General features: G+C 48.6%; 1 long non-coding RNA gene across 2 annotated transcripts; it reads left to right on the top strand.

Moving 5' to 3' along the window:
- The first annotated feature begins 24,806 nt into the window (after positions 1-24,806).
- LOC144339311 (uncharacterized) lies at positions 24,807-86,262 on the top strand. Of its 2 annotated transcripts, none has more exons than XR_013414216.1 (3): positions 24,807-24,956; positions 28,406-28,482; positions 84,140-86,262. It is a non-coding gene; the product is annotated as an uncharacterized LOC144339311 (long non-coding RNA). The 2 variants fall into 2 exon arrangements; XR_013414217.1 differs by lacking the exon at positions 84,140-86,262 and adding an exon at positions 55,464-57,654.
- The last annotated feature ends 56,811 nt before the right edge of the window (positions 86,263-143,073 follow it).

Here is a 143,073-nt window from a genome sequence, read left to right as displayed (position 1 = left end):
GGTAGCCTCGAAATGAGTTACTGTGGTGGGTAGTCATTGTGCCCCTCACAGGGACTTCACCATCATTATGCAGCAGAGGCCAGTTCAGGGAGCCCCACACCTCACCAAGACACTAGCCATTGCCTGTGTGTCCTGGAAGGTGAGATGCAGTCCTCAGATGAGGGGACCCAGAGCAGGTGGGGTGAGGGGCCGATGAGCAGCCAGGCCCAGCGGAGCTTCCTGGATATCCTGCTCCCAAGGCCAAGCAGCAGGGAGAGGTTCGGGGGAGGCCACTTTGCTTTGGGTCCAGCTACACCCAGAGCCTCAGCCTAGAAAACTGTCCTCCAGCAGGCTGGGGGTGTTCTAAGATGCGTCCATTTGCATTTCCAGTATGTGTGTTTACTGTAGCTCCTTAGGGACTTGGGGGTAGTCACGTGACTTTGCATCTTGCAGTGCCTCCGCCGTACTCGTGTGTGTATGTGTCTGTGTGTTTCCGTGCTACCCAAGTATCTGTTTCTCTCCATGTGCCTGGGAAATCAGGTCTCAGGCATGGAGCTGCGTGCCTTTGCATCTGCTGCTCCCCAGGGTCTCTGCTTGCATGTGAGGGCTGGTGGTGTGAGGCAGACAGCAGAGATTGTGTGTGATTGTGTTGAACCACCAAGAGATGGCACCTCTGAACTCTGTACCCACACCCATGGGTGAAAACCAGAAACCTCTGAGACCACAGCATAGCCCCGTGGCCCCACCTACTGGGAGCCCCTCAGTATCGAGGCTGTGTCTGACTCCTCAATGTCCACACTGAGCCTGGATCACAGCATGGGCAAATAAAAGTGACTGGTTGGTTGCATGGTTTCTTCTCTTGGACATTTTTTTTTCCATTTTTCTTTAACTTGGGTGTCTGGAGGAGTGGGCATGTGAAAGGGTCCATGGAGTGAATGGATGGAGGGATGGATGAATGTGTGAGTAGGTAGGTGAACGGGTGGATGTGTGGATGGATAAGTAGGTGGGGTGGGTGGACGGATAAATGGATGGATGGGTAGATGGATAGATGAAGGGATAAACAGATGGGTGGATGGATAGATAAGTGAGTGGATGAATGGATGAATAGATGGGAAAGTGGGTGGGTGGATGAGGTAGGTACACCTATGGATAGGGAGCTGAGGAGTTTCTTGGGAGTCTGCAGGTCACATTTTATCTTTGCTTTGGAAAACCTACCAGATCTGCCATGAGCAGGATGGCTTCCCAACCCTGCAACCCTTCTGCTTCTGGCCTCCTTGGCACCTGGGAATGGGGAGATTCTGACCAGCTCCCCCACATGAGTGTTCAGTGATAGTCATGTAAACACAATCTCAGAAGAGTCATCCCTGTGTCCTCCCTCACCGTGGGTTCCCAACTCGGGCCTGCCCTCTCTCTGGTGCCCTGCTCAGCTGTGCTCTGAGCCCCAGTTTCTCCACCTGTGAAATCAGAATAATAACACCTACCTCACAGGGCTGTTGTGAGGACCCTCCCAGTAATGACTGTATGGCACTTTGAGTTGCAAAGCAATGGATGAATGCTAAATATTATTATTAATTATTATCACTATTCTCTCTGCAACTACGGGATTCTTCAAACATGGCTTATGGTAATAAATATTTGGTTCTGCATTGGGCAGAGGTATCCACCAGCCCCTTTGGTCTATTCCTAAAGTGGCTTTTCAACTAAACTGACATTGCAAAGGCCAAAATTATTAGAGGCTGAACCAAAAACACCAGAAAGCCCAGGACTATAGTGATGAGAACCCAGACACTAGGGGTCTTAGCAGGAACCAAGTCTCAGAAAGTAAGCTGCTCAACACAAGGGCAATTTTGCCACATGGGAATGTGGGCCTCTTCATGGTCAGATCCTCTGATTTTTCAAGAAAGGACAAACATCCAGGTTTTTAAGTAAAATATCCCACTTTTTCAGTACGTTGACAAACACCATGACGAACACCATGACAAAAACATGACTGTGGGCTGAACTTGGCCTTCACGCCACCAGCGTACAGTCTCTGACTTGGACCCATCTCTTGTTTTAGAACTGGAGAAACTGAGGCCCAGAGAGGGCCAGGGCTTTACTCAAGGCCACACAGCAAATTTGGCAGAAAGAGAACCAAGTTCAGGACGTGTGCCTCCCTGGGAGGCACCAACATAGTGCACCAATGGAGGCAGCAAAATAATTTGAGGGAAGGGGTTAAGGGGGTAAAGTTCCTACACACACACACACACACACACACACACACGCAGCCTCTGGACTTGAGTTTAAAACTATCTCAGGGCTTCATGAAGCAGGAACTGGGCTTTCCCAAAGGCCCTGAGGAGATGAGCCAGTGCCTGAACCTCTCTGCAGAGAGTGCCCTGCCAACTGGCAAGGGAACCTGTCAGCAAGACCTGGGTCAGAACAGACCTGGGGAGGCTTTTCCCATCCAAGGTCAGAACAGTCCTGGGGAGGCTTTTCCACTCAAGGGCAGGACATTCCTGGGGAGGCTTTTCCGACCCAAGGTCAGGACAGTCCTGGGGAGGCTTTTCCCACCTGAGGTCAGGACAGTCCTGGGGAGTCCTTTCCACCCGAGGTCAGGACAGTCCTGAGGAGGCTTTTCCACTCAAGGGCAGGACATTCCTGAGGAGGCTTTTCCCACCCAAGGTCAGGACAGTCCTGGGGAGGCTTTTCCACCTGAGGTCAGGACAGTCCTGGGGAGGCTTTTCCCACCTGAGGTCAGGACAGTCCTGGGGAAGCTTTTCCCACCTGAGGTGGGGCTGTCCCCTGCACACTTCAAGGCAAGTCTAAGACATGTTTCCTGAGACCCTAGGAAGCCTCTTGCTCCTGCTTCACAGATGACAACCAGTCTCAGGGAAGAGAAATTACCTCTTCAAGGCCCCACCACCCAGACTCAAGGGTAGGAAGGCTATAGTTTGGGCTGTCCCACATCATCTGAGCCATCATCACCTGAACCTTCTACCACTTCAAATAGAGGCTTGAGGAAGATAGAGATAAAAGGTTCAGGCTGTGGACCACACAGGCTGTCCATGCCAGATGCAGACTGCTATCGTCAACTTCCTCCCCATCACCAGGCACATTCAACAGGCTACCAAGCTCTGGCAGTTTCTCCCTGGGGCATCTCATGAGTTTTCTCACTGCCCATCACCTTCTTTGGCCACCATTGTCTCTTTCAGGTGAGAATCTGAAAGAATGTCAAGGCCTCCTCCAGGTCTCCCTGCTTCCACTCATACCCCATCAAGCCAGCCTCCAAGCTCTGGCCAGACCAACTCACACCACACCTGTCACCAGCCATGGCTCCCCATTGTCCTGTAGGTAAAGTCCAAGTTCCTTATCCCACAGTGACCTTGCACCTGCCATGCTGGCAGCCTTTTGCACAGCAGTAGCAATGGTGCCACTTAGGAGATAAGCACTCTGCCAGATGAGGTTCTAGCAGTTCTCATGCCCTCTCTTTCATCACCATACCCTATTTATCTCCAGCACAGAATTACTGTGGTCCCATTTCTCTGTACATCTTGTCCTTTGCTGTCTCCTCTGCCCAGAGCACTCACCTTTCTTTCCCCCACCTGACAAACTCCTCTGAAGACTCCTCTGAAGAGTCTGTTTGTGCTGCTACAGGGAGGATGAGACCCAGGGTCACCCACATGCAGCCCTTGCCCACATTCTCTTCCTGGCCTGCTAGAATCTGAACTACACTCCCTGACGGTGCTCCAGAGCCTGCTACACGACCCACCCACGTGAAAATTCACTGATAGGCACAGGACTGGAACCCATGTCCCAGGCTCGATGACCAGGCTCCTTTCCTGCTTGGGGAATTGTGTCAGTGAGCTATGGTTGAATAACAAACTACCCCCAAACTCCCTGCCTCCAAACAATATGCATTGATCTTTGCTCATGAGTCCATGGGTGCACTGGGAACTTCTGGTCTCAACTGGGCTCTCTCACACAGCTATGGTCAGCTGTGGGTCAAGTAGGTGGCGCTGCTGAGCTTAGCAGAATCTTCCACATATTTTAGGGTCAGCTGTCTATAGGCTGCTGTAGGGTGGCTTCTGCTAGGACAACCAGAGCCTCCTCCACATGGTCTCATCCTCCAACAGGCTGGCCCAAGCTGGTTTCCATCAGGGGGAAGCACTCCAAAAGTGGGAGCAGATGCTGCAAGGCTTCTTGAGGCCTTAGCTCAGTACCATCACTACATTCGTTTTCCATGTCCCGCTGGCAAAAGCAAGTCCAGGCCAGCCCAGATTCAAGGTGTAGGGAAGCAGATGCCACCTCTTACCAGCAGGACCTGCCCAGCTACATAGCAAAGGGTGTGGGGACAGGGAGGGGAATGATTTCCCAGAATTCAACCACGGGACAGAAGGAGAGCTCCTTAGCACTGATGCTGTGGTGGTGACACAGGCACTCTGCTGTGTGGACCCCTCGAGTCGCAGCTGCTCACCCTGCCGGTTGTGCAGTCCTGGAGACAGTCATGGGTCTTGTCTTCTTCTATTCCATCCATCAACAAGCCCCATTGATTCAACCTCAAACTATCCCCAAATCTGAGCTCTCTCTGTCTGCACAGCCAGCAGCCATCTATGGGGCTGAGTCTGGCTGGCTTTTTGCCACTCCCAGCTCCTCTTGTTCTGGGCCATGTGACTGGGTTCTGGTTGATGGAGTAGAGGCAATGCACTCCATTTCCTGGCCCATCAACACCCCCAACACTCCTTACCCATGTGGGCCATGGGGTACCAGCTGTGAAGCCACAGAAGGAAGGGCTCTGGGTCCCTAACTGGCCACCTGGAGGAAAGTCAATCTGCTAGTCAGGAAATCTACAGGCAAGAAATACACGGCCGTGGGATCCGGGAATTCATTTGGTACAGCACAGAGCCCCTTTCTATCCAGGATCCAGCCTATCCCTCCTCCTTCTGGTCCTCTAACAAGCCAGCTTCCACCCTGCCTCTAGGCCTGTGCACATGCTGTTCCCTCTGGTCATCACATGGCTGGCTCTTTCTTGTGAATAGGGCTCTTGTCAAATGCCAACACTTCAGGATATACTCACAACCAACCTGGCTCCCAGCTACCCCTCATCTACTATTTTTGTTTCTTTGTGGCTCTTACCACTATCTGAAATGATACTTCTCCTTTGTTAGAGGCTTTACAGTATAGCGATGAAGAGCCTGGACCCTGGAGCCAGATGCCCTGGATTCACTCCTGGCTCTATTTACTGGCTGTGTGGTTTGGGACAAGTAACTTAACATCTCTGTGCCTGTTCTTCATCATTAGTAAAATGGGAAGAGTAATGGGATTATCACAGTGATTAAATGAGTTAATATATGTAAGTTGCTAAACATAGTGCCTGGCATGCCATGAGGGTGTGGAAGTGTGAGCTTTGCGTATTAATATGGTCATTAAGTTTCATGAGAGCAGGACTTTGTCTGTCTTTGTGGCTGCTGGGTTCCCAGTGCCAGCACACAGTTGGGGTTAATAAATATTTGTTGAATGAGAAAGAATGAGATCGGAGCCTGTTCCCAGACTCGCCAGGCCCCCTGCCTGGGCCCAGGCTCAGTGGCGGTGGGCTTGGGCGGGCGTCTGAGTGGAGAAGCTGGAGGACAAGCGGAGGGTCTGTCCTGAGGGCTGCCTGCTTGCCCAGGGGCCAGTGGGGGAGTGGACACAGATCAAGTCCCCTCGACGTGGTCACAGGCACATCTGCCCCATTGACAGGGCAGCCACCTGTTGCCACAACAACGCTTCTGGCCCCAGAAGAATGTGCTGGAGACAAAGGGAGAGCTCTGCAGCCACTCCCCAGCTTAGCCCCCGAGATGGCAAGCTGCCCTGACCCGAGAGAGTGTCACACCACGCATGTGCAATGCGCGCGCGCGTACACACACACACACACACACACACAGAGTCACCGAGTAAGAGACCCAGAAGGAGCCACACAGCCCCAGGAGTGAGCAGACGCTCACAAAAGGAGGGACAAAGCTCTGACAGACCGCATAAGAGGCTTCAGAGACACACACGGGCCACCCCCAGGGGTACAAGTCACATGCACATAATGCACACCCGTCCAGACCAGGCCACAGACCAGGGCTCAGGGAGGCCCCGGGCAAATCTGTCTCACCCAGGGGCCCGTAGCTTGACCTTCATCATTCACCTGCAGTCCCCGCACCTCCCTGGCCACAGGCCCCAGTGTGTGGATTGCGGGAGCTGATAGGCAGGCAGGTGAGGGTGTGTTGGGTGCAGGGTGATGGGGTGGACTTGGGGATGTGTAGGCTGGAGAGACACCCAATGCCACCTCCCCTAGGAGGCCATATCAGGTAAGAGGTACTTAAGCATGAAGACAGACAACCTCTGAGGCCCAAGACAGCACCCTCTGAGGCTCCCTCCTGCCTCACGCAGAGCAGCATGCCCCCTGCACAGCCCCCACTCTTGGTCCTTCCACCCTCTGAGCCCGAGCATCCTCACTGTAAAGTGCAGGGAAGTCCCATGCATGCCTCCCCAGTGCTACTGGATCACAGAGCAGCTGTAAATGCACACCATCAACTAACCACGCCGCCACCACTAGAGTCTGCAAGCCTGGACTCAGCCCCGGGCCCAGCAGGTGCCAGGTGGGCATCAGGGGCTGGAGAGGCCCCTGCCTGAAATAGACCTTAGACAGTGATTCTCAAAGTGAGGTCCTAAGATGTCTCTCAGAGGATCAGGAGAGCAAAAGGCCAAAACTATCTTCATAGCAATAGGAAGATATTTGCCTTGTCATACTCGTGCTCTCACAGGTGTGCAGTGGAGTTTCCCAGGGCTACACGTGCTGTGATATTGTAGCAGAACGAAGGCAACAGCGGATGTGAGAGTCCAGCTGACTTCTGTTAAGCCAGGCAGTGAAGAGATTTGCAAAAATGTAAAACGAAGTCACTTCTCACTTTCATGTTCTGTTATTGGTTTTAAAACATAGAGCTATTTTTCATTAAAACTGTATTATTTATGTAAACAAAATAGGTTCGTTAACATTTTCAAATGAACTAATACATAATTTTTTCACAACTTTAATTTCTACTATTGTAAATATGGATAGATACGACAGACCCACGCACAGCAGCTCAAGGCTCGCTCTAATTTTTCTAAAGGTTAAAGGGTCCTGAGATCCAACAGCTTGAGAACTGCTGCCTTAGATACACTGCCAGCAAGTCATTATAGTTCCCCTGCTCATCCAGATTTAGTAAATGATAAAAATAAGGAGCACATCCTCGGTCTTCACAGTGCATCAGGCCCTGTTCTGAGGGTGTCAGAAGAGTTACCGCATGGAATCCAGCCCTACAAAGTAGGTGCTGTTAAGATACCGGCACACACATGTGTATAGCAGCACAGTCCACAAGTGCAAAAATATGGAACCAGCCCAAATGCCCAGCAATCACTGAATGGATAAAGAAAATGTAATATACATATATATATGAGATATAAGTAATACACACACACACACAAACACACACACACACACACACACACACACACCCCATGGAATATTACTCAGCCACAAAAAGGAATGAAATAATGGCATTTGCAGCAACCTGGATGGAATTGGAGAAACTCAGGAATGGAAAACCAAACATTGTATGTTCTCATTAATAAGTGGGAGTTAAGCTATGAGGACACAAAGGCATAAGAATGATGGAATCTGGGGGCTCAGGGGAAAAGGTGGGAGTGGGGTGAAGGATAAAAGACTGCACATTGGGTACAGTGTACACTGCTCGGGTGATGGGTGCACCAAAATCTCAGAAATCAGCCCTAAAGAACTTATTCATGTAATCAAACACCATCTGTTCCCCAAAAACCTATTGAAAATAAATAAATAAATAAATACCATTAAATGTATTATTTTAAAACAAGATAGAGGAAGAAACCAAGGCTGAGTTTCTGGCAACTTGATGAGGTCATGGACTTGGAAGTGGCAGAGTTAGGACTCAAACCGAGGCAATCTGAAGTGAGGCCATCCCTGCCCACCCCACCCCAAACCCCACCACCTCTTGTCTCTCCCTGTACCTAGGAGTGCCCAGTTATATTAGAATTTCTGATAAGCAACGACAACAAAATATAGTACAAATATGTTCCAAATATTACACAGGACATACCTATACTAAAAATCATTCACTTGAATTTCATCTGAACTTCTCATTTTCACTGGTGTCCTATATTTTCATTTGCTAAATCTGGCAACCTTAACTGTGCCAGGCTGCTCTGGATGCTGAATAAGATAGGCAGGCCCCTGCCTCCTAGACTTCTGGTCCAGGTAGGACTGCCCAGCTGTTTCCAGCTGTGCACCCTGCAGCCAGTGCCCCTACCTCTCTGAGCTGCAGAGGGAAGCATTCTAGTCCCTCTCTCTAGGGCGGAGATGGGGGCAGGGTGGGCAGCTGAGATGCTGTGGTGATTATGGGCACTTTTCTTTCTGGCAACACATTCCCCCAAATTCAGCCCCCCTCCCCCCCGCCATAGCCAGTGAGGTCTGCTTTGAGAAGTTGTCCCTAGAGCTGTGGAATCTGCATACCCCACTTCCTTCCCCTCTGCCATCCCCCAGAAGTGACCTCTGTCTTCCTTCTGCCTCCCACCCTGGGCAACCAAGGAGAGCTGTGGGCTCTGCAACCCGGTTCTGACCCTCTCTGGGCACAAGTGCTCTCCAGGAGGACTGGGCTGCAGAGATTCCACTTGACAACAGGATCTGGAACATCTGCAGGTCCCAGGGTTTCCCCATCTGTAAAATAGTGACACCCATTTTACAGCTGAGGAAACTGAGGCTCAGCTGCCAGGCTGTGTCCTTTAGCATTTAATTAGGTGCCAGGTGGGCCTTTCTCTCCATAAGGACATCTTCTGCTGGTCCCCACCTGCAGGCTGGCATACCTGAACAGCAGTAGAGTTCACGTGGCAGACACTCTGACATAGTTATTGCCCTTGGAAGGCAGCCAGGGCTACACATCCATCAGAGATGCGGGTGGAGAATCATTGAGCACTCGGGTGCACTTTTTCACTTAATATGTAATTACTTCCTTGCGTAACATCCTCTTCCCGCCAGCCTGGGCCTCTCTCTGCTATTTCATTTTTTCCTTTGATCTCTGAAAGGATGTTCAGTTAACATGGTTGAGCACCAACCAAGGGCACGGAGGGCACAGGTGGCAGGGATTCTGGCAGTGTCCTCAGGAGAGAGCGGGACTGGAGTCCAGACAGGGCAGCTGAGTGGCCAGGAGCACAGGGTCAGAGCTCACACACTGCCGCTCAGCCTCCCTGGACCTCCGCCCCTTCATCCTTGATTGCATGCTAAGGTGTGCCAGGCCTTACCCCAACCATTTTGCACATATGCACTCCTGTAATCCTCACAGTAACACTGCGAGGTAGGCGCTACTGTCAGCCTTGGTGCATATGTTTGCTGGGCTGCTGTAATGAAGTACTGCACACTGGGTGGCTTCAACAATGGAAATGTATTTCCTCACCGTTTGAGAAAGCAGGAGGTCCAAAATCAAAGTTGGGCAGGGTTGGTTTTTCTGAGGGTTGTGAGGGTGAACCCTTGGCTTACAGAAGGCGTCCTTCTCCCTCTGTCTTCATCTCTTCACATTGTTTTCCCTCTGTGTACATTTCTATGTCCACATGTCCTCTTTTTATGAGGATATCAGTCATGTTGAACTATGACTGATATCCTTATAAATGACCTGATTTTAACTTCATTAACTCTAAAATTAATTTTAATTAGATTAAATAACTTGATTAACTGTATCTCCAAATAAGGACACTTCCTGAAGTACCAGGAGTTAGGACCTCAACTTGGGAATTTTCTGCAGGGGGCACAACTCATCCGATAACACCTGGGTGTGCTGAGGAATCTGAGATAGAGAAGTCAAAGTGGTGGGTTCAAGGTCATCCACATCAGGGAGCTAGAGGCAGGATTCAAACTCAGGCCACTCTCAATCACTCTGCAGTGTTGCCCGCTCAAAATTGAGCCAGGCAGTCATACTTGGCAGGGCTGTGCTGGGCATTAAATGCCATAAGCCCTATGAAGTTTTTGGAACAGTACCTGTTAGCTGTTAATATGAGGGTCTGCCAGACCTGGGTTCAAATGCAGCCCTGATCTCTCATGGCTCTGTGGCTGGGGGTTTGGGACTTCATTCCTCTCTCAGATTGGGTAATAATCCTTCCTCAGACGTCTGCTACCAGGTTCCAATGGGTTCCCAGATGTCCTCCTAAGCACATGCCTCTGCGCATTGGGACAGCACTGCCATATGAGTCATTCCTCTTTCTTTCCAGTTGCTGGGACCCTTGATGTCCAAGGCTCTCCAAACCTTGTGATCCCACCTTCCTGTGGCCTTCCTTGAGGCTCAGTGGAGGGCCTGAACCAGGGCACCTATCAGCCTCAGTTTGCAGAAGGGAAGAGGAAGGAGAGGAGAGTAACTGAATTTAATTCAGGTGAAGAAGGCACAGAATCACTAGGGAAGATGGAGTCACGGCAGCTAAAATTAGGCTCTTACGTGAAACAAACAAGCAAAGCAGACAAAATCCCTGAGACAGTGATTTTCAAGGAACTGGATTTCAGGCAACAAAGAATGCTCACCCAGTTATGGCCTTGAGAGCTTCCAGGTGGTGGCCCGGGGAGGTGGGGCTACACAGAGCCCAGAGAACTCCTGGGAGTCCAGGAAGACGGGGACAGTCGTGGTTCAGAGGGCAAAGTGCCAGGGAGGAGAGAGGGAGCTCTGGAGACCTGCAGAGGTTCCCCCTGAGTATTTGGCAGAGCACTGGTCAGGGCATGTGTGTGAGGAAACTAGTTGAGGCCAGGGAAGAATCATCTGAAAGGATTAGAGAGAAGGTTGCCTGTAGTGTCCCAGGGCTGGGGATAGTAAATGTTCCCACCAGCCAGACTGAGATATCTCAGAATTGCCAGGGCAAGTGTAGACTGTTCAGGAAGGTCTTGCCTCAGTAGTGGGGAATGATCAGTCCTAGCCTGGGTACCTGAAGAGGTTTCAGACTTCTCTGAAAGAGAAGACCCCAAAGCTCAAGGAGATTCAGGTCTCCAGACCTCCCTCTCTCCTCGCTGGCACTTTGCCCTCTGAACCACGACTGTCCCATCTTCCTGGACTCCCAGGGGTTCTCTGGGCTCTGTGTAGCCCCACCTCCCCAGGCCACCACCTGGAAGCTCTCAAGGCCATAACTGGGTGAACTCAAAAATATCCAGCACCCAACAAGGAAAAATTCACAAGTCTGGCATTCAATCAAAGATTACCAGACATGCCCAGGAAAACAAAATGATAAGAAAAATGAAAACCAACCCAGGGCCGGGCTCAGTGGTTCATGCCTATAATCCCAACACTTAGGGAGGCCAAGGTGGGCAAACTGCTTGAACCCAGGAGCTTGAGACCAACCTGGGCAACATGGCAAAACCCTGTCTTTACAAAATATACAAAAATTAGCCAAAGATGGTGGCTTGCAACTGTAGGCTCAGCTACTGGGGAGGTTGAAGTGGAAGGATCTCTTGAACCCAAGAGGTCAAGGCTGCAGTAAGCTATGATCATACCACTGCCCTCCACCCTGGATGACAGAGAGAGACCTTATCTTCCCTCTCCCCTGACCGAAAAAACCCCAAACAAGCCAGAACTGCCACAGACAGTAGACTTAGCAGTGAAGGACATTAACAATTGTCATTGTAACTGCATGCCATGCTCACAAAGTTAAGCTGAGACACATATAATATGGAGAAAGCTTTCTAGAGATGAAATTTCTAAAGATGAAAACTACAGGTTCTGAGATGAAGAAATATACTAGACAGGGCTACCAGCAGATTAGATACTGTAGAAGAAAAGATTAGCAATTTGAAGACAGAGCAATAGAAACTATCCAACATGAAACATACAGAGAAAATGTAACTTTTTAACAAGAAAAGTGCATCAGCGATCTGTGGGACAACTTCAGGCAGCCTAACATGCAAGGAATTGGGGCCTGGGAAGGAGAAGGGGCTAGGGGAACAGAAAAAGTATTTGAAAATTCATGGCCAAAAATGTTCCAAATCTAAGGAAAACTATAAACCCACAGATCCCAGAGCTCCACAGACCCCAAGCACAGGAACATGAAAGAAACCACACCAAGGCACATCATAATCAAATTGCTCAAAACCCAGTGAAAAAGAGAAAATCTTAAAAGCAGCCGGAGGAAAACAAGATGTTACTTCTGTACACACACAAAAGGTGAAAGAATTCATTATCAGCAGACCCACACTACCTACAAGAAATTCTAAAGAATGTCCTTTAGGCAAAAGGAAAATGACACCAGCTGGAAACCTGGATTTATGCAAAGGAACAAAGAGCACTGGAAATCGTAATTCCATGGGGAGACATAAAAGATGATTTTTATATTATTTAAATATCTTTCAAGAATTGACTTTTTTTTTTCAATGTAGTTTTAGAGGTAGGGTCTCACTATTTTGCCCAGGCTGGTCTTGAACTCCTGAGCTCAAGGGATCCTCCTATCTCAGCCTCCCAAGTAGCTGGGATTACCAGCATGCCCCACCACATCTGACTGTTTAAACAAAAATACCAGCCTATTACAGAAGTTATCATTTAAATGTGGAGAACAAGGGACGAAGGGTAAATCACCTGCTGCACAGTGTGATGGATGTGAATCCAGGCTTTAAGAGTTTTGTTTCATTTTTGGTGGAAATGAAACTATAATAGTTATACGTACAGTTGATCTTGGAACAACGTGGGGGTTGGGAACACTGGCCCCTCTTGCAGTTGAAAATCTATGTATAACTTTTGACTCCCCAAAAACTTAACTACTAATAGCCTACTGTTAACCAGAAGCCTTATTGACAATATCAACAGTTAATGCATATTTTGTATGTTATGTATATTATGTACTGCATTCTTACAGTAAAGCAAGCTTGAAAACATAAAATGTTAATAAGAAAATCACAGGGAAGAGAAAACATATTTACTATTCGTTAAGCGCAAGTGGATCATGATAAAGGTCTCCGTCCTCATCAGTTAATGCATATTTTGTATGCTATATGTATTATATACTGTGTTCTTACAGTAAAGTAAGCTTGAAAATATAAAATGATAGTAAGAAAATCACGAGGAAAAGAAAACATATTTACTATTCATTAAGTGCAAGTAGATCGTCATAAAGGTCTCCATCCTCACCTTCCCATTGAGTAGGCTGAGGAGGAGGAAGAGGAGGGGTTAGTCTTGCTGTCTCAGGGGTAGCAAAGGCAGAAGAAACTCTGAGGATAATTGGCCCTAAGGAGTTCAAACCTATGTGCTTAAAGGTCAGCTGTGAGTGGATATACTTACATACACACACACACACACACGCATACATATATGTGTGTATATCCTATCTATTCCTGCCTCCCCCAACTAGACTGGGGGGCTCCTCAAGGACAGGGACCATATCTGATCTTGCAACAACGCCCCAACACCCCATATACATATGTGTGTGTGTGTGTGTGTGTGTGTGTGTGTGTATGTACACCTAGTCTGGACTCAGCATTTTCTACCAGAATTGTTCTGCATTCCCTATTTGTGATCCCAGAGAATGGTCCTTCTCCAGATTTTCAGAACCCAAGGTGGGACCCCCCTCCCAAAGTCAATCTTGGTTTCTCCTTCTCCTTCCAGCATTTACATCCAATCAGTCACCAAGTCCTACTGATCCCATCTCCCAAATCTCCCCACTCCAACCCCACTGTCATCACCTACTCAGGCCTCCCCAGTCTTTCCCCAAAATGTGGCCAGGTCTCCCAGCTCTCCAAGCCACAGTCCCTCTCCGGGCTCCTCTGACCGCTGTGCCCCTCTCTCTCTCCCATTGGCTAGTAGCTGCCTATCTATTCCTGCCTCCCCCAACTAGACTGGGGGATCCTCAAGGACAGGGACCATATCTGATCCTGCAACAAGGCCCCAACACCCCATACAGGGAGGGCACACTGTGAATACCAATAAATGCTTAGTGAATGAGTCAATGAATTCAGCGAATGAGGGAATTAATAAATGACAAATTCATTTAATGATCAGGTCTTTTTCTTCTTCCCCATTGGGCTCCAAGGATTCAAAGTGAAGGATTCTTTTATTCTGCTCTGTGTGCCAAGCTCTCAGCACTGGCCTTGCCTGAGCAGACCCTAATGAATGTTTGTTGATTGAATAACAGAATGGGCCTTCTGTTTGGAATGCTCTTCCCCCAAACATCCCCATGGCTCTCCCTTTTGCCTCCTGCAAGTCTTTCTTCACATGTCACCTTCTCAAGGAGGTCCGACCACCCTATTTGGAACTGAAAGCACGTGCTTCCTTCCAGGACTCCAACCTCCCCTCCCTGCCGCTCTGTTGTTCCCACCTTCCCACTTATGATCCCTTTCACTTGCTTATTATGTTTATCACTTATCATCTGTGTCCCACCTGCCACCAGAATAACAATTGCTTTAAACACAGATCTTTGTTTTGTGTAATTTCCCCAGTGCCTAAAACAGTGTTTGTCTAGCATGAGTGTCAATAAATACTTACTGAATGAGAAAATGGCTGTTGCTCTGCGCTGACTGCTCTGTGGTCTGGGGCCAACTCCTCAGTCCCTCTGAGCTCCTGCATACTCATCCTTAGAACAACAATAGCAACAACAACATTGTAATAGAGGAGGTTGGGCAGTGTGGCAGTCATTGGAACTGCTCACAGATATTCTGTCTGTCCAACTTCCAGGCACGGAATTGGCCTGTGCCTCCTGCCCCATTGGGGTTCAGCATGTGACACACCTTGGCCAGTTTGAACAGAAGGGGAAGTGATGAGACACCATAATAGCTAGCGTGTGACTCACCATTCTCTTCTCCCCTCTGCCCAAAGATTGGCAGTGCTCCCAATGGTGGCTGCTCCATCAGCCTGCTCCCCGAGTGAGGATGGCACAAAGCAAAGTTGCTGCTAGCCCATTTGGACATGTGGCATGCATCAGAAATAAGCTTTTGTTTGTATTAAGCCACTGGGATTTGGGGCCTTTTGTCACTACAGCATAGCCTCGCCTCTCCTGACTGATGCCAACAGAATAAGCTCTTTGGTCCTGATAGATCTGAATCTGCAATTTTTGTCTATGTGTTACCCTGAGAGCTTGCTGCCCCCGCCCGCCCACCCCTGGCACTGAGGAGGGTGGCCTCGCAGGTGTCACAGTAACAGTGGCTTATCTGTGTTGTGTGCAGACTACCCCACAACTGCCCCCACTTCATCTTCAGCACAATCCAGTGAGCAGTTACTGCTATTGTCCCCTTGGAGCCACATAGGGAGCAAGAGGACTTGCCCAGGTGCATAGCTGTGAGATGGCAGAGCCAGGACTTACCTCGGGCAGGCTAGCTCCAGGGCCTGGACTCTTTTAAGTGAGCCCCACATCGGGTGACTCTGTGTTTCTGCCTCTCTCAGGATTCAGGTTCTTGCCATCCCCGTCCCAGCTTCCAGCTTACTAGCCAAGGAAGGCTTGCAGCTCAGTGCCAGGCTTCCCTGTTAGATATATTTGGGACCAGGTGGAGGGCAGGGCATGCTAGGCTCCAGCTGGCTTTGCTAAGGGGGTTATGTGGGAGAAGGGCTCCTGGTTGGAGCAGGGCTAGAAATGTAGCAGGCACCAGGATGCAGCCTCCAGCTGCTTGGAACCCTTCAACATGTCCCACATGAGTCCATGTGGACATCATCCCAAGCTTCTTTGAGATTCCCCTCTTCCCCACTCTGGGCAATTTCTTCAAGAGCATCCGGTGCTCCTGGTCCCTAACCATTGGTTGGGTCATAGAGTATCTACTCACCTGGACCAGCTGGTCCAGCCCCTGCATTTAACAAAGGGTGGGCTGGAGGCCCCGAGATGGATGGGCACTTAGCAGAGGCTGCACGGCAGGCATGAGAGCTCAGTTTGCCCAGATTTCACCTTTGCAAAACTGGTTTCCATGATTAGACACACCCCATCTGAGAAGTCTTCCCTCATTTAAATGTGGGGCAGTGATGGCTGATTTCCCCCTGAACTTGGGAAGTGGGGAGAAGGGAAAGAAACATCTTTCTTATGCCAGGAGCTTGGCATAAGAAACCTCACCAAAGCCTCGGAGGCGGGTCTCATGAGGACCCACTTCACAGGTGGCAAGCCTGAGCCTGCCAAGCAGTGGCTGCTGAGTGGCAGAGCCAGGATTCACACTTCGGCTCCCAAAAATAGCCAGGGTGTGTGCTGCAAGACCACATTCCACTCGAACTTACGGCCTCCATCTCTGCAGGAGCAGCCCCCTTAATGGGGAGCAGAGTAAAACCACTGAGGACAGGACTCCTCTGGGACCTTGGCTGCCTTTGGTGAGGTGGAGTCACACACCTTACCCACTGACTGTCTGCATGACTTGGGCCAGGGCTTCCACCTGCCGAGGAGCCTGTCTCCTTAGCAGTCAAATGGGGATTAATAAGGAATTCTTTCTTCAATGAAGGAATGAGGTCACGTGCCTTGTGATGGTTGGTGAGAACAGGTCCATCTGCATCTGAGTGGTGGGCACCCAGGTGCCTGCAGAGCACATCCTCACACACTGCATGTGGCCTAAGGGACCTGAGAGAATGTCTCAGGATAAATATCAAGGAGTGGAATTGCTACTTCTCGGGTGGGTGTAACTTCATGTGCATAAGAACCGGGAGATTAGGAGATGGCTTTCTTGATTGGTTCCACCGGTGACCACTCCCACTCAGGACACCAGAGATTCTCTATGCCACGCCCATGCCAGCACTTGGCATAACCCAGCTTTCTAATTCCTGCCAGTCTAATCAATGTAAGGTGATAGCTCATTGTTATTTTAATTTGCATTTCTCTGGTTACTAATGAGTTTGCCCATCTCTTCCTGAGCTGTTTGGCCTTTTCTGTTTCCACTTCTATAAATTGCTGGTTTAATACATTTGGTGCATTTTTCCACTGGGTCCACTATCTGAAAAACCTCCTCTGAGCTCCCATCTGGCCAGCCTCCTTGGCTCCTTTGGAAGCCTGCACTGGCCCCTAGTGTCCTGGGCTGTCTGCACTCCCGTAATTCCCTGGGTATCACCTCCCAAGCCAGGGGCAGGGACTGTGTTGCATCCTTACCCCTGCTCACCCATCTGCCTCACTCATTCACCCACTGGGTTCCCTTCACAACTGGGATAAAATTGAAACTCCTAACCATAGCCAGAGGGTCCACTTTGGCCCCAGCTGACCCTGAGCACTTTTGATGTCCCTGCTCACTTGCTTAAGCCACTTGGGCTTCCTGGCTGGGTCTGACCTGCCATGCTCCTTCCCACCCTCCCTTCCTCCAGGCAGGCCCTCGTTTAGAAGTCACCTCCTCCCAGCCACGTGTGGTGGCTCATGCCTGTAATCCCAACACTTTAGAAGGGTGAGACGGGCAGATCACAACGTCAGGAGTTCGAGACCAGCCTGGCCGACGTGGTGAAACCCCATCTCTACTAAAAATATAAAAATTAGCCGGGCATGGTAGTAGGTGCCTGTAGTCCCAGCTACTTGGGAGGCTGAGGCAGGAGAATCACTTGAATCTGGGAGGTGGAGGTTGCAATGAGCAGAGATTGCGTCACTGCACTCCAGCCTGGGCAACAGAGCAAAACTCTGTGTCAAAAAAAAAAAAAGTCACAAGTCACCTCCTCCCTGAGGCCTTCCCTGACCTCCCTGCCTGAAGTACCAGTGCAAGGATACCTGCCTCCACTCCACTCCCTGAGCTAGCGTTGTCTTTTCCTGGCCCTTACCAATCTATCTGATCATTAAGTCACGCATGTTCTGTGGGTTTTTGGAGGTGAGGCAGCTGATGAATGCCAAGTCCATAACAAAGAGTGTAGCCCCCATACGGGAGCCCAGGCCCCCGGGTGCCTTCCCCACCCTGCCCTGACGTAGTGCCCAGGGCTATTTAAACTCTGGCATTTATGAGATTCCACCTAATACCTCTCCACTGGCTGCTCTTAAGGCATGGCAGCTTAATCAGCACCAGAGAAGATGTTGGCAGTGGAGGCGGACAGGCCAAGTGCATCTGTGCTTGCACCTCCTCAGAGCACAGCCACTTCCTGCAGGCCCCAGCATGAATCTCCCACCTACCCCCAGCCCCGTGCACCCAGACAATGGTTCTGCAGGACGACTTCTTTTCAGGGAACTGTGAGCAGGAGTGGAGACACACCACAGCCAGACCTGGGTGGAGAGAAGCCGGTGAAGCTAGCCGGCTGGACAATCACCTTAATAGAGGAGCCACAGGTGGCAGGAGGCTGGGACCCACCTTGCCCATGGGGATCGCCTTCCTGCATGCCCTCCTGGACTACTAAAACACAAGAAACCAACCTCCATGGTGTTAGGCCACCAGGATGCCTTGGTTTAGCCACAACTGGAATAACCAACTAAAACATGGATTGAGGCATCGAGGCAGGTCTGTCACATTCACTGTAGGAGGAAACCAGAGCAGGCTAGTGCCCGATCGATCTCAGTGAGTGAACCCATGGATGGGATGAACTGAGCCAGCCCTTGCCTCTCTGTGCTCCCTTCAGTGCAAAGAAGTAATATCCATATATGTGTGTGGATATAGATATAGATATAGATATAGTTGTTGTTAGGGTCTCACTCTGTCACCCAGGCTGGAGTGCAATGGCACAATTTCAGCTCACTGCAACCGCTGCCTCCTGGGTTCAAGTGATTCTCCTGCCTCAGTCTCCCGAGTAGCTGGGATTACAGGCAGGCACCACCACACCCAGCTATTTTTCATATTTTTAGTAGAGGCGGGATTTCACCATGTTGGCCAGGCTGGTCTCGAACTCCTGGCCTCAAGTGATCCACCTATCTCGGCCCCGCAAAGCGCTGGGATTACAGGGGTGAGCCACCGCACCTGGCCATATCCTTTATATTTTTATTAACAAAAGTAATACATGTTTCGTAGTTTAAAAACATGCAGAAATATCTAAAGCAAAGGGTTAAAGTATACCCATCTCCTCCAAAATCCTACTCCCCAGAAGTAACCACTATGACCAGTTTTGCCTATGTGAATTATAAACATATACATACATACTCCCATTATATGACTATTGCAAGTTGTTTTCTGAACGTCACAAGCAGCACAAGTAAACACACCTCATTCTCTTTAACAGTCAGAGTATTTCACAGCCTGAAGGTATCCAAATGTATTTCATCAATCTCCTATTTATGGACATTGAATAAGATTCCATGTATTTGCCACCATCACAAACGACGTCATAGCAAAGATCCTTGAACATTTCTCTTTTGCACAAGTGTTGCTGTAAGATTGGCTCCTAGAGTGGGGTTTTGGGGACAGACAATGGTGGTTTTTACATTTTCATTAGATTCCCTGTCAAAAGAGATGCCCCCACTAACTCTACTCCACAGAGGGAGTCAGCACCTGGGGGCTGGAGCATTGTGCACTCTATACCATGGCCCTGGATAAACGCCGGAGAGCCCGGGAGGTAGTGAGCTTTCCTTTGCTGGAGCGATGCAAGGGGCTTCAGACAACCACCATGAAGATGCTGCAGGTGGGGTTTCTCCATCAAACGCCGGGTGTCCAGGATGACCTGTCATTTGTTCCCACTAGCAGATTTTATTTTCATACAAACTTTTGGGGGCCGATCCTGGCTGAGAGCTGCGTGAGGTTCCGTCGCAGCTCGAGTTCCCTCTCCCAGAGCCTGCTTGGGGGGACTAGAGCAACCCTGAGCCAAACAAACAGCTTGAAGATGAAATTTCCCCATCCATCCCTCAGAGATGGCCCTGTGAAATACATACAAAAAATACACAGCCTTTTAGAATCAGTGCCACTGTTTGTCACCAGATGTTCAGAGGCTGGGGTGCTAATTTATGCAGGCAAGTAGGAAGAGGAGAGATGAGCAGAGGGGGCTGGAAGATGGAAGGGGGGCTGTGGAGGTGGCAGGAAGACAATTCTAACCACGGCGCTATAGGATGGGTGGGCTGGGGGCGTCCTGTGCTGGGGGTTGCAAGGAAATGCATTGGTGAAGGGGTGGAGAAGGAGGGGTGACCATACAACATATAGGGTATTTTTTACCAATGAAATGTGATGAGCCAGAGAATCTAAGAATCTGATATCATTACAAGATCCTGTAATACTGTTGAGAATTTCCATAATCAGATTCCTGGATTCTGTGATTCTGTTTTTCAATGCTCTGATCTGGTGATTCTGAGCCTCTCATTCTATGTTAAAGCTCCAGGGAGGCCCCACAGGGCAAGAGCTTTCGGAGCGAGGCTACTGAAGACCAAGCCTAACTCTGAGTACTTTGCAGAACCTGGGCACATTGCCTGCCAGTTCCACGCCTCAGCTTCCTGGGTTGCAAATGGGGAGAGAATATCTGGGCTCGTGGTGTCGTGAGAGCATTCAGGGACCACTGAAGCGGGGTCCAGCACACAGTGGGTGTGAAGCTCATGCTGGCTTTGGCAGCTTTGTCCTGAGCTTCAACTGCGATGAGTCCAAGAGTCAATCCTGGGAGCAGAGGCCCAGGACAGAGCTGTTGTTCTGGGTGCTCCTCCAGGTCTGGAAGCATCCGGGGCTCCAGGGCCCAGGTCCACTGAGCAGCCAGCCTTCCACAGCAGGCAGCCGCAAGAAAGCAAAGCACACACACAGAGGGAAGGAAGCTCCTAGGGTTGCGGGAAAGCAAACAAGGGCCGCTTCCTCCAACCACACGCTGCAGACAGCCAACCTTTCCCAGGGCCAATCCTTGGGAGTCCTCCTCAGGCGCCTGGCCGGTGTTTGGACAGCTTGAGGGGTGCAGGGGCAGAGAAAGTGAAGATGCCGAGAGCCAGGCCCAGCCAGGCCCAGCACAGCCCCCTCCTGCCCTGCTCCTCTTCAGGGCACTGCTGGGCAGCCCTCCTGGCCACATGCCCAACCCTGAACCTCAGGCCCTTCTGTCAAAGGGACAGGCCTATGCGGGGCTTCAGTATGGGGTACTGGAGCTGGGAATAAAATGACACTAGTGATAACCAGTGTTGACAAAATGCCTACCAGAGGCCAGGCACTATTCTTAGTGCCACGTGCAGATTATTTCATTTGGTGATCATTATATCCTCTGTTATTACCCTAATTTAAAGAAACTGAGGCAGGCTTGAGTAATTTTACTGCCAGATGGTCTGACTCTGGGCATTCCACGCTCAATAAACCACAAATTTCCTTCCAAGGGATAGTAATACTGAGGCCAGCAGGGAGCGTTTTCGGAATAATCCACTTGCTTATTTCCTTCAAGTCCCACAATGACCCTATTAGGTGGATATCAGTATGTTCCCCATTTCTTAGATAAGGTAAACTGAGGAGCAGAGAGATGAAGCCACTTGCTCATGATTATCCCGTTAGAAAAGGGAGTAGCTAGGATTCAAACCTGTTTCTATCCCTTGCCAAAACCCATGATTGTCACCTCTATGCTAGTGCATGACTTCCCTCTCGCTGCTGAAGCAAATGACCACATACTCAGTGGCTTTAAACAACACAAATGTATTCTCTTACAGTTCTGGAGGCCAGAAGTCTATCATCAGTTTCACCAGGCTGAAGTCAAGGTGTGGGCAGGGCCGGCTCCTCTGAGGCTCCACGGGGAGAAGCTGTGTCCTTGCCTTGTTCAGCTCCTGGATGCCTTGGCTTGAGGTTCCTTCCCCACCTGCAGAGCACATGGCTCCACTCTGTGCTTGCATCATCACTGCCCCTTCTTTGACTCTGACCTCCCATGTCCCTCTTGTAATGACCCTCATGACTATGCCTCATTCTATGCATGATCCAGGGTGATCTTTCCATCTGAAGACCTTTCGTTCCTTCACATAATCAAAGACCCTTTTGCCATATAAGGTAACATAGTCCCAGGTCCCAGAGACTAGGCCATGGACGTATTTGGGGCCCATTATCCTGCCCACCACAGCTGAGCCAGGCTACGTTTTGCTGAAGGAGAGTTAATGATCTCCTCCTTCCTGGATGTCTATAAGCACATGTTGGGGCCACTGGAAACCCTGGTGGTAAAGCTCCCAGATGCTTAACTCAGAACTTGAAGACCTGGGAACTCATCCTCAGCCCGTCTGGAAACACTGAAGCATCCCTGGCGCCACCTGGGGTGACTTCTACTCCATGGGGTCCCCAGCACTTGGCCTGCACATGCAGGTTTGTATGACTGGGATGCTTGCCTGCCAGCTTGCTGAGGGCAGAGCTCGGCACCCCTCCCTCTAGGGCCAGCCCACCCCACCGTCATGTTTAATAAACAGGCATGGACATATATAGAAAGCTGAAACTGGATCCCTTCCTTACACCTTATACAAAAATTAATTCAAGATGGATTAAAGGCTTAAATGTTAGACCTAAAACCATAAAAACCCTAGAAGAAAACCTAGGCAATACCATTCAGGACATAGGCACGGGCAAGGACTTCATGACTAAAACACCAAAGGCAATGGCAACAAAAGCCAAAATTGACAAATGGGATCTAATTAAACTAAAGAACTTCTGCACAGCAAAAGAAACTACCATTAGAGTGAACAGGCGACCTACAGAATGGGAGAAAATTTTTACAATCTACCCATCTGACAAAGGGCTAATATCCAGAATCTACAAAGAACTTAAACAAATTTACAAGAAAAAAATCAACCAACCCCATGAAAAAGTGGGCAAAGGATATAAATAGACACTTCCCAAAGAAGACATTTATGCAGTCAACAGATACATGAAAAAAATGCTCATCACCACTGGCCATCATAGAAGTGCAAATCAAAACCACAATGAGATACCATCTCACACCAGTTAGAATGGTGATCATTAAAAAGTCAGGAAACAACAGGTGCTGGAGAGGATGTGGAGAAACAGGAACGCTTTTACACTGTTAGTGGGACTGTAAACTAGTTCAACCATTGTGGAAGGCAGTGTGGCGATTCCTCAAGGATCCAGAACTAGAAATACCATTTGACCCAGCCATCCCATTACTGGGTATATACCCAAAGGATTATAAATCATGCTGCTATAAAGACACATGCACACGTATGTTTATTGTGGCACTATTCACAATAGCAAAGACTTGGAACCCATGCAAATGTCCATCAATGATAGACTAGATTAAGAAAATGTGGCACAAATACACCATGGAATACTGTGCAGCCATAAAAAAGATTAGTTCATGTCCTTTGTAGGGATGTGGATGAAGCTAGTCATTCTCAGCAAACTATCACAAGGACAGAAAACCAAACACCGCATGTTCTCAGTCACAGGCGGGAACTGAACAATGAGAACACTTGGACACAGGGTGGGGAACATCATACACCGGGGCCTGTCGTGGGGTGGTGGGAGTGGGGAGGGATAGCATTAGGAGATATACCTAATGTAAATGAGGAGTTAACGGGTGCAGCACACCAACATGGCACATGTATACATATGTAACAAACCCGCATGTTGTGCACATGTACCCTAGAACTTAAAGTATTAAAAAAAAAATGGGCATGGAAAGAGCAAGCCATGGAAGCTCAGAGGGCTCCTGTGACTGTCACATTCATGTGACATGTCATATTGGAGGTGCTCAGCAGTGTGTGTTGAATTAATCCCCCACAGCCTGCAGAGTGGTACAGTCCAAGTGAAATTACTATGATGATGAAAATATCGTATTCTGCACCACTAAGTGTGGCAGCCACTGGCTGTGCATGGCTACTGAGTATTTGAAACATGGCTGATGCAACTGAGGATCTGGATTTTGCATTTTTCTTTTTGTAAATTTAAATAGCCACCTGTGGCTCCCGGCTACAGCATCTCTAGCATCTAGAGCATGAGCATGAGATAGCTAGAGCAGCTCTAGCATCTTCCCAGGACCTGGGCTCTCTGCAGACTCACACTCGGTTCCAAGGGCAGGTCTTAGCTTCAAATGACCTCTCCAGAACCCCAGATCCCTGGGGCCTCTTCAAGTTACCTCCCCACAACACTCCACTGCCCCACCTCAGAGGTGTATTTGTAAAGGTCTCAATCCCAATTTTAGGACCTGGGCCCAGTCCTCCCCATCCCTGCATAGAAATCCTCATTTCTGACAGCCCCACTCTTTTCCTGTCTGTTGGGCCCACCACAGCCATGGCCAGCATTAACTGAGGGCCTGCGAGGATGGAGGTGTGCACAGGGAGAGGAATCATTATTATCCCATTTTGCCGAGCAAGAGGGGAAAGATTCAGCAGGGGCCAGAGGTTTCTCCAGGTCTCCCAGGAAAGCAGAGGCCACACGAAACAACAAACCCAGACCTCCCATGTGCTGCTGCAGAGAAACTTCTAGAGCCAAGGAGCCCAGCATCTTCCCGCAGAGACCAACCAGGGTTACCTGGGACAATAACAGCACCCCTGTCGCCCCGCTCACCACCCCCGACCTGATTCCCTGCCCAGAGCTGGTGTTCCACCACGAGTGGGTCAGGGCAGATGGCTACATTGGCAGAGCCCCCTGCGGTGCCAGGTTCAGTTTCGTCCAGGGCCAAGGAACAAAGGGCTTTCATGGGGTGTAATCCAGGCCGAGGGGAGAAGAATGGTCAGGTGTATCGAGAGCAGGTTCACATGGAGGGAGAGAGCGAGCCCTGCGGGCCTGGCTGGCACAGGGGCCCGGGTTCCGGCTCACACTCCCAGGGCGGCAGACGGTCGCTGGCAGCGAGTAAAGGCCCTATTTGTGTGCTATGTCAGCAGGGAGGGCAGGCCTTTTAAGGGGCAAGATCATGTGGCCCGATAGCATGCCGGGGCCTCTCCCTGGGGGGGCCCGGGCCCCCTGTGAGGACTGTCGGCCATTGTTAACTGTGCCGTGTGTGAAGGAAAACGGGACACAGGCGGTCAGCTGATACCTGTGCGATCTGGCCACCGGGGGACTCAGTTCCAGTGCCTGCAGCTCCAGTTACACGGCCGGCTGGGCAAGGGGGGTGCGCCAGCTCTGGGAAGGGCCCACGGAGCTGCTGGCCCGGCTGACGTGCCCCCATCCATTGCATGCCCAGGGCAGGCAACAGGGAGCCAGCCAGCAGAGCGAGAAGGTGAGAAGCTGAGACAAACGAGGCCGGGAGGTGATGTAAGGTGTGAAGAGGGCACGGCCCTGTGAGCCTTTCCCCAGGTGTGAGCTCACTTTGGAAGGAGGGGCTGGGAGCACACTTTCAGGACTGCTTGGCTGTGTCCAACTTCCGAAAGGAAGGGGAAGTTGAGGAGAACATGGGGAAATAAAACTGTGAGTAGAGAGTGGAGATGAGCGGGCAGGAGGCTTCCAGCTGCATTGGGAACCAGCTCTCACATTTGCAATCCCTGCGGATCCCCACGGGGTAAATCTCAGCGGTACTGGCTGCAGCACGCTGCTGGGACTCCACTTCTAACCAGCACACATGGGGACTGTGAGTCCGCCAGGTAACGGTGGTGGACTGAGTGCTTATTTAAGGTTTACTGAGTGCGTGCCAGTGCTTGCCGTTAATGTGTTTAGTGATGTTAAAGTGTTTAATCCTCACAACAACCCCGTGTGATGAGTGTTATGGTAACTCCCACGGGGGAGGCACACAGATGTTGAGCAACTTGCCCACGGTCACACAGCCGGGATGTGGCAGAGCCGGGATTTGAACCCATCCGGCTCTAGAATCCATGGTTTTAACCTCTACCCTACCCTACCCTCCATGACACGGTTAGTAACAGCCATTTACTGAGCACTAGCAATGAGCCAGGTGGGCTGCTGGGTGAATTCTCTCACTTAACTTGCTAAGCCGCCCTATAAGGTGGTTACTCCTGGTGAATCATGAAGGGCCCTGGCAGGAAACAGCACAAATGGGTGATGAGAAAAGAGACCTGTCACAGAGGCGCATGAAGGGTTAAGGGAAATGGTGAGGTGCCCTGGGGCTGGTGGCAGTAGGCAGCATTCCCTCCCAAGGCCTGAGACACAGGAATAGAGAGCCCTTCCTGGAACTTGCTCAGGGAGCTGAGGCTAGAAAAGCAGGCAGCCGCCCACAGCTGCAGCTTCAGTGGATGCAGCCCAGCCACCTGCAACCCTGCAGTGCGGGGGCTCTGCTCACCCTCCAGCCCCGTTTCGGGCCCACAGAAGCCAGCAGGCTGGGAGCCTGTGGACACAGCCCCAGGCTCAGCCCCCAGGGCATGGAGAAGGGTGAAGGACTAAGAAGGGATCTGGAGGGGTTGACAGGGAATAGCCAGCCAGCTGTCTCCACAAAGCCGGAGCAGGGCTCCTGCAGAGCACATGCACCCACCCGTTTGCAGGCTTCCCTCTGTCCACTAGCTCGCCTGGTACCAGCTCCAATCCTCAGACTTGGCCTTGGTCACAGAGATGACGCCAAGTCACAAAGATAAAGTGCCTCCATCCAGGAAGCGCTTATCCGTCCCTTCACTAAACACTCTTCATGCTGAGTAGGCTGGAGGCTTCGGGCTAGATGCTTTGAGGATACAGGGTGAACCAGATAGCTCTGAAGACTGCTGAAGGTATTCTATCCTCCATCCACTGCAACTGCACATTATCTGATCAGCACCTGCAGGATGTCCAGAGTGTCTAGATACTTACATGGCATTTTTAGATGGTTTTACAAACTACAGATGTCTTAGACAACATTAACTATATTCATATATGTATAATATGTGTAGTAGCCATGTACATCATAATATATGTACATATATGCACGTGCGCGCACACACACACACACATATATCCATCTGTGTTTGCAGACTTTGTGGATGTCCTGGATTATTACTTCACTTAGTCATTGAACAAAATGCCCTGAGGTCAGCCATGTCCCAGGCCCCAGGACAGAGGAGGTGGAGAGAAGAACTGGGCACAGAACAATAGTGTCTGAGAAGCCCTTTGCACCAAAGACCCCAGCATCAAGCCATGGTGTTCCCAGAGCTGTACCAGAATCCCCTCCTTAGGCCTTCAAAGCCTGTGAGGAAGCCAAGACTCCTGGGAGCTGGCTGTGCTCAGAGGCAAGACGTGCTGTACACCAGACAGAAAGGTGGTTTCAGGGCGCAGGAGACTGGGAGGGGAAGCCACTGCTGACTCCATCAGGAGGGAGAACCGAGTTCCAGGCCACGAGGGCAGCAGGTGGATTAAGACAGGATCAGGCAGGCAGCACACGGCTCCTTCAGGAGGGGTAGCTCAAGCGCTCTGTGGGGAGTGCTATTTAGAGGGGTGTGGGCCAGGCTCAGGGAGCCCACACAGAAAGGAGCAGGGCCAGCACAGCGGGGAGTGAGGAGCAGTGGAGAGCCACCACCACCCTGGGCCTGAAGGGGCAGAGGAGGAAGGGTTCCAAAACCCAGCAAGAGCTGGGACCCTGGGAGGCTCAACCCAGTGGGAAGCAGGAGGGCAGGAGGCCTGGATGGTCCGGGAGGTCCACCTCCTGGGTGCAGGGCAGACAGTGTGCAGGGTGGGGCTAGAGGTGGGAAGGTAAAAAATAGCCAGCCCAGCTGACTCTGTGGAGCCATCTTGACTAGGTCTGGGTGACAGCTCCACACTAAGGTGGGCTGTAGCCCTGCTGCTTCCTCTTGGGGACTGTGGCCTCAGAGAATTTGAGCTAAGCATGCTTGGCAGGCCAGGGTGCTACCTAAACTGCAATGAAGTTGCATAGGTGCAGGGCCCGGCCACCATCACTCCACCTGTGGGCAGAATGGCAGGTGGGACCTGAATGTTACATCCAAGCACAGGATGAAATTAAGCTGGAATTTCAGGGTGCTGTGACCAGCTTGGTTCTCACCCTGCTGGGGCTTACCAACTTCTGACACCCCAGACTCCTGGAGAACACTGGCTGCCGCTACTATCCTGGGTGCCTGCAGCAGGAGCTGCGCCCACTGCCACCCCCAGCTTTGAAATTGCCAGGTCTCTTCCTTACACCACCATGGCTGTCCAGTTTATTTTCTAGACTAGAGCACCTGCCACAATCCAGAGCTGTGTGCCTTCAGGCAAGCCACTCCCCTTCTCTGAGCCTCCTTTTTCTTACCTGTCAAATAAGAATACTCACAGAATGCACTTCTCAGGGTTTGTCAGGATGAAATGAGTCACCACACTCTGTCAACAGTAGCTGCTACTGTCCTTGCAACCCTGCATGCATTCACAAATGTTAGTTTAATGCCATTGCCAATAGAAATAAAATACGAGCCACATAGGTAACTTAAAATTGTCTGCAAAGCAAAAAGACACAGGTGTCATTAATTTTAATAATATTAATATGTTATTTAATCCAACATGTCCCAAATAGTATTTCAATGCCCAGCAGCAGCCACATTTCAAGTGCTCAGTGGCCACACATGACTGGCAGCTACCATATGAGACAGCACAGGTTCATGAATGCATGCAACCATGAATGAATGATTGAGAGTTTGCTTCAGGCTGGGGAAATCAAGAGGCTTTCTAGAGGAGGAATTACTGGCATTGGATAGCCAAGGGTGAGCTGTATTTGAACATGTGGGGATAGACACGGCTACCCAGGCTCATGCCCTTCTTGTTCTACAGATGGGGAAACTGAGGCCCAGAGAAGTGAGCAAGAAGCCTTGGCATGAGTTACAAGGAGAAAGTACAGGATTCAGAAGGTGAGTAGGAAATAGGTGTGATTCCTAATGCCAAGCACAGAGAGGGTGAGTAATCATGGGCTTATGGGAGTGAGTCAACAGTGTTAAGGAGGTAGGGAGGGGAAGGGGAAAGGGAGGATGAAGAAGCCTGAAGGGCTTTAAAAGATCCACTTGCATCCTGCTGCTGCTTAAGATGCTAGACCAGCTGTCACCATGGTAACAGGAGAAAATCACAGAGCAATTTGTAATCAGCCATGGTTCTTGCTGCTCCGTGGGAACATTGCTCCCCGTCTGCATCTCTGAGCAGGAGGAGTCCCGCAGATCCCAGAGTCCAGCCCCCTCCGATGCTTGAGACCCTTCGCGTCCCCGTCCATGCAAAGCTGTTCATCCACAGCTCACACAGCTCCCTGAATAGGAAGCTACCTCCTTTTGGGCCAACCTGCCCCAGCCCTGTGGGGCCTGCGGGGAGCAAGCTTTCCCTCCCGACAACCTGGAGCCTACCTCTGTTGCTCTGGCCACTGGAGCCCAGCTTCACCCTCTCTACCCACAGCCCCACTTCCTCCCCTGCCCTAGAGCAGCCTTCAGTGACTGCCAGCAACCCCATTCTCCATCTGGAGTACATTCTCTAAATGGAGAAGCCAAATGGTTGGCTTCTCTCAAACAGCCCCAAGGACAAGATCCAGGAAAAGTGTAAGCAGCGTAAAGCACAAAATTCACCTCCCTCATTTTTGGCACAGACCTTGATTAATTGGACCTGAGTTCAAGTTGGCCCAGCCATGGGCTTACCTCTGTGTTGTCTCCATTGTCCTGTCCACTGAGAGTCCCACATGCATGTGCAACATAATGAGGCTGATAAGAAGCTCCTGATTATGCTCTGGGATCTTCCTGCATGTCCTGAATGTCCAAGGTAATTCTCACATTGTCCCCGACTACTCTGTGACCCATGGATCCCACAGAGGCCCTACCAGGGTGCCCGTCTCCATTTTATGGATGAGAAAATTGAGACTCAGTGAGAAGTTACCGGGCCAAAGCCACAACACATAAAGGTGGGAAGTAGCAGGACCAGCATCCTAGGGCAGGCAAAGCCAATCCAAGGCAGGGAAAGAACAGATTTGGGAGCCTCTGGCTGGACCCCTTAGCACTGGAATAGGTCAGGGGAGGGCCCGTGGCTTGGGCTGCTAGGATCTCCAGACCAGGGGGAGAAGGGCCTTGGACTCCAGATTCATTTATGATGTGACCTTGGACAAGCTCCTTTCCTCGTCCAGGCCTCAGTCTCCAATTCTGGACAATGGAGCCATCAAGTTAACCTAGGAGGGCTGGAGAGAGGCTCAGCTGAGGTACAGGATGGGGCGCAGGGGAGGAGCTGGGGCCTGAGGGAGTGAGGACAGGTGGGGCACCACCCCTTAGCTGCACAGGGTCCCTGGGGCTGTGTCCTCTGTAACCCAGTCCCCATCACCTCTGAGGTCGCCTTGCACGGCTCCATAACTCACTCTGTGGTCCATTACCGCCTATCCCAACTCCGGCCCTGGAAGTTGTCCAGTCACAAATAGAAAGGTGCCAGGGGTTGGCAGAGCAGGCGAGTCTGTGGTTCTGAGGATGGGAGCCTCCTCCGATCAATGGGGTCTGGGGAGAATGCTGTAGGGGGAGAAGAAAGAGCCACATCTTGCCCCTGTCTTGGCCCCAACCCCTGACCTGGAACCCGCCCTCGGTGGCCTATAAATACTGACCAACCCCCGCTCCGCCCCCTGCTGCAGGGACCCTGGACCTGCCCATGCAAAACTAGGGTAGAGAGAGGAAACCATCTACTGGAAGCTGCTCAGCAGATAGACCAGCCGGAGCTGAGGTGGGGCAGCCTCAGTTCCCAGTGGAAAACTATTCCCTGGTTTTCATCCAGGGGAGGAGCATTTCTGTTTGTCAGTGGGAGAATTTCATGGAGCCCTGAGGAACCTGAGGACAGGGTGATGCTGTTAGCTCAAGTTTTGACAAGAGGCAGGAGAAAGTTCTGCTTAGCCACTCCCTCCCTATGTGTCTTTGATGGGGACTTTGTTTCCACTGCTGCAGAATGGGTTCATTGTGGGGAGGCTTAACATTGGGAAACAATCTTTTGGGGACCACCCTCCCTGACTCAGGACCTATCTAGGTCACCCCTGGCCCCCATCCCGGGACAAAGTGTACTAAAGATGCCTGGGCTCTGCTGGTGCCTGAATAGAGCAGAGACCACCCCAGCCACAGTCTGGGGGGGAAACCCTTGTGGGTAGAGGGTCTGAAGAATGACCCAGGGGCCTCAGAGAGCCCCTTTCAGGTACCTGTCCCCAAGCAGCCTGGACCCCAGGAATTACTTTGCTCCTCTTCATCAGCCAGAAAGGGATTCTCAGAGAGGCAGAGTGACCTGCCTGGCATCATGGAGAGAGTGAGTAGCCCAGGCTGGAAGTGAGCACATGTCCTGGTCCCCTTTAGAGCTGCTCTGCCGGGCCAGCAGCCACCAGCCGCGTGTGGCTCCTGAGCAATTGAAACGTGGTAAGTGCTGAATTGAGATGTTCTCTAAGTGTCAAATGCACACCAGGCTTCATGAAAAACAATGAAAAATGTCTCATTCGTAGCAGTTGAAATATAGCTTACATGTTGAAATAATATTTTGGGTAGATTGAGTTATATAAATTAGATAATTAAATTTGATTTCACCTGTTTCTTTTGATATATTCTTTAACGTAACTTCCAGGAAGTTGGAAATCTCACGTGAAGCTTGCACTGTGTTTCTATGGGACAGCCAGGCCCATCCCCTATGCCATACTCTGCCTCTCACATCTGGTCACTTAACGTACAGGGCCTTGATGACCTCCTCAATCAGCAGAAGGCAGTGAGAATGGTAGAGGGAACACATGTCAAGCGCTGTGGCCAACACTTAAATGCCCCTGTTACGTGGTGGTTGTTGTTGCTGCTGTTGTTATTATGAGCTTAGGCCCAGAGAGGGAAGCAGCTGTCCTGGGGACACACAGCAAGATGGTGGGACCAGCAGTGGGATCTGAAAGCCCCTCCACCCACACCCCAGATGCCCAGGCCTCAGTAGCAGGAGGTGGGAGGGAGGCAGGCAGCTGGAGAACCCTTTGAATTGCTCAGGTCCAAGCGCCTCACACAATGGAATCACTGACCAGGCCAAGGCCGGGGGCCCAAGGCAGGCCTGGCCTCTGTCTGCTTAGCATACTAGGCGGAGGCTCCCACCCCTTCCTGGAGAGGGTTCCAGGAGCAACCATAATGTCCCGATTGTCGTACAATGCCATGATGGAGGGCCCTGTCACATTTTTGTCCCCGTTACTGGGGTCCCCATTCACGGCCACTGTCACTGCACTCAGAACAAGCCAGGCCAGGCCAGGCAGCCTCCTTTGCATTAAAATAGGACGAGAAATAAGCCTTCTCGGCTGTTCAGCTGGGCAGAAAACGGGATTAGGCCAAGGACAGGGCTGAAGGCCCCTTGGAGGGGGGCACCCCAGGGAAGGCTGGTGTCAGCCGCTGCCCACCCAGACCGGGCAGGCCTCAGACCTGCAGCTGAGGTTTCCAGATGACCTGGGGGCACACAGCCCCCTCCTTGGGCCTCAGCTTCCCTAGCCCTGAAATGGAGAGACAGAGGGAGGCTCCCAGCTAAATGAGTGCCTTCAGACTTAGTTCTATAGCTGAGAAACTCCAAGTTGACAGTAAAAAAATGCATGCAATACAGGACAAGGCACAACTGTCCCACTTGGGTGGGGGCAGGACAAGAGGGTGGCAGGGATGTGCCTGGCTCTCCATTCTTCAGGGTGTTTCCCAGCAAAACTCTGGAGATCCTGAACTACGGAGGGACCCACGGGATAAGGCTGTTTTTAAAGCGGTTTAGTAGCAGCACTCAGCAGCTGAAAGGTGTGCGAAATACAAAAGGACTGAAAGCAACTGGGAGGCCCAACAATAGAGGACAGGCCAGCTCACTCGGGGGACCTCACCCCCTCTGAGTGTGTCACCAGCAGCAGATTACACATGGGAAGGTTCGTACCAAAACACTCACACAGTGAGGCTCGGGATAGCAAAACTCAGAAACAGCCCAAATGCCCATAAATAGGAGACCAACTAAATAAATCACAAACCGTCCATACTCTGGGACCCCACACAGTCACTAAAATAAATGGGGGAGGGCTGTGAAATTTGAAATGGAAGGAAGTCCAAGAAATATTAGCAAATGAACAAAGAAAGGTGCAGACAAACAAAGAAAGGTGCAGACGAGTGTGTTTAGAGGGGAAATAGACAGTGTGGAGATGCATAGAGAATGTCTGCAATGAAGCACAAAAAACTGTTGACATTGGTAATCTCTAAAAACTTCAAAAGGCTGAAAAGGAAAATTTCACTTTGTGCCTTATGTACTTCTTTACTGTAATAGATTTTTTTACCCTATGAACATACATTTCCTTTTAAAGCCAATTACTAGAAAGGCAACCGCCCTGGTACAGAAGTCCTCTAAGGTCCTCCTGACTCGCTATTTCAATAGGATCAGTTCAACCCATACTGAGCAAGTTCTTCAGAGAGCCATATCCAGTGTGGTCATGATCCAGCCACCAAAACACCCCCACTCAGAGACACAGACAAGCCAACGGCCTCCTCAGCTTGATGCCACAAAGGCAGCCAGTGCTCAACAGATACCGCCCCAGAGGAGGGAGGGTAGCAGCAAAGACTGGGCAAAGGGGGAGAAACCAGCTGGGTCTTGAAGGATGAATATGAGTTTTCAGGACAGATCAACAAGGAAGAGTTTTCAAAGAGAGGGAGAGGAAAAGAGAATTGTGTGTGTATGTGAAGGTCTTTGTCTTGTCCTTCACGCTGTCCTCAATTCCCCAGCACACGGTAGGCACTCAATGAGATGTACTTCAAGTGTCAGACACATCAGATGTCAAAAGTCAGCATTGCATATATCAGTGTTGGCTACCATTTGTGAAGTGCCAGCTGTATGCCAGGCGCTGTTCTAGCCCTTCATATTCATGAACTCTACATAACCCTCTGAGGTAGGTAGCACTCTTTATTAGTTTCCCTGTTCTACAGATAAAGAAGGTGTGACTTTAAGAGCTGAAGCAGTTAATCCAAGTTCCAGAAGCTTGCTGGTGCCTGGCCTGGGATGGGAACCTGGGCGGTCTGCACCAGAACCCACACTGCACTGCATTACCCTTGCAGCTGGAGAACTTTTGACTGAACCCTTCAAGTGGGGCATTATACATGTGTGCACACTCTCTCTGGCATGTGGAAAGGCACAGAGAGATTTCTTCCTTGCCCACAGCCCCTCAGCTGGCAAGGGACAGAGTGTGGGCTTTAATGTTGTGTGTCCAGCTCCAAAGCCTGTGTTCCCCTGAACACAGACACTATCTCTGGAAAGGTGCTGGCAACTCAATGCCAACAGGACCCAGGTGGTAAAGGTGAAAGTGGAAGAGAGTAGGCTACAGGCAAGATGATAGAGAATGGTGGGGAGTGTGGTTAAAAGGCAGCATGTGCCTCACCTGAGGTTTCCAGATGTATTATTTCAGAGCACATGAGGCCAGATGAAACACATCAGGGGCCACCAATTTCTAACCTCTGACTTGGCCCACCCTCTATCAAAGGTGCAGAGGAAGCCACTTTAGCCATGTCCCTGTCTCTGAGCTCCTTATCCTGCCCCAAGCCAACCCGGTGAGGCAGACTTCCTCTTCCACCTTCTGAACAGTTCCAGGTTCAATCTGGGTTTGACCTCTTGCTGCAATCCTTCCTGGGCCACACTTCATGGGCAGGGGCGAGGGGTGAGTAAAAATGCATGGCAACTGGTGTTTGCAGTCTGGCCTTATGCCATTCCCGTTGTCTTGGTATTATAAGCCGAAATACAGGCCATCCTCCATACCCTGGCCTTGCCTGAGTCCCAGAGACACGGGCTGAGGTGCCCCATGTCAGATTAAATGGCATTTATAACAGCTGTCAGCACGTTTGAGTTGATTACCCAGTAATTTGTATGCAGTTGCAGGTCATTACCAAAATTACAATTAAACACTGGCACCCCTTAATTAGATGCTTTTATGAATTAGGTCCTGAGGTATTAATGGCAAATTTGTAAGTTCTGCCCCTCCCCCAACTCTGATGCCCTTTCCCAGGCAGAAAGGGCCCAAGGTCCACTTCAGCTCCTCTATGGACCTCAACCGGCTTCAGCAGGGGCTTTGCCACCCCCTGGATGGTGGCCACCAGTGTGGGGGTTTGTAGCTTGGGACAGCGAAAATCAGAAACAGTCTGAGTATCCAACAGGGCTGGCTTAATTTAGCAGGCTGGCTAAACAAGTCATGAGCCATCCATCCGTGCCTTGGGATGCTGCGTGATCACTAAAACAAAATGGGGAGGGCTGTGAAATTTGAAACAGAGGATGTGCAAGAAAGATTCGCAAATGAACAGACAGGCATCTGCTCCTTGAAGAAGTGTCTGCTTCCCACACGTCTACTCCAGGCACACAGCCTGTGCTCACCCCATCAATGTTCACGGAGAACCTTCCGGGTGCCAGGCACCGGCTAGGGGCTGAGGTTACAGCCGTGAGTATACCACGCAACAATCCCCTCCCAGTTGAGCTGACAGTCAAACAGCAACAACCACAAACGTGAGGAAGGTATTTGGTGTGGGGGAGCACAATAAAGGCTAACGAGAAACTGTGACACTGGGAAGGAAGACGGGATATGCTGCGTGGGCCAGGTGTGGAAATTTTAGACACAGTGATCACAGAAGATCTCCTTGAGAAATGAAAGGTCTTTGGAACTGAGGCAGTGAGCCAACCGGACATCTGGGGGAAGAGATTTCTGGGAGAGGAAACAGCTAGTGCAAATGCCTGGAGCAGGAGATGCCAGGCAAAGCTGAGAGCGTGCGGCCAGAGTGCAGTGACTGCAGCAGGGTGAAGGGGATGGAGTGAGAGAGGTCACAGGACCCAGATCACAGGGACCTTGTAGGCCACTAGGGACTTTGGGCAGCTGCTTGAAAAATATTTGTCAAAGGAATGAATTGGGGGAGCTGGAGGGAACCTGAGAGGCAGTCTGACTCCATTCAGGCATCAGAAAAGGCTTCTGAATACTCCTTCCTTTTCCTTTCATTATAAACGCTCATTCCCTGACCACTTGCTCTGTGTGGGGAGGGAGGTCAGCTGATGCACATTCACCCCTAAGCCCACGGGGAAGCCACCGTTCTCCCCAAATCACAGTGAGGAAAGAGCCTGAGAGGGGCCTGGTATGGTTGAGGAAGCCTCACAGCCTCGGGAGGCAGAACAGCTCAGGAATGAAGAGTGTAGACCCAAACCTGCCCATCAGGTTCAAATCTCACACTGGTTGTGCACTCAAAGCAGCAGATGGGTGATTACACCGCACGGCACCTGTTTCCTCACCTACACAAAGGGAGTAGCATGGAGTCTACCTCAGTAGGTCGCTGTAAGACAGACCCCGCCCAATATCTAGCACACAGCAAAGCTAAAAAGTGGTCATTAGCGCTGTCATCGGGTCTGCTCCTCTCCGCTGTGTGACCTTGAGCAAGTCCTTCCATGTTTCCAAGCCTCGGTTTCCTGATGCTTGCAAGGTGTTCGTGAGATACTGGTGAGGGAAAGCAGGTTTGTGTGAAGTGGTGTGTGATGGGTGCTACTGGCATTGGCTATTGCCAGGATGAGGGCACTAGAGTCAGGCACTGCAAGGATGCCCCATGATTCCCTTGAGCATGATGGAGCTAAAAAGAGGCAAAAGTAAAATGCACAGAATGCAGATGTCATAGTAAAGCCAAGTGAAAAGCATTAACACTTTAAGGCCTACCTGAGAGAACTGATTGGCATCAACAGTGGGATAGCTTCTCTAAAGAAGTGAGGCCGGGCGCGGTGGCTCAAGCCTGTAATCCCAGCACTTTGGGAGGCCGAGACGGGTGGATCACGAGGTCAGGAGATCGAGACCATCCTGGCTAACCCGGTGAAACCCCGTCTCTACTAAAAAATACAAAAACTAGCCGGGCGAGGCGGCGGGCGCCTGTAGTCCCAGCTACTCGGGAGGCTGAGGCAGGAGAATGGCGTGAACCCGGGAAGCGGAGCTTGCAGTGAGCTGAGATCCGGCCACTGCACTCCAGCCTGGGCGACAGAGTGAGACTCCGTCTCAAAAAAAAAAAAAAAAAGAAGTGAGTAGTTCAGATCATATTAACCAAGACCTATACCCAGCATAAGGGAGATGATGTTCAGTTATATTCTGTACTATGCAGAGTCCTCTGGAAAGAACTGGGTCCTACCCTTGAGGAGAAGCAGGAATATCCTAGGTATATTCAGAAGAGAGGAGGAGATGGGCTGGAGACTCCAGCCTGGGAGGAGCCAGAACCATAAGGAAACTCACAGGGAGGCAGACCCTGCAAGAAAGAGCATCTTAACTGCCAGAGCTCTGTGGGACTGAATGGGCGGCCATGGTATTGGGGGGTGGGGTGCAAGCAGGACAGCCTGCACAGAGGTGCTGGGGAGCAGATTGCAGCCCAGGGTTGCGGTTTGAGCCCTTGATCCATGACATCCTTACCCAAAGATGTCCCTGCACTCACCTCCCCACGAGATCTGTGTTGTTGTGAGACTTCAGCAAGTAAGAGCAGCTAAGGTATTGAGAATAGCGCCTGCCACCGTTTTTTAGGATGGCAGAGTGTGGGGGCCTAGGCTGCAGGCTCCTGTGTTCTAGAGCCTCGGGAGGAAATAGAGATGTCACGCCACACAGGCATGAAGCTGTCTGCTGGGAACTGGCTTCTCTCCACCCCCAACTGCTGAGGGATTCCCCTGAGAGTCGCCACTGCCCTGGAGATGGTGAATGGGCCTTTGTGTCACCACCCGGCCTGTTGCTGTAGGCCCCCCTGCTCTCTCCCTGGCTCCTTCCCGACCCTGTGGCAGGAAGCTTGCCTGCTTCATCCCCAGATACAGGGCACCTGTGGCAACCCAGTCAGGCTGCCTGCCCCACACATCCAGCCCCACAAGTGGCCTGGCTTCCCAGGCAGCAGATGGGCAAGGATCAGGAGGGGGCAGGAACTCTGAGTCCCCAGAGAACCCACCCCACCTCCCCATCCCCCTGGCACAGCCAGGTTTAAGCCTGGGACAGGTGAGGTCTGCTGGGCTGCTGTCCAGCTCCCACCAGAGAATGCCCCATCCTCCGCTCCACACAGACCCCTTCCCAGTCGGGCTGGTCCCTACTACTGGGCTGATCTGGAGGGCAGCTTGGGACCCCTAGAGCAGAGATTTCAGAGGGGCCTCTGGGGTGCTTACAACAGCCTCACAGATGGGGCATTCACAATGCAGATTTCCAGGCCCTATTCTAGACCTACCAATTCCAAATCTCTGGAGACAAAGTTCATGAATCTGCATTTTAAACAACGTGACCCTGTGCATCCTCCAGCTGAAGAGCACTGCCTTATTTTAACACTGTAGAATATTTGGCAATTTGAGAACTTTGCAATAATCTGATTCCCCAATCTTTAGAATTGGAGAATGTTCGATTTGGGAGGGAAGGGAGAATGTTGGGAATCCTTAGAACTTCCAAGTGTTTTGATTTTTAAAGAATCATTCAAACTTTCGAATGAGCAGACACTTCTGAGTGGATTTCTCCTGTGTCAGACACGCTTACACATCCTGCAAAACTCCTGCCCACTCCACATAGACCCTTATTGTTTTCCTTTCATTTTTCAGTTCAGTCAGATACCATTTATCTTCCTTTTTAATTTACTGTTTTGGAATAATTTTAGACTCATAAAGTTTTCCTATATAGTCTTCACTCAGTTTCCCCCATGTTTGTATCTTGCACAATAAAGTACAATGATTGAAACCAGGAAATTGTCATGAATAAATAAATTAGTTAACGAATCTAAAAACCTTATTTGAATTTTGCCAATTTTCCCTAAATGTCCTTCTTCTGGTACCAAATCAGATCCCATATTGCCTTCAGTTGTCATGTCTCTGCCAACTTGGGACCGTTCCTCAGTCGTGATTGGTCACTTATGTTTTACTTTATGTTTTTAAAGAACACAGCTCAGTTATTTTGTGGAGTTTGGATTAGGTTTGGATCTGTCTGATGTTTTCTCATGATCAGAACGAGGTTATGTATTTTTGGCAAGAATGTCACCAAAGTGACGTGGGGTGCTTCCCAAGGCCTTGCACGGGGGTGTACACAGTGGTGTGTCTTATTACTGCCCACCTCTCCTGTCACCTGTGTCTTTGCATAAACCGACCCTCTTCTTTTAAACTTGCTGCCTGATTTAATGTAACCATAAGCAAGAACATCCCTCAAACTGTGATAGGTTTGACATGCTACAGCTACTAAAATAGAAAATAGTTTTTCCCTGTGCCACCTAAAATCATCTCAATGACCTCCAAGGCTACAGATGCCACTTTTGACAAACATTGCTTTATATTATTTAGCAAGCTCATCCCGCCCTCGGCCCACAGGTCGCATGCAGCCCAGGACAACTTTGAATGTAGCCCAACACAAATTCGTAAACTTTCTTAAAACATGATGAGATTTTTTTGTCTGTGATTTTTTTAAGTAAATTAGCTACTATCAGTCTTAACGTATTTTATGCGTGGCCCAAAACAATTCTTCTTCCAGTGTGGCCCCGCGAAGCCAAAAGATTGGACACCCTGTTATTCAGGATTTTTTTGAGTGCAAAGTGCTGCTTTGGTTTATTGATGATTATTACTACTGTTGTTTTCAAAGAGTCATCAGAACCATCAGAACTCTTCGCTGGCTGGCTCAATCTTTCTTTAATGCCGTGTGCTGAACACGATTAGGAGATAAGTTCTTAGTCTTCTATCTCAGTTTCCCAGCCTGTCTTCGCAGCCTCCACAATTGCCTGGAGGGATATAGCTTGCTAAAAATGCAGATTTCTTGGCACCAAGAAATCCTGGCCTATTTAGTAGCTTTGGGGTGAGGACTTGGGCTCTACCGTCTTAGCAATTCTGCAAGGTTGGGGTCCCCACCCATGCGGAGATATTTATATCCCATATGCTTGTAGATGTGTCTTAGCCCACTCAGGTTGCCGTAACAAAATACCATAAGACCAGGCATGGTGGCAGACACCTGTAATCCCTGCACTTTGAGAGGCCAAGACAGGTGGACCACTTGAGCTCAGGGGTTAGAGGCCAGTCTAGGCAACTTGGAGAAACACTGTCTCCACCAAAAAAATACAAAACTTAGCCGGACACAGTAGTGTGTGCCTATAGTCCCAGCTACTCAGGAGGCTGAGCTGGTAGGATCGCTTTTACTCGGGAGATTGAGGCTGCAGTGAGCTGAGAGTGCATCACTGCACTCCAGCCTGGGTGACACAGTGAGACCTTGTGGGAAAAAAAAATACCATAGACTCAGTGGCTTATAAGTAACAGAAATTTATTTCTCATAGTTCTAGAGGCTGGAGGTCCAAGATGAAGGAGCCTGCAGATTGGGTGTCTGGTGAAGGCACACTTTGTGGTTCACAGATGGCTTCCTTCACTGTGTCCTCATATAGCATAAGTGGCCAGGGAGCTCTCTCAGGCCTCTTTCATAAGGCACTAATTCCATTCATAAGAACTCTGCCCCACGACCTAATCACCTCCCAAAGGCCCCACCTCCTAATGCCATCACCTTGGTGGATGAGGATTTCAACATATGAATTTCAGGGGGAGTCACAAATACTCAGGCCATAGCACTAGGCATTTATCACACGTCAGCCGATCAATACATTTCCATGTAGGAAAAGTCAAGAAATCTGAGAACCTGTGGGGTCTGCCTCCCAAGAGGGGGCCATGAAATGAGAGCTCATGCAGAGGTTCATGGAAGCCACAACGTCTGCCCAGACCACAGCATCTGACCCTGCCACATCCGAGCCACATCTCCTCTACCTCCCAACCTCACATAGATACCACTCATTGGAAAAACTCTTCCCTGGACCAAACGGGAAGGGATCCATGAAAACATTGCTCCCAGCCTTTGCAGTGTGCCAAGCTGAATGACAGATGATCCAACACGACCACACTTTGTCCAGTCGGCATCCTGCACACCTGTTTTAACTACATTTAACCTCTGAAGGAAGACCATAATACTGCGCTTGTGTCTAAGCCAATGCAACTAACCCCTCAACCAACTGGAAGCAACTACCTTCTCCCCCAAGAGGAGACACAAGTTACACATGTCACTTCCCCTCTGCTAGTGGAGGCACATGCCTCCTTTGATGTCTATAACTTTAATGTAAAGATACAGGTTCATTACTATTCACCTACTTTGTATTTCAACAGTATGGAAATAGGAGAGGAAGGAAAGAGAAAGATGGTGGATGAATCTATACAGGTATATGCATAGAAAAGCAAGAAACACACTACACACACAAATTCTGCAGTCTCTTTTTCTGCAACTAGTCACATGGCTGTATTTGTAACTTCCATCTTCCCTTCCCTATTCCATATCTACTTTGCCCTCATCTCAGCCTAGTTCCTAGCCTGATGGCTGCATTCCTGAAAGGATAATGTTATTCATGCTTCTGTCTATACCATGCTGCTATAGTTTTCTACTAATAACAGGATTCAGGAGTACCAAGAGGTGCCCCAGAGAACATTTATAGCAGCTATACTCCCCTCTGCCTGCCCTCTGTTTCTGATTATCAGTGTCAATTGCCCCAGTCATTAAAAAAACACCTTTCTAAGCCCATTGGTTCAGTGGTATGAAGGGCTAGGTAGCGGTTTTGACTTTCAATCAATGGAACGATTTTTTTTTGTCTCCTAGTGGGAGCATTTCTTCCTTGAGAATCAAAATCTCTAAACCAGCATAGCATAAAGTCATGGAGATAGGAAACAAACAATTGGCGAATGGGATGTTAGAGGTCATGGTGAGAAGATCCACTCCCAGTTCTAGCCCTTGATATTCAGATCTGTGAATCCTGGTTTTGGGAGAAACCACACAGATATATTGGTTACTGTGTTAGAGCACATGCCACATCCTGTAGGACATTCCCTCAGCCCCACAAATTGTTGTCATGCAGCTGGGAGTCTTTAAGCAACCATTCCACAGTTCTATCAGGCCAGCTACTTCAGGGAGATGGGGAGATGTAAAGACCAGTTAATTCCACAAGCACAAGCCTGTTGCTGCACTTAATGTGCTGTAGAATGAGTTTTCCTGGCCATATGCAATGCTGTGTAGAACACTGTGGCCAATGGGTTGAGCATTCTGTAGACCACAGATGATGGCTTTGGAAGAAGCAGTGCAGATGGAAGGCAAATACATATCCAGAAAAAGTGACAATTCCAGTGATGACAAATCATTCCCCTTCCATGATGGAAGTGGTCCAATGTCATCCACCTGCCACTAGGTGTCTGGCTGGTGTTATGCCAATAAGGGCATAGAGGAGCTCAGTGCTGGTGTCTGCTGTTGGCGGGATAGAATATCAGCAGTACCTACAGCTAGATCACCCTTAGTAAGTGGAAATCCATGTTTTGCTGAGCTCAAGCAGAACCTCAATTTCTGCCACCATGGCCACTTTGTTCATAAAGCCATTAATCAATGACAGATGTGACTGGGGAAAGAGGCTGACTTACCTCCTCAAAACAGGTCATCTTGCCACCGGATTGCTGGAAGGTTCCTCTGCTGAGCTTGCCCTTTGGTGAGCACAGTGATGAGATACCAATGTCCTGACAGTGTGTGCTCATTTGCAAAGGTCTAGCCACATACTTCATCCCAGGCTTCCTTGTCATTCATTTTCCAGTAGTGTTCCTTTCATCCTGCTATGTTCCTGATCATCCAGCCAAATCATTAGCCATTGCCCATGAACCTGTATAGATCCATACCCTTATCTCTCCCTGAAGGCAAAATGACCATCCAGATACACTGTTCAAGTTCTTTCCACAAAGAGGATTTCTCTTCACCACTGCCCTTCAGGGCCACCCCGAGTGGAGCTATAGTGCTGTCGCTGTTGGTGGAGTGGTGTCAACACATCATGCAGTGTCATCTGTAAACTGGGGTGAATGTTTTCTTCCTCCACTAAGTAGTCATAGCAATCTCCCCATAGAACATAGGTATGAGGAGAGGAGAAGCAGGTGACACGGGAGTCTGAGCTGCTTGTTTATACGACTCACTTGTGCCTTTAGCACCTGTTCCAGCCCAGTGTTATATATGCCATTTCCACCTGCAGATGGGATGCTTCTGAGTTCACCCAGCCCTATGCCTGGTGAGCCAGACAGCACTTAAGCCATGACAGGCAGCTTGGTGGTATGGTAACTTTATGGCCCATGATCAAGCATTCAGTCTCTCCCAGCTCTACCAATAACAAACCAGAAACTCTTTCTCCAAACGAAAATAATTCTCTGCAGACGATCATACGGCTCTGCTCCAATACCCCAAGGGTCCTCCCTGCAACTCACCTATAGGAGCTGCCAAAGGTTCCATGTAGCTTCACTATCTGCCACTGCCACTCCAAACACCATTGGGTCTGCTGGGTCATATGGCCCAAGTGACAAGGCCTTTTGGACCTATTGCAGAGCCTTTTCTTGTTTGGGGTCACTTTCAAAACTGGCAGCAATCTGGGTGAGAGCCGCACACTCAACATTGTCCTCACAATCCAAAGCCCCACTAGGCATGGCTTCTTCTTTAGTGGCAAGAGGAGTGACGTGCAGCCATCTAGCCATCTTCACCCAGGAGGGGATACCCTGACATGCCCCAACTTATGGGACCCCTAGAAGTTTCACCAAGGTGGCAGGTTCCTAAATTTTTCTAGGGCTTCTTTCCTGTCTCCTCACAGCATGGATCTGACCAAGGTGTCTAAGACGTTCATGGTTCTCATTTCCCAGGACCAAATGGCATGTCATCAATGAAGCGGACCAGCATGGTGGCTTGCAGGACGGCTGGGTGCTCTGGATTTCAAGGGAGGGCTGGTGAATTGATAGAACACTGAGGGAAAGAAGGGCAGGGGTGCTGCTGCCCCTCCAGATGGCAGCCAGCTGCTTCCAGGGCCCCTTGAATGAGGAAAGCAAAGAAAGCAGGTGCCACCAGCTGCAAGGGGCTGTACTGATTTGCTCTAGGTTAAAAACAAGCAAACAAGCATGGAGCAGCTGCCACGATTGAGCCACCATCTCATTAAGTTTATAACAATCCGGCCAAGCCCGGTGGCTCACGCCTGTAATCCCAACACTTTGGGAGGCCAAGATGGGTGGATCACTTCAGGCTAGGAGTTCCAGACAGCCTGGGCAACATGGCAAAAGCCCAACTCTACAAAAATACAAAAATTAGCCAGGCATGGTGGTGCATGCCCGTGGTACCAGCTATTTGGGAGGCTGAGGTAGAAGGATCACTTGAGCCTGGGAGGTATAGGTCACCATGAGCCCAGATCACACCCTTGCTAAACACTTACAGGCACCTCACTGGTTGGGCCATCCCACACCCACTGGTGGTCAGCCCCAGCCAGGCAATCGCACAGACACTCAGCCACAGGTCCCTCAACCCAAGTAGGAACCATAAAACTGCCTAACTGTAAATACACCCACCCACTCATCTCACACACATATTCATCTCTCTCCTTCTCTCTTTCTTTCTCTCTCTCTCTCTCTCACACACACACATACACCCTATCTGGGCTCAGACCAAATATACATACTCATCCCCACCCAGTCATACACAAATAGCCCTCACACCTTCACCCCTGCACACTCACAGCTCTCCCCCTCACTGCCACTGACTCAGCACCTCCCTATGGCGCTAAGCACCCACAGTATACACATCCCACCCCACACACAACTTCCCCACCTCTCCCAGTACCTGCCCAGTTGAGCCACACACTCAGTCCAACACTGCCACACACCCAAACCAAATGCACCGACAGCTCCACAGCACAGACACACACCATCACCCTGTGGTGCATGCACACCCACGGTCGCCCCCAACTAAAGATCAACCCCAGCCCTCCTCCAAGACACACTCAGATGCGCAGGCACACACTGCCCTGACACACACGCTTAGCACACTCAGAGGCACACCCACCTGCTCAGATATGTCCCATCTAAACTCACTCACACATCCAGTCCCACTCAGCCACTACAGTGTGCAGCCACTACACTGCACACACACACACGCTCTCCCAGCCGCAGCAGCACAGGGCCTCCATTGCCTTCGACGGGCTCTCACCTTTCGCAGATGGTCTGCAGGCCCCAGAACAGCTGGGCATCCTCTCCCGATGGAAGGCAAACTCCAGTGCCAGGTGCCTGGACAGGTGGCCATGAGGGGCAGTGACCGCCTGGTGCCCCAGCAACCCCTGCTGCTTGTGTCCCAGGCCCTGCTCAACCCTCTCCCAATTTTTGGAACCACATAAAATGTTAAGATCAAAATAATTCCCAGGAGGCAGATCCTTTGGTAATTATGTGCAGGTGTGAAATCACTCCTGGCTCCCTGGCTGCCCCCCACCCTACCTCCCATGTATGGGGGGTGATCATTCCAAAGCCAGACACCCATTAATCCCTGTAACGGGCCAGGCCTGCCCGCCTGCCCGCCTGCCTGGCAGCCCACACTCAGATCCCAGCTCCCCGAGAAAGCAAGGGAGCACGCCCAGCAATCCCATGGGGCCAGGCCTGGCTCCATTTGCAAGGGCCTCATGCTCACCCTGCGAGGGAAGCTCTGTGATTCATACCCACCTCCCGGAGCAGGAAACTGAGGTTGTGAGCAGGGCCATGACATGCCCAAAGTCACAGGTAACCTGGGGGCACCCACCCCCCGGTCCTGCAGAACGGGGCTTCCTCCCCCTCTGCATCTCCCAGCAGGAAGAGCAGAGGCAGGCAGGGAGTCACCAGAGGAGGAACCAGGCTGGAGATGGGCTTCAAGGAGCAGCTGGAGAATTCATCATGATCCTCAATCCCTGCAGGGCTGTTTTACATCTCTGTCCCCAGGGACAGAGCCCTGGCCTGGGAAGGGGTGGGGTCACAGGAAGGCAAACTCAACTTGCCCTGTGGAGAACAGCTATCCTCATCCTGAGCTGCTGTGAAGAAGCAACTGCCTCATGCTAGGAAGTGTGCAAGCTGGGGCTGGCCGGTCATCCTCCAGGGGGAGGCTATCTTAGCTGGATTGGTGGCTGGCTGCCTTTCCAGCACCCCTGCAGCAGGGATACCCAGGTTCCCTTGTTCTCCTCATCATCCCAGGTGGCCCCATTCTGAGTACACTGGGAGCAGCAGCCACCATGCCCGCCATGACCACAGAGTCCATGGAAGGCCACATCCACTCGGGAGCAGCCAGGCCCCTGACGAGCCCTCCTGCCAGCTTCTACTACTACCCAGGGCCCCCAGCTCCCAGCCTCATCAGCCTCCTTGCTGCCCCAAACACCCCTACACCTTTGGCCGGCTCTTCTCCCCCTGGGCTGCCCTGCCCTGCAGACGCCCATGCAGCCTTCTCACCATTGGGAACGCCTCTGCCCCGGGAATCAGTCCTTCTTCCATCAACCCCAGCAGCGGCCACCCTTGCCCTGGAAGCCAGCAGCGCCCCTCTGACACCCTCCCATCATCCACCTCACTTCACTGGAGCTATCTGACATTCCTCTCAAGGACCTGGACCATGCCATGTCCACTTGTGTGTCCCCAAGTCCCTCTGGCCCCGCCCCCACCCTGAGGCATGGAGACTTCCTGCCCAAGCCAGTCTCAGCTCCTGCATTCCCACCACCTCCATAGGAATGGTGAAGACAGTGGGCTCACTCTGGGGGCGATTCCTTTCATCCGCTGTCCAGCTCTGGTGTGAGTCAGCAAAAGGGCGGGCCCCAGCTCCCCTGCCTTCTGGAGCTCCCAAGACAGCCTCATGGAGGACCCGCCATTTGATCCTCTAGGCAGAAAGCAAGACCCTCATAGGACAGACAGGGAAACTGAGGCACCTGCCGCCCACAGGCAGAGGCAGCGTCTGGACCCAGAACCAGGTCTCATCTCCCTGCAGTACTCTGGCCACCTACTGTGGGCTCACCTCTCCCTTCCTCCCCGCCTTCCCTCAAGGTTAAGTGCTTGAGCACAATGCCGGACACAGGGCACCCCTTCATTCATTCATAATCTGTGTGCGGGGTACAGCAGCCACAAAACGGGCACAAATCCCTGCCCTCACAGAGTTGGCGTTTTCCTGGGGAGGGTGGATAATAAACAGATGAACAAATAAACCCACGATGCGGCAGACAGGTGAGGGGCAGGAAGAAAAACGGGTCAGGTGATGGTGCCCTGATGTGTGAGCCACCTGTGTAATTCTACACTTTCTCATAGCTGCTTGGACAAAAGCAAAAAGAAACGAATGGAATTAATATTAACAGTATAGGTGATTTAACCTACTAGGTCCAAATATTATGTCCACATGCCATCAATGTAAAAAATGATTAATAAGTTATTTTGCTTTTTTCATGCCATGTCTGTGAAATCAGTGCATACTGGACATTATGCACACCTGGATTGTCACCGGGCACATTTCAAGACTACACATTGCTGTGGCTGCTGTATTGGACAGTGTGGGTCTAGGGGACTGGGGAGCAGCTAGGGGAGTTTCTCATACAAGGGTTGTTGGAGAAGGCCTCTGGGAGGAGGTGATTTCTGAGCAGGGCCCTGGAGACAAAAGAATAAACCAAGCAGCTGAATAGGGAAGACTTATCCCAGGCAGAAGAAGCAGCAGGGGCAAAGGCCCTGAGGCAGGCTCAGGCAGCAGCTCCAGCAGAGTGAGCAAGAGGGAGACTGGAGGAGACCTGGCTCAGTCAGGGCTGTGGCCTCTGTGAGAATTCCACTTTTCCTCTCAGCAGGTGGGAGCTACGCAGGGTGTTAGGCAGACAGCTTGGCCCCAGCCTGGCTCGGGTTTGAGGAAAGCACAGGGCATCACTGCACAAGCTCTAGCCCCAGATGGCCAGGTGTGAAGTACAACGCACAGTGCCAGGCACATGGTGGGCATCCTCTAAAAGCAAAAGTTAACCCATGCTCCATGAGTGTGATTCTTCAGGTAACACACGTCCCAGGTGTCAAGGCTCTAGGCTTCTCTACTTCTTGAAAAAAAGGGGTGGGGGGATCCCTTGGCCTCCCACCCTCCAAGCACTTCTGACTTTGGCCTATTTCCACATTCCTGGAATTGCTGCGGGTGATAAATGACTCTGCAGCCAGGCTGTCCTCAGGCATTCTGACATGCAGCCTCCACTTCCTCTGCCCTATGGTGGGCGGGGGCTGGGCAGGGCCTCTGACCCCACCAGGAAGCTGCAGCACCCTATCCCGGCCTCAGGGCTCCCCACCCCCACCCCAGCGTGCGAGGAGAACCCAGCCTCTGAATCCTGACTCCTGAGCATAGGGCCACGGGCAAGGCCTTCTCCCCTCTGGTACGCTCTGCTCTGTACAGAACGGACGGCCTCATTCATTCAATAAACACTTAGTGAGTGCCTGTTCCTAGCCCACACTCCTGCAGCTATGGGGATTAAAGAATGGACGGGACAGACAGAGGCACCTGCCCTGTGGAATGGGACTTCCGGGTTGTAGAGGTCACTTAGCAACCCCCTAGTCCTTATTTCATGGGATACTCAGAACCCCTGGTCTCTGTGACCGCATGTCAGGGAAGACTCTCTTCTTGCCCACCCCTGCAACCCAGAATGGCGTCTTCTCAGGGCTTCCCCACTCTGGAGGGAAAACCCCATACGAGGTTTTTAGGCTAGAAGCAAGAAGGACTCACTGATCACCTGAGGAACAAACCGTGAAATAGGAAAGGAAAAGGTAGACTTCCCAGTGCCTGCAGAAATTTAAATAAACACTTTAAAAAATATGCATTTCTAGAAAAACAGAAAAGAAAAGGTGCGCTGGCCAGATCCCATCTTTTAATAGCAGCTACCTCTTGGGGAGGGCTGCAGGATTCTGAGTCTTTGCTGGTCTTTTACTACCCTGTTTTCCAGGTTTTCTGCTATGCATACATATCTACTATATACTCAAGGGTTTAACCAAGAAAGACAACAAAACGTGATGAAACAATCCCAGTTTTAAAAACTAGCACCTCTTGAACCTCCCGGCGTGAGTGTGTCTGGCTGGCAGGACCAGAAACTCACCAGATGGTGCCACTGCTCAGACTGACCCTAACACGGGGAGCTGGGAGATTGGGATCGGACGCCAGAGCTGGGCCTGCAGAAAGGGAGAAAAGGCAGGACAGCCCTGTGAGGGAGGCAAGGGCGCAGCCAGAGGTGAAGGGTGAGGCCAGCGGAGGGCATGGGGGTCAGGAGCCCCGGGCCCTGCACTGGTCCTGTAGGCACTGGGAAGTCACTGAAGGCATGTGAGCAGGAGAGGGTGGTGGTCTAGAAGGAACAGCGAGGCCCCTCCCAGGTTCCTCTTCCATTCTCCTTTATGGCATTGCAGCCACAATTCTTTAGTTTAGAAATCCTCAGCCTTCTCTGAAAGGGGCTCTCAGGCCCAACAGCCCGGATTCAAATCCTAGGTCTGCCACTTCCTAACTGCGTGTTGTGTCCTCAGCCTGTGAAAATACCAACCTTGTGGTTGGCTGAGAGCCTTAGATGAGTTAAAACTTGAAAAGCATTGGAAACAGGGCCTGGCATACAGTAAGTGCTTAATAAATGCTGGTCACTGTTATTCCCTCCCCATAGCATCAGCATGTTTTAATCTCCTGTATCACTTTGAGAGTTTCTCTAAGGCAAAGACCAGCTCAGACTGGGTCTATCACCAGGTAGGTGCCGAGCGTTATTTGTCAGACAAAGGAGTAAGCAGCCGTATTGCCTTCCCTCGGGAGACAGAGCCTAAGGCCCCCTCCCCTCTTTATCTGAGGTGCCTTGCACAAGGCAAGCCCATGGCTGCTAGGAACCAACACCTGGGGGTCCTCTGAAGATAGGGTCACAACTCCACTCAGCTATTTCTTTATCTCTCTGATCTCCCCAAGAACCCTGTGAGGGAGGCAACTCTTATCTCCACCTTACAGAAGAGAAAACTGAGGCTTGGAGGGGTGAAGGGCCTGCTCTAGATGAAGCCCACCAACCCGGTCCTTCTGTCAAGGGTCCCTTGCAGCGCCCTCTGCAGGCCTGGCACCTATCGGGCACTGGTAATGCATCTTCCAAGGCAAAGGGGACTCAGCTGGAGAGGGTGGGGCCCGGGTGGGGGTAGGGGTAGAGCAAAGAGAAGCCCTCTGGTTTTCCAGGTGATGGAGCCGACCAGGAACCCCAGGTGAGGAGCAGCGGAGATAGCGGGGTGCCTCTGGCCTTTCATCTGGAGCCCACGGCCCGGCCTTCCTCCCCCACTCCTCAGTGGGGGGCCCCATGAGCTCTCACCTGGAGCCATAAACGGGCTGGTTCTGAGGCCCACCTGTGCCTGGCAGGTTTGCCAAGACCAGAAAGCAGGAGGGTCCCAAGAAGGAAGCGTCGCTCACCTCCAGCTCCCCATGCCAAACTTTTGAAGCCCTAAATAGCTCCCAGACCTTCCCTCTGCCAAACCTCACCTGCCTGCCTGTCAGCCACCCCCTCCCCCAGCCCAGCTGGGTTGGGAAGCCCAGAAGCCTGGCTGGGTACCTGTTAACCAGAGGCCAGACCCCTCCAAGCCTCAGTTTCCACCTTGGGAAAGGGCAGGGGGAGCATTCCAGGGTATGTCAAGGAGACAACTCCAGTCTGGGGGTGTTAATGCCAAGGGTCCACCCTGCGGCCTGTCCTGGCCCAGCGTGGCCTGACGAGGACTTCCCAGCTGTGGGGAGGAGGCTGGCATCCTCATGCCCAGGGCTGTCAGCTGCTCTGCGGTTCTGAGCTGGAGTTTGCCTTGCAGCAGGCAGGCTGGCTGGGTGGTCCCTAGGGAGGCAGCCAGGAAACCAGGCCCCGACAGCAGGCTCAGCCTTGACCTGGGGCTGTGTGGATGCTGTCGGCTCCATCCCAAGACAGTGACAGGAGGCTGGGAGCTCCGTTTATTGAGCACCTGTTGTATGCCAGAAGTGCTGAGGTCGTCATTTTGCTGAGACACTGAGGCTTAGAGAGGCCAGCCCCCAAGCAGGGGTCAGGAGGCTGGGAATTCTAACCCAGCTCTGAAGCTCCAGATCCCAGCAGCCACTGGGAATCAGTTTCCACGGGTGGGGCCCGCCCAGAGAGGACACCAATGCAGCTTTCCCTGTGCCTCCTTTCACCATGTACCAGAGAGCTGAGATTCAGAAGACGGATTTTCTAGAAAAACAGGTATAGAGTGGAATGATGGGTGCGTACCCTGCCCTAGCATAGGGGAGCAATGAGCCTCATGGTAATAGTCAGCCCGTGCGAGGAGTATTTCCTTTCCTTTCCTTTCCTTTCCTTTCCTTTCTTTTTTTTTTTTTTTTTTTGTCTTCAAAGTGACTTGCAGAACCCAGGCTAATTAATTTTCCCCAGAGCAGCAAGGGCCATCACCCCAGCCCCCAAGCGCATCTGAGGGAAGGAGATGGGGAGAGGATAATTCAGCTGGCAGAAGCCTAGGGCAGGAATGAGGGTGGAACTGGCCCCCAGAAGGCAGCCCGAGGTACAGGGGGAGAAGCAGGATTAGAGGAGGCAGGAGGGCTGGGCGCAGGCAGGCCTCCACCTGCTCACTGGTAGCAGGTGCCTGGCCCACCTTTGCAGAGTCGCCTCCACCACTGGAACATCCATTGTGCCAACACCACCTCTGGACTGTGCCCTGCTCAGGGGAGAGACCATCCTGGCCTCTGCCCTAGGTCTGGCAGCTGAAAACATTCATTCATTCATTCGCTCACTTACCTTGCTCATTTAACTAACCAACAAAATGGTTAGCCCCTGGTCTGAGCCCTCCAGGCCTTGCATGAGGAACAGGGAGTACAAACACCAATGAAACCCAGTCTCTAGCTCTGGGGAGGTCCCAGTCTATAGCAGGAGAGACCATCAGTCAATGGCAATGAGCAGTGGGGCAGAAGGAAGCACAGATGAGAGATGGAGCAGATGCTCAGGCTTGGAGGCTCAGAGGCTTGGAGGCTCAGAGGAGTTTCACAGAAGAGGCAACACCTGGGCTTTGAGGGGTAAGTAGGAGTTTGCCAGGAAGATATGAGCAGATAGGGAGGGCATTTAGGCAGAGAAGACAGCAAGTGGGAAATCATGGAGTTAGATAGGGTCTGAAGTGTCTGGGGAGTAGGAGGAGTGGAGGGAGTGAAGATGGGGAGGGGTTGTCCATGGCGGCGCATGCAACTCTTGGGCCTTCAAGCAGTGCTTCCCAGTTTTCGCCCCGTCCTACCGTGGTGTGCAGAGAGATGATGGCATGCATTGGTTCTTCTCATTATTGGTGGGAAACCGAAGGCACTGAGGCCACTCGGCCCCCTCCAGCTACCTGGAGTCAACTCAGTACGGATGCTCCATGGCTTACAATAAACCCAGCACAAATCAAAAATATACCTCACCTACCAAACATGATAGCTTAGCGAGCCTCCCTTACATGCACTCAGAACACTTTCGTTAGCTGCAGTTGGCACAAGTGTCTAACACAAAGCCTATTTCATCATAGAGTGTGGAATATCTCACGGGATGTACTGAATACTGTACTGAAAGTAAAAAGCAGAATGGTCGTATGGTTATTCAAAGTTTGGTTTCTACTGAATGCGTGTTCAGTAGCACCATTGGAAAGTTGAAAAGTCCTAAGTTCAACCATCATAAGTTGAGGACTGTCTGTACACTAGAAGCTGTTTGTCACCCGCTGGTTGGGAAGTTTTGTCTAAAACATTACTGTTGACTGAATAAGAAGTTCCAAGATAAGGCCCCTGGGCTTGTCCAGGGGTTCAGTGTTGTCCCTGAGGACATAAGTCTTTCCAATTCCACACTCTGCTACTCGTGTATGCCATGATATCACAAGACCTCATGGTCACAAGATAGCTGCTATAGCTCCAAACATCATTTCATAATAGCAGCTCAAAGCAAAAAGTAAGGAGAGAAAAAAGGGCTTTCTCCACACATGTACCCTTCTAAGAAAATCATTCCCAGGAGCCCCTGGAGGTCTTTCCCTTAAGCCCTAATGGCCAAAGTGGAGTTTCATGACCATCCCTGGGCCCATCCCTGGCAAAGGAGAGTGGGCCTGCCAAAATCAGCCAAATCCAATGAGAATGTATTCTCAGAATTAGCCACCAAACAGTCACAGCAACAAAATCTGGATTCTTTTTTTTTTTTTTTTTTTTTGAGATGGAGTTTCATTCTTGTTGCCCATGCTGGAGTGCAATGGCATGATCTTGGTTCACTTCAACTTTCACCTCCCAGGTTCAAGCAATTCTCCTGACTCAGCCTCCCGAGTAGCTGGGATTACAGGCAGCTGCCACCACGCCCAGCTAATTCTGTGTTTTTAGTAGAGATGGGGTTTCACCACCATGTTGGCCAGGCTGGTCTTGAACTCCTGACCTCAGGTGATCTGCCCGTCTCAGCCTCCCAAAGTGCGGGGATTACAGGCATGAGCCACCGCAACTGGCCAATCTGGATTCTTTAAACCAGCAAAAACAAAATAGTTTCTGATCAACCCTTACATTTTAAAATATACATTTTTAAAACCTCTTTTCTCACATTCTGCTCTCTGATCCTGCTGTATTTTTCTTTTCTGCTCTTAACTCCACATCATCTTCTATTTTTCTGTTTGCTTTATCTTCTGTCTCCCAACTGGAGTATCAATTTCATGAGACGGGGAATCTCTCCGTTCAGACTCACTCTCTACCTGGCCTCTAGAGCAGGGTCTGGCACACAGTAGGTGCTCAGGAAATATTTGTCGAATGAAGAAATGAATAAACTAGCAGGTGAGGGCAGGAAGTAATGGGGTAGAATCTGGAACAATCAGTGGGTCCAAGTCACCAAGGACCTGAGTGTCCAACGAGAGATGGGAGCAACTAAGGGTTTGATTGAGCAGGGGCTAGACAAACAAGGTTAACCGTGAATTTGGGGACTATTTCCTCTTGGCAGAAGGTGTCAGGGCTGGACTGGAGGGGTACAGCTGGGGCCAGCAGGCCTTGTTGCAAGAGTGCAGATCAGAGTGGTTATCACCTGAAACAGGCAGGTAGTAAGCAGAGTGATTTTCCATTCCCTTCCATGTTCCAGCCTCTCCAGATGTTGGCTCCAACACTTCTACCTAGAATGTCCTTCTCACAGCTCCACATCTAAGCCCTCTTCACCCTCAGGGCCCTGCTCAGTTCCTCATCCTCCAGGTATTCATAGGGCTTTTGGGATACACAGCAGGTGTCTGGGCAATGTTGGAGGGAGACAGCTAGAGACTGTTAGAGTTCACTTCAGGCTTCTGGATGATGGCACTGGCCTTCAGGGGATGAGGGAGCTTAGATGCAATGTGAGGCAACCCATGGAGGCTGCTAAAGCAGGCAGGGCTAGAAGGGCCTGATGCCCAGCATCCTGGAGTGCAAGGAAGAGCAGGGAATGGAGGTCCTGACTGAGGACCACAGAAGAGACGACAGAACTGTCTGCTGAGTGCCTGCCTCGTGTGAATGCACCATCTTACCTGACATTAAAATGTCCCACTTTACAGAGTAGAAAACCAAGGCTCAGGGAGCAGTTCGCCCATGGCTACACAGAGTCCACCCTGGCTCCTGCAGCTGGCAGACTCTTTTCTAGACTAGAGCTTTTCAAAGGCAGTTGTATCACCCCAGGGGCATGTGGACAATTATGGGGTGTTTATGTCGACCAGTGGTTGGCAGGTGGAGCTACTCCCGTTTTGCAGAGAACATCCTGAGATGCTGGACATTGGACCTATGATGACCAGTGTCCAGAGTTTCACTCAATTTTCCATTTAAACAGAGTGGCTTTATTATTTGCAAGGTTTTTTAATGCACATGAACTTACCAGGTATGATACCAGGTATCCAAGGATAGCTATGCTTTCTATTCCTAGGACTTTTCCAAGAATGGTTCACTCTTTCAGAAAATCACCTGCAGCCCCAGCAACCTATGAACCACCCCTGTGTCTGTCTGTGTTTGCAGTTTTGTATTCATAGTGAATTCTATGCATATGTATAAATGTGTATTTTTAGCCTTTTATTTCAGAGTGTCACATTGTTCAGTTAGAGTGTCTTACTTCTCTTAAATCTACATGTATTCATTATTAAATAGGTGCAATCATTCGACAACTTTATCCTCCCTTTTGGGGTAGTCTTACTCAAGCATTTATGTAATGAAATATATGTTATTTTCTCACAAGTTATTTTTCTTATTATTTCACTCTAATATGACAACTGGGGAATTATGTTGATTTGTTTAAATTATGGGTTGCAAGTAGATAATATTATGCATGAATTTGATTTCTGGAGAGAAAAGGAACCGTTACAATATACTTGTTTGAAAGGGGAGACAGCAGTTTGAGCTCTAAGCCATGGGAGCCTAGCCCAGAAGGTGGCTAAAAGTGACACTGTCTAGAGAACAAGTAGGGGCAAAGGTGGGGATGGGAAAAGATGAAGGGGGCTCCTAAAACAAACCACAACTTACCAAATTGCCTGAATTGAGCTGAGATGACTATATATGTAAAAAGATCCACAAGGTTACAGATGATGATAGTTTCCTCCTGGGACACGGTGAAGAAAGGTGTGGGAAGGACATTGAGTCAGCCCTTGGCCACAGGGTAGCTGTGTTAGCACAAGACAGCTTGGTTGTGGCTCAGACCCTGTGGAGGATGTGGAGAGAAGCAGGCGACCGGGTTTCCAGGCAGGCACAGAGCGAGGCATTTGTATGTATAAGCCAGTCAAAGGCCAAGTATCTTGTGATCTCCACACTGACTGCACTGTATTTTAAATATGTGCATAAGTTCTTTCAAAAATTCAATTAGAAATGTATGTAAATTTGTCTGTCATACAGACTTGGAGTAACTATTGTGTAGGACCCTTTTAGTTGCATATGACAGAAAACCTAACCTAATCTAGAAGGGATTTTTAATAATTTTTAATTATTTTATTTTATTATTCTTTTGCTCACATAATTTAAAAGGTATAGATCTGCCTTCAGGGTCAAATTATGTCACTGGTACTGATGTCTCTTACTCCCTCTATGGGGTCTACACCTTCTGCACTGGCTCCATTCTCAGCTAGGCTCCTCTTTTAGGGTGAAAGGAGGACTATCGAGGTGTCAACACTACATCTTCCCAGCTCAAAGTCCCTGGAGGCAAAGACAGCACAAAGACCTGGAATTGTTGTAATTTCTGAGTGGCTCGCCCTCAGTTATGTGATAATCCTTGAACCAATCACTGTGTCTGAGGACGTGATGCACACATTGTATGGGGCCAGAGCCACTGAGCTAGGGTGGAAGCCACCAGGACCTTGGGGGCTAGCCATTGTATGGAGAGGAGTGAATTCGCAAAAGAAGATGGGGCATGTGCCAGAGAAGGAGTAACGGGTGCTGCAGAGACAAACACCTGCTTCACACTATGAAGAAAGCCTAGATGATGATAGTGATGATGATGATGGTGATGATGACTCAAACCTCACATTTACTGAGAACTCACTTTGTAATGCCTGCACTCTTTGGGACATTTTCTCATTATTAATCTCATTTAGTCCACTCAACTACAGATGAGGGTATGTACTATTATTATCATCCCCATTTTACAGATGAGAGAAACTGAGGCATGGATATTATGGGTAACTTTCCCAATATTACACAGCTGTATAAGTGGTTCAAAGTCAACCCTACTTCCACCAGATCATGCAGCCACTCGAAGGAGATGGGGTCTTTACTGAAGCTTATTATGTAGTCAAGGAGAGAAATTCAGACATGAATGGCTGGTACACTATGGCAGAGGAACAGACAAACCACCAACCAAGTGGCAAATGGCCTGGGGCACTGACGGGTGTTTGGAAGAGGAAGGAGAGGCTTCCTAAAGGAGGTGATATTTGAGCCCATTTTCTCATCCATAAAACATTCAAGCTGGGCTAAACATATTTGATAAGACTTCCAAATGCTGGACATCTCATAGTCTCCTTTGTCTACTGCCAAAGGTGGAACTGGGTCTAGTTTCCAAGTTTCCTGCCACTACCTGTAAACCTCAAGTGTCAGGGAGCTGGGTGCTACCCAAGGCAGCCCTGCCTGGCCAGAGGTGGCGAACAGTGGCACCATGGTCGGAGCCAGACCCACTTAGGTTTGAATCTTGGATCCTCCATAAACTATCTGGTGAGGGTTGGACAAGATCTCTTAAGAGCCTCTCAGGTCTGCCTTTATATCGTTACCAACTGTTTTCTGTGCTGGAAAGCTGTGACACTTTCAGAGTCTATCTCAGGCAAAGTAGGCATATTGACCCTACACAACCTGGCCCCAGACTTCTGTGATTTGAGTTCTTCCATCTGTTTTGCAGTGTTTTCTGGAATCTTTCTACACCATCTCTGCCCTCAGCTACTGTGTGTCTAACTCAATTCATCTATTTGCCCCAAAACATTTCCGTGGGCCAGGCCCTGGGGGTACCAAGAGAAATGGGCTATATATATCACCTGCTCACAGGAGCTCACCATCTTCAGAGGGCTCATCAGGTAAACACATAGCCACAAGACAACAGAATGCCAGCCAGCACAGGCACCTCCTGGCAGCAGGCAGCATCTGACAGTGTATTTTGTTAATTCTGCCATGCACCTGGTTTTCTCTAACATCTCTGAGAAGGAACCGCAGCAGTTCACCATCCTCATCACCAGGTAGATGTGGAGTGTGGTTGTCGCTGCCTCTGGAAATAGAGTATAAAGGCAACATTAGTGAAGCAAATGTTTACCATAGGAGGAATCATCATATTTTCTTGAAGAGTGACCACCAAGTACTTTACCAGATCCCAACAGGGAAGATCTCCACAAGTAGACAAAAGCTCTGTCACCTTCTGTTACTGACCCATGTGAGTTGGTTGACCACCACATGCCAAGCAAGAAAACGCCAGCATGGGAACTTGCAGAATAGGTGTCAGAAGTTTTTAGAAATGCTGCAGCATCAATGACCTTGATGACACAGAGGACAATACTATATAGAAAACCAGACATCAACGACTGAGTCAAAAATTATTCAAAACACTCAGACTCTCAGTGTAAAAAAGCTTTACGACTAACCTAACCAATGTATTACGCTCTTTCTTTTTATGCACCAGAGGGATGAATGAAAAAATCTATGTCTAGAAGAACTCTTTAACGAAATAAAAATTCCAAGTGAATTTTTAAGATAAGCATTATGCCAATGCTTTCAAAAGAAATCATTGCATCAAAGTTTAAGTGGCAGAATGTTTTCTCCTCAGATGTGTGTATAATAAAGGTGCATCTTACAATCAGTGATGTTTTAGACTCAATGGAATACACCAGACTTTTTTTAACTTTTATTTTAGGTTCAGGGATACATGTGCAGGTTTGTTATACAGGTATCATGTGTTGTGGTGGTTTTAGGTACAAATTATATCATCACTGAGGTAATAAGCATAGTACTCAATAGACAGTTTTTTTTTTTATCCTCTCCCTCCTCCCACCTTCCACCTTCATATAGGCCCCAGTATCTATTGTTCCCTTTTTTGTGTCTATCTGTACTTAACATTTAGCTCCCACTTATAAGTGAGAACAATTGGTATTTGGTTTTCTGTTCTTGTGTTAGTTTGTTTAGGATGATGGCCTCCAGCTCCATCCATATTGCTTCAAAGGACATAATCTCATTCCTTTTTATGACTGTGTACAATTCCATGATGTATATGAACCACATTTTCTTTATCTGTTGATGAGCATTTAGGCTGATTCCATGTCTTTACTCTTGTGAATAGTGCTGTGATGAACACACAAGTGCACGTGTCTTTATGGTAGAATGATTTCTATTCTTTTGGATATATACCCAGTGAATGGTAATTCTGTTTTGAGTTCTTTGAGAAATCATCACACCACTTTCCACAACAGCTGAACTAATTTACATTTCCACCAGCAATATATAAACATTCTCTTTTCTCTGCAACCTCACCAGCATTTGTTATTTTTTGGCTTTTTGATGATAGTCATTCTGACTGGTGTGAGATGGAATCTTATTGTGATTATGATTTGCATTTCTCTGATGATTAGTGATGTTGAGCATTTTTTTCATATGCTTGTTGGCTGCATATAGATCTTCTTTTGAAAAGTTCATATCCTTTGCCCACTTTTTAATGGGGTTGTTCATTATTTTCTTGTTAATTTGTTTAAGTTTCTTATAGGTTCTTGGTATTAGACCTCTGTTGGATGCATAATTTGCAAATATTTCCTCCTATTCTGTAAGTTGTCTATTTACTCTGTTGATAATTACTTTTGCTGTGCAGAAGCTCTTCAGTTTAATTAGGTCCCAATTGTCCACTTTTGTTTTTGTTGCAATTGCTTTTGGCATCTTTGTCATGAAATCTTTGCTATGGCCTATGTCTAGAGTGGTATTTCCTAGGTTATATTCCAGGGTTTTTGTGGTTTTCAGTTTTACATTTAGTCTTTAATCCATCTTGAGTTGATTTTTGTATATGGTGTAAGGAAGAGGTCCAGTTTCAATCTTCTGCATGTAGCTAACCAGTTCTCCCAGCACAATTTATTGAATAGGGAGTCCTTTCCTCCATTGCTTGGTTTTGCCACCTTTGTCGAAGATAAAGTGGTTATAGGTGTGCAGCATTAATTCTGAGCTCTGTATTCTGTTCCATGGTACACCAGATTTTGAAATAGGTTTTTCAGCAAGAGAAATGTGGCAAGACTTTTCAGATGGAGGAAACAGCATCATAAAGAGGGATGGACAAGAAAGGACTTGAGAGCAGCCTGGGCAACATAGTGAGATCCCCATCGCTACAAAAATAAACATTAAAAAATTAGCCAGGCATGGTGTTGCATGTCTGTAGTCCTAGCTACTTGAGAGGCTAATGTGGAAGAATCACTTGAGCAGCCCATGAGTTCGAGACTGAGGTGAGCTGTCATCACCCCACTGCACTCCAGCCTGGGTGACAGAGCAAGACCTTGTCTCAAAAAAGAAAAAGTAATTTAAAGTGATTTATTAGAATGGTTGAGAAGTGAAAGGAGCTAAGACCTGGAAATTCAGTGGAAATCTGGACAGAGCCCCTCTTTTTCTTTCTCCCTGGGGCTTTCTCTGTTTCATATTCTCTGTTCCTGGCTGGCAAGTCATATAGAACAGCCATTGAGAGCCAGGGTTCTAGAATCTGCCCCTGCTCTGCTGCTTACTAGATGATGACTTTAAACCTGCCCTTTTATTCCTCCAAGCTTCAGTGTCCTCATCACACAAACAGGGATAATAGAATAGAATAGTAAGGATGTGGGCAGGATGAGATCAGCCCTTGGAGTAAAAGCCTTGGAACAGGGTTGGGCCAGAGTAAGTGCCCAGTAAATAGTAATTCTAGAATGCAATGTGGATTGTGTATCTGGATTGAGTTATGCAAGGCAATAGCCCTACCTACTTCCTCACTTCAGGCCCTAATTCCAAATTCAGGGTGCTCTAGGTCTTGGCTTGGTGATTGGAGGATTATGTCTTCTGTATTCTCACTCAGACTCACCCATGCCTGTGGACTGTGCCTCCCAAAATCTCTGTACCAGAAAATAGGTTTCTTCAGTGGCTTTGAGGAGTAGTCTCTTCCTGCTTGAGTGCAAACACAAAACGAATCCTCCATTGCATGGTGCCATGACACTTCCTGTCCAACTCCATTAACTGCCCCCCCCTCAACTTTTACTAGGAGAAATGCAGGGCCAGTACTGCTCTTCCTGTTCTGCCCTCTGTAGACTCTGCTTCCACCCATGATGAAGATAAGCTTCTGCACCTCTTGAATTACATCCAAGCCCATGATCAGTAAAAGAACCAATAGAGATGAAGATTTTAATAGCATAGACCATGCTATTGCATGGCTCACTGTGTTTAAGTTCAGTGTGATGCCATCAGGAAACAAATAATATTTTACTTAAATTGATATCAGTTTGGTTCTTTCCCTTTGTCCTGTCCTCAAATACACAGAATCTGATTAATCCTAATCCTTGATTCTTGGGAACTCAAAGAGTCTGTAGACAAATTACTAAACATAATGCAAAGGCTTAGCAAGATTGCTAACTATAAGATCAATATGAAAAAGGCAATTGTATTTTATATACCAACAAAGAACATTTCAAAACATTACCTTTTTCAAAAAAAATAACAGATGCTGGCAAGGTTGCAGAAAAAAGGGAACACTTGTACACTGCTGGTGGGAATATAAATTAGTTCAGCCATTGTAGAAAACAGTTGGTGATTTCTCAAAGATCTTAAAACAGAACTACCATTCAACCCACAATCCTGTTACTGGGTATATACCCAAAGGAATATAAATTATTCTACCATAAAGACACATACACACATATGTTCATCACATCACTATTCACAACAGCAAAGATGTGGAATCAACCTAGATGCCCAACAATGGTAGACTGGATAAAGAAGATGTGATATATATATGTGTGTGTATATATATATATATATATATATATATATACACACACACACACCATGGAATACTATGCAACCATGACAAGAATGAGATCACGTCCTTTGCAGGGACATGGATGGAGCTGGAGGCCATTATCACAATCGAACTAACATAGTTAGTTCCAAATACCAAATGTTCTCACCTATAAGTAGGAGCTAAACATTGAGCACACAAGGACAGAAAGAACGGAGCAATAACACTGGAGTTTACTTGAGGGTGGAAAGTGGGAGGAGGGACAGGATTGAAAAACTACCCATGGGCTACTATGCCTATTACCTGGTGATGAAATAATATGTACACCAAAACCCTATGACACGTAATTTAGCTATATAACAAACCTGCACATGTACCCCTGAAACTAAAAGGCTTTTAAAAAGTTGCCTTTTAAGACACATTTGTAAATGTGTAGAAACAATACAAACTCCCTAGGAATAAATCTAAGAAAAACTTTCTATGTGCAACACTTGTACACAGAAAATTAAAATGTTGCTAAAAGATATTAAAGATGACCTAAATAAATGGAGAGATATTTTATGGCCATAATAGGGATATATAATATTGCAGAGATGTCAATTTAACTGCAAACTGTCTATAGATCCAATACAATTCCAATTAAATCCCAACAGATTTATTTGGGGACCTTGGCAAGCTGATTAAAAATATTATTTGGCCCACAAAAAAATAAAGCTAATAAACAAGTTAAACAAAATTGTAAGAAACAAGATCAATATACAAAAAACAGTTATGTTTTTATAACTAGCAATGAATAATCCAAAAATGAAAATATGATAACAAGTCTGTTTTTAATAATATCAAAAAGAATAAAATGCTTAGAAATACACTTACTAAAAGAAGTACAAGACTTGTACACTGAAAACTATAAAACAGTGTTGAAATTGAAGACCTAAATTAACATAAAACATCCCATGTTCATGTATCAAAAGACTTAATACTGTTAAGATGGAAATAATCCTCAAACTGATATACAAATACAACACAATTCCATAAAAATTCTGACTTCCTTTTTTGCATAAATTGACCAGGCGATCCCAAACTTTATATGGAAATGTAAGGAACCCAAACAAATATAAGGGACCCAAAATAATCATGAAAAAGAACAAAGTTGAAGAATTCACACTTCCCAATTTCAAATCTTCCTATAAAGCTACAATAACCAAGACAGTGTGGTACTGGCATAAGAACAGATACATAGATAAATGGAAAAGAAAAGCCCAGAAATAAATCCATGTATCTATGATCAATTGACATTGAACATGGATGTCAAGATAATTCAGTGGAGAAAGAATAGTCTTTTCAACAAATGGTCCTGGGGCAACTGCAAATCCACATGCAAAGGAATAAATTTGGACCCCTACCTCACACCATATACAAAAATTAACTCAGAATGGGTCAAATTCCTAAAAGTAAGAGCTGAAACTATAAAACCCTGAGAAGAAAACATAGGAGTAAATGCTGGCAATCTTGAATTAGGTGACAGTTTCTTTTATGTGACACCTAAAGCAGAAGTAACCAAAGAAAAAATAGATACATTAGATTTCATCAAAATTTAAAACTTTTATGTCTCAAAGGATACTATTTTAAAAGTGCAGCCAGGCACAGCAGCCTACACCTATAGTTCCAGCTATTTAGGAGGCTGAGGTGGGAAGGTCACATGGACCCAAGAGTTCAAGGCCAGCCTGGGCAACATAGCAAGGCCTCATTTCCCCCTCCAAGAGAGAAGGAAAGAAAAAAAAGTAAAAAAGACAGCCCACAGAATGGGAGAAAATATTTGTAAATCACTTATCTGATAAGGGTCTAGTATTCAGAATAAATAAAGAACTTTAACAATTCAACAATAAAAAGACAAATAGTTTAATTTTAAATGTGCAAACAATTTAAATAGACAGTTCTCCAAAGAAGACAAATGGTCAAAAACACATAACAAGATACTCAACATCATTAGTCATAAGAAAAATGCAAATCAAAACCATAATGAGATACCATTCACACCTACCAGGATATCTGCAATAAAAAAGACAAATAATAGCAAGTGCTGGCAAGAGTGCAGAGAAATTAGAACCTTCATATACTCCTTGTGGCCATGTAAAATGGTGTGACGGCTATGAACAACAATATGACAGCTCTTCAAAAGTTAAACATTAGAGTTGTCATATGACCCAGCAATTCCACTCCTAGGTATATACCCAGGAGAAATGAAAACATAAATTCACATAAAAATGTGTACATAAATGTTCATAACAGCACTATTCACAATAGCCAAAAGGTGGGAACAAGCCAAATGTCCATCAACTGATTAACAGGTGAACAAAATGTGGTCTATTCACACACTGGAATATTATACAGACATGAAAAGGAATGAAGTATGGCACATGCTGCAACCAGGATGAACCTTGAAAACATGATGCCGAATGAAAGAATCCTGACAACAGGGGCCATATATTACATGATTCCATTTATATGAAATATCCAGGATAGGCAAATCTATAGAGGCAGAATGTAGATTTATGGTTGCTTGGAGCAATGGAGAGTGTTGCTAATAGGGACAGGGTTTCTTTTTGGGATGGCAATGTTCTGGTCGTGATAGTGCTTACACAATACTGTGAATATACTAAAAGCCCCTGAATTGTGTAATATATCTCAATTTTTTTAAAAAAGGATAAATAACCAAAAATGCATGTATATGTATTTACATATATAAAAATTTATTTATATATTTATATATTGTATTTACATATATAAAAATACATATATATGCATATACACATGCATATATATACATATATGAGACAAGAAGAAACAGGACAGGACATCCCTGAAGATTAAAGGCTTGTCTTATCAGATATCAGAATGTATTCTAAAACTCCTGTAATTAAAATAGCAATGCCTGAGTTTTTGTTAAAATTCGGCAAAGGTATTATCACGCTACTGCACGTATTTTCATTTCTGATGGGCCTTCTTGAAAATACCGTTGATGACATTCCACAAATGTTTGTGTGCATCTCTATTCCAGTGACCCACAGAGTAATCAATCATCCTGTCAGTGGTGCAGTATATTAAAGACCCCTCCCCCAGACCTTTAATGAGCTAAACGCACCCAGTACTGAAGGAAATATAGACAGGAGTTGGGAAATAACTGTTTCCCAAAGTGTGGTTCGCAGGCCTCCTGCATAGGAATCACTAGGAGACTTGGGATAAGCTACAGATTTCAGGGCCCCACTCCAAACCTCCTGTATCTGAAATTCTGAAGGTGAAAAATACCAATCCCAACATAGTGGGCTTACTGTGTGATTCTTCTGAAAGGCACAAAGAACAACTGCTATGAAGGTTATACCCATGAGCCACTGGACAGCCAAGCTGACCCTGAATGTCCCAGAGCTAGAACTCCTCTTCAGATCATCCAGGAAGAGTGTAGCTTGCCTTGATTTCTTTGAGGTGCAGAGAGGCTGGATGTATATTTCTCCAGCATGTTGAAGACCTAAAGCATGGAGTAGCCTTCAAAAATATTAGAAAAGACGAACTGCGGCCGGGCATGGTGGCTCAAGCCTGTAATCCCAGCACTTTGGGAGGCCGAGACGGGCGGATCACGAGGTCAGGAGATCGAGACCATCCTGGCTAACACGGTGAAACCCCGTCTCTACTAAAAAATACAAAAAACTAGCCGGGCGAGGTGGCGGGCGCCTGTAGTCCCAGCTATTCGGGAGGCTGAGGCAGGAGAATGGCGTAAACCCGGGAGGCGGAGCTTGCAGTGAGCTGAGATCCGGCCACTGCACTCCAGCCTGGGCAACAGAGCGAGATTCCGTCTCAAAAAAAAAAAAAAAAAAAGAAAAGACAAACTGCTTCAGATGTAACAGCCATTGGACAAGACATTTGAATGAAAGGGTGGGCAGGACTTTGTTGGAATCATGGATCAATGCCTAAAGAATAATATTATTGTCTTCCTAAGAGCTACATGAAAAGGATCTTTTAAACCTCATGTTTCCCACATCCCAAATTCCCCTGGCCAAAATTTTGATGGGCTCTGATGATGTCACAGAAAGTTTTTGCATCATCCAAGCCTGCCCATTATTCCGGGGAAAGCCAGGATGCCAAAGTCCTGATTTGGGGCTGATTTTTAAAGGTCCTTTTCACTGAGTGTTTCATATTGTAAGTAGTCTAAGTGTAAATACACTTAGAACAAGATTTCAAGGGCAAAGTATTCTTTTGCAATGTTGTTTCAATCATATTTGCTGTGAAAGCCTAAGAAATTTTTTTTAGTCAAACTGTCAGGATCATCACAGATGCAATGACTGCTTTGCATAAAGTCATTTTAAAAATTGCTTGGAGGCCGGGCACAGTGGCTCACGCATGTAATCCCAGCACTTTGGGAGGCCGAGGCAGGCGGATCACCTGAGGTCAGGAATTCAAGACCAGCCTGACCAACATGGAGAAACCCCATCTCTACTAAAAACACAAAAATTAGCCAGGCATGGTAGTGGGTGCTTGTAATCCCAGCTACTCAGGAGGCTGAGGCAGGAGAATCGCTTGAACCCAGGAGGCAAAGGTTGCAGTGAGCCAAGATCATGCCACTGCACTCTGGCCTGGGCGACAAGAGCAAAACTCTGTCTCAAAAAAATAAAAATAAAAAAAATCACATGGAAAAACTTCAAACCACTCTGGGGTATGCTTAGAGTGTTCTCATGATACCAAGCGCCAGGCTCCCATCTTCTTCAGTGTGTTCCTATTTTTATTATTGACAGCTCCCATCAAGGGACCTGCAGGATGCCCTTTCGCCCAATTAAAAATCATTTATAATGCACTAATGAGGGAGGAAAGGGCTTACCAAGGCCAGGCTCCTTCGCTGAGGGACTCTAGGCAATTAAAAACCTAAATACTTTAGAGTTGCTATATCTATCCATGATTTTGCTAGTATCAAATTATGCTAAAGGCCATTTTAAGTTTGCTGGAAAATTAAAAATGTGTTTGCATTGAAGAATAGTGTCTGTGTTTTAATATATGGCTGTCTTATTTTCAGCCTTTGATTCTGTGTATGTAGTCATTCTTTTATTGCAAACAAAGAGGAGGCAATTAACGGGTTTTGTCACCTACGCACAACACATGACGCTGTTAGAGTCACGTGAAGGTGGAGGAAGGATTCAGTTTTGCTTTGAGGCCTCTCTGTACCTGTTTAGCAAATGGCTTACATGCTGTTTTGCTCTGAACTGGTGGCAAAGGGCTTTCTCTTCTGTGACATCCAAGCTCTTACCTTTTCTGAATTCACATTCCTGGAATAAATACTTCACATGTAATATAACATAATAAATACTAACGATGATGATGATGATGATGATGATGATGATGAGCAATAACCTTGCCTCCTTACATATCAAGCCCTTTCCAACACAGACCTCTGCCAGAAGAATCAGACCTCATTTTCTAGAAAAATATGTGTTCTTACTATTCCCATCTTACAGACGAAAAAACTGAAGCTGAGGCCGGGTGCGGTGGCTCATGCCTGTAATCCCAGCACTTTGGGAGGCCAAGGCAGGTGGAATGCTTCAGCTAAGGAGTTCAAGACCAGCCTGGCCAACAATGGTGAAACCCTGTCTCTACTAAAAATACAAAAATTAGCCAGGCATGGTGGCTTGTGCCTGTACTCCCAGCTACTTAGGGGGCTGAGGCAGGAGGATTGCTTGAGCCCAGGAGGTGCAGGTTGCAGTGAGCCAAGATCTAGGCACTGCACTCCAGCCTGGGTGAGAAAGTGACACCCTGCCTCAAAAAAAAAAAAAAAAAAAGGCCGGGCGCGGTGGCTCACGCCTGTAATCCCAGCACTTTGGGAGGCCAAGGCGGGCGGATCACAAGGTCAGGAGATCGAGACCACGGTGAAACCCCGTCTCTACTAAAAATACAAAAAATTAGCCGGGCGCGGTTGTGGGCGCCTGTAGTCCCAGCTACTCGGGAGGCTGAGGCAGGAGAATGGCGTGAACCCGGGAGGCGGAGCTTGCAGTGAGCCAAGATCGCGCCACTGCACTCCAGCCTGGGCTGGGCAACAGAGCAAGACTCCGTCTCAAAAAAAAAAAAAAAAAGAGAGAGAGAGAGAAAAAGAAAAGAAAAGAAAGAAGAAAACTGAAGCTCAGGGCAAGAAATAAAATACCCAAGATGATACAATTTGAACTTTAGCCTTGTCCAACCCTGACCACTGGTCCATAACCCCTCACAGAGAGAGATTGCTAGTCTCTCAAAAATCATAAGGCAGGTAATATGAACTATGTAAAACAACCATTTCCAAATCAGTCATGCTGTAGAGTTCCTGGGAGAACTTGTTATAAATAAAGATTTCTGAGCCCTAACTCCTGTGATTCTAATGGGCTGGGATAGGACCTGGGATTCCTTTTGTTTTTGTTTAACAGCCCTCTAAGTGATTCTCATGTAGTCTGTCCACAGATTAGTTAGGGGTGAAATGTTTTGAGACAGTCTCACTATGTTGCCCAGGATGGCCTCAAATTCCTAGCCTCAAGGGATGCTCCCGCCTCAGCCTCAGAGGCCTCCTCCTGGGACTACAGGTATGCACCACTGCACCCAGCTCCAGGGCTAGCAATTTGGACAAAGGGTAAATAACTTATGGCCCTCACAAGAAACATATTTGGCCAAAAGTCACTCAGGTTTGCAGCTCTGGCTTCCAGAGCTCCTACCTCCTCCTCAGGCCAGCAAAGCCCTTTCATTCCCATTAGGTCATCCATGTCTCCTAGCCCAGCCACTGTGCACTGCTCTCCCATTGTGCAGATGGGGAAGTTGGTCTGGTCACACACAACCTAATCCACCCAATCTTGTCACATGCTGGCTGAAAAGAGGGCTTTCACTCCAGGTGCACATCAGCATTAACAAGGAGTTCAGGAGACTGATGACAAGCTTTCCTTCCTGAATTCTCAGTCTTTCCCTTCCTGACCTCTGCTATTTTTTTTCAGCGTTATTTCCAGGATGAAATATTTTCCCAATAGCAACACCTAACAAGATTCCAGGCCCTGTTTCAAGCACCTATATAAATGATCTCATTTAATCCTCACCACAGCCCTCTGAAGTTGAGGCTGTTACCATGCCCACTGAGAAAGCTGTAGCTCAGAGAGGTTAAGCAACATGCCCAAAGACACACAGCTAGTAAGTGAAGAAGACAACCAAGCAGTCTGGTTCCAAAGCCTCTGCTCCTAAACGCCATGGTTCACGCACATTCACTCCTGCCCTCACTCATTGCTTCACCTTTCCACAGCATATTGAGCTCCATATTGGGATATGCAGGCCCAGAGGCTGGGCACGATCCACAGTGGAAAGGAAGAATACATAAGGACATTTTTCTCTTTATCCGTCTCCTTAATATTATGTTTTATGCAATTGTTTGTATAGCTATTAGCACCTATTTTTACAAATATAGATAAATATTTATTCAATGTTTTAATATATTATTTGATAAAATAAATATAAATAAATTGTATACATTAAAAACTAGCACACAATTTATAAATGAATAGATGGCAGAACATGGGGATCTATATCAAGTTGGACTCTTTTTTTGCTGATAAGAGTTTGCCACCAAAATATTCTAGACCCCATTGGCTAAAAGAGCTTCTGTTTTTGGCAAAATGGGGATGATGGTAATAATGCCTCTCTCATGGGGTTACTTTGAGATGAACTGAGGGGATTCAGGTGGGCCTGAATCAGCACGGTGCCTGTCCATGGGATGCTCTCCATTGAGAGTATGCTGGTTCCTAGAGATACAGAGGACACTCAGCCTTGGATCTGCCCCAGAGGAGGTCACGGCAACAAGCTCAGGAACAAATAATGGCCGAGGGGAGAGTAGGCAAGTGTTCCCCACGGGAGATTCCAGGCAGGCTTCCTGGAGGAGGGTGCCTCTGCGTGGAACCTCAGTGATGACCAGAACTTTAAGTGAAGAAGGGGAGCGCATGCTGCGAGTGAAGTGAGTTGTGTCATTTATTAAGCACCTACTATGTGTGACAGGCACTGTTTTCACCACTGGGGGTACAGCAGTGAACCAACCAGACAAAAACCTCTGACCTCATGCAGCTGACAGCCTTGTGGGGAAGAAAGCTACGAGTAAAATATATGGTGAGTTAGGGGTGAGAAACGACAAAGAAAAATGAAGTAGGGCAGGGAAATCACAAGTGCTGGAGGCCCGAGTGAATGTCCCTAAGAAAGGAGCATCGATCCAGGACCTGACGGAGGTGAAGGAGCGAGCATCTGGAGGAGAGGCACCACTGGAGGAGGGAGCAGCCCGTGCAAAGGTCCTGAAGTGAGGACGGGGGGCACACGCTCAGGAAACAGTGAGGACAAAGTGGGACAGAGGCAGAGTGAGCCAGGGGAAGTAGACAGAGAGGGTCAGGCCAGATGATGTGGGCCTGCAGCCTGAGTGAGGGTTTTGTCTCTGCCTCCGAGGAAGGTGGGAGCCACAGAGCGTGTGGAGCAGAGAAGGAAGGTGCCGTGACTTCCAGTTTAGTTGCATACATTCTGGCTGCATCAGGAGAAGGGATCATAGGAGGGTGGGGGAGCACAGGAGGGTGAACTGAGAGGCTGTGGCAATGATCCAGGCAGGGGCTGGGGGCTTGGACCAGGAGGTAACCAGGAGTGGGGCAGAGAAGACCCTCACCCCACCTCTTAGGGAGGCTCCTCCGGACTTGTCCCCAGCCCCGCCCCTCCCTGCACCCCAGCCCAGGCAGTGTTCGCTCAGAAAGCCCTGCCAGCCACCCCCAGGAAAGGCCCAGGCTAGCGGAAAGAGATGTTCAGAGACCGCCAACCCTACAATTACCCATAAGATGGATTCTTCTCCCTGACAGGGCGCGGGAGCGACCGAGCCTGTTATTACCAAAGCCTAATTACAGCGTCTCGGGCTGCAGTGCTCATTGCAAGAGAAATACCAGCGGCCTGCAAAGCGGGGCTAATTGTTCCCTCCTCCCTCTTTCTTTTTGTCAGAGTATTCAATCGGCAGAAATAATTACACATCTTCTCCCCCAAGGGGCTTGGAGACAGGCTTTGCTCTTCTCCCAGGGCTGGAAATTCAGCTCCCTGAATCTGGAATTACCAGCAGGCAGCTTGGACGCTCACCTAGAGGGTGGGTGGCCCTAGGCGAGGCTGTTCTTTCTGGGCCTCTATCTCCTGGGTCCCAAGGTCCGGGTCTGAGTCCCAGAGCTGCCTCTGCCTGCCAGAAGCCTCCAGCTTATTTACTATCCAGAGCACTTCTTCATGCCTGAGCACACGACTTCATGTCTGGGAGCCTCAGTTTCCCCATGGGTTAGATGGTTAGACGGCACCCAGCATAAGGCGTGGCAGACACATGAGCACAGGCAGGAAAAGCCTTGGCCGCGCGCTGCTGCAGAGTGGGCACTAATCCCGGTGCTTCATAAGACAGAGCCTCCTTTGAGAGGTGAAGGAGGTTCTGTGTGTTGAGCACCTACTACATGCCTCACACCCAATGTCCAGCAAGTATTTACTGAATGACCCAATGACAGCTCGCGACCAGCCTAGAAAAGGGAGAGTTATTGTTCCTATTGTACTGATGAGAAAACTGAGTCCCAGAGAGGGCAGGTGCTTCCCTCACAGTCACGGTCATGTGGTGTGTGTGTGTGTGCCTCTGTGTGTCTGTGTGTATCTGTGTGCATCTGTGTGCATGTGTCTGTGTCTGTGTGTCTGTGTGCATCTGTGTGTGTGCATCTGGTTGCACCTGTGTGTGTGTGTGCGTCTGTGTGCTTCCGTGGATGTGTCTCTGTGCATGCGTGACTGTGTGTGTGTGCGTCTGTGTGCTTCCGTGGATGTGTCTCTGTGCATGCGTGACTGTGTCTGTGTGTGTCTGTGTCTGTGTCTGTGTGTCTCTGTGTGTCGTCACCAGCACCTGGTGGTCTCTGGAAAGCAGAGCCAGCCCCCTAGCCATGAGCCTTTCAGAACCAGCCTCCTGCTCTGGGTCTTTAAGCACTTGCCCCCTCTTCCTTGGGCCTGGGTTCCCCGAGTTTCCCAAAAGATGCCATTAGATGGGACCAGAACACTGAGTAACGTGAGCACTCCTGATGAGAAGGTCCATGATCTCCTCCTCCCACTGACTGCTGCGTAGGGAAGGTCTCAGTTGCTGCCAGCCTGTCCCTAGTGCCCTCCAATGTCCGCCCATCGCCTTTATTAGCCAAGGGAATGGACCTCAGGCTTGGTGTCCTGAGACACATGCTCGCCAGCATTCATCACCACTCCTCAGAAATCACTGGGTTCATTGTTCAGTGTGTTCATCACACACTGCCTTGCATGCATGGTGTGTGATGCTGGGTTTGGGGTTGTTGTTAAGGCATTTTATCAAGTTTCCATTTGTTTAAGTGGAAAAACGTGAGTGTGCTTGAAGTAAGATGAGCCCAAAGACAAGTCTCCCGAGGATATGGCAAAAATGGGAAGGGGCAGGGCAGCTCCAGAACAACTCAGGAGCATCTGAACCAACCAGAAGCCCTCTCGTGTGGGTTCCTCAAGACGCTGAGCACTGAAATTCTATGAACCCCTGAGCTGACCTGGTCCATTCCATCTCTGCCATTGAATCGCTGCCGCCCTTTGAAGCACCGTTCCCTCTCTTCGCCTCAGTTTCCTCATCGGTAGAGGGGAAAGGACTATCCACTGTAGCTGCCCCCTTCCTGGCCTTTTCAGACCCCAGGCCAGGGTCCCAGGCTGGACAGCTCTGGGCCTGGGTCCTCTGCCAGGTGCCACAGCTGAGTGAGATGTCAGTGCTCAATGGCTCCATTTAGGCTGATGGGCTAATGAGGGGGCACCTGACAGCCCCAAAGACCTGACATGTCTATTTTCAGGAAATGAAACATCTGGTTCCCAGCCCTGCTCTTCTCCTCTGCACCATCTGCCCAGCTTCAGCAAGGCCCAGTAGTGTCTGTGCCTGACAGATTGCCCTTCTGATATCTTTATTATTGCTTTGAAAAGACACCATGGGGGCTCCTGACCCACCATCCTTTCCTGGAGAAATGCTCCCCCCAGGGTGTTCCGATGTCAGCCAGGTTAAGGATGTGACACCACCGGCAGTTCCTGGCCAGAAGTTCCCCCTGTCACTCTGACGTCTCCATAAATAATGCCCAGTCTCTCTGAGAAGTCCAGCTCAGGACTGGGATTGCAGATGCTTGCACAACACACTGCCAGTTCCACATTTCCTGCCAGAGGTCAGCTCCTTCCATGAGTTTTGGGAAATAAGGATTTCAAAAAAAAACAGTCAATAAGTAAATTCAAGTACCATGGGTTGCACACATCCTTGAGGCCTCAGGTTGAATTCAAAACTTGCCCACTTTTAATGCAAAGATGCCCCGAGAGAATGAGTGTGAGCTATCATGCATTCACTCACTCGTCCACTCATTCATTTCCAAAGTGGTCCATAGGACACACTTTGACCCTGCTTGTTCAAGAAATAAACAGCATGGAAATGAAAAGCAGGGGGAGCACGTGTTACAAAGGACATTTAAGAGACTTATCAACCAAAAGCACTATGTGGATCTTACAGGGATCCTGATTTGAATAAATTGGATGTAAAAAAACACCCTTGAGAGGAGTATGGGTGGTTGAACATCGACTAAGCTAGAAGATAGCAAGTAATTATTGTCAATTTTTTTTTAGATGCCATGAGAGTTCCGTGGTTACTTTTTTTTTTAATCCTTATCTGTAAAGTCCAGGATTTCCTCGAAAACATTCCAGCCCCTCCCCCTACACACACACACACACACACACACACACACACACACCCCTACACACACACACAGACAACTAAGGACTTTGGGATGAAATGAGAGCAGCAGAATGAGACAACAACGGCTGCTGCTGGGGCAGAGGTGCGGGAGAGTTCGTGTCTGTATAATGATTATGCTGGGCCCTCCAATTCTCAGCTCTTTTTTAATGTCAATAATAATCATAATAAGTTAAAAGGAATGTCAGCCTGCAATGTTGGAAGACTCATTCTGCTGGGTGTGAAAAGTAACTGGCACCCAGTAGGTGCTTATTAAGGATAATTCCCTCATCCCTTTTCATGTAATCATCCCCACAACCCTTGTGGTGAGCAGCTGAGTCTCGGAGACATGCAGTGATGGTCACAGGACCAGAACTGAGGCTACCTAGTATCTTAGTCTTAGAGGGCCCAAGGCACTCCCCATGCTCCCATGGAAGCCAGCCTTGAGCCTGCCTGCAGGAGGTCAGAATTCCACATGAATATAAGTAATATAGCACATAATACAATATATCATTATATATCATCATCACATATAATTTATTATATCATATAATTATGTTACAATTACCTACATGTTACATACATATTGTACTATATGTCATATTACTGTATTATACAATATTATACAGTGTTATAACATATAAATATAACAAGGGATGTATTGTCTGTAATATTACAATGAATATGACATGCAATGTGTTATATTATATTTTATTATATTTTTCTGTAATAACCCTGAGGAGATATGTACATGATTTTAAATTGCAGCTGGTCCTTCCAGCACTTTCTCCCTCTCTCTGTTTTATTTCTAACATAGAGGAGCTGTTTTATCATACAGCATATTAAATGACAGTATATAATGGAGTTTTTTATTGTGTTTTCCAAAGCATCAGGAAATTCAGTCAGTTTTGATTCACTCCCAGCACATCATCGGCCCCCAGTAAAGCTTTCTGGGCAATTAGACACAGACTGGGTTTACACACATGTGAATCCCTGGTTCTCAGCAGGGTGGAGGCCCAAATGCCCCCTCCTCTTGCCCCCACCCAGGAGCTTTACAACCAGGTGCTCTAAGATCACAGGCACTACTCACTGACTCATTCATTCATTCCCTCCCTACCTCTCTCATTCACTTACCCATTCCCGCTGTATTTGCTAGCATGGGTATTAGCTCTACACCAGTCCCAGTATGATGTGAAGGATAGACAGGTCCCCAAGGGATATGGTTTGGCTGTGTCCCCACCCAAATCTCACCTTGAATTGTAGCTCCCACAATTCCCACGTGTTGTAGGAGGAACCCAGTGGGAGGTAATTGAATCATGGGGGTGGGTCGTTCCCATGCTGTTCTCGTGATAGTGAATAAGTCTCACGAGATCTGATAGTCCTATAAAGGGGAGTTTCCCTCACAAGCTCTCTTTTCCTGCTGCCATGTATATATGACATGACTTGCTCCTCCTTGCCTTCTGCCATGATTGTAAGGCCTCCCCAGCTATGTGGAACTGTAAGTCCATTAAACCTCTTTCCTGTATAGATGACCCAGTCTCAGGTATGTTTTTATTAGCAGCATGAAAACAGACTAATACATTGAGCCTGTGGGGTTTCCTTTTATAAAGGGAGAGGCAAACCAGAAACAAATACCTACATAATTTAAATAATTGCAGATAAGGATTTGAGAAATAAAAAAGAGGAACTAGCAGAGGTTCCTGTGATGGAGAATGAAGGAGATCCACCTTAGACTGGGTGGCCAGGAGCAGTTGACATTCGAGGCGAGAGCTGTGAGGAACTGGGGAAAGAGCACCCCAGCCAAGAGAAGAGCGGGTGCAAAGGCCCTGAAGCTGGACCAAGCCCAGCTGTGCAAGGATCAAAGACAAGCTAGAGCCAAGGTCAGGGAGGTGGAGGGGCTGGCAAGATGGGCAATGGGGTGACTGGCCTTGAGGGAAATAGCCAGGATCTTTGTCCTGTGCCTCATTTTTTAAAAAATTACCTTCCTGAATGCTTATGCACTGTTGGTGGGAATGTAAATTAGTTCAGCCCCTATGGAAAGCAGTTCGGAAATTTCTCAAAGAACTGAAAATAGAACCACCATTAGACCCAGCAATCCCATGACTAAGCATATACACAAAGGAAAATAGATTGTTCTACCAAAATGACACCTACACTGGTGTGTTTATCATAGCACTATTCACAATGGTAAAGGCATGGAATCAACCCAGGTGCCTATCAATGGTGGAATGAATAAAGAAATGTTGGCCGGGCGCCGTGGCTCACACCTGTAATCCCAGCACTTTGGGAGGCTGAGGCAGGCAGATCTCGAGGTCAAGAGATGGAGACTATCCTGGCTAACACGGTGAAACCCCATCTCTACTAAAACTACAAAAAATTAGCCGGGTGTAGTGGCAGGTGCCTGTAGTCCCAGCTACTTGGGAGGCTGAGGCAGGAGAATGGCATGAATCCAGGAGGTGGAGCTTGCAGTGAGCCGAGAGCGCGCCACTGCACCCCAGCCTGGGCGACACAGCAAGACTCCGTCTCAAAAAAAAAGAAAAAAGAAAAAAGAAAGAAAAAAAGAAGTGTGGTACATCTACACCATGGAATACTACACAATCATAAAAATGAATACAATCCCGGCTTTGCAGCAACATGGATGCAGCTGGAGGCCATTATCCTAAGTGAATTAACACAGAAATAGAAAACCAAATATCATACACTCTCACTCATAAGTGGGAGCTAAACACTGGGTACACATGGGCAAAAAGATGACAATAGTAGACAGCAGGGACTCCAAAAGGAGGAGGGAGAGGGCAAGGGCTGAAAAACTTCCTATTGGGTACAGCGTTCACTATCTGTGTGATGGGATCAATAGAAGCCCGAACCTCAGTGTCATGTAACATATCCTTGTAAGAAACCTGCACATGTACCCCCTAAATCTAAAATTATAATTAAAAAAGAATTCATTTCCCTTTGCTGGGAAAAGAGTTTCCCACAGCAATGGGTTGAGTGCTAAGGCAACACAAATGGCATTTGTGCTCTCAAGGGGCAGCCTGTGGGAGCTTCTCACCAATCAGATGGAATTCTTTCTGTCAGGAAGACATAAAATCTCATAGGCCTTCGAAGGAATCCAGTTCCTTGCCTCTCATACCCCATTAAATGCCCAAATTCCCCTCTGCACTTCCTCCAGCACCCAGACCCTACTCCCCACCTGCCATGGTAGAGTTCTTCCTCCCACCTGGCAAACCCTCCCTGGATAGTTTGAGGGGAAGGAATCTCTTTTTCACACTAAATTGGAAGCTGCTTCTTGTGGTTCCCTCCCCGCTGAGTCTGCTGATATTGGCTCTGTCCTATGGTCTCCCACCCCTGGTGCTGCCCCCGCCTCACCTTGACTCATACTAACTGGCCCATGGGAGGTACCAGTTCACAAAGCAAACTATATATGTGGATTGCATTAAAAAAGATCTGATGCCCAGAAGAGAAGAGGGACCTTCGCTGTTCTGTGCTATTCAAACTTTCCTCCAAATCCTGTGCTTAGCTCCAGGCCTTCCCCAGGAATAGACCAAGAGTGTCCAGAGAAGGTAGTCAGGGATGTGCGGGGATTGATAATCTCATGGAGGGGCTAACGTAGTGAGGCCTGCTCAGCACAGAGAAGTAAAGTCTCGAGACTCCAGTGCCCATCTCTGATCTCCACCAGGGCAAAGGGAACAGGCAAGAGACATCAACAAATGTTTGAAAGAGATGAAAAGCAAATGGAAGGAAGTTCAATGGGACAGAGGAACTATAATCCCAAGTACATGTGAAGGAGGGTTCCAAAGAGGACCGGTTCCCCAACAGGCCCCAGGAGCCTCAGGACGTGGAAGCCCCAGATCCAGCAGACAATGGGAGTGGGGAGCGAGGAAAAGTTGAAGGTCTCTGCACTGAAATAATCTACCTGTTCCCCATCACCTGCAAGAGACCCCAGGAGCCAGGTGCCCATCTATGCTCACTGCCACCCCCCTGGCCTCATCTCCTTGGAGCAGGTGACAGGGAGGGGTTCAGGACCTGAGGTTACAGCAGACAAGGCATTGAAAAGAGGAGCTTAATTACAGTGCAGCACAAAGATGGTCAGACACTTGTACCCTTTCCGCGCCCCACACTGACATCAGCAGGACAACTTCCACACAGGGAACTGAAAGATCTTTCTTCAGGAAAACTGAACAGTCTCAGAGAAAAACCAGAGAAAAACCTCCACATACTGATATTTGGAAGATGCCAACAAAATGATCAGTCCCTTGAGAGGAAACTCACCAGAGGATAAAGCCCACCAGAACCTCAAATATTCATCTTTGGAGTGCCTCATTCTCAGATTCACCAGATGGCCACAACTCCCAATGAGAAACAGAGAGACCAGACTCCAGACAATGAAATTGATAATAATAGCTTTCATTTACTAGGTTCACCCTCTGTGCCAAGCACTGTCCTGAGGGTTTTGCATGGATTATTTCACCTAATTCTCACAACCCTATGAGGTCAGTATTATCATAAGCCCACTTTACAGATGATGTTCAGAAAGATTAAGTAACTTTTTTCCATTTTTTTATATATTTTTTTAATAGAAACAGGGTCTCACTACGTTGCCCAGGCTAGTCTCAAACGTCTGAGCTTAAGCAATCCTCCTGCCTTGGCCTCCCAAAGTCCTGGAGTTACAGGCGTGAGCCACCGTACCCTACCTTTGTTTATTTACTTTTTTGTTAAGTAACTTTCTGAGATGACACAGCAAGTTCATTAATGACACAGTGAGTTCAAGTTCAAGTTATGTGGAACTTGACTCCAGTCTGTCTGACTCCAAAGTCCATGCTCCTTCTCACTGGGCTCATCTCACAGACTGCAGACCTCAATGCCATGAGTTGCCTGGGAGGCCATTATTACAGGAAGGTTGTCTGGGGAGTGTAGAAACACAGCCTGGGCAGGGGTGGGGGTTCTACTCTTAGGTTCCCCTGACTGAGACCAAACTACCCCAGTGCAGAGTGCATGGCTGAACCTGCTTTTTTTTTTTTTTCCATATGATTAGTTTTTTGCGGGGATTGGGGCAGTAAAGAAAAAAATCCAATCCAGAAAAGGCAGCTAAAGGATGAGTGGCACTTTTGTTAGCTTCACAGGGATCGGGGACAAGAGTTGGGCTTTACCAAAGGGGAGGACACTGAAACAAAGCCCATACTTTGGAATGCAGTCCTGCATTCGGAATCGCAGAAGCAAGTGTGAACAGGAAGTTGGCGAGTCCAGCCTCCAGTCATCTGGACAACCACAAAATCTCGATCTGTGAAATTGCACTGAGGTGATGCCAAATTCTAGTGTTCACTAGGATACTGATAGAAGCAAACAAAAATATTCTCTGAAAGAGAATACCTACAGTCCTAGGCCTTGAGTTATTTTGGCAAGCAATTTTGCATATAAAATATCCACCACATAGCTAAACATATCCAAGCAAATGAAGAGACAAGACAACATGAATAAAACCAGCAAAGTCAACAGACAATAGAAATAGACACACAGACGCTCTGAATATTGGGATGATCAAGAACAGTCTTTAAAATTACTATGTTTATAAGTCCCAGGAAACAACAGAAAAGACTGATAATTTCAGCAGAGAATTGAAAACTATATTTTAAAAAAATGAATGGCAGATTTGAGCTAAATAGAACTAAATTTCCCAATTTCAAAATATAATCACTGAAATCAAAAACACAGTGAATGGGTTAACGGTGGATTAGACACAGCTAAAGAGAGAATTAAGTTAGATGATAGATTAAAAGAAAATGTCCAAAATGAAGCAAAGTGAGATAAAACTATGAGAGGAAAACGAATGAGGGAATTCGAGAACACAGTAAAAGGTCTAAATAAGTTTCACTGGAATCCAGTAGAAGCTATGAGATAGAGGGGCAATATATGATAATAAAATAGCTGCAAACTGTCCAAAGGTGATGAAAAAAAATCAATCTATAGATTCAAGAATTCCAACAAATCCAAAGCACAATTTTTTTAAAGCCTACACAAATATGTCAAAGTAAAACTGCAGAAAACCAAAGACTAAGACAAAGTCTTAAAAATAGGCAAGAAGTACCCAAAACTTACTTTCAAAAAGTAACAATTAGAATGAGCACTAGCTTTTCCACAAGAAATACAAAATACAGAGGACAATAGAATGATAATACCAATGTGCCAAAGAAAATAACCACCAACCTAAGAACTTCATAATCAGAGAAAATATCTTTCAAGAACAAAGATGAATAAAGGCATGTTCAGATACATTTTTAAATTACAGAATTGTCACTAGCAGACATGAACTAAAGGAAATACTAATAGGTTTTCTTCAAGCAGAAAGGAAATAATTTCAGATATAATTTCATCAGTTCAATTTTTTTAATGAAGGGTAGTAATAAAAATAACACGCTGTGGTGGGAATGCGTAAGACTTCCAGCTATGGTTGTGTGAGGATGTGAGCAAAGGCTCTCTGCTCGAAGAGCTAGATAAAACCGACAGACCAACCATTTAGGCATGCTGAAAACGGGCTACATACATACAGCCGCCTGAGATCTGTTATGCTTGAAAACCTACTGATATTCAAATAGTAGCAGGGTAAGACTGTGACCGTAGTGCCTAGGGCTGTTCTCAGTCCCCCATCCGGTTGACACAGAGGCTCCTCTAGGGTATGAGAACCAGAAATGAGGCTGCCATGGTTAAAGGTGGCTCGTTCAATGTGGAGCAGTGTGTGATGGCCACTCAGTGAAAGCGATAATCTCAGAATGGGGAAACAGGCGGGCCAATAGCTCTACTATTCTGAGCTGTCATTGTGACTGGGGCAAAGAGAGTCCCAGCAGCATGTGTGAAATAAAGAATGGAGAAGGCTCAAGCTATGCACACGTATTGGCCAATCCTGAGTCTATGCACAGTTGTCTAAGAGACATGACAGTGCCTAGAAGAAAGTGAAAACCACAGCAGACTTGAAAACATCCTGAACTTTGAATGCACTCTTTCCCCCACACACATACATCAGCAGAAGACAAAAGCCATACTGGCTCAAAGTGTTTGAGTGCAACCTCTGCACGATAATTTTAAGCTACCCAGACACGAGGATGACCTTTTTATTCTTGTTTGTACTCTCAAGCCTGATTTCCTAGGGATCATCCCTGTGTCTGGGTAGCTTATTGCACTCTTGTGCAATAATTGAAATGAAAAAAAAAAAATCACTAGAAGGGTTCAACAGCAAATTTGAGATAGAAGAAATAATTCTTAAACTTGAAGAAAGATCAGTAGAAATTATTCAATCTGAAAAACTAAGAGTTAAAAAGACTGAAAATCATAAAAAGAGCCTCAGAGACCTGCGACACAATATGAAGCACACAAATATATGTGTAAAGGGAGTCCCAAAAATACACAGAGAGAAAGAGGCAGAAAGAATTTTTTAACATATTGATATATTGGCTGAAACTTCCTAAATTTAATTTAAATATTTTTAATTACACATTCAAGAAGCTCAACAAACCCCAAGATGAAAATATACAAAGACGTATGCACATAAGCATACCACAGTGAAACGGTTTAAAGCTAAGTGAAAATCTTAGTAGCAGCAAAAGAAATCAGACTCATGTATAGGGGAGCAACAGTAAAATTAATTTTCCTGACTTCTCACTAGAAACAATGGACACCATGAGGCAGTGCGATAACACATTCCAAGTGATGACAGGAAAAGACCATCAACCAAAATTACTGTACCCAAAAAAACTATCCTCCAAACATTAATGCAAAATACAAACATTCCCAGAAAAACAAAAACTGAGAGAATCTATTGCTAACTGGCTTACCTTAGAAGTTCTCTAAGAAGTCTACCGAGCTAAAGAGAAATGACTTCAGAGAGTTACTAAAATCCGTAGAAAGAAATGAAAAACACCAGAAAAGGTAAATAAAGGCATACATAAAAAATATTGCAGGTTTCATTCCAGACCACTGCAATAAAGCAAATATCACAATAAAGCAAATTACACAAAATTTTTGGTTTTCCAGTGCATATAAAAGTTATGTTTACATTATACCTTTATACTGTAGTCTATTAAGTGTGCAATACGATTATGTCTACAAATGTACACGCCTTAATTTAAAAATACTTTTATCACTAAAAAATGCTTTTAAAAAAACCATCTGAGTTTTCAGCAAGTCATAATCTTTTTGCTGGTGGAGGATCTTGCCTCAATATGATGGCTACTAACGGATCAGGGTGTTGGTTGCTAAAGGAAGGGTGGTTGTGACAATTTCTGAAAATAAGACAACAGTGAAGCTTGCTGCATTGATTGACTCTTTCACTAAAGATTTCTCTGTACCACGTGGTACCATTTGATAGCATTTTACCCACAGTAGAAATTCTTTCAAAATTGAAGTTAATCCTTTTAAACCCTGCCACTGCCTTAATCAACCAAGTTTATGTATTAATCTAAATGCTTTGTTGCCATTTCAACAATGTTCACAGCATCTTCACATGGAGTAGTTTCCATTTTAAGAAACCACTTTATTTGATCGTCATAAGAAGCAACTTCTCATCAGTTAAAATTGTATTATGGGATTGTGGCAGTTCCGTCACATCCTCAGGCTCCACTTCTAATTCTAGTTCTCTTGCTGTTTCCACCACAACTGCAATGACTTCCTCTACTGGAGTCTTGAACCGCTCAAAGCTATCCATCAAGGTTGGAATCAACTTCTTTCAAATTCCTGTTAATGTTGATATTTTGACCTGCACCCCTGATTTATGAATGTTCTTAATGGCATCTAGAATGGTGAATTCTTTCCAGAAAGTTTTCAACTTACTTTGCCCAGATCCATCAGAGGAATCACTATCTATACCAGCTATAGCCTTATGAAATGTATTTCTTAACTAAGAAGACTTGAAAATCAAAATTACTTCTTGATCCATGGGCTGCAAAATGAATGTATTAGCAGGCATAAAAATAATATTAATCTACTTATACATCTCTATCAGATCTCTTGGGCGACCAAGTGCATTGTCAATAAACAGTAATATTTTGAAAGGAATATTTTCTGCTGAGCAGTAGGTCTCAACAGTGGGCTTAAAATATTCAGTAAGTCATGCTGTAACAAATGTGCTGTCATCCAGGCTTTGTGGTTCCATTTCTAGAGCACAGGCAGAGTAGATTTAGCATAATAAATAACATAATTAGTAAGAGCCCTAGATTTTTGGAATGGTAAGTGAACATTGGTTTCAACTTAAAATCACCAGCTTCATTAGCCCCTCACAAGAGAGTCAGCCTGTGCTTTGATGCTTTGAAGCCAGGCATTGACTTCTCTCTAGCTATGAAAGTCCTAGATGGCATTTTCTACTAACAGAAGTATGTTTTATCTCCATTGAAAATCTGTTGTTTAGTGTAGCTACTTTTATCAATTACCACAGCTGGATCTTCTCAATAACTTGCTTCAGCTTCTACATCAGCACTTGCTGCTTCACCTTGCACTTCTGCTATGAAGATGGCTTCTTTCCTCAAACCTCATGAGCCAATCCCTGGTAGATTCAAACTTTCCTTCTGCAGCTTCCTTACGTCTCTCAGCCTTCATAGAATTGAAGAGAGCTAGGGCCTTTCTCTGGATTAGGCTTTGGTTTAAGGAAGTGTTGTGGCTGGTTTGATCTTCTATCCAGACCACTCAAGTTTTCTCCATATTAGCAGAAAGGCTGCTTCACTTTTTTATCATGCATATGTTCGCTGGAGCAGAACTTTCAATTTCCTTCAAGAACTTTTCCTTTGCATTCACAACTTGCCTGACTGGTGCAAGAGGCCTAGCTTTTGGCTTATCTTGGCTTTCAACATACCTTCCTCACTAAGCTTAATCATTACTAGTTTTTTATTTAAAGTGAAAGATGTACAACTCTTCCTTTCACTTGAACACTCTCAGGCCATTGTAGGATTATTAATTAGTATAACTTTAATATTGTTGTGTCTCAGGGAATAGGGAAGCCAGAAGAGAGAGAGAAAAACAGAATGGGTGGTTGGGGGAGCAGTCAGAATACACATATTTATCAATTAAGTTCACTGTATTATATGAGCACAGTTTGTGGCACTCCAAAACAATTACAATAGTAACATCAAAGATCACCGATTGCAGTCACCATAACAGATAAAATAATGAAAAAGTCTGAAATATTGTGAGAATTACCAAAATGTGACACAGAGACATGAAGTGAACACATGCTGCTGGAAAAATGGTGCCAATAGACTTGCTCAACACAGTGTTGCCAGTAACCTCCAATTTGTCAAAAAACGCAGTATCTCCAAAGTGCAATAAAACAAGGTATACCTGCACGTTAATTAATATAAAAGATTATAAATACATATATCTCATTTCTTTCTTTAACATCTTTAAAATACACAGTATTGCATAAAGCAATTATTGCAACACTGTATTGTTCACTTTATAACATATATGAATATAATAGGTTTTGAAATATTAGCACAAAGGAGAGAGATGGAAATAGAGCTATGCTGGAACAAAGAGTTTATATTTTTACTAGTATTAATAATAATATGAAGTAGACAGGAGATTGCTGCTGGCAAGATGGCTGAATAGGAACAGCTCTGGTCTTCATCTCCCAGTGAGATCAATGCAGAAGGCAGGTGATTTCTCCATTTCCAACTGAGGTACCCAGTTCATCTCATTGGAACTGGTTAGACAGTGGGTACAGCCCATGGAGGGCAAGCCGAAGCAGGGTGAGGCATCACCTCACCAGGGAAGCACAAGGGTTCAGGGAACTTCCTCCTCTAGCCAAGGGAAGTGGGGAAGGACTGTACCATGAGGAACAGGGCACTTTGGCCCAGATACTACGTTTTTCCCATGGTCTTTGCAACCCTCAGACCAGGAGATTCCCTCTGGTGCCTATACCACCAGGGCCCTGGGTTTCAAGCACAAAACTGGGCAGCCATTTGGGCAGACACCAAGCTAGCTGCAAGAGATTTTTGTTTTTTTTCCATACCCCAGTGATGCCTGGAACACCATGAGACAGAACTGTTCACTCCCCTGGAAAGGGGGCTGAAGCAGGGAGCCAAGTGGTCTAACTCAGCAGATCCCACCCCCACGGAGCCCAGGAAGCTAAGATCCACTAGCTTGAAATTCTCACTGCCAGCACAGCAGTCTGAGGTCGACCTGGGATGCTTGAGCTTGGTTGGGGGAGGGGCGTCCACCATTACTGAGGCTTGAGTAGGTGGCTTTACCCTCACAGTGTAAACAAAGCCTCTGGGAAGTTCCAACTGGGCAGAGCCCTCCACAGCTCAGCAAAGCTGCTGTAGCCAGACTGCCTCTCTAGATTCCTCCTGCAGGGCATCTCTGAAAAAAAGGTAGCAGGCCCAGTCAGATAAAACCCCCATCTCCCTGGGACAGAGCACCTGGGGGAAAGGACACCTGTGGGCGTAGCTTCAGCAGACTTAAACATCCTTGCTGGATGGCTCTGAAGAGAGCAGTAGATCTCCCAGCATAGCGTTCAAGTTCTGTTAAGGGCCAGACTGCCTCCTCAAGTGCGTCCCTGACCCCCATGTCTCCCAGCAGGGACCAACAGACACCTCATACAGGAGAGCTCCAGCTAGCGTCTGGTGGGTACCCCTCTGGGATGAAGCTTCCAGAGGAAGGAACAGGCAGCAATCTTTGCTGTTCTGCAGCCTCTGCTGGTGATACCCAAGCAAACAGGGTCTGGAGTGGACCCCCAGAAAACTCCAGCCTCCAGAAAACTCCAGCAGACCTGCAGCAGAGGGGCTGACTGTTCGAAGGAAAACTAACAAACAGAAAGGAACAGCATCAATATCAACAAAAAGGACGTCCACCCAGAGACCCCACCCAAAGGTCACCAACATCAAAGACCAAAGGTAGATAAATCTACAAAGATGAGGAGAAACCAGCGTGAAAAGGCTAAAAATTCCAAAAACCAGAATGCCTCTTCTCCTCCAAAGGATCACAACTGCTTGCCAGCAATGGAACAAAACTGGACGGAGAATGAGTTTGATGAATTGACAGAAGTAGGCTTCAGAAGGTGGGTAATAAAAAACTCCTCCAAACTAAAGGAGCATGTTCTAACCCAATGCAAAGAAGCTAAGAACCTTGAAAAAAATGTTAGAGTAATTGCTAACCAGAATAACCAGTTTAGAGAAGAACACAGATGACCTGATGGAGCTGAAAAACACAGCATGAGAACTTCGGGAAACATACACAAATATCAATAGCTGAATCGATCAAGCAGAAGAAAGGATATCAGAGATTGAAGATCAACTTAACAAAATAAAGTGAGAAGACAAGATTAGAGAAAAAAGAATGAAAAGGAACAATCAAAGCCTCCAAGAAATATGGGACTATGTTAAAAGACCAAATATATGTTTGATAGGTGTACCTGAAAGTGACGGGGAGAATGGAACCAAGTTGGAAAATGCTCTTCAGGATATTATCCAGGAGAACTTGCCCCACCTAGCAAGACAGCCCAACATTCAAATTCAGGACATACAGAGACCACCACAAAGATACTCCTCGAGAAGAGCAACCCCAAGACACATAATCATCAGATTCACGAAGGTTGAAAATTCACGTAGGTTGAAAATGTTACGGGCAGCCAGAGAGAAAGTTGGGGTTACCCACAAAGGGAAACCCATCAGACTAACAGTGGATCTCTCAGCAGAAACCCTAAAAGCCAGAAGAGAGTAGGGGCCAATATTCAACATTCTTAAAGAATTTTCAACCCAGAATTTCATATTCAGCCAAACTAAGCTTCATAAGTGAAGGAGAAATAAAATCCTTTACAGACAAGCAAATGCTGAGAGATTTTGCTACCACCAGGCCTGCCTTACAAGAGCTCCTGAAGGACGCACTAAACATGGAAAGGAAAAACTGATACCAGCCACTGCAAAAACATACCAAATTGTAAAGACCACTGACACTATGAAGAAACTGCATTAACTAACAGGCAAAATAACCAGCTAGCATCATAATGACAAAATCAAATTCACACAAAACAATATTAACCTTAAATGTAAATGGACTAAATGCCCCCATTAAAAGACACAGACTGGCAGATTGGATGAAGAGTCAAGACCCATCACTGTGCTGTATTCAGGAGACCCATCTCACCTGCAAAGACACACATAGGCTCAAAATAAAGGGATGGAGGAAGATGTACCAAGCAAATTGAAAGCAAAAAAAAGCAAGGGTTGCAATCCTAGCTCTCTGATAAAACAGACTTTAAACCAACAAAAATCAAAAGAGACAAAGAAAGGTATTACATAATGGTAAATGAATCAATGCAACAAGAAGAGCTAACTATCCTAAATATATATGCACCCAATACGAGAGCACCCAGATTCAAAAAGCAAGTTCTTAAAGACCTACAAAGAGACTTAGACTTCCACACAATAATAGTTAGAGATTTCAACACTTCACTGTCAATATTAGACAGATCAGTGAGACAGAAAATTAACAAGGATTTCAGAACTTGAACTCAGCTCTGGGCCAAGCAGATCTAATATACATCTACAGAACTCTCCACCCCACATCAACAGAATATACATTCTCCTCGGGACTACATTGCACTTATTCTAAAATTGACCACATAATTGGAAGTAAAACACTCCTCAGCAAATGCAAAAGAATGGAAATCATAACAAACATTCTCTCAGACCACAGTGCAATTAAATTGGAACTCATGATTAAGAAACTCACTCACAACCACACAACTACATGGAAACTGAACAACCTGCTCCTGAATGACTACTGGGTAAATAACAAAATTAAGGCAGAAATAAATAAGTTCTTTGAAACCAATGACAACAAAGACGCAACGTACCAGAATCTCTTGGACACATTTAAAGCAGTGTTTAAAGGGAAATTTATAGCACTAAATGCCCACGAGAGAAAGCAGGAAAGATCTAAAATTGGCGCCCTAACATCACAATGAAAAGAACTAGAGAAGCAAGAGCAAACATAAAAATAAATATAAATAAAAATAAATAATTTTTAAAAAGGAATTTTGGAACATCAAGAAGGAAAAGAAAGAATGAAAGTATGGGTAAATACAGTAGATGTTCTTTCTCCTCTTGAGTTTTCAAAATTTTGTTGGAGATTGAAAGAAAACTTTTAAAATTATCTGATGTAGTTCTCAATGTATGCAGAGCAAATATTTAAGACAATTAAATTATAAATGTGAGAGGGCAAAGGAATGTGAAGAGAAATAGGTTTCTGCACTTTACTCAAATTGGTAAAATGTCAATACTAGTAGGCTCTGATAAGTTATGTATGTACCATATAATATCTATAGTAACCATAAAAAAATCTATACAAAGAGATATACACAAATACACTGTAGATAAATCAAAATGTGATTATAATAATTGTTTAAGTAACCACAGGAAATGAGGGAAAAATGGAGAAATAGAAACAGAGGGAAAAAATAGAAAATAAAATGGCAGACATAGCCCTTACCTGGCAATAATTATATTAAATTTAAATGGCATTATATTAAATGTAAATTAAAAGACAGATTGGCAGGGTAGATACAAATATTATCCAACTATATGCTTTCTACAAGAAACAGATTTGCCTAACATACAACATTGCATCTACAAGTACAAAATGTTTGTTTTTTTCAAACACAGACGAAGCATTGATTTAAAAAAACTGATCATATCTTAAGCTGCAGAGCAACTTTTAACACAGGTCCAAGATTTGAAATCACCTAGAATACATTCTGTGACCAAAATACAATTAAGGTAGAAATCAATAATTTGGGAGGGAGGCAGGGAATAATATATTTCTACCTTAATTGTATTGTAAATTCTACTTTTTTGAAATTAAAAAATACACTTGCAAATAACCAATAGATCAAACAAGGAATCACAATAAAATTGGAAAATATATTTAACTGAAAGGTAATGAAAATGACTAAAGCTAATGCAATGATTAATGGTTAATGATTCTAGTATTCATAAAGAAGAAAGGCTGAAAAGAAATCAGTGACACATCACAAGAAGTTAGAAAAGGATAATAAACCCAAAGAAAGTAAGAGAAGGAAAATAATGAAGAAAATACCAGAAATTAATAAAACAGAAAACATAGCAAAGATGATCAATAATGCCAAAAGTTTATCTTTTTGAAGAAAGCAATAAGGTCAATAAACTCTTTACAAAATTGATCAAGAAAATGAGAGAGTGAATACACAAATTATTAATAATGGGAATTAAAAAGAGGATATTTCTACAGATGCTATAGACACTTAAAAATAATAACATGATGTTACAATTTTATGCCTGTAAATTTGAAAATTAGGTAAAATGGACAAATTTTTCTTTAAAATGCAATGTATCAAGTGGAGACAAGAAGAAATAGAAGTGTCATTTAATTATTTTCAAATTTTCATCTGTATTTAAATATTTTTCTTGAAGAAAATAAATATACTGGCAAATTCTACAAAAACCATGAAGAAACAAAGTAATTTTCTACAAATTTTCCAGAAAATAGAAAATAGAAAAAGCAATAAACTCCCCCATTAGTTTTATGAGATCAGTATAATCTTGATGTCCAAATCCTAGCCTCAACAAGGGAATCATAAGAAAGAAAACTACAGCCCAATCTTATTTACGAACAAAGAAGCAAAAATCTTAAAATAATAGCAATGAAAATTGAGTGATATGGTCTCTTTCACATGTTATTCTTTTCATATAAAAAAGATTCTTTAAAAATGAAAATGATGCTTAGCTCCAGGGTCATACAAAAACAGACTATCAGCAAGATTTGACCCACTAGTCATAGTTTGCCAACTCTTGACCTAAATAAAAGGAGAGAACACCATGTTCAAGAGTTTACACCTAAGTAATCTAAAGAATCAATCAATGCAATTCCAATAAAAAATACAACAGGTTATTTTGTGAAACTGATAAAATAATTTTAAATTTTGTATGAATATATAGGAGGCTAAGAATAGCCAAGCTCAATATAAAAATTGATCACAAAGTTTTTGTAATTAACACAATGTGCTCTTGGCACAAGAATAGATAAATAGATCAGTACAACAGCATAGAAAGTTTAGAAACAGCCCCAGCCATATTTGAACATTTGAATTATGACAAAGGAGACTCTTCTGGGCAATGGGGAAGGGATGGTCTCTTCAATACAGGAGAAAAAGGAAACCTGACCCCTACCTCACATCATATACAAAAATATAAATTCAGGAGAATCGTAGACCTAAATATGAAAGGTGAAGTAATGCAGCTGCTAAACACTATTATGAGGCATTATCTTTGTGAGTTCTACTTCCTGCATGATAACGTGAGATGTCCTATGGACCACAACCGGAATGACTGGTGAAAAAAAAAATTTAACTATCATTTAATGTATCTGAAAGTAATGCTAAGGGTGTACAGCTAATTAATAAACATTTTTTTAAAATACACTAAAATTCAGGAAGAACAGCAAGAGTCTGTTGGGTTTAAACCCACAGTAACTGATACAACAAAAAGACAAAATATCACTTTATTCTTCCTCTCATCCAGCTCAGTGAGACAGAAACTTTATTCCATATGGGTACAGCCAAGAACACAGGGTTTCCTCTCTTTCCAGCTCCTAGTCAGGAGGTAGCTTCCCAAGAGGAGCACAATGTCAGCATTTCTCATCCTGCCCATAGCTGCCTGTTGCTGACTCTATGTTCCAGGCAAGTTCAGCCAGGCAGTGAGGGCTCCCTTCTTCTACCCGGCCCAACTCATGGCATGGAGGTTCTACCTTGGGCACAGATCCACAAAGACTACTGGAGACCCAATCACTCTTGCCCCACTGAGGGAACAAGGATTCCACACAGAGAGGCAAGCTGAGGAGACCTGAGGCTGTTTCCCCTATACGCTGAGCACTCAGTTCCTAAATCTGGTGTGTCATTCAGAGAAAAGTTTATCATTGCCACACTTCCAGCACTAGAGCTTTGCTTCAGAGATTTTTGCCTGGAGGAAGAAGCAGAACATAGAACAGAGAGCTCCAAATTTCTCCCCAAAGGAACTGACTTCATTTGCAACCAAATGTGGACAAGTTTAAGCCTAAAAGCCCTCTCAAAAACATTGCAGGTTGTGGTGAAAGGCAATTGGGAGGGAATTGATGGGTTCATTGGAGATACAGGCTAAACTATAAACAGCTATTTTACTAGAGAGAATCAAGGAAAGAGACAGCTGGAAAGAGCCCTCCTGGGGGTCACAACAGATCTCAAACACTGACCCCAGGAGCTATCTGTTCGAAGGAGTCTGGCTTTGACGGGATCAGTCTTTAAAGAAATGTATGTAGTGTTGAAAACAATAGGGCAATCAGCCACCAATTAGTGGAACTTAACAGATGAGTGTGGTCAGAGAAAGAGGGCACTGCAAAAACCACTGTCATCTCAGGGTGACTGGGCATTCCCAAGGATGTACCCTCTAAGAACAATACCAGAGGCTTCATGCAGGAAAATCAACTTAACTAAAATAATCCAGCAAGTCACAAAAAAGTAAACAAGTAAATAAGTTCCAAAAGGAAAGACTAATTTATCCATAGTTGCTACATTATTTACAATGTCTACTTTTCAACAACAAAAAACTTAAGAGACATACAAGGAAACAAGAAAGTATGACTTATACACCAGAAGGTAAAAAAGCAAGCGAAAGAAACTGCCTGTGAGAGAAATCATATGTTTGATTTAACACACAAAGACTTAAAAGTGGTAAATGTAAATATGTTCAAATAACTTTAAGGAAATCTTGATTAAAGGAGTAAAGGAACATATGATGACAAAGCCACATGAAGTAGAGATATTAATAAACAGATAGAAATTATTTTTTAAAGAATTGATGGAAATTTGGAGTTAAAAGTGCAATAACTGAGATTTTTAAAAATTAACTAGAGGAGCTCAACATTGTATTTGACCTGGCAGAAGAATTAGTGAATTTGAAGAAAAGTTGATAGAGCTTATGAAATCTAAGAGCAGAGAGAAAAAAATGATGAAAAATGAACAGAGCCTGAGAGAAATGTGGCACATTGTTAAGCACAACAAATATATGTAGTGGGAGTATTAGAAGGAAAGAAGAAGGAGAAAGAATCAGAAAAGATATTAACAGAATTAATGGCTGAAAACAACCCAAATTTACTGAAAAGCATTAATCTATACATCTAGAAATGTCAATGAACTCTGAGTAGAATAAACACAAAGAGATCCACAAACAGACAAATCAGAGTAAAAATGTTGAAACCCAAAGACAAGAGGAAAATCTCAAAAGCAGTGAGAGAAAAATGATTCAGTTTACAAGAGAATCCTGATAAGATTAACAATGAACTTCTCATCAGGAATAACGGAGGTCAGGAGGCAATGGAATAACATATTCAGAGCGCTCAAAGAAAAAAACTGTCAACTAAAAATCCTAGATCCGGCAAAGCTGTCTTTTGAAAATGAAGGTTAATTCAAGACATTACAAGATAAACAAAACTAGGATCATTTATTTGCTAGCAGATCAGCCTTACAACAGATACTAAAGGAAGTTCTTCAGACTGAAAGCAAATGACCCCTGATGATTACTTGATTCCACATGAAAAAAGCAATTATGCAAGTCTAAAAGGCAGTACAAATGTATACTTTTTCCTTCCTTCTATTAATTGATTTAAAAAGTAATTATATAAAGCAATTTACATATAATGTATTGTTGGCCCTATCATACAGAAATCTAATGTTTACCAATTACAGCACAAGGAGATGTGCGAGAGAGCTGTACTGGGATAAGAAAATGACTCCAGATGGTAACCCAAATCCACAAGAACAAATGAAGAAAACAAGAAATGACCAAACAAGAAGGGTAACATAACAAAAGCTATAAACATATACTTGTTCTCCTTTCTACTCTTAGCTTCTCCAAAAATATAAAATTATATAGAATAATAATTCTATAATAATGTACTATTGTATTTGTAATAGTTATAGATGTAATATGTGTAGCAACAATATCACTAAAATAAAGGGAGAAATAGAGCTGCATTGCAGTAATATTTCAATTTCTAACTGAATTTAAGTTAATATAAATCTAAAGTTGATTCTGAAAATTTAAGATTATCTATTGTCTTCAAAATATAAAATTATATAAAATAATTCCATAATAATGTATTATTGTGTTTGTAATATTTATAGATATAATATGTATAACAATATCACTAAAAGAAAGGGAGGAATACAACTGCATTGAAGTAATATTTCAATTTCTAACTGAATTTAAGTTAATATAAATCTAAAGCTGATTCTGAAATTGTAAGATGTATGTGGAAAGCCCTAGAGCAATCATTAAGAAAATAACTAAAAAATATGTAGTAAAAATGATTAAAGAGGTATACATGCTACATTTCAAAAATCACTTAATAGGAAATAAAGTAATAATGACAAATAGAGGAACAGAAAAGACATGAGAAAACAAAAAGTAAAATGGTAGAATGGTGGATGTTAATTCAACTACATCAATAATACCATTAATGTGACTGGATTAAACAATCCAGTCAAAAGGCAGAGATTTCCAGACCAGATTTAAAAAAAAAAAGAAACACCAAGATCCAACTATATGCTGTCTATAAGAAATACTCTTTAGATCAGGAAGACATAACAATTATAAACATATGTGCAGCCAACAACAGAGCCCCAGTGTACGTGAAGGAAAAACTGACAGAATTGAAGGGAAAAATAATTCAACAATAGAATTATATATTCTAATTCTAGAATATCTAATCTAGAAAGATAATTCAACAATATAAATTACAATATCCTATTTTTAATAATGTACACCAAAAAAATGGCAAAAGATCAAAAAGGAAACAAATGACTTGAACAATACTATAAACCAACTAGCCCTAACAGGCTTCTATAAACACTCTACCCAGCCAGGTGCAGTGGCTCACACCTGTAATCCCAACACTTTGGGAGGCTGAGGCAGACAGATCATGAGGTCAAGAGATCGAGACCATCCTGGTCAACATGGTGAAACCCCATCTCTACTAAAAATACAAAAATTAGCTGGGCATGGTGGCACGTGACTGTAGTCCCGCCTGTAGTCCCAGCTACTCAGGAGGCTGAGGCAGGAGAATCGCTTGAACCCAGGAGGTGGAGGCTGCAGTGAGCCGAGATTGTGCCACTGCACTCCAGCCTGGCAACAGAGCGAGACTCTGTCTCAAAAAACAAAACACAAAGAAAAACCACTCTACCCCCAACAACAGCAGAATATGCGTTCAAGGGTACATGGAACATTCTCCAGGATAGACTGTATCTTAGGCCACAAAATAAACACCAATACGTTTAAAAGGACAGAAATCATAGAAAGTATGTTCTCTAACCATAAAAGAATAAAACTGGTTAACATTAACAGAAAGAAATTTTGGAAACTCACAAATATGTGGCTAGTAAACAACACACTTCTTAACTAATGGATCAAAAGAAAAATCACAGGGGAAATTAGAAAATACTTTTAATGAAATGAAAATAATTGAAATGAATGAATATTAAGACACAGCATTACACAATTTATGAGATGCAGTTAAATCAGTGGTTAGAAGGAAATTTATAGTTGTAAGTTCCTACGTTCAAAAATCAGAAAGTTCTCAAATTAATAATTTAAATTTCCACCTTCAAGACAGTGAAAAATGAAAAGCAAACTAAATTTAAAGCAAGCTGAAGGAAGGACATCATAAAGATTAAAGGAAATTAATGAAACAGAAAACAGAAAAGCAAAAGAGAAAATTAATGAAACCAAAAGCTGAAAAATGATTAACAGAACGTATAAGATTGACCAAGAAAAAGTATATAAGACTCAAATTATTAGAATCAGAAATTAAAGAGGGGACATTACTACCAACCTTAAAGAAATAAAACGGAATATTAAATAAATAAAATGGAATACTATGAACAAATTTATGCCAACAAATTAGGTAATATACGTGAAACTGTAGAGGTTCGCTAAATGAAAATTTGGGGTTGGGGAGGGGGCTGAGGAGGAGCAGGGATTGGGCACATTTGTTTCCCAAAAAAGCCCATTTGCCTAGTCCCGGGGGCTGTAGATAGGGTCCTGGGAACCTGAGGTGTTGCCCAGGCTCTGCACCAACTAGCTGCATCATTTTAAGTCCTCCACCCTTTCTGAGCCTCAGTTTACACTTCTTTAAAATGCCAGGGTTGTTGGACTAGATGAGAGTTTCCCAAAGTGTGGACTTACACCACTGTTGGAATGGCAATGCTGCTACACACGGGGGCCAGGGTGAGGAGAGGCATTTCCTGTCCAAATCTTTTTTTTTTTTTTTTTTTGAGACGGAGTCTCGCTCTGTCACCCAGGCTGGAGTGCAGTGGCCAGATCTCAGCTCACTGCAAGCTCCGCCTCCTGCGTTTATGCCATTCTCCTGCCTCAGCCTCCCGAGTAGCTGGGACTACAGGCGCCCACCACCTCGCCCAGTTAGTTTTTTGTATTTTTTTAGTAGAGACGGGGTTTCACCGTGTTAGCCAGGATGGTCTTGATCTCCTGACCTTGTGATCCGCCCGTCTCGGCCTCCCAAATTCCAAATCTTTTACTCGTTTTGATTACTTCCTGGCCAAAGTGTCAGCTTGGTGTTGGGTGTCTTCAGTTTCCCACCAACAGTTGCTAGTCCCTCTGGAACTAGGAACTAGAGGTCAGACCTTGAGATCAGGGGCCCCCCAGACAACAGGACCCCACTGGAATGTAGTGGCCCTTGCTCCATCCCCATGTGCTATTATCATAGCTACCTTCTGTTTACAGAAGGTGGTGGTGTATTTTTTCATTTACATTCACTTATGCAGAGAAGTTAAAAATACTAAGTGAGAAAAGCGTGTTGTAGGATAGTGTGCATTGCACACTAAAAATTGTCTTTGAATTGGAAAAACGTATCAAATACATATAGTTCACGTTCGTTGATGTAAAATAATAATCATGGCTTTGGGGGAGGGGCCAGAGGAGGGAGACAGGATGGGAGGCAGACTCCTCTCAAAGCACTTACTAAACTTTTTGATTTTTGAACCATGTGAGCACAGCTCAGATCCAAACAAAAATTAAATGTAAAAATAAATTAAAAATTAAGACAACCATGAAATAAATTATAGTAATGCTCACTCATAAGGCAAAATTCTCAAAGGTGGCGCCCAACTGACTGAGACTGGGGAGACACCGGGCTGGCTGGGGGCTGTAGTCCCCTCCATTTCCGGCTGTGGTGGTGGGGCCGCATTCCCGGGCACGCGGCCCACTCCCCACCCTCCACTGCCGCCTGGTTCCCAGCGGGTGCCCAGGCACAGCTCCCTCAGCCTGTAGGACTCCTATCAGTGCACAATGTCCTGTCTGTTTCTGGTGCCTGGTCTGGTCAGGCCTGCCCACACCAGACATGCCCTTCAGACTCCAGAGGCCCCCACCTCACAGCAAACCCCAGGTCCTGGGCTGGGACTTTGGCCTGAAGATAGGAACTGGCTGGAGTCAGTGTTCTATGTGAGGACCTCCCTATCCAGGACAGGCTGCCTCCTCCCTAAGTCGGTTTTCTCATGTTTCCCCTAGAAGATAATAACAAACAGCACAGCTTTTCCGGGCACCTCTCTAAGCATCCATCTTATATTCACTCACTTCATCTGCACAGCAGCTCCAAGAGGGAGTCCCCGTTATCATCATCACCATCTTCATCATCCCATTTTCCAGGTGAGCACATAGAGCCAGGCTAAATAACTTGCTCCGAGGCCACACATCTGAAAAGGCAGAGTCCGGATTTGAACCCAGGCCCCCTAACCCTGAATCCACCACAGAGCCGGCTACAGAGCCGAGGCTCTACAAGGGCCTTGAGTCTCAGCCCTTGGAGTTCCAGCTGGGGCACCAGAGCCCAGAGAGGGAAGGACAACGCACAAAGTCAGCCAGCCAGGAGGCCAGATCCCATCCTGTATGGTGAAATTCCTTGGAAAAGGCTGCCCCATCCATAGGGATGTATTTGCTTGGTGCAAAATTAATTACGGTTTTTGCCATTACTTCAATAGCAAAAACTACAATTACTTTGTACCAACCTAATAGTTTGTGCACCTGTTTTCTTGAGCGAGAGAGAGAAAAAGCACGTGCATCTGAGTCTAATGAGCCTACCTAGTAGGTTCTGCTGCCAAGTGTCCATTCCCCCACCCCACCCACAGCCCCTGCCCTCATAGCCAGGCCCCTCCCTACATTGTTCCCATCTCACCTAAAAGAACATGCACATTTTTCTGCGGAAGACACACCTCTTTCCTTGCTGCAATCTAAGGAGGGTGGGGGGACTGAAAAGAAAAGAAAAGAAAAAAAAAAAAAAACAGGCAGGCAAGAGATTCAGATTGGAACCGATGTACTTAGGAGACCCAGGCAGGCAGTGGAAGAGGCTAAGGTTGAGGATCAGGTGGACAGATTGGGTCTCAGAGCCTGTTTTGTCGTCAGTAAACAGGGTTCCCAGCATGTCGTTTGCATATCTGTTGTCAGGGTTAAACAAGATTCATGTAAAATGGCCTAGCTCAGTGCTCAATTCAGAGTAGGTGCTATTATGCATGCATTTCTTTTCTCTGTGCCTCAGTTTCATCATCTGCAAAGTGGGGATAATAACAACCTCCTTTTTGAGGTTTTCAGGAGGATTAAATGGGTTAATAATTATCAAACTCATGAGAGGTGCCATGTAATCTGTGTGACCAAATGTCTGGATTTGCACCTATCATCCTGGGGTAGCTGTTAATCATGCCCCTGTTCATTCCCCAAATGCCCTAGCTTGGAGCAAAAACTATTTATGCCCTATGTCAAACCATTGACCAGACTAAGAGTGAATACAGAAGGGAATGTGGTCACCAAAGCTGCATCCCCCCAAGCTGTTCATCTGCACAGGCCCTTGTCACCCCAGCCTATCCCTGTGTCTTTCCCAGGGCAGGGCTGCCCCTCACAGAGGATCAGGATCCTGAAAGGGTTGGGGGAGGACCCTGGGGCTGAGCAGCCTCACTGTCACTTCCCATTTCGACCAGGGTTAAATTGCAGAGATGGTTTCTCAGGCCACTCACTGCCCTCCCAGCTCCTGCAGTTCCTGCTTCTGTCTCTTAGGCTGTCATTCCATCTTTTGCCTGGCTCTGGTACCCAAGGACAAGGCAGACCCAGTGTGATGTCTCTGGCTGGGCTCACTCTGGTTTCTTCTTGCCTTGAGCCTACACATATTTCCATTGCCTCTCTGCTTGGTGGATTCCTAAGCATCCTTCAAAGACCACGTCAAATGACCCCTCTCAAAAAAAGCCTTCCTCTTTCCTCCTGGCAGATAATTGCTCCCTTCTCTGGGCCTTTCTCTGGGCTGGGCTCCCTTGCTGCTCTGAGATCCACCACTTACCAGCCGCCTAACCTCTCTGTGCCTCCGTTTCCTCATCTGTGAAATGGAAATGAACATAACAAGATCTTCTTCCTAGGGCTGCTGTGAGAATTATTTAAGCTGGTACATGTGAAATGCTTAGAAGCATGCCTAGGGCATGGTGGACATGTAACTTGTTGTTATTATTGCACTCTATTTACTATTGTGAAGTAATCATCCTATCACCCTCACAGCCCAACTCACACTGTCATTGGTGGTTTTCCTGTCTGTCTCCCTTATGAATTGGGGAATACATACAAGGGTAGAGGCTGTGACCATCTCTGGATTCTTAGCCTGCAGCCCCGAGTTGGGCAGAAAATAGATCCAAATGAATAAGTTCATGAATAACCAGATCCCAGTTACCGGATCCCTGGGCCTCCCTTTGAAAGGGACATCACTGATAGGCCAGCCTGCTGTGGGAACCTGGGTCCTCTTGCAAAGCCGGGCCTGCCTCAGGAGCTCCTAGTTTTCTAACTAGGAACGTGGACCATGAGCAGTGATCTATTGAGCAACAAACTTCCCCCAAATGGAGCAACCTAAAACACTGATTTACCATTACTTTCTATTCTGTTAGTCAGCAAATACAGGTAGGTTCCTGGCTGGTCTTGACTGGACTCACCCATGAAGCTCCATTCAACTGGGCTGAAAATTTCAAGACACAATGGGTGCTAGCTGTCTTCTGGAGTGACAGTTCCTCTCCCATGGCCCCCACCACAAAGGCCAACCAGGATCCTCACACGGGGCCCCCTCAGTTCCCTCCACGTGACTCCCACAATGGGAAACTAACCTCCTCACATGGGCCCCAAACCCAGTAGTAGACCAGCCCCCTCACATGGAAGACCCCACAGTTCCCTCCAAGTGTCCCCCCAATGGTAGACCAGCCCCCTCACTTGGTAGTCACCTCAGTTCCCACCACATGGCCCCCCAGTGTTAAACCAGCATTCTAACATAGAGGTCTCCTCAGTTCCCTCCACATGACCTCCCAGTGGCAGACCAGCCTCCTCACAAGACAGGGGTCCCCTCAGTTCCCTCCATGTAACCCTGTCAATGGTAGACCAGCCTCTTCACACAGGAGTACTCTCAGTTCCCTTTATGTGTCCCCACCCCAGTGGTAAACTAGCCTCCTCACAGTAGGGTCCCCACAGATTCCTACACGTGCCCCCTCACCTCCAGTGGTGGACCAGCATTCTCACATAGGGATCCACTCAGTTCCCTCCATGTGGCCCCATCAATGGTAGACCAGCCTCCTCACACAAGAATCCCTTCAGTTTCCTTCCGAAGCCTCCACCCCAAAGGTAGACCAGGTGACTCACTGGCCCCCACCACCTCAGTTCTCTCCATATGCCCACCCCAATGGAAAAACAGCCTCCATACACAAGGGTCCCCCCAGTTCCCTCCACATGACCACTCAGTGGTAAACCAGCCTCCTCACACAAGGGTCTCTCACTTTCTTCCATGTGCCCCCACCTCACACGGAGGTCCTTTCAGTTCCCTCCACCTTGGGTCCCTCAACAGTAGATCAGTCTCCTCAGATTGGGACTCCCTCAGTTTCCTAAATGTTTCCCCACCCAAATGATAGACCAACCTCCTCAAACAGGGTGCCCATCAATTCCCTCCACATAGCCCCATCAATGGCAGACCAGCCTCCTCACACAGTGGTACCCTCAGTTCCCTTTTTGTCCCCCAACCCCAATGGTAGACTAGCCTCCTCACATTGGGGTCCCCATAGATTCCTACACATGCCCCTCTCAAAGGTGAACCAGCCTCCATACAGTTCCCCCCATGTCCCCCAATGAATGGTAGACCAGCCGCCTCACATGGGGATACAAGTTCCTTTTACATGCCACCACTAATGGTAGACTAGCCTCCTCACACGAGTGTCCCATTAGTTCCCCTCCGTGTGGACACTTAATGGTAGACCAGCCTCCTCATATAGGGGTTCCCTCGATTTTCTCCATGTGCCCTCCCAGTGATAGACCAATCTCCTCACACACGGGTCCCCTCTCTTCCCCTCCAGGTGGCCCCCTCAATAAAAGATGGGTCTCTTCAAATGGGGGCCCCCTAACTTCCCTCCATGTAGCCCCTGCAACAGTAGACCAGCCTCCTCACATGGGTTTCCCCTCAGTTCTCCTCCATGTGGCCATGTCAATGATAGACCAGCTTCCCCATATGGGGATTCCTAACTTCCCTACACATGCCCCACACCCCAGTGGTAGACCAACCTCGTCACACAGGAGTCCCCTCGGTTACCTCCCAAGCAAATAGTAGACAAGCCTCCTCAAATCAGGTACCCTCAATTTTCTTCATGTGGACCCCTCAATTATAGACCAGCCTCCTCATACAGGGGTTCCCTTGGTTTCCCTCTATGTGACCCCCTCAACAAAAGATCACTCTCCTCACAGAAGCATCCCCTCAGTTCCCTTTATGTGCTCCCACCCCAATAATAGACAAGTGTCCTTACATGGGTGTCCCCTCCAGTTCCTCCAAAAGCCCCCACCACAAAGGTAGACCAGCCTTCTCACACAGGGGTACACTCGGTTCCTTCCATGTGCCCCCACCCCAATGGTAGATGAGCCTCCCCAGATGGGGGTCCTATCAATATCCTTCACAGCCTTCCCAATGGTAAACCAGCCTCCTCACACGAGGAGGTTCCCTCGGTTCCCGCCATATGCCCCCACACCAATGGTACACCAGCCTCCTTACACGAGGGTTTCCTCACTTCTTTCTACTTGGCCACCTCAAGGGCAGACCAGCCTCCTCACACGGAGTACCCTCCACAGGTCCCCCTCAATGGTAGACCAGCCTCCTCACATGAATGTCTTCTCAGTTTCTCTCATGTGCCCCACTACAGCAGACCAGTTGCCTCACATGGCGGTCCCCTCAGTTTCCTCCAGGTGGTCCCCCAATGGTAGATCAGCCTCTTCACATAGGGGTTTCCTCCACGTGTCCCCACCACTATGGTACACCAGCCTTCTCACATGGGTGTCTCCCCAGTTCCCTCCAAGTGTCCCCACCCCAATGGTAGACAGGCACCCCTACAAAGGGGTGCCCCCAATTTCCCCCATGAACTCCCATTCCACTGGCACACTAGGCTCCTCACACAAGGGTTTCCTCAGTGCCCTAAACGTGATTCTCCCAATGGTAGACCAGCCACCTCATATGGGGATTCCCTCAGTTCCCCCTAGGTGGCCTCCCAATGGTAGACCAGCCTCCTCACATGAATGTTCCCTCAGTTCCCTCCATATAATCCCACCCAATAATAGACCAACCTTCTCAGATGGGAGTTCCCTCAGTTCCTTCCACATGTACCTACACCAATGGTAGATCAGCCTTCTCATGTGTGGTTCCCATCAGTTTTCTCCACATGGTTCCCTCAGTGGTAGGCCAGCCTCCTAACATGGGGGTCCCCTCAGTTCCCTTCATGATCCCCCACCCCAAAGGTAGTCAAGCCTCCTCACAAGGGGTTTCTCTCAGTTTCCTCCACATTCCCCCACCACGATGGTAGACCAGCCTCCTCACATGGGCGTCCCCTCAGTTTCCTCCACTTAGCCGCCCCTAATGCTAGACAACCTTCTTAGATGGGGTCCCCTCAGTTTCCACCACATGCCCCCACCACAGTGGTAGACCAGACACCTAAAAGGGGGTGTCCATTCAATTTCCTCCACATGGCCCCCCAAAGATATACCAGCCTCCTCACACCAAAGTCACCTCAGTTTTCTCCATGTGGTACCACCAGCCTGCTTACAAGGCAACCCTCTCAGTTTTCTCCATGTGCCCCCTCAATGTTAGACCAGCCTCCTCACACTGGGGTCCCCTCAGTTTCCTCCACAAGACTCCACCACAATGGTAGGCCAAACACCTCACATGAGAGCCTGCTCAGTTTTCTCCATTTGCCCCCACTCCCATGGTAGGCCAGTCTCTTCACATGGTGATCCTCTCAGTTTCCTCCACATGCCCCCTCAATGAAAGACCAGCCTCCTCACACAGAGATTCCCTCAGTTTTTCTTCTTATATCCCTACCCCAGTGCTAGACCAGGCTCCTCACACAAAGGTCCACTCATTACCTCTCCAGGCGCCCCCATCTCAGTGGTAGAACAGCCTCCTCAAACAGGGTTTCCCTCAAATGTTAGACCAGCCTTCTCACTTGAAGTTTCCTGCAGTTTTTTCCACATGCCTCCACCCCAATGGAGGCTCCACCCCACTGGTTAAACAGCCTCTTCACATGGGGGGGCCCATCAGTTTTCTTCACGTGGCCTACTGAATAATAGATCAGCCTCCTCAAATGGGGGTCTCCTCAGTTCCCTCACCTCAGTTTTCTCCTCAAGCCCCCACAATGGTAGACCAGCCTGCTTACAAGGGGTAGGGGGAAGGATCATTTCCCTTCACATGCCCCTACCACAGTAATAGACCAGCCTCCCCACATAAAGGTCCCCTCAGTTCCCTCCACATGCTCCCATAGCAGTGGTAGATCAGACTGTTTGCATCCTCCACATGCTCCCATAGCAGTGGTAGATCAGACTCTTTGCATCCTCCACATGCTCCCATCACAGTGGTAGATCAGACTCTTCACATGGGGGTCCCCTCAGTTCCCTCCATGTGCTCACCCAGTGGTAGACAAGCAGCTTCACACCAGGTTTCCTCAGTTCTCTCCACATACCCGCCAACCGCAGTAGTAGAGCATCTTTCTTTCATGGGGGTCCCCTCAGTTCCCTCCACGTGTCCCCAAGAATAATACACCAGCTACCTCTCAAGGGGTTCCCCTCAGTTCACTTCATGTGGTTCACTCAAAGGTAGACCAGCCTTCTAAGACAGGGGTCCCCCCACTTCCCTCCATGTGGCCCTTTTAATGGTAGAGAAGCCTCCTCATATGGGGATCCCCTCAGTTTCTCTTCACATGCCCCCAGCCCAATGGTACACCAGCATCCTCACACAGGAGTCCCTCAGTTTCCTCCATGTGCCTCCACCACAATGGTGGACCAGATATCTCACAAGGGGAAGTCCACTCTATTTCTTCCACGTTCCCCCAACAATAGTAGACCAGCCACCTCACACAGATGTCTCTTAGTTCCTGTCCATGTGGACCCTTAATGGTAGACCAGCCTCCTCAAATGCAGGTCCCCTCTGTTCCCTCCACATCCACTTCCATGGTAGACCAGCCTCCTCACATGCTGATCCCCTATATTCCCCCCATGTGGCCCCCTCAATAATAGACCAGTCTCCTTACATAGTGGTCCCCTCACTTCCCTCCACGTGGCCCCTGCAAAGGTAGGCCACCTTCCTCACACGGGTTTCCTCTCAGTTTCCCTTCATGTCGCCCCCCTCAAAGGTAGACAATTCTCTCCACACAAGGGTTCCCCAACTTCCCTTCAGGTGCCCAAAACCCCAAGGTAGACCACTCTTTTCAGTTTCCCTCAGTCCCTTCACACGCAGGTCTTCTCACTTATCTCTACAAGGCCCCAACCCAAATGGTAGACCAGACACCTCACAGCGGGGATACCCCCAGTTTCCTCCATGTGCCCCCACCACAATGGTAGACTGGCCACCTCACATGGGGGTCCCCTCAATTTCCTCTACATAGCCCACTGAGTGGTAGACAAGCCTCCTCACACAGGCGTCTCTTCAGTTCCCCCAATGTGCCCCACTCAATGAAAAACCAGCCCCCTTATATGAGGGTTCTCTGTTTTCTCCATATGCCCCCACCCCATGGTAAACCAGTTTCTTCAGTTGGGTGTCCACTCAGTTCCCTCCACATGACCCCCCTCCCCAATAATAGAACAGCCTCCTAGCACAAGGGTCTTCTCAGTTCCCTTCATTTGCTGCCAACCCAATGGTAGACCAGCCACCTCACAAGAGGGACCCCCTAGTTCCCTCCACGTGGCCCCATCAATGGTGGACCAGCCTCATCACACAAGCATTCTCTCAGTTTCCTCCACATGGCCTTTTCAATGGCAGACCAGCCTCCTTACACAGGGGTCCCCTCAGTATCCTTGTGGCCCCCTCAATGGTAGACCAGCTTCCTCACCCGGGGTTTCCTCAGTTCTCTCCACATGGTCCCCTCAATGATAGACCAGGCTCCTCACTCAGGGATCCTCTCAGTTCCCTACACGTGACCCCCAATGGGAGACCTGCCTCCTCACAAAGGGGTCTTTTTAGTTCCACTCCAAGTCTCCCCACCCAAATGGTAAATCAGTCTCCTCACACAAGGGTTTCCTCACTTCTATCCACATTCCCCAATCCCAATGGTAGGCCAGCCTTCTTTCATTGGCATCCCCTTATCCCCTTAGTTCCCTCCTCATGCCCCCCACACCATGGTAAACCAGCCCTCTCACATGTAGGTCCCTCAGTTCCATCCATGTGACCCACTCAAAGGTATACAAGCCTCCTCACATGAGGATCCCCTCAGTTATCACTGCATGCCCCCTCAATGGTAGACCAGCCTCCTCACTTGGGGATCTTCTCAGTTCCCCACACATGCACCCTCAATGGTAGATCAGCCACTTTACACGGGGAGAGGTCCCCTCAGTTCCTTCCACATTCCCTCACGCCAGTTGTATACTAGCCACCTCACATGGGGGTTTTCTCAGTGCCCTAAGCATGATTACCTTAATGGTAGACTAAACTCCTCACATGGGGGTTCTCTGAGTTTCATCCATGTGATCCCCAGTGATAAAGAGTCCTCCTCACAAAAAGTTTTCCTCAATTCCCTCCATAACCACCCTCCAACGGTAGACCAGCCTCATCACAGGGGGGTTCCCTCGGTTACCTCCACATGCCCCCACCACAAAGGTAGACCAGGCTCCTTACATACGGATCCTCTCAGTTTTCCCCATGTGCCCCCACCACAATGGTAGACCAGATGCCTCAAAAGGGGGTGCACTTACTTCCCTCCACGTGGCCCGCCAAAGGTAGACCAGCCTCCTTACATGGGGGTTTCCTCAGTTATGTCCACGTGGCCCCCTCCAATGGTAGACCAGCCTCTTCACACAAAGATCCACTCAGTTCCTCTCCAGGTGCCCCCATCACAATGACAGAAAAGCCTCCTCTCATGGGGATCCCCTCAATTTCCTCTAGGTGCCCCAACCACAATAATAGATGGGGGTCTTCTCAGTTTCCTCCTCATCCCCCTCCTCAGTGGTAGACCATCTGCCTCACATGAGGGGTTCCCTCAGTTCCCTTCATGTGCTCCTGCCTCAGTTGTAGACAAGCCTCCTCACAAAGGAGTCCTCTCAGTTTCCTCCACACCTCCCCACACCAGTGGTAGACCCACCTCCTTAGATAGGGATCCCCTCACTTCCCTCAGTGTGCCCCCATCAATGGTAGACTAGCCTCCTCACACAGAGGCTCTCTGTTTCCTTTTTATGCTTTAACCTCTATAGTAGACCACTCTCCTCGCTTTGGTGTCCAATCAGTTTCTTCCATATGACCCTCTAATGATATATCAGCCTCGTAGCACAAGGGCCCCCTCAGTTCCCTTCAAGTGCCCCCAACCCAATGGTAGACCAGGTACCTCACAAGAGGGTCTCCTCACTTCCCTCGACATGATTCCCTCAATGGTAGACCAACCTCCTCACACAGGTGCCCCTTCAGTTCCCTCCATGTCGCCTTTTCAATGGTAGACCAGCCTTCTCACACAGGGACCCCCTCAGTTCCCTCCGTGTGCTACCCCTGCCAATGGTAGACCAGCCACCTCACATGTGAGCCCTCCACGTAACCCCCTGAAAGGTAGACCAGCCTTCTCACAGGGGGGTTCCCCCAGTTGCCCCCACGTGCCTCCATCGCAATGGTAAATCAGCCTCCTCACATGTGGGTTCCCTCAGTTTTCTCCAGGTGGTTTTCTTAATGCCAGACAAGCCTCCTAACACGGGGGTCCCCTCAGTTTCCTTCATGTACCTCCACCCCAATGGTAAACATGCCTCCTCACATAGGGGTCTCCTCAGTTACTTCTCCATTCCCCCACCCCAGTGATATACTAGCCTCCTCACATGGGGGTTTCCTTGGTGTCCTAAATGTGATTACCTCAATGGTAAACTAGCCTCCTCACTCGGGAGTTCTCTCAGTTTCCTCCACTTGCCCTCACCTCTATGGTAAACAACCCTCCTCACATGGGGTTTCCTCAGTTTTCTCCATGGGGGCTCCCTTAATGGTAGACCAGTCTCCTCACACAGGGATTCCCCTCAGTTACCTCTACCTGCCCCTATCCCAATAATAGACTAGCCTCCTTACATGGATGTCCTCTGAGTTTTCTCCATGTGCCCCCACCAGAATGGTAGACCAACCTCCTTACATGGGTGTCCATTCAGTTCCCCTCCACGTGCCCCCAACCCAATGGTAGACCAGCCTCCTCAATGGAAATCCTCTCAATTCCCTCCATGTACCCCCCAATGGCAGACCAGCCTTCTCACACTGGGATTCTTTCAGTTGCCCTCCGTGTTTCCTAACTCCAATGGTAAACCACCCCTCTCTCATGGAGGTTTCCTCAGTTATCTCCATGTGCCCCACCCCAATGATAGACAAGCCTTCTCACCTGGGCATCCCCTCAGTTTTCTCCACATGCCTCCCAATGGTAGACTGATCTTCTCACAAGGGGGTCCCCTCAGCTTCCTTCAACATGCCCCCACCCCAAAGGCAGACCAGCCTTCTCACACAGGAGTTCCATCACTCACCTCCATGTTACCCTACCCCAAGGGTAGACAAGCCTCCTCATATGGGCATCCCCTCGGTTTCCTCCATGTACATACCCAATGGTAGACCAGCCTCCTCACACACAGGTTTTCTCAATTATCTCCATGTGGGCTCTATCACATTGATAGACCAGCCTCTCCACACGAGGGTCCCCTCAGGTTCCTCTATGTGTCCTCACCATAATAGTAGACTAGCTGCCTCACACAGGGATCCCCTCAGTATTTTTCATGTGCCCTCCTTACAGCGGGCATTTCAGTTTCCCTACACATTTCCTAACCCAAATGGTCTACCAGTCCCCTCACATGGGGGTTTCCTCATTTCTCTCCAAGTGCCCCCCACCCTGATGGAGACCAGTCTTCTCAAAAGGGGATCTCCTTAGTTCCCCTCTATGTGCCCCCACCCCAAAGGGGTACTCTTAGTTTTCTCCATGTGCTTTCACCCCAACAGTAGACCAGCTTCCTCACAAAAGGGTCACCTCAGTTCTTTCCACATGATTCCCCCAGTGGTAGACAAGCCTATTCACACAGGGGTACCTCAGCTTCCTCACAAAGCCCCCATCACACAGGTGCCTCCTCAAACCAAGGTCCCCTCAGTTGCCTCCAAGTGCCCCAGACCCAATGGTAGGCCAGCCTCCCAACATGGGGGTTCCAACCATACCCTCCATGAGACTCCCTAATGGTAGGACAGCCTCCTCAACTGGGGGTTCTTTCAGTTTCCTCCCCATGCTTCCACCTCAATGGTACACCAGTCTCCTCCCACGATGGTCCCCTCAGTTCTTTCCATTTGCCCCCCTTCAATAGTACACCAGCTTCCTTACATGAAGGGCCCCTTAGTACCCTCTACAGGTCCCCCTCAGTGGTAGACCAGCCTTTTCTCAGTTTTCTCCATGTGCCCACATCCCAATAATAGAAGAGCCTCCTCACATGGGGGTCTCTTCAGTACCCTCCATGTGGACCCTCAATGATACACCAGCTTCCTCACTTAGGGGTCCTCTCAATTCCCTCCATGTGTACTCCCATTGGCAGACCAGCCTCCTTACATGGGGTTTTTTTAGTTCCATTCCAAGGCTCCCACCTCAAGAGAAGACAAGACCAGCCTCCTCACATGGGGGACCCCTCAGTTTACTCCACATGCCCCTATCATAATGGTAGACCATATGTCTCACAAGGGGGCCCACTCAGTTTCCGCCACACAGCCCCATCCAATAGTAGACCAACCTCCTCACAGGGGTGTTTCCTCAGTTCCCTCTAGGTGACCCACCCCCGCCAATGTACACCAGCCTCCTTACACAAAAGTCCACTTAGTTCCTCTCCAGGTGGCCCCACCCCAGTCATAGAACAGCCTCCTCACATAAGGGACCCTCATTTCCCTCCATGTGGCCTGCTCAATGGTAAACCAGCCCCCTTACATGGAGGACTCTTCGGTTCCCTCTACGTGCCCCCACGCCGGTGGTAGACCAGCCTTTTTACATGGTGTTCCTCTCAGTTTCCTCCACATTCCCCCACTCCAATGGTAAACCAACCTTCTCACACAGTGCTTCTCTCCATGTGCCCCAACTACAATGGTAGACCAACCTCCTTACATACGGATTTTCTCAGTTCCCTCCACATGCCCTCTCAATGAAAGACCAGCCTCTTCACAAAGGGATTCCCCAGTTTCTCTTTATGTGCCTATGCCCCAATGATAAAGCAGCCTTCTCTCACAAGAGTTTCCTCAGTTCCCTCCATGTGCTCCCACTCTGGTGGTAGGCCAGCCTTGTCACAGTTGTTTCAACTCAGCCTTCCCTCAAGTGGCCACCCAATAGTAGACCAGTCTCCTCACATTGGATCCTCTCAGTTCCCTACCTTTTTAATGTTAGAACAGCCTCCTCGCATGGGAGTCCCCTTGTTCTCACCACATAACTTACTCAATGGTAAACCAGCCTCCTCACATGAGGGACCCCTCAGTTCCCTCCATGGGCCCTCATCCCAGTGTAGATCAGCCTCCTCACATTGGGTCTCCTCAGTTGCCTCCACATGGCCCCCTCAATGATAGACAAGCCTCCTCACACGGGCATCCCTTCAGTTTCCTCCACATGCCCCAACCCCAATGGTAGACCAGCCTCCTCATTCAGGGGTCCCCTCAGTTCTCTATATGTGCCTCCACCCAAAGGGTATACAATCTTTCTCACATGGGAGTTTCCTCAGTTCCCTCTATATGGCGCCCCCAATGGTAGACCCACCCTTCTTACACAGAGTTTCGCTCAGTTCTTTCCCTATGCCCCCATAATAGTAGACCAGTTCCTCACATGAAGTTCCCTCCATTTTTTCCTTGTCCCCCTACCCTAATTGTAGACCAGCCTCCTCAAATGGGGGTCCCCTCAGTACTTTTCACTTGTCCCCCAAAGACAGGCCATTCTCCTCACACGGGAATCCCCTCATTCCTTTCCATGTGGCACCACCAGAAGGCACTAGCCTTCTCACATGAAGGTCTCCACAGTTCCCAATGGTAGATCTGCCTCTCCACCAGTGATTTCCTCTGTTCTCCTCCATGTGCTGCCACCCCAATGAAAGGCCAACCACCTCACACAGGAGTCTTCTCAGTTCTATCTACATGCCCCCACCCTAATGGTAGACCAGCCTTCTCACATGGGTGTACCCTCAGTTTCCTCCACATGGCCCCACTACAATGGTAGACCACTTGCCTCATCCAGGGGTCCCCTCAGCTCCCTCCATGAGACCTCCCCAATGGTAGACCAGCCTCCTCACACAAGAGTCCCCTCAGTTCCTCTCCACGTGCCCCCATGCCAGTGGTAGACCAGCCTCCTCACATGGTTATCCTCAGTTCACTCCACATTGCCCTTTTCATCCCACGTTTCATGCCAATGGTAAACCAGCCTCCTCACCCAGGAATTCTTTCAGTTCTACTCTAAGTCCCCCTACCCCAGTGGTTGACTAGCCTTCTCACACATGGGTCTTCTCAATCATCTCCACATGACTTTCACCCCAATCGTAGACCAACCTCTTAACATAGGGGCTTCCTCAGTTTTCTCCATGTGCTCCCACTATGATGGTAGGCCAGCCTCCTCACACAGGGATCCTTTCAGTTCAACTCCAAGTCCCCCTACCCCAATGGTAGACCAGCCTTCTCACATGGGGGTTTCCTCAGTTCTCTCCAAGTGCCCCAACCCCAGTGGTAGACCAGCCTGTTTTCATGGACATTCCCTTGGTTCCCTCTTTGTGACTCCACCTTAATGGTAGACCAGTCTCCTCACATGGGAGTCCCTTCAGTTCCCTCCATATAACCCCCACAATAGACCAGCCCTCTAACACGAGGGTCTCCTCAGTCCCTTCCACCTGCCCTGCCCCTATGGTAGAACAGTCTCCTTACATGGGGGTTCTGTTTCCTCCACGTGTCCCCCCCCAAATGTAGAGCAGCCTCCCCATGTGGGGGTTCTCTTGGTTTCCTCCACCTTCCCCCACTTTTATGGTAGACTAGCCCCCTAACTTGGGTGTCTCCTCAGTTTCCTCCATGTGTCCCCACCCCAATGATAGGCCAATCTCCTCTCGTGCTCCCACCCCAGTGGTAGACCAGCCTCTCACACCAGGCTCCCCTTGGTCTCCTCCATGTGCCCCAAGCACAGCTTCTGTGCATGGTGTCTGAGGCTGTGCTTCAACAGTGAAGCAGAAGTCCCAAGGTGTCTTGAGGCACAGCCAAAATCAGTTCCCCAACCTTCTATTGGCCAAAGAAAGTCATATGTCCAAGGGGAGGGGGAGTACCCCCAGGCTATGTGTGGGAGGAAGGGACATGTCCCACCTTGGAGAGGCATGGGCACCAGGAAGGGAGGAATTTGTGGGGGCTGTCTTTGCAAACACACTGCCACATTGACTTATTTATTGTGGATTATGGAGCACATCATCTGACATAGACCTGATGACAGGTGCTGGGGGCACATAGAAGGACAACAGATGTCCCTGCCCTAAAGGAGCTCCCAATTTGTTTGGTGCAAGAAAGGTACAAAATGATGGTGATGAGGCATTTTAATGAGGGCCACATTAGAAGGTTCTTCATACATTTATTCACTCAGTCATCCAGTGGCTGTTTCTTGAGTGGGTCTCCCATGCACTGGACACTGGGGGTACTAGTGTCCCCCAGTGGACAAGCCGGACATGGCCCCCGCCCTCCCAAGCTCCCACTCCAGCAAGGGAGACAGGCAGTAAATACACATCAAGAGAGTAATATACATAGGGAAAAATAAAGCAGGGTAAGAGCACAGAGTGACCGTGGGGGCTATTTTAGATACGATGGTTGGAGAGGCTATCTGAACTCAAGAACATTAACTCAAGGAGGAGCACCTGCTATGTGCTAAGACCTTTATCTTGCTTAATTCCCAGAGCTGCAACATGAAGCAGGGACCATCATTAGCCCCTTTTCATGGATGGGGAAACTGAGGCTCAAAGGTTCCTGGTCTCCCCTGAAGCAGGGACCTTGGAGTGGAGGTCTGTGTGGAAGAACACTCCCAGGGGTGAGAACTGAAAGTGCAAAGGCCCTGTGGCAGATGTGTTGGGTGCTCTCAAGGAACAGTGAGGAGGGCAGAGTGGAGGGAAGGAGGGGAAGTGTAGTAGGAAATTAGACTGGAAAAGGTCCATTAGGTTGACAGAGGGAAGGGGTCTTCTGGGCTGGGCACAGCATAAGCCAAGGCCTGGAGATGGGGAATGCAGGGTGTGCTCCAGCAGGAAGCCTGGCTCAGTGGGACTGGGGCTTCAGGAATGTCAGAGTTAACAACCTGGGACACTGACCTTGGGAAATCTCGCTGGCCCTGTAGGCAGGGGCACCCAGGACCCAGGACGGTGCCTGAGCAATGCCAGGCCAAGGCCCGCCTTGAGTTGGGTTGCCCTCCCTGTAAACGCTGAGCTCCTCCTCACCTGGGCGTCACCCCTGCTGGCAAGCCCCTGTCGCTGCAGCCTGGGCTGTATCCTACCCCGATGGCACTCACAGCACCCAGACGCCTTGCCAATCTCAAAGGCCTGGCTCTGACTCTCAGCCCCACTGCTGGCCTACTCAGTGACTACAAATGACTAATTTTCCTTTGCTGGGCCTCAGTTTCCCCACATCTAAAGTGAGCAGGGTCGGAGACTGTGGGCAGTCCTTCCAGTCATACCTGAACCTCAGCTCACATCACAGAGTTTTGGGAGCAACAGCTGTGTGCTTACAACCTGGAGCAGAGAAGCTGAGGCCTTTGTACAGATAGGGAGACTAAGGCCAGGGAGGGTGGGGTTGGCCGAGGTGAGTCTGTTAATAATATCTGTGGAGGGAGCATGCAATGATGCATGATGCTCCAGACTCTCAGGCTGTGGGACACCTAGTCCCCACTGTTTGGACAGATGGTGATCTCCCTAGCGGAGGTTAATGGGATTCCCATTGTCTGAGAGCCTGGCCCGCCCGACAGTAACAGGATCCTTGACCCCTCTTCCCGCCTGCAGGGCAGCCTCTCTGGCACCCGAGCCTCAGGATCCAGACAAGGGGACATAGGCAGGCTTGCTGGTGGGGAGATGCAAACTCAAGGAGGACAAGCACCTGCTGTATGCTAAGACCTTTATCTCAATCCTCAGAGCTGCAAAATAAAGCAGAAACCATCATTCTCCGCTTTTCGTGAATGAGGAAACTGAGGCTCAGGGAAATCACAGAGGCAAGAGGAGAAGGCATCCCAGGACTCCAAGGAAAACAGATCCCAAATGCACAGGGGAACAAATTGCCTTTTGTAGAAATGCCTTTTTGGTTTTTGGTTTTTTTTTAATGTTTCCCCTTCTCATATGCAGGCCCTTCTCAGATGAGCCAGGTAAAATGATGCCTCCCCAGACAGCCTTCCCACCCTCCTGGCAGGGATAACCACTCCCATCTCTTGGCTCCCAGATCCTGGGAGCCACCACTTCACAGCTGCCTAACCCAGGAAGTCTCCTAACCTCTCTGGGCCTCAGTTTCCTCATCTATAAAATGGGAATAAAAATAAGACCTTCTTCCTAGGGCTGCTGAGAGAATCACATGAGATAGTAGGCGTAAAGCACCTAGAAGTGTGCCTGGGGCATAGAGAACACATAACTTGCTTTTATTAGGATACTCTAATAGCTATTATCATCGCCACTGTCATCCTCACAACCCTCGCCTTCATATTCAGGAACTTCCCAGAGGGAAACTCTCGGTGGTTGCAACAACTTGGGGATGCAATTTTTTGCCATTTCTCAGATGAGGAAACTGAGTCTCCAAGATGTTTGCTGACTTGGCAGTTGGCAGAGGAGGGAGAGAAAGCCAGAAGGATCTGACTCCAAAGCTCTGCCCCACCCCATCTTTCCAGCCATCCCGTGGCAACCACAGACAAGATGCTAGCTGTGCTAACCAGCTCCCTCCATTCACGAATTTCTGACTTACTCTGAGCAGTCCACAGCCTGGACCTAGGGAGAGACCCCTTGCTCCTCTTCCCTTGCAGCCAGGGGTGGAACAGGGGCATCTGAGGTGATGGGGTATGGGTTCAGAACCCGAGCCAGTCTCCAGCTGGGCCATGTCTGCAGCTGAGGGCAATAGCAGCTCTTCCCAACTCTAGATACCAGGGTCAGGTGCAAGTCCAGCAGAAGCACCCAGCAGCCTCACTTACATACCTCCCATGCTGGGAAGGTCAGTACTGGTCCCAGCTCTGCCCTCTGCCTGCTCCATGCACCCCAGGACAGCCCTGCAGAGGCTGGGGGACAGGAAACCTGGGCAGACAATCGGGCTGATGGGAAGGGGTGAGGAGGGCACCCAGCCTCCTGAGGAGCTCTGCACCTGCCCCCACTAGCTGAGCCAGGGAGGGCGGGGGATGGGGGGCGACTGGCAGGCAGTGCAGTGGTTGGGGCGTGGCCTTTGGGGACCTGCGTTCAAATTTTTCCAGCTAGTAACTGCTGCCCTTGGGCATCTTCCTCTGCCTCAGTTTCCTCATCCATAAAATGGAGCCAAAATGAGGTGAAACATGGAAAGGTTTTCTGTGTCTGGCACAGATTGAGTGCCCAATATACAAATGTGGGTTGTAGTTTGCATAGTCCCATATTTCTGGATTGAATGAATGGTGCACCCAGGCAACGGCTGGCATGGGGTGGGATAGGGCAGGACCTAGGTAAGCCCCTCTGGAGCACACTGGGGAGCTCCAGGTCCCCTGGATGGGGCAGGAATTCCCATCCCAAGCCCGGCGATGAGCTCACCCACTCAGCCTGCACCAACAATACATGGTCAGCCCATAAATGCCCAGAGGATGCTGGGGCTAGGCTGGTATTTGAATATGAAAGGGTGAGAAACCAAGCAGCATTCTGAAGTCTGGGGCAGGGAGGCAGTGCAGCTGTGCACAGCCAACCTGGGTGCAGGCAACACAGCATGCATGCCTTGCACACAGACACATAAAAACACACACGTGCACGCAAAGACACATACACACAGTCATGCAAATACATGCAAAGGCAAATACAAACTCACAAGCACACACAAAACACACATACACACACAAAGACATACATGCATGCATGTGACAGGCACACATACAAACACAACTCCCTTTCGCCCTCACAGCGGCACAGAAACAGCAGTAAGACCAGAGTAATGGACATGCATTGAGCACACCACCTGAATGGCACTCCAGCCACAGCCTCAGGTGTTCAAGAAATTTTTAATGAAGATTTCTTTTTTTTTTTTTTTTCTTTGAGACAGTCTTGCTCTGTCACCCAGGCTGGAGTGCAATGGCGCAATCTCGGCTCACTGCAATCTCCACCTCCCATGTTCAAGTGATTCTCGTGCCTCCACCTCCCAAGTAACTGGGATTACAGGCATGTGCCATCGCACCCGGCTAACTCTTTTTGTATTTTAGTAGAGACAGGGTTTCACCATGTTAGCCAGGTAGGTCTCAAACTCCTGACTTCAAATGGTCTGCCCGCCTCCACCTTCCCAAGTACTGGGATTACAGGTGTGAGCCACCGCGCCAGGCAAAAGATTTCTTTTATACCCCAAATTCATTTCTTGAGTCCTACTGTCATAGAAATTTAATCTTGGCCAGTCTGGTATGCCCATCTTCCCCCAGAGCACCTCAGGTGGGAGCCATTCAATCTGGCCTGGTCTGCTGAGGACCCCACAGGCCACCAGGCCGTCAGTCCTGCAACTCTCCTGCATGTGCCTGCAGCTCCTGTGTGCCCCTCCAGGTCCCCCTGACCCTCCAGTGCCCCACCCAGGGAAGCTCTCCACCTAGCCACCACTCCCATGGAGTGGTCAAGCAAGACCCGCCTGCTATCAGGGCCCACAGCCCGCCTGAGCACCCAGAGCCCAGTCGGCTTCCCCATGAGCCTCCTTCCTCCTCTCCACCACCCCCAAGTCTGGGAAACCTCCCTGTGAGCTGGAGCAGGCAGGGAGGAGACTGGGGAGATTCAGACTCTGGGCTCACCACAGTCTACAGCAGAAGAGCACAGTGGTGAAGAATCCAGGCCCCCGAAAGTCACCACCCTCTGACATCGCTAGCTGTGTGCCCCTGGGCAACACACATAACCTCTCTGTGCCTTGGTTCTCTCATCTGTGAAATGGAAATAATGAGAGCACCTGCCTCATGGACTGGCCTTAAGATTCCAGGAGACCACGTGTGCACAGCAATGGGAACAGTGACAGTGCTCAGCACATGGTGAACTCTCACTACATTTTTAAAGACCTCCTGTGGGATTTTCCATTCCCAGTGGGTCTAGGCTTTAGAAACCAAAAGCTAAGAAGCTGGTTCATTGAATTGATGAAGAAAAGGAAAAAGCAAAAAGGGGCCAAGGGGTAGCACAAGCTATTTGGGGAAAAAGAACTATTCATTAATATTTCAAAATAGAAGCCCTCCAACTCTCCTACTGTAGCCAACAGCACACTAAGTTACCTGTAAGCCTCAGCTTCTTTAAGCCTCCTAGAAAATCCATGGGGTCAGTACCGTCCATCACTACCTCCGCTTTGGAGATGAGGAAACTGAGGCCCAGATGGGTGGCACATCTGACCCCAGGACCAGGGTCAGAGTTGGGAATTAGACTCAGCCCTGAAGCCACTTGCCCAGGGCCACACAGTCAGGCTTTGGCTGAGCCTGGCCTGGAGCCCAGTCCAGAGCTGGGACACTGGACCACCGAGCATCATAGCACATAAGGTGTCTGGGGGCTGACCTTGGCCATGAGAGCTCAAATGTCCCAGGAGTCTCACTCAGTCATATGTTTCTGTTTTACTGATAGAAAAGGTGCTTTAGAAGCCTCTGTTGTTCACTCCAAATTTCTTTAGGATCGTTCTGGGATCGGGGGAGAACGGAGGGAGGAGGGGACTGACAACAGGAGGAAAATCAGAGCTCCCTATGACGAGCGCTTTCTCCCAGTCAGGAGGCCAAAGAAAGGGATGGGTATCCAGGAGGGAATGAGCTTCCCATCAGAGGAAGCATGCAAGCCAGGCTGGAGGAGCAGCTGGTGGGGCTGCAGAGGGGATCTGGGGACTCTGCCTGGTAAAAACGTGCAGGAGAATCTCCCACAAGGCCCCATAATCAGGCTTCCCAGACTGAGTAAGAAGCCAACTTGCTTGCTAAAATTAACCACTCATTTGTGGTTCCCAGAAGACCTTCCATACCTAAACATGCTATGCTACATGTCTTGGGACGTCATGAGGGAGATCCTCCTGGGCTGTACTGCATGGCTTCCTGTGCCCAGAGTACAAGGCAGAGACCACAGTTATCCACAAATCTCCACATTCTCCTTCTTCTGAACAATAAGGAACCCTCTCCCGGTTATCTGGGATCATGATGCCCCACCATCCCCCAGGAGATTGCATCTCCCAGCCTCCCTCATGGCTAGACACAGGCATTGGAGGAAGTCCTGGTCAATGGGAGCTGAGCCAAAGAGGCGCATGCCACTTCCAGGTGCACCCGTGAAAAAAACTAGTGCCTTCCCAATGTCCTCTCCTTTCCCAGCTGGCTGAGGGGAGGCGGGCACAGGAGCAGCCACCTTGAACTCGGAGACAGAGGTCTTGACACCAGAGTCCCCTCCTAGCCCTGAAACAGCTTACTAGACGATAAAGCCAAAGAAATAAAAAACCTGTTCTCAACCTTGCTGTGTCATCTACTTGACCCTTTTGGTTAAGCTGCTGTGTTTGGAGGTCTCCTCATCACAGCAGCTAAGCCTATACCCCATGTGATACCAAGAAGGAGGCACAGGGGCCCCAGTGGACCATAAGCTTTAGAAGTCCAGGAGGGGTTGAGCCTCTGTTTCCATCCCCAGCTCAGGAACAGGCATGGAGAAGGGGTCTAGAGACAGCGGTGGAAGGAGTAGGAAGAATGAGAAAGCAGACCTCTCCTGGGCCACAGACCAGCATATCCAAATGCCTGTTTCCCTCTCCCCTTGAAACAAGGCGAATCTCGTGTGTTCCAGACTGAACTGCGAGTTTGTTCATGCTTTGGTCTTCCCCATCGCAGTAAATGGCACCCCTGGCCACTTAGGGGTCCACGCCAGAATCTTAGCGTATCACCTTTGTCTCCCTCATCTCCTCTCACCCTCCTCAAGTTATCACCAAGTCTTGATTTTACTTCTTAAATTTCTTCCAATCTGTGGCTTCCCACTAGTTCCACCACTGTGTGTCCTAGCCTCAGCCTCCATTGGTCTCCCTGCCTTCACCCTCACCCGCTACAGTCTCTCATCCACTCAGCAGCAAGGGTGACCTTTTAGAAACATCATCAGAGAATGTCCCTCCCTGCCCTCAACCTCCTGTGGCTCCCAATTCACTCAGAGGAAACCCTGCCTGGTCTGGCTGTGTTACCCCCGACCAAGCATCTCCCTCACTGAATGTGCTTCTTCCACCGGGCTCGCACTTGGTCCTCAAACACAGGCAGCGTGCTCCCCCAGGGCTGCGGCCTTAGCCCAGCCAGGACTTCCCCCAGGACCACTCTCGTCTCCACTCTGCTCATCTGACATCTCCCTGCAGGATGGCCCTAAGGGTGGTTTGGACCCACCCGCTCTCTCATGCCATTCTTACTTGCAGTTTTAAGAATCACTGTAGAATGTGCTGGGGATGCAACATCCGGGGATAAGAAGGATCTGGCCAGAGCACCCTGGGCTCTGTTCCTGTCCCTCCTGGAGCAGGATGTCCTACAGAGATTTAGCTCAGCAAGTTGGATTGTCCCGGGGATATGAAACCCAGGACCAGCTGCTTTCCAGAGTCCTTCAGCTGCAGTGCAAGTAGGACACGTGTAGACAAGACTCCATCCACCCTGGGCAGCTTTCCCGAGCCTGGGCGACCAGCTCGCCATGCATCCTAGGCTCTGCTGTCCCTTGCTACCAATCTCTAAGTAACAAGTCTGGTTTGCGTAACTTGCCGTAGGTGACTGTTGTCTCACTGGACTCATGCAAGTGAAAAATTAACACAGCTCAAAGTGCAGTGGGCGAGATGTTTAGAGTCCTCCCCTGGGATTAACATAGTGCACAGTGACCCTGCTTCACACTCCCCAAGCACCAGAAGACTGCTTGACGCTGCTCTGCACCTCTCTCCCCAACCTATAGCAAGTTTCCGGTTACTGTCTCTCTCTGCACCATTTCACTGTCTTCATAGCCCTCCCCACACCTCCACAGGTTATAACTTCTTGTGTGTGTTTGCTCGCGTGTGCGTGTGCGTGCATGTACATGTGTGCATGCGTGTGTGTGTGACATCTGGTCTCCTCCCAAGACCATCTGCTCCAGGCAGGCAGAGTCATGGTGGATTTGGCTCAGTGGTACATCTCCAACACACAGCCCTGGGCCTGACACATTGTAGGGGCTCTTATGTTTGGGGATGAAAAACAGAAATATAGGCTGCCTTAGGTTGAATAACTTCATGCAAGAGCAGAGGGGGACCCAGGGATGGCACCGACGCTCTGGAGCAAGGCGGGTCAGGGGGGCTGGCTGTCCGGATGGGAGTTGATCTGGACAGAGCACACCCAACAGATCTAGCACTCACACCCAGGCTGCACACCACACGGGCACCCTGGACACTCACTGCAGGTGTGAGACAGGTTCACTGTGCACCAGTATCAGTCCCAGGGGAGGACTCAACACCTTGGGCCGGGGCATCACAACTTGGGCTGTGCCAGTTTCTATCACTTGCCCCACTGCAGCGAGACAGAACACTTGCACACACTGGCCCCCTTGGCCATGCATTTTACTGCCACCATGACCGGCCCCACCACTTCATTATCTGAGAAATGGGAGGGCTCATAAACCAGTTGCAAATCCAGTGCTCCCTGTGGCCCTCAGTGTAGAGGGTAGACAAGCCTCGGGGGTTGATGCGGTGTAGGCGTGGGAAGATCAGTGAGGGAACCTGACTCCAGAGAGGGAGTCTTGGAAACGTGGCCTCACCACCACCAGCAGCAGCATATAACAGCATTCAAGGTGTGCCCACCTGGGATTCCCTCCTCCTGGGAGCCTTCTCCAACCAATCCCCTTCCACCTGCCTTCAGGAGCCCCACACCTTTTCTTCCCCTTCCTGGGCTCTTGCTCATCCCCAGCTTCATGGTTGCGGCAGCCCACGGCTTATAATGGGCGTAATAAAAGCACAGGGAATTATGAGAGCACCAAGCAGGTGGGCAGCTGGACCTGGCCTCCCACTGTAGCATTCCAGGGGCCCAGACATTCCCTCTGCCTGGCCCTGACAATGTGGGCATGTCACCTGGATGTGGCCAACCAGATTGTCCTGCCCAGAGTTTGGATTTGAAACACAACTCAGAGAGGCAGGGGCATTTTGGATTCATTCCGGGAACGCAGGAACAGCATCCTGACGCACACTTCTCGAGGCCCTGACCAAGGCTGTGTTCCCTGGCCTCAGCAGCTTCGCTTCCATGTGTACCAAGCATGGTTCTCCAGCCTTCCTGTAGACTCTGTGAAGCCTCTAAAAGCCATCTGCATTAGTTAGGAGCATGTTCAGGAGCGTATACCAAAAAACCCCTGCTATGGTTTGAATATTTGGCCCCTCCAAAAATCATGTTGAAATTAATCCCCAATATGGCAGTATTGAGAGATGGGGCCTTTAAAATGTGATTGGGCCTCGAGAGCTCTGTCCTCAAGAGTAGATGAATCCATTTATGGATTAATGAGTTAATGGGTTAATGGGTTATCATGGGGGTGGGACAAGTGGCTTTCTAAGAAGAGAAAGAGAGACCTGAGCTGGCACACTCAGCCCCCTTGCCATATGATGCCCTGCACCATTCTGCGACTCTGCAGAGAGCACCTAGCAGCAAGAAAGCCCTCACTAGAAGCAGCCCCTTGCCCTTGGACTTCTCAGCCTCAAGAACTGTAGGACATAAATTCCTTTTCTTTATTAATTGTCCAGTTTCATATATTCTGTTATAAGCAATAGAAAATGGACAAAGATGACCCTGTTTCCATGCTTAGCCAAATAGGGTTTTGGCCTTCTCTGGAGGTTGGCAGGCCAGGGCTGGGGCAGCTGCTTGCGGCTGTCATCTAGAACACAGGTTCCTTCCAGCTCCTGGTCCTCCATCCTTAGTATGTGGTTTTCATCCTCATGCAGGCAGCGAGAAGATGGCAGAGTAGAGAGAGAAAGGCCTGTGCCAGCCTTTTTAGGAAACAATAGCCTTTTAGGAACCCACCAAGCAGAGTGTCACATCCCTCTAGACAGAACTGGGTCTGGTGGCTACCTGTAGCCAGAAGGACATCTGGGGAAGGAGCTTCAAGGACACATCATTCCTCTGAACTAAACTGGTGTCTGTTAGGAAGAAGGAGGGAGGAGAATGGATGCAGGGTCGATCAGCAGCAGCAGCAGCTGCCGCAACTGCCCAAACTTTTCTCTCTGCCCAAGCCAGAGCCATTTCTGGGTGATTGTAACTAAGATCCACATGGGGGGAACCCAATCTACCTGAGGGTACTGGGAATCTTCCCTGAGGAAATGACATTTGAGCTGAGATCTGAAGGATACTAGGGGTGACCCTGACAACACAGTGTAAGAGGAGAATTCCAGGCAGAAGGAACAGGAGGGAAATGCTGAAGGAGAAGACAGCATGGGATATTTGAAGGAAAGAAAGCAAGCCAGCATGACCAGAGAATAGACAACAAGAGAGACAGGGCAAGGAGAAAGGGCTGGAAAGATAGGAGAGGGCTGGCACTGGGCCCTATGGGCTGTAGTAAGGGTTTGTGACTGCTCTATGAGCAACAGGACCAGCCACAAGTTTTCCACAGAAGATTAACATGACTTTTAAAGATCATCCAGGCCTGGAGAGGGTCAAGAGAAGTGTGTATGAGTCAAAATAAATTAATCCTATAACAAAGAGCCCCAAGATCACAGTGGATTGAAACACCAAAGGTTTATTTCTCATTCATGTCACATCCAATGCAGAGTGGCCCAGGGACTCAGCTCCACAGAGTCATTCAGGGATCTAGGCTCCTCCCACTTTGTGCACCTCCATATTTGACATGTGGCCACCAAGGTCACCTTGGCATCTTCCAGCTAGCAAATGAAAACAGAGAACATGGGGAGGAGGATGCAGGGTTTTGGAGGTCAGGCCTGGAGGTGGTGTGTGTCCCTTCTGCCCACACTGCTTTGGCCATGATTCAATCACATGACCCCAGCTAACTGCAAGGAGCAGGGAATGTGGCCTCATGCAGTGCTCAGGAGGAAAGGAGGTGACATGGATATTGCTGTCCACTAGCAGTCTCTGCCACAATCCACCCCTTGCCACCACATACTCATGAGGCCCTCCTTTCTACACATAGAAAAAGCTCAACCTCTCCCCTAAGGGATACAACCCAAAACTCATCCAGCCACTGCATGGTCTGCTGGCCTGTGGACTATAGAGAAAATATGTTCATCATCCGCTTACACACACTCGTGCACACACATACACACACACACGTGCACACACATACACACAATATGATGGTGAGGCAGGGATAAGATAACCTCAGTAAAAACTCCCATTCCGAAGAGAAAGGAATGGCAGCCACTCAACAGCAAGCAGTCCGTTGTGCAGGGTCCATTGCACAGGGGCAGGGACTGAGAGATTTCCCTACCCTGGCAGTCAAGGGTGTCTCCTGACTAGACTCTGGCTTTGCTCTCTTGGAAAACTCCTTGTCCAGGTGGGCGCAGTGGCTCATACCTGTAATCCTAGCACTTTGGGAGGCTGAGGCAGGCGGATCATTTGCAGCCAGGAGTTCAAGACCAGCCTGGCCAATACATGGTGAAACCCTATCTATACCAAAAATACAAAAATTATCTGGGGTTGGTGGTGTGCACCTGTAATTCCAGCTACTTGGGAGTCTGAGGCAAGAGAATCGCTTGAACCCAGGAGGCAGAGGTTGCAGTGAACCAAGATCCCGCCACTGCGTTCCAGCCTGGGTGACAAAGGGAGACTCTATCTCAAAAACGTAATAAAATAAAATAAAATTTTCTCCATTCCCACCCACCCCCCACCGAGTTCACCCTTTATGAGCTCTTTCTTGTTAATTTTTCTTCGCGGCTGCCTCTGATGTGGGAGTGCAGTGGAGTTCCTTCCTCAGATGCCACAGAGTTTTCGGAACCTACTTCCTGCTTGTGGATAGTAGGGGACCCCATTTTAAGTTTCAGTCAAAGACTCTTCTTAGTCCAGGATCATTGTGTCCTTATCAATGCAATTCCCTCCATAGCTAACTTTCTGATCTCTTCACCTCCTGTCAGTCCTATGTGCCAGTCAATGATCACACCCGTGGTTCTTTCCTAGACTTAATTGTCCAGCCCCATTTATTTTTTCCCTGCTTCCTTGCCTCCCTGCCTTTTCCTACCAACATAATAATGACAATCTCGAGGCTATGTAATTGAGTGGAAATGTCACATCCTTCTTCTAATCTTCACTGCAGCCTGAAGTGTCTCTCACTCCTATTTCCTACTGTTTCAGTTCCAGATGTGCTTAATTTTCCAACCCTGAAAAGTCCCTCTTTCTGTTCTCTTTTGTTTCTGCTTCAAATCAGCTGGCTGTGACTCTCCTGAGCTCGTCTCTTTCCTGTAAGACCTTGCCAAATGCGGCCCATGGTAGCCAAGACACACTAATCTGTTAATTCCTTCCAACCATTTCCCCTGGAGCTACAGGCTCAATGCTGGTGTGCTCTGTCTTCCCAGCTATCATAGGCAACTGTTCTCCCAAATACTTTACCACTTCGTAACATGGACTGCCATATTTCACAGCCTCTAATATCATTTTCCACACTATCACTGCACAGCCAATGCCACACTTTACAAGTTCTTCTGGTAATGCCCATTTCAGATTACCAATTTTTGTATTGGCTAGAGAAAGCTAACAGCCCTAAGTCTCAGCAGCTCGTCACCATGAAGGTCTATTTCTCGCTCCTTTATAGTTCAAGGAGGCTTGGCCAAGGGGCTCAGCTTCACGCAGTCAATTCAGGACTGAGGTTCCTTCCGCGTTGTGCACCAGTGTCTTCACTGTGCGGCCTGGCGGCCACCCTGGCATCATCCAGCCAGTAAGTGGAGACAGACTGTCTGCAGGAGGAGGTCGCCTTTTCTGGGCCAGACCTCAAAATGGCAGGCATCGCTTCTGTCCACAGCTCAGGGGCCAGAACTCAGTCACTAACAGGAGGTCAGCCTGAGGGATGTGCTTATCCGTGTGCCCAGGAAGAATGGCAGCACCCCAGATTTCAGATCTGGGGTTTAGCAGGTGCCCACAGGGGCCTCACTTCGTGCTCCCTTGCCTGGATGCCTCCATTCTGCCTAGAGCATGCCTTCACAGCCTCCAGGGTTCTGATCCATGGGTGCACTTCCCTCCCCCGGCAGGAGGGGAGGAGAACAGGTGCAGGGTAGACCAGCAGCAGCAGCTGCTACAACCACCCAAACCTTTCTCTCCGCCCAAGCCAGAGCCACTTTTCGGTGATTGTAACTAAGATCCACGATTGATGTGGGGGGACCCTAACCACCCCATATCCACCCCAGGCAGAAATGGCAAGTGCCTGCCCTGTAGTCTATACAGGCCTCTTCCCAGCACTCCTCAGTGAGGATGGCAAGGGTCCCCTTAATTGACGTCCAGAGCTCAGGATACAATAACAACATGTGACTCACCTCCATGTGCCCAGCGTGGCACAGCACGCAGCCTGGCATGGAAGAGATACCCATTAGTGTCTGTGAAAAACCAAATGTCAGCCAGGACATTGGCTCGGAGTGACAGGTGGCTTGCATTAGTTATACTTGCCAGCTTGGAAAATGTATCCGACATCTCATGTCCCCCACCTCACATGTGCTGGGCCATGCCTGCCCTCCAGCTGTGGCTGCAACAACCAGTTCTGCATAGGATCAACCCAGAGTGCCTCACATCCCAGCCCTGATGGTCTCTCATGGGCCTGGTGAAGCCACCACATGAGACAGGGTGCTTTCCCATAGAGCCGTGCTGACACACGGGCAAACCAGAAGTGCGGGGAGGGAAGGGACGCTCCACTCCACAAGGACTTAACCTCCTCCCTGGGAGGCACAATCCTGAGGCACCCGACACACTCCACAGAGGGCCCCCAGCAGGCTTGAGCCTTCATTGCCCACAGCAGTGACTGGCTCAATAATGCCCCCTTGGACTGGCCTTGGGGGCTTCTATCTCACTCGCCTCAATCCTTCTTGTCCCTGGGATTGTGCCTCAAAATAAACTGCCAAGTCCTAAACCCTTGCCTCAGGCTCTGTGTTTAGCTGGGAGCCCAAAGCTAAAAGACACATTTTTCAAACTGACAAGAAGTACAACAAACAGAAGCCACCTGCTGCTCAAAGCCAGTGTCCTGACCGACATTTGGTTTTTGACTGACACCAGTCAGTGCCTCTTCCATGCCAGGCTCCATGCCATGACAGGCTGGGCACACGGAGATGAGTCAGATGTTGTTCTTGCACCCTGAGCAAGATTGGTGACTTTCCCCAGACTGGAGGGCCCCTACACCCCCAGAAAACTGGCCTGTTCAAAGAAGACCTGACACTTGAGCTGTGTGCTGCTCCTGGAAAGACGGCTGTCTCCCTTGGTACCCCCTACCCAGTCCAACCCAGCTGTCACCAGCCTAGTTGACTTCCAACATCCTTTTCATCCTGAAACTCCCTGCCATGGAGACTGTGGCATGTGTCCATCACACAGGAGGAGAGGACCAAATCCTCAGCTTGCCCGGCAAGGCTCCCGGAACCAAGCTCCCCCCAACCCACCCTCTTACGTCTTCCTTCCCTCCTCAGTGTTCCCACCAACACCTACATGACAATTTCCACTGCTTTGGGTGCATTGTGTCACCCTCCAAAATCCACATACTGAGGTCCTAACCTGCAGTATCTCAGAATGGAAACTGTATCTCAAACAGGGCCCTAAAGAGGTAATTATGGTGAAATGAGATCCTTAGGGTGGGCCCTAATCCAGGCTCATTGGTGTTCTTATAACAAGAGGAGATTAGAACACAGATGTCCAGAGGAAAGACCATGTGAGGACCCAGGGAGAAGATGGTATCTACAAGCAAGAAGAGAGGCTGCAGGAGAAACCAACCCTTTCTCTTGTTTAAGGTCTCCTATTGGTGGTTCTTTGTGATAGCAAATACACCCCCTCCACACCTCCGTCCTCACCCTGGAATGCCTTCTCCTCCCGCTCAGTTCACCAGGTCCTGTGCCTCTCGGGGCCTCCACACACTTCCACTTTCAGGAGCCTACGTCTCGCTGGAGCCCTTCCCTGGCCATGAAGTAAGTGACTTCCCTTCTTCATCTGTGTAATAGGACAACCACGTCTCACTCATGGGAGAAGGCGCCATAACATACATAAAGCACCTCGTGGTGCTCACAAAAGTTGAGGATTTTTCGGAAATAAAAAACTCCATCTCAACAGCTCTGCTTAGAGAACATTCTGGCTGATTGAGCTAGAATCTGCTCTCCACCCCATTGAGCCCAGCCTTATGTCTGCCTGTGTGCCCTGTCCTGGGGCAGCCTGCAGAAGCCAGAGCTTAGCCACAGGCCCCCTACCCCCTACAAGGCTCAGCAGCCTCAGACCCTCCCTTCTGACAACCAACAGCACAATTTTGAGGCCTTTTATCCCATCAAGTCAGGCCCCAGAGACAACACATTCACTGTGTCAGCTGGCCCATTTGGGGAGAGTCCAGAAAAATTACTGAATATGCAAAGAGAATGCAAATGAGCTGCTTCTGAGCCTGAAGTGCTCCCTTTGGCATTCTTTAAGGGCCTGCGTTAGCGAGTCGATATAAATGCCTGTAAGTGGCACAGAGCAGCTGTTGGCATGGAAACGGGGCTTCCATGGTGCTTAAGGAGACTTCAAATCAGCCCTGGAACCAACTATGCTAAACATCCTCTCCCTGCGATCTTGTTCACACTCAAATTCCCACTTCAGCTGGAGAGAGGGTGAGCGTGGCTTCAGATGGTGAGTGCTGAGTCGAGATTCAAGAGATTTGCCCCAAAACGGACACAAGCTTTAAAGTCACACAGGCCTAAGTTTAAACCTTGGCTCCCAAAATGCCCAGCGGTGAGACTGTGGGTGGATTGCCAGATGCCTCTGGGTCTTCGTTCCTCACTGTAAAATGGCTAAGTTGTGGGGGAGCTGTCCTGAGGATGCAACCACTTAGAGGGGTCCTTACAACCCCACCCAGCCCCGGGCAGAGGCTGCCAGGGACTCCCACGCGCCCAGAGCAAGGCGCAGGACACATGAACGCTCGACATTCTGTCCTCCCTGCGTCCTCCCTCCACAGCAGGAGGAAGGAAGAAACTTATCTCAAGTCGATCCATACATCTTGTGGGCTATTTTTATTTGTGTTCCAGGTGAAATAAAACAAGTTAAAGCAGAGCATGAAATCTGAGGATTCCACCTTAAGGGGAAAAAAATCAACCTTTGCAATAACAAATAGTTGGAGCTGGTGCACTACTTGGGTGAAATTGTTACCCCTCGAGACAAGTCTAAACTCTTCAGCGTTATGAAAAGTCGGAGGGTTGCTTTGCCACCGAAAATTTATGGCCCCCAAATCATTTCTAAAAGACAGCACACATTCCCAACTGAGGGTTTCCTTCTGGTACAACCAGCTCCCGTCTCTGGGTGAGCTGGAGAGGCCCTTGGCTGCCACATTTGGGGACACGGGGCAGGTGGTTCTTTTCTGTCTGAGGGGTCTGCTCTATGGGGCCCCCCACAAAACCCAGCACATAGTAAACACTCAACAAATATTCTGTCTTTGTGTATTTCTGCCTAGTGGCAGCACCGAAAGATGGATTGGGAGGGTTTCCTCTCCCTAGAATGCCCTTGCCACACCCCCCCAACCAGACACACAAATAGAACCTCAGCTCTGGCTGCTCGCTCACCGCTCACCAGCAGGGGGTTGAAGGCAGTTGTCCCCATACCCCTCCTCTAAGGAACACATTCACCCTTGAAGATGAAGAACCAGAACTTGCCTACACTGAAGGAAACTTCTAGACCAGGTGGTTTATCCCTGAGTTTTATGGATGTGGAAACCAAGGCTCGAGGGCTACAAGGGAATCTGCCAGGGCCACATGGAGGTGGAGCTGAGACCCAAAGTCCTGGCTGACTCACCTGGGCAGGGACAGCTTCACATCCAGGGTGGGCAGGTTTAAAGATCCAGACCCACCCTTCCCTGGCACTGGCCTGTCCGCGGGCCCCAGAGCGTCTGAGGAGAGGTGCTAGCTGCCTGCATACTTTCGCATCTCTGTTGCCTTTGGAGAGTGGAGGTGCCCCCAGCTCAAGAGCCTCGATGGGTCCCCATCTCCACCGTGTGGTCAGTGGGCCTTGCTGGCTTCCTCTGCCCTCTGCTAGCCAGCCTGACACCTCTGCACCCCCTCCCAGATGAGCTGCAGTCTGACCGGGCTCCTCTTTGTCCCCCTTCAGTCGGGGTCATTCTTACACTGTGCCCCTTTCCTGGCCTCCCAGCAGCCCTCTCAGTGCCCAGCCTCTCTCCTCAATGGCACCTCTTTGGGTCTCTAATTTCCCAGGGTTCTACTTGCTGGTCCCTCTGGCTTCACAGCCTGAGCTGCTCCCCATAGCCCACTGCCTCCATCTGACGCCATGCCAGAGGGCAGGGCAGAGCTCTCCTTCCTCTGTCCCCACCGAGCCTAGCAGCAGTCAGCCATGACACCTCCTGAGCACAGACGAAATGCCAAGAGGCCTGTGCTGAGCCCGCTCCAGGCACCACATACTTTAATCCACTCTGAGGCTCAGAGAAGCTAAGTGACTTGCCCAAGGTCACTCAGCAGGTAAGAAACAGAGCAGGGAGTCCAAGAAGGTCAGTTCAGACGAGTTGGGAGTCACAAACGGATGCAGCTTAGGGGCCAGTCGGAGCACATTAATGAGGTCCCCGGCTCCAAAGGGGTGTGGTGGGGGAGGACATGTCCTCCTCCTTAGTGAGGCGTTGCCCCCAGCTCCATCTGGAGGTTAGCAGCTTGGGAACACCAGCACGATCAAAGTTTCTGATCCTTCAAGAGAAAGTGGAAACCCAAATTTGTATAGGAAACCTCCTACATTTGAACGTCAACACCTGCCCTGATGTTTTATGTAACACAAGACAAGGAAGATACATCTGCAGGCCTGACCCAAGCACCGGGGCTGCTGGTATGGGGCTTGGGGTTCTTTCCAAATAACAGTTTCAGAGCACGAGTGTACAGCCCCTTTCTACAGACAAGGAAACTGAGGCCCAGAGATGGGGAAGGTGGCTGTGGTTACATGGGGCTCAGTGGCAAAGCCCAGCCAGCCCGTCCTTCAGCAAAAGGGATGAAAAACAGCAAACCAATGTTGCCCGGCTCCCATCCCTGTGTGCACAGGACCTGGAGCCATTTCGGGCAGAGACTAGGGACAGGGCTAGAGATCTCTCTGTGTGGTTAGGAGGCGGACCTAATGTCTCTGGGCCTCAATTAACCCACCTGCAAAATAGGGAAAGAAAACAATATGAATTCTTCCCTTCATTTCTGACTTTGTGAAGATGATAAAGGAATCATGGGTAGAAGAAACACATAAGTAAACCTAAAATCAGGAGAGGTGACAGGTCCCTCTGTGTCCTGATCAGAGCTTCCTAGACTAAGAAATTAGAACAGGTTTCTGGGTGTCCCAGCCCTTGGCATTTAAAACAGATCATGGAGGTAAATCTTGTCCTCCTCTCAGGGGCTGGGAGCTAGGACCACATTTCATAGATGAGAAGATGGAAGCTTGGCAAGGTTTGGTGCATGTCCATAGACCCAGGACCCGAGGCTTCTCTGGCTGACCAGGGGACAGACCCCCGGGCTCAGCAGGCTGTCACCCCAGTGTGGCTGCACTCACTGCTCCCTTTGAAGTTCAAAGAATGGGCCTCACCCCTCCAAAGCAGGCAGTAAATCAGGCAGGAGAAAGGAAACTGTCCGTCCCGGCTGAGTTATGGCAGCCACGTCGAGACAGCCCCCACCCTCCGGGACCGCCGGCCCCACCCTTACCTGCCCCCGTCCACCCTCTCCTGCCCCCTCTGCCCTGGCCCATCTCCCCTACCCCCACCTCTGGCTCCCAGGGTGTCTGGCTGCAGACTTCTGCAGGACTCTCCCTCCAACCCCATCTACCTCTAAGGCAGTCTGGAGGCCCCTCCACGCCTTCTCTATCAAAGAGTGGTTTGGCCCATGCTTGCATACCTCCTGTGATGGGAAGCTCTCTCTCATGCCCAGTCAGCTTTGACCTGGACAAAGCTCTCCCTTCCATGGGTTTGGAGCGGCTCCCCAGTGCTCTTCCATCTCACACCCATGGGCTGGCCCTACACTCTCAGTCACAGGCCCCTCTCCTCCCCCAGCCCAATATAGCCCTGCAGAGACGGGGGGACAACCACTGCAGTCACCACAGGTGGCTCTCAGTGTCCCAGGCTACCCAGGGAGGCAGACAGAGCCCTGCCACAGGGGGCCTGAGGGTTCTGGTGGAAACTCTAGAGTGAGGGTGCATGTGAATGATTCGCACTTGGAATTGTGTGAACTCATGGGTGAAATGCATGGGTCGGGGCAGCGGGGTGTGCACCTGCGGGAGCTCAGCCAGCGTGCGGCTGTGTGTGACCCCAGCCTCTAAGGATGCGGCCATGAGGCAGTGCATCAGTGAGTGTGCGTGCACATGAGCGTGACTGTGCAGTGTGTGCAGAGGGGGCTGGTGGGGCAACAGGGGGAGCCCAGGGTGCCGCACAGTGAGGAAGCCTGAGTGTGGGAGGCTGTGAGCCTCTGAGCATGTGTGAGAACACGGGAATGTGTAAGAGTGTGTGTGTGTGAGTGTAAGTATATAAGAGCTGTGTGAGTGTGAGGATGTGTGTGTGAAGGTTGTGAGAGAATGTGGGATGAGAGTTGTGTGTGACAGTGTTGGTGAAAGTGTGTGTGGGAGTGTGAGTCTGTGTGTGTGAGAGTTGTGTGGGTATATGTGCCTGTGTATGAGGATTGTGAGAATGTGGGTGTGAGAGTGGTGAGTGTGGGTGTGGAAATGTGTGTGTGAGAGAGTTGTGAGAACTGTGTGGGTGTGAGGGTTGTGAGACTCTGGATGTGAGTTGTGAGTGTGTGGGTATGTGTGTGTGAACGTGTGAGAGTTATGTGGGTGTGAGGACTGTGTGTGTGTGAGAGAGTTATGTGGGTGTGAGGGTTGTGTGTATGTGAGAGTTGTGTGGGGTGTGTGTGTGTGAGAGAGAGTTGTGTGGGTGTAAGGGTTGTGAGATGAACTCTGGATATGAGTTGTGTGTGGGGGTGTGAGTGTGTGTGTGAGGGTGTGAGAATTGTGTCGGTGTGAGGGTTGTGAGATGGACTCCGGATGTGAGTTGTGTGTGTGTGGGTGTGAGTTGTGTGGATGTGACTGTGTGCCTGTGTGTGAGTGTTATGAGAGAGAACGTGGGTATGAGTTGCAAGTATGTCTTGTGGGTGAGTGTGTGTGACAAGGAGGTTGGCGGCTGAGGTGGCGGGTGGGCTGCCTGCCCCAGCCCGGTGGGACAGCCCGGTGGGACAGCCCGGTGGGACAGCCCTGGGCTGGTGGCAGGAACAGTGCTGGGCTCCTCCCTGGATGCGATCTGAGGAGAGGTCGCGGGGGAGAGGTGAGGCACTGGCTGCGAGTCTCAAGCTACTCGGTTGAGGGTGCTCAGCCACTCCAGGGCGCTCCTCTCCTACTCAGGGCCTCCTGGGGCAGACGGAGGGGGCTGATTCCTGACTCACCCAGGATCCCTGCGTTCCTGGGCCGGGGCGGCAGCCGAGGGGGCAGGTATGGTTCCTTCTTTGAGGGCTGACTGCAGGCCCTGGACAGGCGCTGCCCCAGAACCCACCTCTGGAGAGAGGCTAGCGCCTTCCTTCCAGGCTGCCATGAAGGCCCTGTGCCTTCCTGCTGTAGTCCAGGTCCAGGGCCGCCCTTCTCCCTGTGGCGCTGGCCCAAGGGACAGTCCTGGGAGGCCCTGCTACCTCTAGACCCTCACCTGCTCTGCTGCAAGTCAGCCAGGGCCCCGAGCCAGATGCCTGGGCGCCGTCCTGACCAGCCACTCTCTGGCCCCACATCCAACCCACCGCCAAACCCCTAGGTTCTTCTCCATCTCTCAGCGACCCATCCCCAGCTCTTGGTCTCCGCCGCAATCATCCGGCCAAGCCACCACCACCTCCCACCCGGACCACACAGCAGCTCCTTCCATGACACATTCCTGGAGACACATGCATGTGGCTGTCCACAGATGTGCACATGTGCACATGAAGGCGCCCACATACACACGCACACACACACATACACACATGGACACGCACATACATGCACACACATGAGTGCGCACACACATGCACACATGGACACGCACATACATGCACACACATGCACATACACACATGCACACACACATACACGGACATGCACATACATGCGCACACACGCACGTGCACACACACATGCACATACATACATGCACACACACACAGGCCTGAAAGAGGAATTAAGCAATGCCACAAAGCTCAGAGCAGGGGAAGGTATTTTCCGCGTAGAGTCCCCGGAAGAGGAAGAGAACGGCTGGCTAGAGTGTCTTTCCTCATGAGAACGCTGAGAGGCTGCAACACTTACCTCTGCTTTACAGACGAGACGGACACTCCAAGCAGGAAGCAGCTCCCCCAAGCTGCACACTCCAGGGCCTGGGGTGTGGCCGTGACACTGCCCAGCAATCCACATCTGGCTTCTGCCCTCCTGGCGTCCAGGGCCCATGGGGGTGATGGACAATGCCTTGATGCCACTTCCAGCCAAAGGCGTGGGGGCTCAGAAGTCCAGCTAGGGGTGGGCAGGCTTCTGGAAAGACGTGTCCGTGAGCTGGCCCTTGTGTCCAGCCACAGCCCTGACCCCGGACACACGCAGTCCACCCAACCCACTTGCCCCTTACACCAACAACTCACAAGACCAAACCGACCCTTCCCCAGCACCTCTGGGGGCAGTAAGGGTTCCCGCGCCCTCTGGCTTCAGGCTGAATGCAGCCAGGGAGCACAGGAGGAGAAGGGAGGCCGGAACTTGTCCCAAGGCCCCTGTCTCGCGGCCCTCTTCTCTGTTCCTGTCTTCTTCTCTCCTGGCTCCTCAGGCCCAGGAGGACTACCCTTGTGGCCACCAGCCCTGACGTCCTGCACAATGGGCTCTAGACACTGTGCCCTTTTCTCTGGAAATAGTCCCTTGATTGAATATCTCCCCTCCCCACCCCGGCCCGTGCCCTTCCAGTTCAAGTGGGCCTCTGTTTCCCGCTGTGGTCCTGCACCCACTCCCAGGTCTTCTGCAAGTCACTCACACACTCCCCTTCCTAGGAGGGCTCCTCTCTGGCCTTGCTCGGGCCAGGTTCTGTGTCCCCACTAAGCTACCACAGGCCGGGGGTGGGGGTTACTATTTGGCCACAGTCTGCACAAGGCCCGGGGTCAAGGGAGGAGCCAGCAGCCCACGCAGGCCACTGTGGCAGGAATGGACTCCATGCAGACAAGTTCCCCCTCCCTCCCTCCTGAGCTCAGCCTCGGTGTGTTGGGTCTGGGGTGTTCATGGCACATCCCAGAGAGGATGCAAAGAAGCCACTGGACACAGAGGCCTGGGGTTCAGGACAGAGGTCTGGGCAGCAGGCAGAGCTCCAAGGGTCTCCAGGGTGTGGGAGATTCTAGAAATAGTTCCTTGATGTAACTACCCAAATCTGTGTGCCTCTCTCACTACCCCCTGCTCCCAGCAAGTGGAAGCTTTGTGCAGGCAAAGGCTGAGAGTCACTTGCTACCTTTAGACATAGAGCAGCAGGCTGCAGTGCCACACACAGTCGGTGCTCAGTAAAGAGATCCTCACTCAAAGCACAGAAACACAATACCTGAGCCCAAGGGTTTTTGGAGATCAAAGACTCCCAGAGGAAGCTGAAAACTCAGAGGTCCACAGGGGCCCAACAGTTGCCATAAATGAAGGGAATGGGCCAGTGTGGGTCATGGGGAGCTGGAGAGCCCCTGTTCTGGATGCAGGGACTCCACTGCCAAGAGCCTTTGACCGTGGACCTGCAGGGGTGTGGGCCCAAGGTGCACAATGGGCTCACATCAATGGCTTCTCCCCTCATCTAAGGCTGTCTTTCTACTGAAAACAAATTGGAGTCTCCAAGAATCTTAGTGGCCCAGCTATGCACAGCACTAGGACAGAAGTCTAGCCCAGGTCCCCAAGGAGCATGGGAGTGGCCGGGCTGGTGAAAGCAGCAGGTGCTGTTGGTGCTAAGCCCAGATCTCCCTTGTCAGGAGGTGCACCCATCCCTCAGCCATTGCCAAGGTCTCCATCATTGACTCACAGCCACGCTTTACTGGAGAAGCATCCACAAGCACCCAGAAATACCAAAAAGGTTTATGCATCATCCCACCCGCACCCCCAGGGCTTCCTGTAGCTGTTACAAGATCCTGTAGGACCGGGCTTCAGCTCCACTGTGCCCTTTACTCCCCAGCACTCCCCATGGGGTCAGGCTGAGTCTAGACTTCTCCTGCACCCTCATGCTTGCTTGGTGTCATCCCCCACCTCACCTGCTTCTCTCCATCAGTAACCACAGGCACCCAACCCCTGTCTCAGGCTCTGCTCCTAGGGAAGCAACCTGAGCAGCAAGGGTGGCAGCGCGAAGACTGGGTGGGCACAGCGAAGGCCTGAGCACACCTGAAGGTGAGAGGAGGGAGACAGATGCGGTGTGCAGAGAAGGAAGCTGCTGGGGAGAGGGGTCCCCATGCAGCGGCGACCAGCAGTCTCCAGGGGAAGTGTCCAAAGACACCAAGTGGATTGATAGTCATTGTCAATGTGGAGGAAAACCAGGGAACCGTCGTTATCACCATCTTGCCTAAGGAATTCCGCAGTCAGCCAGTCAAAACAACTCATTGAGGGCCTGCTGGGTGCTGCGGCTGTGGGGGACACATACAGGTGGGTGAAGCCACAGCCTCTTCGGCCTCATGGAGGTGCCTGCCTGCTTCTGTCCTTCCTTTTGCCCACCTGTCCTTTCTCTCCAGATCGCCTTTCAGCCCTTACATTCTTCCACATTCTGTTTATAACAGATTTCATGTGTGCAGCACAGCTAAAGTTTCTTGAAACCCTAAGAGAGGAATCGAAGGAAAGCAGCTCTGGAAAAGCCCCAGAGAAGGAGATACTGAATCAGAATGCAAATCCCAGAGGGCTTCAGAGAGAAGGAGACCCCCTGAGTTGCCCTGAGGGAGGAGCATATGAAGGGTGAAGCAAGATTTGATCTGGGTAAGGGGAAGGCTGTGATTTTTTAGCTGGCAGCATCTCATCTCTCTCTTCAAGCCCCCAGATGTTTCTCAGAATCTCCCCTTTGCCATTCTAGGGGCCCTCTTGGCAGAAAGAGGTGCTCGCCTCCCACCATGGAAGTTCAAGGCTCCAGCTCCCTGCTCCCTGCCCTGTGGCAGCTCCAGGTGGGCATGGATATGGGCTGAGCTGGTCAGATGTCCAGCCCAGGACTCTATGTCTTGAGAGAGCCACCCACAGGCTGCAGAAGACTGAGGAAGGCTGAAGGAAGGCCACATGGTCCCTGCCAGCTCCCTAGAGAGCCCTTCAGACTGGCCGCTTTTTGTAAACATAATGCCAGATTCGGTGGTGGTTGAGCCCCTCACTTTTCTGTCCCTTTGCTCTCTGTAGGCACGTATCTGTGAATTACACATAGTATTATTCTGACTGATTTTGCATTTTATACAGAATTATCAATGGCAAGTATCCTTCTCGCACCGTGCTTAGTCTGGCTCAGTGTTGTATTTTTTGAGATTTATCTATGCCAACCTTGGTAGCTAAAGCTCATTCATTTTAATAGCTGTATAGTTATTCCAAAGTATGACTACCACAGAACTGCCCAGATGAGCCACAGATTTAAGCGCAATAACAAAAGCTTATATTTTAAGCAAGCAAGTCTTGGGTTGTTTTGTCATGTAGCAATAGCTAACTAATGCAGACAACATGTGTCTTCGGATTTAGCCACTACAGACAGAGAAAGCAGGCTAACGTGTCTCTTGGTGCCCACACATGTGAGCAATTCTTAGAAGTGCACGCAGAGTTGGTGTCACAGGTGGGGAGAGTTTGTCCATCATCAGCTAATCTGGATCTTCTGGCCGCTTTCTGAACTGACCCCAGTGATTCTGTGCCCTCCCACTATCTCTTCAATGAATTCCCATTTCCCCTAGACAATGAGAGGAACCAACCAGCAGACCTGAACTTGTAAACAATAATCAATGGTTATTTTCTAACTTCGTTTTTTTTTTGTTGTTTTTTTTTTTGTTTTTGTTTTTTTTTTGAGATGGAGTCTCGCTCTGTCGCCCAGGCTGGAGTGCAGTGGCCGGATCTCAGCTCACTGCAAGCTCCGCCTCCCAGGTTTATGCCATTCTCCTGCCTCAGCCTCCCGAGTAGCTGGGACTACAGGCGCCTGCCACCTCGCCCGGCTAGTTTTTTGTATTTTTAGTAGAGATGGGGTTTCACCGTATTAGCCAGGATGGTCTCGATCTCCTGACCTCGTGATCCGCCCGTCTCGGCCTCCCAAAGTGCTGTGATTACAGGCTTGAGCCACCGCGCCCGGCCTCTAACTTCGTTTTTAATTATTGTTACTGATTTGGAGGACATTTTGTTACATGGCAATTGCTGATAGAGCTACCTAAATCCAGCTGCAATTGAAAAGCACCCATCAGCCAGGTGCAGTGGCTCATGCCTGTAATCCCAGCACTTTGGGAGGCCAAGGCAGGCGGATCACCTGAGGTAAGCAATTTGAGACCAGCCAGGCCAACATGGCGAAACCCTATCTCTACTAAAAATACCAAAAAAATAGCCAGGCTTGATGGCAGGCACCTGTAATCCCACCTACTCAGGAGGCTGCGGTAAGAGAATTGCTTGGACCTGGGAGGCAGAGGTTGCAGTGAGCTGAGATCATGCCACTGCACTCCAACCTGGGCTACAGAGCGGGACTCCGTCTCAAAAAAAAAAAAAAAAAAAAAAAAAACACCCGTCCAGCTTCTTAGACCCAAGTTCTTTAAAATCAAGAGAAGGAATTCCCAAGCAGTCACACTTACACCGGCTGGTTGGAGCATCCTCATGCAAAAAAGTGACTATCAGAGCTCTTTAACCCCTCTAAACTGGGGCTCAGAATAACTGGTCCCATTGCTCCTGCTGGAATATCATGCAAAGTAGGGCAGCTCCCCTCCCATCTCTGAGTCTCAGTATTCCTTGTTGTCTGTAAAAAAGGGCACTAATTTCTGACTCACAGGCATATTGTGAAAATTGAGTAAAATGGTGAGATCTAGCACAGTTGCTCTATTTCAGTTCCTCTCCCCCTGATGGACTGAGTAAACTGGGGTACACCTCTGTCACTTTTTGGACTTCTTCATCTACAGTTTAGGAATAATCACTACTATCTCAGGAGAATTTGTGGAATAGATGACAGAATGGATGTCAGATATTACATCAGGAAGGATGCCTTTTGTGACAAGTCACAGAAGACCCATTTTAACTAGTCCAAACTATAAGGGGAATTTATTAGATCACATAACAGAATATTCCAAAAGTGGACGATTTCAGGCATGGTTTGATCAAGGCTCCAACTTTGTCTCTCTACAACTCTTTCTCCTCTACAGCCCTTTGGATGTTGGCTGTGCCTCAGGGTGACTGTCCTCATGCAGTGATTGACTTGGGCACTCACTATGGCTCCATCACTCTGACAATAGAAATGAGACTGTGCCTCCTGGTTCAGGCTAAGCAGTGCTCATGGTAGAACTAACGTAAAAACAGTCACCTTCAACATGTCATGATCACTGCATAGTGGGGTAAGGAGAGGATTGGGTGTGAAGAGGCCACACTAGGACCCTGACAGGTGTCCAGCCCTATGACAGACATATGGGTTAAGGTACCACCTCCTCTATCACTGGCATGTCCCTACCTGGGCCTCAGTTTCCCCTCCAGTAATATAAGGGGGCTGCCTGGATGTTGCCTCTTGACTTCCACCCTGCCCAACTCCCAGAGCCCAGGCCTTGATGGACTAATTTGAGTCTTAAGTGGGAGGCTAGGGCCCACTACCTGCCACTTGGGTGGAGTGGGCTCCATGGGCAAATGCGTCTGAACAGAACAAATTGCTAGGGCATTGTTTCTCATTCTTTCTCAGGGTGAATGATTTCCAGCAGCCGACTGGGTGGGTGAATGATTTCCCAACCCTGCCAAGCCCTTTTCAAGACCATAATTGCATTTCTCGTGACAGGTTCCCAGTCGGGTCTCCCCCTCCAGGGCCAAGGTGTGGCAAATTCATAAAGCCATCTATCTGTCTGCTGCCCGGCCACCTTCTGCCCGCAGCCTGGGGTCTGGACCCTTGGGCTACAACTGAAGAACTGAGAGTTCCAATACTGGCTCTCACACTGCATCATCCAACATAGGGTCGCTAGCCGCATGTGGCTGTTTTAAAACCCAGTCCTCAGTTGCACTAGCCACATTCCACGTGCTCAGTGGCCATATGGCTAGTCTACCATATCAAACAGTGCAGCACGGAACATTTTCATCGCTGCAGAAGGTTCTATTGGCCAACTTGTCTCCAGCAGAAATTCGGTGGGAAACCCCAGGCAGTCCCCTCTCCCTTCTGACCCCCGATGAATGTTTCCATCCTTTCCAGCTCTGACCCTCAGTTTCCTCCTCTATAAAATGGGGGCGACAGTGCTAAGGGATATGTTTGTGAGATAAGGGCTGTGAAATGCTGAGCCCTGGGTTCAGGCTCGGGCCACTCCAGGGGAGGGGGAAGATGTCACAGGGGAGGGGCCTTTGAGCAGGCTTCACACAGGGAACTTGCTTGGTGTCCAATGCAACAGTCACTCCTTATTCCTGTGGGGCTAAAATGCATAGTCCTAGGGAGTAAATGATGATTGCCCGTGCCAATCATGATGCCCATAATCATTTGTCTGCAATGGGGCAAGGGGTGACCATGTGACATCAGGGGAAGTCTGCTGGAGGCTTCTGGGAAAACATGTCCTCCCTGATAACAGAGAAGCACATCCAAAGAAGGCCCCTTTGTAACCTGCACTCTCACTTCCTGCTTTGGCTGTATAATGCCTGATGCTTTTGCAGCCATTTTGGGGCCACGAAGCACCATCCAGAAGGGGAAAGTGAGCATGCTGGGGAAGCTGCGTAGGAGGACGGCGAAGGCTTGTCCCTGATGTCTTTGTCTGCCCCCTCACCTCCTGGCTACTTTAAGATAAAAATGAGTGTCCTTGGTGGATGGATTATTGCAGCCAAAAGCATCCTTAGTAATCCTCTTTCAAGGGTGAGTCAGTTTGCCAGGTGAGCAAGATGCAAAAGAACATTCCAGGCCAAGAGAGCAGTGTGCTGAGGACACAGGGGTGGGGGTCAAGTGCTGCATCCTAGGAATGGAGAGTGGTAGGTGAGTGCGGTTGTGGGCAGAGCTGGAGTTGGGTGAGGGCAGCTCAGTGCCAAATGACAGAGTTCAGACTTTCATTTGCAGGCTGGTGGTGGAGTGGGGAACACCGGAAGGCTTTAAGGGATGGTGCTGAGTTACAGGGTGAACAATGGGTCAGGACAGGTTGGCAGGGAGAGACTGGAGGCAGGGAGGCCAGGGAGGAGGCGGGGGTGCTGATTGTGTGAGGCCAGAGTGCGAAGGAGGTGAGGGAATTGGGAGGGAGGGAGAGGGGAGGAGCAGACAGGTGTTGGTGACTGAGCTACTGAGGTGATGAGGGGAAGAGGAGCTGAGGATGGAGAAGGAACCAAGGACAGGGCCCTGAGGATGTGGACACTGATGGAGACTTGGGGAGCAGAGGGAGCAGTCAGAGAAAGCCAGGAGACGAAGGCAGAGAGGGTTTCCAGAAGGAGGGCTGGGTACCTGCGTGGAATACCGCTGAGCCCTGGGTGCTGTCTTCACAATGCATCCAGAGCTGCCCTCACTAGCGCCACCTCCCACCTCCCACCTGAGTCCACACCACCAGCCTCTCAAGCAGCTACAGCCTCCTGCTTCCTCCCTCACTCCTTGCACTCAGTCCTCCCACAGCAACCAGAGGGAGCCTAGCAAAACCTAAGCCAGTCACACTCCTCCTCCGCTCCACAACCCACAACCCGCATGACTCCCACCTCCCTCAGAGTAAGCACCAAAGTCCTCACTGCCACCTTCAATACCCTGAAGACCTGCCACCTTCCACCCCACCTCCCCAGTCTCATATTCCCCTACTCTCTCGCTACGGTGTTTCAGCCACGCTGGCCTCCCCACTGTTCTGTAAATAAGCCAAGCATATTTGCACCTGCGGGACTTTGCGCTGACAGTGGGCACCACCTGGAACTGCTTCTTCAAGATTTTGCAAAGCTCCATCCCAACAATGAGCAGAAAACACAGGTCTTCCCTAGCTACCTCATACAGCACCCTGCCTCCCCACAGCACTCTGCATCCTCTGCCTTGAGTTATTTCTCTCCATAGCGTAAATACTGGGCGATTTAGGAGCTCGAAGCAGCTCCCTGTGTCTTTTCTGTTCGTTGTGGTGTCCCATGCCTAGAAGACGCCTGGCCTATAGTAAGTGGTCAGTGAAATTGGTAGAATGAATGAATGAACGAGGTTCAAGTAGGATAACGACTGCAAATAGTCCTCTGAGTTTGGTGATGAATCCAGAAAGTGGGAGGACTATCCAGCAAGTGTAGAGGACTCATTTAGCAAGTTTGGTGGTGAATGGGAGAAAGAAACAGGATGGGGAAAGGAAGTGAGGGAGGGCTTTATTTTTCTGATGCATGTTGTTTACACATGTTTAAAGGCTGAGTGAAGAAGCCAGTAGAGAGAGAGTTCAAGACCCAGGAGAGGGGTGACTGACAAAGCTGGCCAGGGGAGGTGGGAGGGAGACAGACCCAGAGCCTTGGACGGGGGCTGCATGCCTTTGGCGGGGGTAGGAAGCGGGGTGTAGAAGGAGGCCCAGTTTGATAATGTACCTCTGAAAGTGGTCCCTGCAGTGCAGGGCACATAGAGGATGCACAATGACAAAAGTAATTCAAAGTAGTTTGGTTTATCCAAAGGTGGTTTTGACGGGCCGCTCACATTCCACATAAACAGAAGAGTCAACAATAGCACCTAACAAACCAAACATTGATCAGGGGCCCACTCTCTGCCGGGTACTAGGCCCAGGCACGGGGCAAAATTCTGTTTGTGATGTAGCCCAACTAAGTAATAGGAAAAATGGAAACTCTGAAACTCTATTTTCAACACCACCTCTTTTTTTTTTTTTTTTTTTTTTTTTGAGACAGAGTCTCGCTCTGTCACCCAGGCTGGAGTGCAATGGTGCGGTCACTCACCGCAACCTCCGCCTCCTGGGTTCAAGCGATTCTCCTGCCTCAGCCTCCTGAGTAGCTAGGATTACAGGTGCACACCACTGAGCCCTGCTAACTTTTGTATTTTTAGTAGAGGTGAGGTCTCACCATGTTGAACAGGCTGGTCTTGAACTCCTGATCTCAGGTGATCCGCCCGCCTCAGCCTCCCAAAGTTCTGGGATTACAGGCATGAGCCACTGTGCCTGGCCCAATGCCTCCTTTTTAGGGATGATGAGAATGAAATCCATGTTGGCCTTTCCTCCTTTACTTGACCACTAGGATGCTCAAAGCCAAATTTGCAGGTCAGCTTGTAAAGCTGTGTAGAATTCTGTGACCCAGGTGGGTGCATTCCTACTGCCTTCCCAGACTTGATTTCTAGTTAGATTTTTATTTTGCCTTTCCCTGAAGTTTTTGTTTGCCATTGCATGTCTGTGGGGCTGCATAGCATAGAAAACCTAAACAACAGTGGCTTAAAACATGATAGAACTAGAAGCCAGGAGGTATACAGAGCAGACCTAGACACTTACTCTACACTATTCCCAAGTACTTGGGCTGCATTCCACCCTACTCTACCTTATTTCAGGTGTGCCCCTTTCTCATGCTCATAAGGCAGCTACAGAGTTCCACCCACCACATCCACATCCCAGGCAGAAAGGGAAATAATTGCCAGGGAACAAACAACAAAATGAGTTTCCCAGAAGCCTCTCCCAACAACATCTGCTTAGAATTCATTGGCTACAACTGTGTCCCATGTCCACTTGTAGCTGCAAGGGAGGCTGAGAAATGTTTTCTTTACCTGGGCATAGGGCAGCTCTGAACAAAATTGAAGTCCTATTACTGAGAAGAGGGAGGGATGAGTATTGGTTAGCTAAACAGCAATGTCTACCATGGTCACCTGTATTTTTCTTTTTCGTCCTTTATAGAATAAAGAAACACACAAACGTTGGAATGAGCACTTAAGCCCTACAGTTTTCAGGGCAGCTATAAACTCAGTCTGCCTTGTTTGTGGCTCTGTCTTCAGTTTCTGGAGCAGGATCCGGCACATACAGCTGGCACTCAACAAATAATTGTTGACTTGAAAAGGAACCGAGCACCTCTTGTGTGGAGAAGAGTGTCATTATCCCCATTTTATAGGAGAGAAAGCGGCCTCTTCTCCAAACCTCAAAAAACATCAGTCCACAGAGTCACTGGGCTTAAGTTTGTTATTTCACAGAGGAGGAGATGTGGCCCAGAAATGTTAAATGACTTGCCCAAGATCACACAGCAAATTCATGGCAAAGGCTAGAACCTAGGTCTTCCGAGTTTTCTTTCAGATTAAACCTGGTCCAGACAGAACTCAGCCTGAAGATTGTCTAAGGCAGAGTTTCTACAGTCCCCAGAATTCCAGTATCCACAGTGAACTGAGACATGGGGCTCCATGAGGTGGGAGACTGGAGGCATCTTTGAATCATACAGCTGCCACAATGCCAAAGGAATGGTGAAAATAATTTAAAAATCACTTTCGATCAAATTCAGGGTGAAACTGGTAAACAATGAACTTGAGGCAGAGAGGGGGGTTGTTTTCCACTAAAAGTCCATTTCCTTAGGTCAAAAACATTTTTGGCAGGATGGTTTTCCAGTAGACCATGAAGACCTGAACATGCCCAAAATATGTAATCCCTTAATAAGTGCCAGAGAAACCCCACGTTGGCATCCTGACAAGTTGCCACCCAAATCACAATACAGTTTCAGCCCCCAGAGAGGAATCAAAGTCCCCCTTATTAAAATGCATTATTTATGGCTTCCAGAAAGTCTTCCAGACCCCTGACAGCTTAGGAATGAGCTCAGAAATTAACTGTTTGATATTATCAGGGTCAATCCATCTCTCTGGATTCTTTGCACCGTGTTCTTTTTTTTTTTTTTCTGAAAGGCATGTACTGGAGAGGAATTTCATTCAAGGCACAAAGGAATGACGAAGTCAGCTGGGGAATTACATTAGTCCCTTCGCTGAACAGCCCTCTGATTCATCTGTCCTTTCTGTAAAGACAGAAATGACTTCTTGTCTCATTAAAGGTAACCATGAGGACAGGAGAACCCAGGAGGTGGCCAGGGATGCAGAGAGTGAGCCTGGTGCACTCCTAGAGACCACCTCATCCCCACAGAAGCTCAAAGGGGACCTGAGGTCTTGCCTTTGTCACACAGCAAGCCAGTGCACCAAGGCTGTGGGAGGAGAGAGAAAATCAGAATCTCAGAGCCAGTATGGCCCTCTTGGAAGTCCTTGGCAAAATTCTGACTGCTTGGAGCCTCAGTTTTCTTCCCTGTAAAATGGCTGTAGACCCAAGCCCAATGTATTACAATTGAACCCCTATTTATTTTTCAAGCAAAACCATTCAAGGAAACCTTTTTAAAAAAATGTAAAGTGTAGTCGTTCTTCTCCCAGTCCACCTACCATAGATGCCAAGGGACCCCCTGGAACTCTGCGGCTCCATGAATAGCTGGATTTCAGCAAAAGCTCGGCACTGACATACCTCCGATGTGGAGCTCTGGGTTCTGCGGTGGTGGGAAGATGCCTTCACCACTGAGCTCATTTCTGACTGTGCTGGCTCCCTTCTTACCCACAGGTGCCCCCATGGCAGAGACAGGACCCCTACTGGAGGGGTGGAAGAACTGGCCCACCCTGCCCTGCCCAAGCAGGGGGCTCCTTGCCCCCTCCTGGCTTCTGCCTCCCAGAAGCCATATTGTCCAGGTTAAAGCATGGGAAACTGTGGGAAGCGAGGGCTGGCTACAGACAGGAGACTTCTGGCTGGGTGTGTTACCCGTTCACTTGATGACTTTGGGCAAGTCACTTTCCCTCTATGGGTCTCAGTTTTCCCTACATGGACAATGCCAAAGAATATATAGGTCAAGATTATTTTAGTTGCAAAAGGACATCCAACTCAAATTTACTTTTAAAAATGGAGACATGGAACATATTGGCACCAAGTACATGAAAAACTCAGTAGTGGTTGCAGATCCAGGCAAGGTTGGATCCAGGCTCCAAAAGATGTGGTCAGGACCCTGTGTCTTGCTTCTTTCAGCTGTTTCCATTCCCGTGCTTCATCCTAGGCTGGGTTCCCCACACTGGCAAGACACCTGCAGTAGCTCCGGACTTAAAGCCGCATGGCCCCAAGCCCAGCACATAGCAGGAAGTACCGCCCAGGGGATGCCAAGCAGAATCTCAGGATCCATGCTCATTGGTTTGTCTCATGTCATGTAACCATACCAGGACCCCAATCACTGTGCCCAATTGGGCAATCTCTTCTCTGATTGGCCTGGCCCACCAGGCAGGCCAAATCCACAGATGCCCGCTGAGAGGACCACGGGCTCCAATTTCTTTGTGCTGTGGAACCCTGTCTTCAAACGAGAGCTCACGCAGGTACCCATCACCTAATGCAGAAGAGGGTTCTAGTTGCTCTGATAGAGGGAACTGGGCAGTCCAGGCCCCATTCACACACTGTCTCGCCCTCAGCTCGCAGGAGTGATGCACCACCCTGCTCCTGGCCTAGCTGCGGTGGACCCCAGCGGGGTGGTGGAAGGACCTCTCAGCTCCCTGGATGAGATGCTCTGGATGGCCTCCAGGGCTAGGAATCAGGGTCTGTAAGGCCAACGACAGCTTGAGGTCAGGGACCCCGCATGACCTTCC

Source organism: Macaca mulatta, chromosome 2 (genome assembly GCF_049350105.2).
Source record: "Macaca mulatta isolate MMU2019108-1 chromosome 2, T2T-MMU8v2.0, whole genome shotgun sequence".
Taxonomy (NCBI): domain Eukaryota; kingdom Metazoa; phylum Chordata; class Mammalia; order Primates; family Cercopithecidae; genus Macaca; species Macaca mulatta.
The sequence above is the reverse complement of the archived record's forward strand: the minus strand, read 5'-3'. Positions and strand labels throughout refer to the sequence as shown.